This window comes from Equus przewalskii, chromosome 27, assembly GCF_037783145.1.
Source record: "Equus przewalskii isolate Varuska chromosome 27, EquPr2, whole genome shotgun sequence".
Classification (NCBI taxonomy): domain Eukaryota; kingdom Metazoa; phylum Chordata; class Mammalia; order Perissodactyla; family Equidae; genus Equus; species Equus przewalskii.
The window spans coordinates 37,309,795-37,450,559 of record NC_091857.1 but is presented as its reverse complement, the minus strand read 5'-3'; the positions used below and the strand labels follow the sequence as shown (position 1 = coordinate 37,450,559).

At 51.3% G+C, this 140,765-nt stretch overlaps 2 protein-coding genes across 5 annotated transcripts in view; both read left to right on the top strand.

Annotated features, from left to right (window-relative positions):
• The window catches only part of C2CD2 (C2 calcium dependent domain containing 2), a 54,410-nt gene extending 484 nt beyond the window's left edge, over positions 1–53,926 (top strand). The window contains exons 1-14 of the mRNA XM_008532601.2: positions 1–211; positions 9,115–9,213; positions 19,852–19,971; positions 22,778–22,882; positions 26,367–26,489; positions 29,424–29,547; positions 31,036–31,144; positions 33,425–33,489; positions 35,204–35,328; positions 35,828–36,002; positions 36,812–36,925; positions 38,983–39,110; positions 40,901–41,210; positions 50,027–53,926. The exon at positions 1–211 is cut by the window's left edge and continues 484 nt beyond it. Coding sequence (XP_008530823.1) covers positions 1–211; positions 9,115–9,213; positions 19,852–19,971; positions 22,778–22,882; positions 26,367–26,489; positions 29,424–29,547; positions 31,036–31,144; positions 33,425–33,489; positions 35,204–35,328; positions 35,828–36,002; positions 36,812–36,925; positions 38,983–39,110; positions 40,901–41,210; positions 50,027–50,247 — 2,029 coding nt within the window. The 3' untranslated portion in view covers positions 50,248–53,926. The remainder of the gene's footprint in view (positions 212–9,114; positions 9,214–19,851; positions 19,972–22,777; positions 22,883–26,366; positions 26,490–29,423; positions 29,548–31,035; positions 31,145–33,424; positions 33,490–35,203; positions 35,329–35,827; positions 36,003–36,811; positions 36,926–38,982; positions 39,111–40,900; positions 41,211–50,026) is intronic.
• Positions 53,927–59,355: 5,429 nt separating this feature from the next.
• On the top strand, positions 59,356–131,298 carry PRDM15 (PR/SET domain 15). Of its 4 annotated transcripts, none has more exons than XM_070598069.1 (24): positions 59,356–59,443; positions 81,557–81,602; positions 82,187–82,280; positions 83,824–83,977; positions 86,053–86,305; positions 91,393–91,488; positions 93,111–93,335; positions 95,540–95,669; positions 97,310–97,491; positions 97,702–97,796; positions 98,215–98,302; positions 102,372–102,539; positions 104,977–105,071; positions 107,354–107,485; positions 109,254–109,388; positions 110,210–110,373; positions 111,316–111,395; positions 111,729–111,848; positions 117,608–117,739; positions 119,334–119,417; positions 119,823–119,998; positions 124,536–124,616; positions 126,248–126,457; positions 127,753–131,298. In XM_070598069.1, the coding sequence occupies exons 2-24, from the start codon at positions 81,566–81,568 to the stop codon at positions 128,230–128,232; spliced, it is 3,411 nt and encodes a 1,136-aa protein (XP_070454170.1). In that variant the 5' UTR covers positions 59,356–59,443; positions 81,557–81,565; the 3' UTR covers positions 128,233–131,298. The 4 variants fall into 4 exon arrangements, with proteins under 4 accessions (XP_070454170.1, XP_070454168.1, XP_070454171.1 ...); XM_070598067.1 differs by having other exon boundaries at positions 91,387–91,488; XM_070598070.1 differs by having other exon boundaries at positions 59,378–59,447.
• The last annotated feature ends 9,467 nt before the right edge of the window (positions 131,299–140,765 follow it).

The window sequence follows — 140,765 nt, the reverse complement described above, 5'->3', positions numbered from 1 at the left end:
CGTGGCCTTGGGCACGGTGGGCCTGTACCTGGCGCAGTGGGCGCTGGCCAGGGCGCGACCCCGGCCCCCGCGGCGGGCGGCGGAGCCTGAGGAGGGCCGGCGCCCGGAGTCGGACACCCTGCTCGCCTGGATCCTGACGCTGAACAGCTGGAGGAGCCAGTGGCAGGCGGCCTGGGTGACGGCCCTGAACGATGAGGCCAAACGGCAAGGGGTGAGTTTCGGTGAGGGCGGGTCGTGCTGCGGGTCGGGGTGCGGCTGATGGCGAGGTGCCGGCGGACAGGGCAGAGAGCTCATCTTCCTGGAGCCTCGCCACAGCCCTCCACAGCCCTCGACTGATTGGAAGTGAGCCTTCCCCGCCGCAGAGCATCCTTGAAAGTTCGGAGAAAGACCCTGGAGAGCGGAGGACCCTTGATGGGGAACCCAGGCAAAGGGATTAGATTTTATTCATCACTCATCAGGTGTGCCAGGCCCGGGCTCCACCACAGGGACAGTCTGTCGGAGATACTCATCAGAGGGGCCCATGCCCCTTCTAGCTCATACCTGCCCTTCCTGGAGTCCCAGGTGGATTCTGGTGCCCAGCTGGACACTTCCACTGTTGCACCTGATGTGTGAATAACTGTGACCCAAATATGCTTCCAGCTATAAAAATGAATTTCACCAAGAATATATTTCCCAAAGGTTTGATTCCTCGGCATATGAAATTAGTGACCATTTGTTGGTGGCCAGCCATTCGCCAGATGCTGTCCCATAACTCCTGGGACAGAGGCGTTGTCAACATTTTACAGGTGAGCAAACTGAGGCCTGGAGAGGTTAAGTCACCTGCCCAAGGTCACACAGCCTGGGTGTGTGGGTGGCAGAGCTGGATTTGAACCCAGCTCCCTCCTACCTCACAGCTCAGGGGCTTATTCTTGACCTCTGCTGCCTCGCACTCTTGTGCTTATATTTCTTCCGTAGTTAACGACTTGCTGACTTATTTTTACTTTTAAGACATCGTAGTTTAATGACAAGTTCCTGGCGACTACTATTTCTAGGTATTCCACAGGAGGAATTAGGGCGTCCTGGGTTCGGGGAAGTGGCTCCCAGCCTTTGCTGGTCCCCCTCGCTCTCAGGGGCACACAGTCCTGCACCTGCTCCTGCCGCTCGCTGGAGAAGCCTGTGGCCGTTCACCTTGGAGAGAGGGCATGCAGCCTGTCTGGACCCAGCAACCTTCAAAATAGCCGACAGTAGGTCCTCTCCTGGTCTTTGTCCCATGGCCCTGGCACACATAGCCATGGATTTTAAAACCAAAAAAGCTTTGAGCGTAAATGAGCATAAATCCAACAATTCGAAAGACTTCGTTCTGAACTCTTGAAAAAAATAACTGTAACTTTTGGATGAAAAAAAAGGTTTCAAGGTCAGTTGACTGCCATCTGTCTGGGTTCCTAGACTCTGTGCCCCACTGTTCAGAGCTGGGCATCTCCTGTTCGGGGGAACCACCCCGTCTCTTGAGGGCGCTCCAAAGCCATGTGACCTCTCACATGGGAGCAAACACAGATTTGTTTTCCCACAAAACTGCTGTCGTTGACCCCTGATTGACCTGGTGTCACTGGCCGGGGTTCTGGGGCTGGTTGTGTGAGCTGGGGCAAGCCTTGTTCCCTTCTCTTCTGTAAAATGTGAGTGAGCATTGGGTGAATGACCTGTAGGGTCCTTCCGTTCTCCCACTGGGACTCCTGACAGAGTTCCAGGGTCGGGGGCAAGACCCTGCCTCCTGTAAATTTGGGATGGTCCCACTGAGACCATTCTGTTTCATTTCTTGAAATTTCTTGATGGGCTTCAGAAAATATGATTGCCTTAGACACAATGCTGCCAGAGTACCAGTGTGCTTGGGGTGTTGAGAGAGATAAGAGGAAGTCTCTGCTCCGGAATTTGTCTTTGGTTGGTCAGGTAAAGCTGAGAACGTTGAAAAAAAATAACTGAAGGTTTTGGGGCGAAAACCTTTCACCTGGAACGCTTGAATATTTGTGTGGGAGCAGGGGAAGCTCTGTGTTCAAGGAGTGGAAAGACAGATCTGGCTTGTTTGCATTTTCTCTGTTCTTTATCTGCTGTTGGCCATCATCAGTTTTTTATTAGACATCAGTCTTTCCAGACTCCTGCCTGGAAGTGGCGATAATGTACCAAGTCCAAGGTCAAAGCAGCCACGAGTCTTCTCTAACAGTTCCGTGTGGATGTAGAGTGGGTCTGACTGTGGTGTCAGGTGGGGATTCATTCTGTGTGTGTGTGTGTGTGTGATGTCACTCTGCTGTCCTTGGTCCCTGCAACTCTTGCTTGATTTGAATTCAGGTGGAAGGTTTTGCAGGCAGGTAGGATCTGGGTAACTCGGCTCCCTCCTACTGCCGGGTCACACACGCTCCCAGCACCCTGGGTCATCACTGTCGCAGCCCTAATGACAACATGGGTGAGCAGGTGCTGGTGTTTCCTTAGTGGATGTCTGACCTGGGCAGCCAGCCCCGCAGGAGTCTCTCTGCCCTCCCCCAACTCGATTCCCACTAATCCCTGATCTGGGATGACACTCCAAGCTCACTCAGCCCAGAGAGCCACAGCTCAGTGCCCCGCTCCCGTCCCCACCACGTCTTATGATCTCTCTGCTCTGGCCAGTGAGGAGCCCACTTCTCAGCCTGTCACTGGGGGATCCAGGACACACTGGAAGTACCTTAATCATATCTAGTGTCTCCCATGCAAGGTGGAATTTTCTATCCAGTGGAGATGGTAACTGCTCCCATTCTAAATTGTGCCCCAGCTTTGTCTTTTAGGACTGAAAGGAACCCTAAATGCTCTAGCAGAGCCCTTTCCTTCCCCAGAAGGGGAGAGTGGAGCCCATGAGCTGGAGAGACCTGCGAGGATTGACCTAGACCCTGGGCTGGAACATTCCCCTGTAGGAAGCAAATTGGACTTTGAGACCCAAATGTTCCCTTTAGTTGAGGTCCAGCAGGAAAGGACAAAAGGGGACGATTGTGGAACACATCATCCCTAACAGTGGGGCTCGAATCTCCGGGGATGGATCGGAGGCTTGATCAGCGACTCGTGGAGTCTCCTTTGCACCCTCAATGCCCAGGGCCTGTGGCAGCTCAGCTACCCTGTGTCAGAGGCCCCCTCCTCCCAGGTTCCGACCCTCACTTTGTAAGTGTTTTTAAATTAGACAGGCTGGGAGTTGGGGAGACACAAGAGGAAACCGTGGCTGCCCTGCCAGCTGGTCGCGCAGGTGCCAGGTGTTTGGGAGAGCGCAGGCGAATTGCCTGGAGAGCTTTGAAAAAATACTCATGCCTGACCCCCCCCCCCCCCACCACCACCAAATTCAGACTCAGCTGGCTAGGTTGGCGGCGGTGTGGGGAGCATACTGTGTTTTTCACACGTTCCCCAAGCCAGCTTCTCAATAGTGAGAAGCCACTAGATATACACCTGTCCCTAAGCCAACCATCAGTCAATCATTGAGAGTCTCCTCACCCAGCAACACCTCTCCACTCCAGTGTTACAAACACCTCCTTCCAGTTGATGTGATGGCAGTTCAGTCATGGAGAACAGAAAGATGCCAGAACTGGCTTAGTCACTAGACTGGAAACCAATACCGTATTCTCCAAAGGCGAGGCAGAGGGTTTCCCTCCGATTCTCCTGAGTTTGTGTTAACCTCTACAGAATGGCTTGTGGTGACAATCAGTTACTCCAGCGATGGCCCACACCCCCGACACCCATATGAAAGGCACTGGGCTTGCTCTTTCTACAGCCTCATGGGCACTGGCGGCCAGTGTGCTCGCAGCCCAGTGACCCCTGCCCGTGGGTGGATGGCGCTTCTCTCCGCAGGGGGCTGCTGCCTGTGCCACACAGGTTCTGAGGGCGAGGGCCAAGTTCTGGACTTGCCTGGAAATGGACCACCCGAGCTGGCTGAGGCCCTGCGTGAGGAGCGTCACCAAAGCCGCTTGCTTCTTTCGTCCTCTGCTCCAGGATTTTTTCAGAGGAATGTTCTAAATGTAGATGACTGAGACTATGGGACAATTTGTGGTCTTTGTAAAAAGAAAAAAAAAAAGAAAAAGGATGCTGTGTGAACTTAGAACAGGTTATTAATAGCTCTGACTTGTATATGAGCTTCGGCAATTTAAGAAATAAACAAAGGAACAGGACTTGAGAGTTTTCCTATTATGTAATGACCTTTGAGTGGTGCTCACCAGAATCCAAGCTCCTTGACCAATGACGGTGGCAGCAATCTAAGAAGTCAGTCAGTAAGAATGTGAAGGTGACCTTGGGTAAGGCCATCAACTGCCCTTCCCTGCGCCTTCCACCGTGACCCCTACCGCCGGTCTCCTTCCTGTCGCTGGGACGTTCAGGTTCTTTCCTGTGTGGGGCCGTCCCACAGGCCATTCCTTTTGTCTCCAGCACTTACTTAACCTTTCTCCTTATTTAACTTCTGTAAATCTTTCAGGTCTCAGCTCAAAGGTCCCTGATCCTCCCTTTCTGTGAGGATGCTGCCCCACCCCCACCCCCCGCAGCCTGCACCCATCCCCGCGTCAGCACCTTGTGGTCCCCTGTGTCATTGGCTCCTGGGATTGTGAGCTAGGTCAGAGCCTGGTCGGATCCGTCCAGGCACAGCCAACCCGGTGTCCAGCACAAGGCTGGCTCAGAGCAGGTGGTGGTCTGGGGGATGAATGACAGGCCCTGTTAGAAGCTTGTCGCTGGAGGGGGAGAAGCAGTGGCAGTGTGCATTGGCTGTCTGGACACAGGCCTTCCCTCTTGGGAGCCGGCCAAGCCTGGGCAAAACAAGCTTTTAATGTGCTCTGTTTTTCACTTCTAAAGAGTCTACATGAAAGGAGCTCGCTGATGACTTTGCAAATTGTCCATCCGAAACCCTGGAGTAGGTGCCGGTTCAGGTTGTTCTGTGCTCTCACCCGTTCTCCCAACGAGACAGGAATTCAGGGGAAGGAAGAGTGGGTGTAGTGTGAATGTCGACTAAAATGCAGCCAAGGTAACTTCCACCCGGTGGCCCTCTCCTGGGCTGCTGAGGAGGGAGGGGACTTCTTGAGCCACTTGGAAGAGCTGTGTGTTCACACCTTCGGCTGGAAGGTAGCTCTGGGGCTGTGTGACCTTGGGCAAGTCCTGACTTCTCTGTTCTTTATCTGTAGAAGGGGATAGGTTTAGGATCAATCTGGAAAACAGTATCCACTCCGGATGAGACGAGATCTGTGTGAGGCATTTAACAAATAATGAGTCGATAAAGGTGGGCTGTTCTCTTGTAGTCTCCTTTTTGTAAAACTTTTTGTTTTTTACTGCTTTTAGATTTATAGAAAAGTTGCAAAAATAATTCAGAGAGTTTCCATACATTCCTCCCCCAGCCTTGCATAACCATAGCACAATGATCAGAGCCAGGAAATTAACATTGTTACTATAATTGTACAATGTTACTATAATTCATAGTACAATGAAGTTGACTTTGGCACGTGCCTTTAACTAGACTGAAGACCTTATTGGAATTTCACAGGTTTTCCACCAGTATCCCTTTATTGTTCCAGGGTCCCATTCAGGTCCCACATGGCACTGAGTCCATGCTTCTCCTTAGTCTCCCGGGGTCTATAACAGTTTCCTAGTCATTCCTGGTTTTTCATGACCTTGACAACTCGGAAGAGTATTGATTGTTATTTTGCCAAATGTCCCTCCATTTGGTGTTTTCACACGATTGGACTGAGGTAACACAAACCACAGAAGTGACGTGCCCCTTTTAGTGTACGTGTCGTGGAGTTCGTGACGTCAGTGTAACCTACTGCTGGGGACCTTGGCCTTGATCCCTTGGGTAACGTGGTTTCTGCCAACTCTTCTTCCGGCTTCCGTCTCCTCTGACACCTTTCCCCCTGTAGTTAACAGATATCGTGGGGAGGGACTTTGAGACCATACAAATCCTGTTATCCTCCAACTTTTGCTCACTGATTTTGCATCCGTGTGTCTGTAGTCTGCAATACGTACTTCTGTGCAGTTTGCTTAATGACGATTTTCTGTTCCCTTCTCTCCGTCTCCATTTATTCGTTGGAATTCCATGACAAGAAAGAGCTGCCACTCGTCTTCATCTGTATATTTCATTGATTACTTACATCAGAATGCACTCATGGATAATTTATTTTATTCCATGGGTTATGATCCAATATTATCACTGTTTATTTTGTTGCTTAAATTGTTCTTGTTTGGGCCATTAGGAGCTCTTTCAGTAATAGCCTCTTCTGTTTTTCCATCAAGAGACACATATATTTATCTTTTTAGCACTTACTTACTTCATGCTCCCACAAGATCTTTGTTCTAGACTCATCTTGCACTTTCCCTCTTCCAGCCCTGGATTCAGCCACTTCTCTAAGCGGCCCTGGTTCCTTTTACTGGAAAAGTGTTTAGAATCCAAGATCTGGGCTTTAGGGGTGCTCTTTACTGCTGGGGTCTCATTACTTCTAGACCCTTTTAGTGGACAGAGTTAGGAGATAGATGTGTGTATACTAACACACTCGTATACACATGTCTGCATTTCTGTATCTTTCTGTGTCTTCAAAACCATGACTTCATACTGATAACCTTGCATTCCAGGTCAACAGCACAGAGTTCTTTCTACTCTTCCCCTTTCCTTATGTTTAACTTTCTTCTCCAAGAGTGAGGCTTCTGGTACTTACTATCGGTAACATGTTTATTTATTTGGTCATTTCTAGTATATACATAAAGTAGTTTCTGAATTGCTAACCCACACCCCTGTGAGAAACACACTGACCAGATTATGGCATTTGCGTGTGGTCAGGATATTATTTTCCAAAGTTTCTTAGGTTCGATCTGTCTTCCCCACCCCTTCAGGGTGGTTGTCTCACTCACTTATAACACAGTTCGGTTCATTTCTTAGTGTTTGTATTCCATCTGGGATTCCTCCCACATCCTGATTAAGAAAAAAAAATCCATCTTTACCCAGTGACTTCGGAAGTCGCCTTTGTCATGTACTGTTTCCCCGTGTATTTGGGTTTGTTCTGGACTTCCTGTTCTAGCCCACTAGTCCGCTTGTGTGCTCATGCGCCAGTACCACACAGCTGGAATTCTGGACGTTCTGTAGTGTGTTTTAATCTCTCCTGGGGCTCATCTCTCTGGTTTTCCTTTTTCAGTGTTTTCCTGGTGATTCCTGCGTGCTGCTTTCCCATGTGGATGTAAAATCTTGCTTTAGTCTCAGTGGGGTAGAGCCTGGAATGGGGGCTGTCAGCCCGCAGACAGAGTGTGGGAGGTGCAGGAGTCTGTGGCCGTGTGCTGTGCGCATGCTAGACTTCTGATGCTCAAGGATCAGGCAGTCGGAAAGGGAATCTCTGGGTCCTTATTTTAACTTAATAATTTATTTCCTTTATGAGACTACCCCTTGACGTTAAATTTCCCAGCAGAATCTTTTCAAGGTTTTAATCCCAAAGGTGCCATAGGTAAGAGGGCACGGACTGCATCTATTGATGCCTAGGAGCCCAAGGCTGCATCCAGGCTGCTTACCGCAACGCTGTATCTTTCGGCTGGTACAGAAGGTGCATTGTTTCACCGTGCAGTCCAGGCAGCTGGAACCACTCCTGCTGACGGGTTTGTTCCCTGCCTGGCACTGGGCTCCATGCAGGGTGCTATTCTCTCAGCCATCCAGCCTGCCACATGGAACCGTGTCATCCCCAAGCTCACGGTGTGCCCCTGGCCAGCAGGTCACAACAAAAGAAGCTCCAGCCATGGAGAATGTCAGCAGAGCAGCCCTGAAACCGTGATTTCATCACTCTTGAGAGGTAGATTTAATTCTGCCCTGATGAATTTTAGGGGGTGAGATGATGCTGCAAAAACAGGGTGAGGTTAGAAGCATGTAATGGAAATGTTCTGTGCCTTTTAGGTTGACTCTCCATCATTGAGAATTCTTAAGAAATTGCCCCATGATAACCCCATTGTTTGCTCATTTGCTCTGTGCTTGCCAGAAGAGCTGTGGGGCCGTTTTCCACCCTTTCTATTCCTCCACCCTTGACCACACCTCATAGTTGGAACCAGCTCACCACAACAGAGTCTCTGAAGTCTATGAGACGTGGCGGGAAGTTGGGGGGCCGAAGTTCTTTTTTAACCACTTAATCAGAACTTACTTGACCATGGCGTGCTTTCTGCAGCGTGTCAGGAAAACAGTTTAAGAAGAGTTTCATTCCAGGGTCGCGTCGTTGGCATAAGGGTCCAGCCTCTCAAGAGAACTTATTTTTAAAAAGCCCGGACCTGGTGGGCTATGCAGCCCCTCATTTATTCCTTTATCAAACATTGGTCTTGTTGCTTAGTGGTCATATTGCTTTGCTTGCACATCTGTCACTTGGAGATTTGCAAGAACCGAAATGGATGGAGGCCGACTTAAGCTGTGGACTTTACTGGAAGGGTGCAGGAGGATGCACGGAGCGGAAGGCAGAGTTCAACCAGGAGGCGCTGGGGGCGCAGGAGCCAGGGAGCTCTGGAGCTCTGTGAAGTAGGGGCTCAGGAACCAGCGGGTTCCTCAGGCACAGCCCCTAGGCTGGCTCATTTCCAGCCAGAGAAGCTCAGATTCCAGGCAGTGGCGGCCAGCCCTTGGGGGTTCCTGTCCACCAACCACTCGGGCATTAGGAGAAGAGAAGGGGGCATCTTAAGTAACAGTGCCAGCAACCACGAGGACCAGACAGAGGACTCTCCCCAGAAGAAGGGAGGACACAGCCCTGGAAGCTGCCCAGATCCTGTGCTCAACCTGCAGCCCCACAGACCTGCAGCAGCCTCAGATTCTTTCCTTAGATTGCAAACATGAGGATTCCAGACACCTTTCATTGTTTTTATTGCTACATCTTTGGTTCCGTTTCTTTGTTCTCCATTTCCCATCCTTCTCCCCTAGCTGAACACCCCCCCTGAGGGCGATCGACCGTGAGCTGGTCCACGGCGGGGTGTGAACTTCCTGCTGTGGGACCAGTGCTGCTGTTTAGAAGCACAGGTTGAACTAAAAGAAGTTGTATTACCTTTTCTTAGATTTGCACAGCTTTGTAGCGAGTGTATAATTTTCCTTAAAAGCAGGCACCCCCCCCACCCCCCATGCATGCGTGCCCTCATCGTGCTTTTCTGTTCCAGGGCCCGCTGCTCCTCTCCTTCCAGGAGGACCCTCTGCAGCCGCCCCTGGAGCTGGCGGTGCAGCAAGTCTGGAGTGTGGCCAGGTCAGCCCAGGAGAAGGTGAGCCGGGGGCGCAGTCACCTGCGATGGGCCTTTCCTTACCGAGGAAGTGAATTTAAAGCTGCGATGAGGCGGTTTATTCTGTCTTAGAGTTATTAAAAATGACCTTACATTAAAAAAAAAAAAAAGTTTGTTTCATCAACTGATGAACGGATAAATAAAGTATGGTAGGTCCATAAAATGGAATATTATTTGGCCTTAAATAGGAATGAAATTCTGCTGCATGCTACAACGTGGATGAGCCTGGAAGACATTATGCTTGGTGAAAGAAACCAGACTCAAAAGGTCACATATTGTATGATTCCATTTACATGAAATACCCAGAATAGATAAATCAATAGAGACAGAAAGTAGATCAGTGGTTATCAGGGGCTGGGTGGGGGTAGTGTCTGAGCGGAAATGGAGAATGACTGCTAATGGGTCTGAGGTTTCTTTTTGGGGTGATGAAAATGTTTTAAAAGTGATGGTGGCAATGCTTGTACAAGTCTGTGAAGTATATTTCAAAAACGTTTAATTGTACAATTTAAATGGATGAATTATATGGTCTATGAATTGTATCTTAATAAAATGTATATATATTCTGCAATGTGATATATATATTTGAGCCATTTAGCTGTTATATAGAGTTCGTTTTACAGTTGCTAGCAGTTCACAGGCTAAAATTACTTATGAGACTGGGCAAATACCATAAATAATCTTAAAGATTTTTTTTAATGAAAAGTATCAATAAAAAGCCTAAGGAACTTTCTCTTAAATATAAGGCTTACCCTTGTATCTATCTTCACTTTATTATCATGTTAAATGCATACGATTTAGCAGACAGTGAGGAGGGGACACCTGTGTGACCCCAGGTGGAGAAGAAGCAGTGCCAGCCCTGGAACCCCACACTGTGTTTCTCCTCCCTGCCTTAGCTGGAGTATGGTTCATGCATTTAAAGCATTTATCACTTTGTATGTGTAATTTTACAAGATGCTGTCTCCTTACAGAACATGGTACTGAGATTCAGCCAGGTTGATTTATGTGGCTGTGGTTCACGAGCCTTAACTACAGTTCAGGATTCTGGATGGACCAGGGCTTCTTTCTGCATCTTCTGTTGATGGATAATTAGGTGGTTTTCTCTTTTTCACAAGTACAACAAGGCTGCCCTGGCCTCCTCACTCGTCAGGCATAGGCACAGGCGTGTCCCCAGGGCGGGCGTGGAATAGCTCGGTTGTGTGTGTGCACAATTCAGCTGCCCGAGTATTCCAGAACTGGTCACCAAAGAGCTTACTGTGCCCTGGCAGCATCGGCAAGCTCTCTTTCCCCATCCCCTTGCCAATACTGGAGTCACACGCTCTATAACCCCTGTGACAGGTGTGGCAAGGCTCTGGGAGATATTGGGGTTACAGGAGGAAACTGGTGGCAGCAGCTCAGGAAGCTGAGACCAGCATGGTCCGTAGCGCTGGAGGGGCCGGGCCGGCGGATGGTGCAGTGGCTGAGTTTCACAGCCTGGGGGGGGCTGAGGCACAGATCCCCGCAGGCTGAGCCCCCCGAGCCCCCTGCTTGGGAAGTGCCTCTCGGTGCAGCGATTGCCCTCTATTATTGACTAATCGGGACCGGAGCCCTTTGTGGTGCATGGTTTCTGCTTGCTGGGTCCTGACACTGTCCCAATTAAGAGGAACGGAGCATTCAGGGCTGACCCCGGGGGAAGAGGCAGGAGCAGAGATTAGAAAGAGCAACAGACCACTTTTAAGGGTCTTGATGTTTAGCGCCAGCAAAGCATCCTGAGAAAGTGCCTGGTTAAGCCGTGTTTACTTTAATGCAGTTACAGAAATAGTGCATGCTCATTATAAGTTAAACACAAACTAGAAGTGTATATACTTTTTGGAAAAAAGGTCTGCCCTCTCCTCCCCTGAGCTCAGCCCTCCTCGCCCTGCTCCCTCAGCTCCCCAGGCCCACCGACTGCTGTCCGCGGTGTCTTCTCGGGGGCTTCTCATCAACCACAGACAGATAGAAAGGTGCACACGGGGTCTTGTTTTGTTTTCCAAGTTTCTTCATGGTTCTTGACTTCTGTGTTTTCTTGCCCAACGAGGAAATGAGCAGTTGTCATTGCCTTGTCATGCTGTGGCCAGTGCTGTCCTCTCGGGCAAGCTGTTGGCCAGGTGGGTGGAGAGGCCCCCTGACCTCTGAGCAATGTGGGAAAGTGGGTCCCGGTGGGTGTTAAGTGTCACAATAGTGCTCACCAGCCCAGGCCTTGTGCACGCCCACCCGTGGGGCCGCCTGTTGGGATCTGCCCGGCTCCTGGGAAGTTGGGGGTAGGACATCCCTGGATGCTTAGATCCTGTGCACGGCCTTCTCCATTCTTGGACGAGCGTCTTGGCCGACCACGCCACGTTTCAGGGCGTCGTTTTGCAAAGGAATCGAGCCAGGCTCATCTGCGTTTCTCTTGTAATGTAGCATCCATGTGTTCAATGAAGATGAGAACACAGTGAGGCCTCCCTTTGCTGTCATTCCAGAAGCTAGTGTACTTGAACTGCCGTATCGGGCGGGACGCTTACACTGGTGTCTTCCTCCTTTTAGGGTCTAAACCACACACGCCCATGCGTTCAGGACTTGTAGTGACTCCTATGTCAGCATCCTCATGTGTTCACTCTGCTCTGCATAATTCTTGAGAAGAAAAAAACTAACAGAACGTGAGGAGTGCAAATAGAAGTTATAAAAGAAACACCCACTTGTGATCTCAAGCACGTTACCCCTCCCCTTTCTAAGTTCCCCCCATCGTGTCAGGCTGTATCTTTCTCATCTCTCTAACTCAGCCCCAGCAGGAGACAAAGGATGGCCTTTGAGCCAAAGATAGAGACGAGTCCGCCTGGACCACGGGGGTCTGGTATGTAGTCACGTCTGTGATCACCTAGAGCAGAAGGGGGCTCTGGTCTCTTTGTGAGCAGCTTCCTAACTTGCATTGGTCTGGAGTCTCCCTGTGGCCACCATGAAGAAAACCTAGCCTGCGCAGCTCTCCGGTGCCCTGTCCTCCGACTTTGTCCTGCAACCTCTGAAGACCCCATGTGCCAAAGTAATCACGTTTGCAAATACCTGGTTCTTCTTCAAATCCTCCCCCGCCATTTGTGGTCCTACACAGAGAGTGGGGTCTTGCACAGCTTAGAGCAGTTTGGGTCATCTTGCAGGACCCACGATAGGTGCAAAATCTATGCCCTGCCCAGCCTTGGCTGCTGCAGGAGCAGTCTGAACTGATTGCTCACAACGCTTCTGACGCCAAATGTGTGGGTTTATTCCTCCACCCAACAAGCAACTCTCCCACCCCCTGGACACCAACTGGGCGTTCAACGATTGGATCGATACTGGCACTAACTACCCAGAGTCAGCGCAGACCCCACAGGTTAAGGGCTCGGCCCCGCAAGATGGCCCCCCAGTTCAGACACCCGCCCAGGTCTGGGCCACCTGTCCTTCTGATCAACTGGCTACAAAGTTGGAGGTTCCCATAACCCCCTCCTCAGGTTTGATAATTTGCTAGAACAGCTCACAGAACTCAGGAAAGCAGTTTACGTACTACTGCCAGCTTATGATAAGGGACACAACTCAGGAACAGGCACGAAGATGCGCAGGGCAGGGGCCGGCCTGGTGGCACAGTGGTTAAGTTCCCACATTCCACTTCGGTGGCCCGGGGTTCCCCAGTTTGGATCCTGGGTGTGGACATGGCACCAGTTGTCAAGCTATGCTGTGGTAGGTATCCCACATATAAAGTAGAGGAAGATGGGCACGGATCTTAGGATCTTAGCTCAGGGCCAATCTTCCTCAGCAAAAAGAGGAGGATTGGAGGCAGATGTTAGCTCAGGACTAATCTTCCTAAAAAAAAAAAAAAAAAAAAAAGATGCACAGGGCGAGGGGAGGGAGACGGGGCACAGAGCTTCCATCCTCTCTCCAGGCACCACCCTCCCAACACCTCCAGTGTTGACCATCTCAGAAGCTCTCTGAACCCCACTGTTTCAGGGCCTTTGTGAAGGTTTCATTACACAGGCAGGATCCATTAAATCACAGCCTGTTGGTGATTGAGCCAACCTCCAGCCCGAGCCCCGTCCCCGCAGGTCAGAGACCGGGAGTGGGGCGGAAACTTCCAGCCCTCTAATCATACCTGGTCTTCCTGGGGACCAGCCCCCATCCTGAAGTCATCTAGGGGCCCCCAGCCACTGGTCACCTCCTTAGCACACAAAAGACACTCTTATCACTTCGGAGATTCCAAGGGTTTTAGGAGCTGTGTGCCAGGAACTGGGGATGAAGACCAAATATTTATGTATCCCAAGCAGCAGGCCCTGCAGGGGTCCTGGTGTTGTCCTAGGAGAATTCTCCTCAGTGAAGGAGCCTGTGCTTACCTGGGAGCACATCTTTTCAGATGGCGACTAGCAGCATCCCGGGACCAAGGCTCATTGTGTGCAGCCTCGTGCTCGGCCTGGCTGGGACGGAGGACTCAGCCAGGGCTTGGTTGTCCGGGGAGGCATTCTCGGGGGGGAGGGGGGGGGTCCTCTGCACGGAAGAAGGCATCCCCTTTGAACTTTCCTCCAGCGGCTCCCTCTGCCTTCTCTTCCAGTCTCAAGACGCACTGAGCACACCGATTTCTCCCAGGCTGTAATTACGGTCTTACACAACAGTGAGCTTTCTACCCACATTCTTTTTCCTTACGTTCTGGGAGAGGTTTGCTCCAGAGTGTTTGACCCAGAAAAAGGAAACCTTTATTTCTCTATCGCAAGTGGCCTGAGAGGCAGGTCCCCCTGCGCAGGATGCAGCAGTAGCAATAGCCCTTCCACGGCACGTCTCGGGGTTCGGAAGTTCCCTGCTCCATTCCGTGGGGGTGTGAGGACCACAAGGGCAGCGTGGAAGCTACTGAACGTGAATCAGGGTTTGAGGGGGTTGTGCTGTGATAGGCGCCACCCAGAGAGCCATGCCCTTCAGGAAGCATGGTAAGTGTCTCTTTGAACATAACATTTACTGGCAAAGCTTCCCGGTGACAGCAAGGGCCACAGCTGGTGCTGGGAGCGATCTTTGGAGATGTCAAGTGATGCTGGCTTTCTTGGGGTGAGTCCAGGTGTCCTGTGAAGGGCATTAATTATCTCTATTTTCAGCGCCATTCCTAAATAAATAGAGCCTTCTAATGGTATAATGATGGACCGTCGGGTAAAGTTTTAAATAAATGTAATAACCCACCCAGCGTGGAGACAGGCCCGGCTCGGAAGTCAGGGCTCAGCTGGGTGGATCTGAGCTTGTCTGGGGGACACTTCCTCCTCTCTCCGAGCTTCAGCTTCTGTGTCTGTAGAGTATGAATGCCTCCCTGGCGGGGCTCTGGGGAAAATGAGGGCTCCAGCCTGTGCGGTACCTCACAGGACGGAGCTCCTGACCAGACCTGGGCGACAGGCTCGTGTCCGTTCTCATGAGTGCTCACAACGCTCCTCTGCCCGAACAAGTATCATGCCCATTGGACAGAGGAGGAAACTGAGGCAGAGAGAGGCTAAGTCACTTGGCCAAGGTAAGAGCTTCTAAGGAGCAGAGGCTGGAATTGAACCCGAGTCGGTTTCCAGAAAGGAGCTCCCACCACTGCACACCATAAACAGTGCGGTTACTATTATTTCGACATTTTTATTATTATTATTTCCCTTAAGCTCCCACTCCCGCCCCTACCATGAAAGAGACAATGAAGACAGGGAAAAGAGAATTGAAAGGCGCTAACCAGCCTTTGCTTCTGTAAAACCATAGCAACAAACAGAACTCGGGCAATTGCGTGGAACTTCTCCCGGTATCTCATTCCATGTTGCGTGTGGGGAACCCCACAGCCATCACTGAGTGTGTGTTGTGTGCATGTTCCGTTTCTATCTCAAGGCTGTCTGTTATACATTTTTATACTGACACATAATCAGAGCTTCTGGGGTCTCCTCTGCTCTTTCCAGACCTTGGTGGGCCCCTAGGTTTGCAAGGGTAGCATGACTCAATGGCCATGTTGTCTCTCTAGTTGCAAATAGGACACTTGGTTCACTGTTTTGTTTTTTTTTTGCTTGCATGACTTGAAATTCCGGGTGCCCCATTAACCTGGTATGTATGCAAAAATGCTCTTAGGTTGTGAAATTGTTTTGAAGTGAGATCTTTCCAAGGGCAGGAATGAGATTCCTCAGCAGAGGCCCCGCCCTCTGAGACCCAGTGTGGATGCCCCTGAATGGGAGTACTGCCTCCCTGGAGGACTGCCTTTTTTTTTTTTTGGTTACAGTGTCTGGAATTCTGGGCTGAGGGTACAGCCTGACTTCGCCTGGAGAAGACAGGACAAAAGAACCCACGGGAAAGCTGCCGTTTTGTCTGAGGGTTGGAATTCAGGCAGTGGCCTTTGGGGTAGATATGACAGCAACCTGGCCCCAGGCGGAGAGCACCAATGCCTCCCACGTTCATTTGAAAGGAAATGTCTTGCATATGTCTTGTAATACGTAGAGTTGATGAAAGAGAACAGCATCTCACAAACAGATGTTTCAGCTAAGGAATGCCCACAGGAAATCACGTTATGTAGCAACAGCCCCTCCTGATAGTGTAATATTACTGAAAAGCCTCCTGCTCATTTTAAAGTGTCGCAACAAGAGCAGGAATGGAGAATGTTGCTGGGGGTGGGGTGTCGGAGCCCGTGCGGTCCAAGGCACACCCCTCGAGCACGGTAACATGCAGCATCTACCCAGCATCCCGTGAGTTTGGCTGCCATCTTCTTTCCAGCATTTTTCATCTCCATCCGCTGGGAGAGTTCTGTATAAAAACACATTTTCAGCCATCGACTGTGAACAGGTGGGCAAATAGGATTAACGTTATAGATGTTCGGATAATATTTAGCTCAAAAGGATTTTGTTTTTTAAATTGAGTCTCTGTTGCAGAGTAGAAATAACATTTTCTATCAGATTTGCGCTGTCTTGAAGAGTCTTTACAGAGGTAGACACGATGGCAGAGGTGGGGGAGAGACCTGATGGGGACCTCTGAGTGCTTAGGGAGGGGTCTCCACTTCCGTTTTGTTTTGGACTTCTTTCCTCAGAATGTTAAGTAGAGTGATTAAAGTGAAAAATATTCAATGACATAAACCTTTTGGATGCGTTTTCTAGGCTGTGTTCCTAGTTCTTTTGGAGACAAAAGTAATTAAGTTATTTCCGGTTCTCTAGAGTATTCTAAGAGAAGGAGGAGCTGAGGCAGCTGTATGAGAAGCTTAATTGAAAAGCAAAGTGGAAAGACTGTAGTGAGACCGCAGACGTTAGAGGAGTTTTTCGTTGATGAGCAAGAGCAGAACTTGGGAGTCCCTAAGCCTGGCATTCCTGGGCCCACTTCTGGGTCTAAACCAAGGAGTAGTGTTTCAAGATAAGATCTGTTTGCATAGGTGTGTGACTATTTGAGTTTAAGGTCTTGAAGCTGGAGAGAGCACAAAACACTGAATGAGGGCCTCCCCTTTCTACCCCGTCCACGCAGGCTATAATGAAGTGTGCATGGACTTTCACGTCCTGACGATGCTTCCCTCGGCTGCCTTCTCTCTTGACCCATGGGGGTAGACCAGCGATGTCCTGACCCTTCACCTGTCAGCCCAGGTGCTCCTTGGGCTCAAGACTTCCACCTTTGGGACCCTCACCACGTATGGTCCACCCTCCATAAATGCTCCCTTATGCAGAAGGGACGAGGTTTTATCCGAATACACAGTCCAGCCTCTGTTGGTGATTTTGAAACGGTTTATGTAATCGATGAGTTCTTTCTCAAGAATAAACCAGGTGGGTCCGCGGCCGGCTGTTTTCAAGGGAGCTGCTTCCTGGCTTTGTGGAGTCCTGCTCTGGGGCCCACCCCACTTCTGTCCTTGGAGAAGTCCTTGGTCCCAGCACAGATACTGGATATTGTTTCTATTTAACTTTAAAAATCCAGTATCGATATCAGACCCCTCCAGCGGGAAGCCCAAGCATTAAGGATTTAACAGTTGTATTTAAGCGGCTCCATGCAGGTGGAGCTCTGAGGAGCCGACTCGGAAACTTCAGAAGGGGTCCTGCTAACACCGTGCGACTGGGGGAGGGGGATTCTGGGCTCAAGATCAAGGTCTCTACCTGTTCTCCTGTGTTTGGGTAGGTGTCAACCCCGGACGTTCCGGCCACTTGGGAAGGCTGACTAGCTAGAAGGGGCCACTTAACCTGGCCTCAGGGGGTCCTGCCTTCTGTTCTCCCAAGAGGGGGACCCCTCTGGGATGGCGAAGGCCTCGCCGTGATTTGCCTGGCTTGTCAGAATTTAATCCCCATTATGGGTAACACCTTAATACACTAAAAGGAGATTACCTGTTTTTAAAAGCTCCTTTCCATTTTGTTCTCATCCATTTGGTAAATGGGGCGTTATTATTCTCAGAGGGGCAGGGGCCGAGGCTGGCCCTGGAAAAGGATTTGGCCCTAATCGTTGTCCCTCCAGCTGGCCTCCTGGGAATGGTAGTGGCATTTGTTTGGCTGTGTGGCGGTGTTGAGGCAGGCTCTGGTTGTTGTTTTAATTAGGTCTTCCAACCGACCACTGCAGGGGGACCAAGAAACGATCGGTCTGTGTGACTGTTTTATTTAGAGGATTGGCTGGAAAAGACCCTCCAGGGGGTCTCTATGACAACCTATAGATGTCCCATTTGTGGTGTGGCACTTACTCTCTTGATGTGACTTGAGTGGTAATGGTGACCTTTGGAGTCCTGCATTCCAGAAGTTTTACATCGTAACATCTTTATTTGTTTGCTTGTTATTTACTTGCTTTTAGCCACATGCTTGGGCTCTATACGTATCAAGGGACTGAGTGGTGGGGAAGCTTTTTGTAGAACTGGATGCAATTTCTAGCTTGAGTCAAGGCACTCAGCTGTCAGTTCTCTTGGTAAAATTCTAATTAGCTTTGTATAGAAGGTTCCCAGGAAGCAACAGAAGCAGACCAGTCATTGTCTGTTTTTTTATTTTTAAGCAGTAAAAATCCTGGGCTGTTGAGACAAAGGACAGCAAATTTTCTCCATGTCATGTCATTTGTGTGTGTAACTCAGCTGGCGTCAAAATATGTTCCTCCAGAAAGGATTGTTTATAGAGTATTTATTTTTAAAATGAATAGACGACATTTCTTATACAAACATTTTTTTGTTCCAACCTTTTGTGAGCCATGGAGACACAATAACACAATGAGGCGTGTAACTAACCCAATGTACATCATTCTTCTGAGAGCGACCTTACAAGGGCGTAAATAAGGGATGTGCAGGCTTCAGCCAGTATTGAGAAAAGGCAGGATTTTCTTTAGATCTGTGCTGTTGAGGTCTTTTAGGATGCATGTTGGAAATGGACCCCTCGCCGGGGGACCTGGCGTACAAGTCCAGTTTTTGTTGAATTGGGGCAGGTGGGCCCGGAGTAGAGAGATGCCGGACAGAGGGCGGGTGGGTGTGGGGAGGAAGGGAGTTAGCTGGGGCATGGGGAGGGGGAGGGGAGATGTTCTAGCCCAAACTTTGTGAAATAGCAGGCCCCGACAAACAACTATTTTGATAATCTTTCCACTTGGTATTTTAGATTCTGATAAATCCACCAGGGAATGAAAGAATTTTCTCTTCCTTTCCAAGTGACACCCTGCAATGTGGGGTCAGCAGCTCCCTTGGGAATGTGGGGTCTGTGTTGTCTACTCTCTGCCTCCTGATGACTCAGCTTTTGCCCAACACACTGGCCACCCACTGGACTCCGTCCTTCCAGTGCCTGGGCTGCCCCTGGCCGCCCCCACCGCCCTTCCTCCCAGCCTATGCACACCTGGCACCTGGCCTTGTCGTCATCCCATACTTGCTTGGCATTCTGCCCAGGAGGGTGGCAACCCCCCATTCTAGAAGATCCGATCCTATAGCAGGATTCTGTGGCAGCAACTCGATATTTCTCTGTGCTGTGTGGTAACAGTCACGGCCATCCTCCCTCTGAAATGCTTTGTGATTTTTATCGAGAATGTGGTCTGGTTTATTCCTGATGTAAATTATTTGTCTCTGTCTTATGGGTCCTTAAACGAGCTCATTTGATAATTCTATTTTTGTTAAGGCTGTATAATTTTCTAACTGTTTAATATTTCATATGTTCTTTGAATTATCCCCACATCTTTGAAAAGCATTATAGGTTAAAAATTGTTTAGATAGAAACAATTTTTTTGTGTGCTGGGTACATTTTTTATTTTTTATCTATAATATCTATAGCTTATTTTTTTTTAAGGCTCATTTTTAGTGAGAGAAGATGGCTAATGGCTTTTATACCATATGAATGTGGAAATGTCTGGGGAATTTAAAATCAGCCGGTGGAGAAATAGAACAAAGGAATATTTAAAGAAAAGGGGCATTAGGTGTGGAAAGAGCAAAGCAATCTTCATGTGTGGAAAGGACAAGACAGAGTTTAGTGCTGAGAAATCCATCAGAAAGAAAAGACTTGAAATATTATTTCCAGTTTTCAGACTGATGCAGAATAGAAAAGATGTGAATCTGGATATTTATCCCAGTTTGAGACTCTCAGTTCTTGTCCTTGCTGATTTATAAAGTCCAGGTGATTTTCTTCAATGAAATAAAGATGTGTACGGTATGAAGTCTCCTTTCTCTCACATATCATTTCACCCTTTATCTCGTCCCTCCTCCAGGTGGTGTCTTGTCATGTGGTGGGTGAGACCATTCAGTTCCTGGTCAGCGCGGGGCCGGCCTCCCCCGAGGACACAGGGCACCAGCTGTACGGCGTGCGCCTCTCCCCCTTCCATTTACAGGTGAACTTGGGTAGATTGTTGAGTCAGGGGAAACAGTTCTCATAAGCCCACTGGGTAAGCCTGGTGTGATCACAGGGCTGGGAATACCCACGTTTTCATTAGTTACCGTTTGTTTCATAATTTTCAAATTGTAACTTTGCATATTATATTGTATCTGTAGGAAATAAAAAAGTGTGGTGTGTTATGTATACACATATACACATATAGACACACACACATATATACACGCATGTATACACACACACACACACATACACATATATGCATACACACGTGTAAATAGATGATGAATTCAGAGGTTGCTCATCTGCCTATTTTTCAAGGCATTTCAAGAAACCAGGCATGTTGTTGACCGATAGCATAAGGTAAGTGGCGTCTGAGCTGGGGAAGCGGTTCTGTTTCAGAATCAGGTGCCGGACTCAGAAGCCTGCTACAGCTTGGGAAAACACCTTCGCGGCCGGGCTGGGCATTCCTCTTTTTAGTTTTTGAAAAAGTCAACTTCAAAAAACCCCTTATTATTTTTATAAGTTAAAAAATGAGTGTTACCATTATTTTTTGGATAATAGGTTTATAATAATTATAATAGACTAATATATAACGATGTATTTTATAATTTGTATATAACTACATATTACATATTCTATATGTTATATAGAATATATAATTATATATATAAAATTATAGAGACAGACATATATAATAGTTATAATAGGCTTAGTGGAACTTCTGGATGCCCGAACCACCAGGGAATCGTGCATCTCACATGAAGCAGAAATTCCCTGAAGCTCCCATCTGGCCAGGGTGTAGAAACGGTGAATTTCTGGGTCTGTTTTAGGGTTGCTGCCTGTTTGTTTCATCTCCTCTGCCCCTGCCCTTGAGCTTGGCTGCTAATTTGGGGATGAGCTCCAGTCATCCAGGATTCTAAACCACAAGGGAGGATGGTGTTCCATGCACGGTTCTTACAAAGATGTGGTTTTAAATACCAGGGCACACAAGAGCTGCTGGCTACCTAAATGGCTTTTTTCCTGAAATCCAGCCCCCTCCAGCCCGGCCCCAATAACATTTCTTTTTTGAGAGCTGGAGAGATGAAGTGTTGGCTTCGTGGACTTGTCAGATGTAATGCCCTCCCACAAATATTTGGGACAATATGATTAGAAAATAACTTCAGAGTCTGGGACATGCGTCCCCAGCGTTTGAAGCACGTTTCAGGACTGGGTGAGTCCAGCAAGGACCACAAACGTTAACCGAGGAGATGTCGTTTCTGGGATGGTGTTTCTGTGCCACGCCTCAGACACGAGTCACACAGTGTATCTTTGATCTGTAGCAAGTTTGAGAGCAGCCTGTGGATGACCTCTCCAGGCAGAGGCGGCTGCTCCAGGTTGGTAAATGATTAATGTTGAGACAGGAGGCATTCCCGCTTCTGTGCTGTTTGTCAGATAAAAGGTGCAGCGAGGGGCCAGCAATTGGTCTCCATGCCTCCCCCCAGCTCTGCCTGGTGGCGGGGGTCAACTCTGGGACCCGTGGCTGTGAAATTAAAGTGCACTTTTTCTAGAATTACCCAGAATTATAGGGCGAGGGAAGGCTTCGTTTCCCTTAGCCTGTTGCTAGCGTGAGGTGAGAGCCCCAAATATTCAGAAATACAGTCAAAAGCTACTCTTTCCCACCCTTTTGTTGCAGGGAGAGGAGAAGGTATGGAGATGTGAAAAGCTTAGATTTTTGCTTCAGAAAGGGCTCTGGCTGAAAAATGAAGGAGAGTATATTAGTTTGTTGTGGCTGCTGAAAGAAATTACCAAAAACAGCTTAAAACAGCACAAATGTATTACGTTACCATCCTGGAGGTCTGATGTCCAACACAGGCTAAAATCAAGGTGTTGGTGGGCTGCCTTCCTTCCTGGAAGCCCCGGGGGTGGGGAATCTGTTTCCTTGCTCATTGCAGTTGTTGGCAGAGTTCAGTTCCTTACGGTTATAGGACTGAGGCCCCTTTCCCTGTTGTCAGCTGAGGGGCCGTTCCCAGCTTCTGGAGGCAACCTCGTTCCTGGGCTCCCAGCGTCCTTCCTCCATCTTCAAGGCACATCTCTCTGGCTTGCTCTTTTGTCTTCCTCTCCATTTTTAAGGGTTTGTTATGATTCCACTGGGCTCACCAGAACCCCCCAGGATGCTCTCCCCCTCTCAAGGTCCTTACCCTAATCACACCTGCCAAGTCCCTCTCGCCGTGTAAGGTCACATGTTCACAGCTTCCAAGGACTGGGGCGTGGACATCTTCCAGGGGCCGTTATTCTGCCACCACAGATGTTAGGTAGGTAGATGGGTAGGGTTGGATGGGGCATCAGAGTCCAATTAAAGCTTGTGTGGCGTCCCAGGCAAGAGAGGGTAAGGATTCCAATGCGCTGTGTACACAACCCTCAGGGGTGAGTGAGCGTGGGGTGGAATGAGGCATCCTGCTTCCTTCTGTTGCTCCCCCTCCTTTATGCTTTGGTAATAACTCCCAGAAGAGAAATGCAAAGCAGAGAATTACTCCTTTAAGAGTAATGCAAGTTTTAATGCCATCTGGCCACCAGCCACCAACACTGAGGTTCCTCTCTGAGGGGTCGGTTGTGGCAGAGTAAGGCACTGGCTGGGGCGGGGTGGGGTACACGATGGTGAAGCAGGAGGTCGAAGGGAGTTGGGGTCCTTCCTCTCCATTTTGAAAGCCCAGAGCACTCTCCAGGGGAGGCTGTGAAAATAGACGAGCACGCGGACGCACGTTAAGGCTCCGGTGGAGAGAGTAGCCCTCCAGTAACCTTTTATTTATTTATTTTCTTAATAGCTGGAGCTCCACATGAAAGAGAAGAGAGAGGACATTCAGATCAGATGGTCCTTCCTCAGCGTGCCGGAAATGGCCATCACGATCCAGCCCAAAGCCCTGGGGGAGGTCAGTCCGTCAGCTCGGGTGATTCCTGCCTGGGTGCGTGTGAGGGCGTGTGCGCCTTATGAGCCTGCTCCTGGAAGTGGAGCTCAGCTCGGTGCATCTGAAGCATGCCGCCTCCTTCCCTCCTCCCAGGGAACGGGGCGAGGCAGCGACAGGGCAGCGCAGGGGAGGGGCGGCTGCAATGGCTGTCATGCCTGGCTCTCAACCCGGTCCCCTTTAAAAAACCCTGGAGCCCGCTGCCCACCCCCAACGCAGGTTTAATTGTCTGGGAATTGTTCAAAGCACTCCTGTGTGGCTGAGGCTGAGAACCACCGAAATAATGAAAACCCAGGTTTTCCTTGACGTTCTTTCATTCCCCACTGTCAGATCCTCTCTCCTCCCATGAGGTGCTGCACTTACAGCTCAGGGGCTGGTCCTCCCAAGGGCACGGCTCCTTTCTCTCCACAGTTTTTACAAAGATGCATCTAAAATCTGGAGGCCCTCTCCTCCTGCTTCCCTTGGCCTTAAGTGTTTGAAGAGTGTCTATGGGAGCCGGGAACGGGCCTGCTAAGGCGAGTTGGTGTTGTCACTCAGCTGCTGGAAAGATCCTGAAAAATCGTTTATACCAAAGGCTGAGGTTATTAAGTGACTCTCTTGCAATGGCTTTTACGATGTCTCTTTGCAATTTACTGTATTTCAGGCTCTTGTGCAATATGGAGAAGTCACCACAGCTGAAACACGTGAATTTAATGGGTTGTTTGTCAATGATGTAGACATGCCTTTCATGCCTTGTAGATGTATGCAGGGTTTTTTTTAAGATGAATAAATTTGGATTGTAATTCTTTTAACTTGCATACATCAGAATTGCAATATTGGCCTGGCCAGTTCATTATACACAATGTGTTTATTAAGTATTTTCCTTGTTGCCAATTCATTTTCTTTCCCGTATTTCTATCTCCTTTCTCCCACAATGGCATCCTCTGTTCAGGCCTACAGTGTGCCCAAAACCGTTTTGTAAACTGCTCCCCCACCACCACTGCTGACCTCCAACCATCCCGCCGACGTCCAAGACTGCTTTACTGGCCTTTGCATCAGGATGTATCCCGCTGAAGGGTACAGAGTGCTGTGTTCAAAAATTACTCAAATTGGGGCTGACTCAGTGGCATAGTGGTTGGGTTTGCACACTCTGCTTCAGTGGCCTGGGGTTCACAGGTTCAGATCCAGGTGTGGCCCCACACACCACTCATCAAGCCATGCTGTGGTGGCATCCCACATACAAAATAGAGGAAGATTGGCAGAGATGTTAGCTCAGGGCCAATCTTCTGCACCAAAAAAAAAACAAAAAAACTTCAAATTATTTTTTTCTCTATGTGGTTATGTTACCAACTTGATGTAGGTTAAGTGCATGTGCTTCTATTTGTATTCAGTTTTAGGTTTTATCCCTGTCTTTGTCAATTTAAATGTATTTTTTGAATGTGTAAAATATTAACATGGTTCAAAAGTCAAAATGACATGAAAGGTTATACTCAGAAGTCCGTTCTCGGTCTCTGTCCCTCTGCCCTCCCCATCTGTACCCTGTACATGGTCATGTGTGTCAGTAGATTCTGTTTAGCCATCCTGGCCTTCTTTTTGCAAAAATGATCTTATTTCCCCTTTCTTACCCAAACGGTGGCATGCTGGGTGTGTTCTTCACTCTTTGCTCCCCCCCACCAAGCCCTGTACATTCCTCCGACCACCACGTGCTCCTTGTATTAATGAGAAGCACGACCCCCTCAGTGAAGCACTTCTGTAGGGTGAAGCCATTAAAGGAAGGTTCTCAAGTCAGCTGCTCTGGGGATCTAAGATGTGATGAACGCTGATGTCTGAGCCCCCCCAAATTCATCTTTCACCCTGAGTTTCCTTCTCTATAAAGAGAGGGGAAGTTGTGAGGGTTAAATGAGAGAAAAGTAGATAAACAAAATGAGGTACATCCACACAGTGGAATATTATTCATCCATGAAAAAGAATGAAGTACTGACACATGCGGTAATAGAAATGAACTTGGAAAATGTGCTCAGTTAAAGAAGCCAGACATTAAAGACCCCGTGTCGTATGACTCCATTTTTGTGAAATATCCAGAATAGGCAAATCCATGCAGACAGCAGATGAGTGGTTCACGGAGCTGTTGGTGGGGGAGTGATGGGGAGTGAATGCTAATGGGTAAGGGGTTTACTTTTGGGGAGTGATGAGAATACTTTGGAACTAGATAGAGGTGATGGTTGCACAGCACTGTGAGTGTACTCAAGCCACTGAAACGTGTACTTTAAAATGATTAATTTTATGAGATGCGAATTTCACCTCAAGTCAAAAAAAGCTAAGTCTGTCAAGGACCTATTGAAGAGGAAAGTGATGGCAGGGTGGTTAGAAGCGCAGACCCTGCAGCCTTAACGCCTGGGTTTGACTCTCGGCTCTGCCACCTGTGAGCTGTGTGACCCTACACATGTTAATGAACCTCTCTTTGCCTTAGTTCCCTCTTCTGTAAAGTGGGGATAATGGTATTCAAGGTGGTTGTGAGGATTAAATTAGTTAATACATAGAAGTGCGTAGAATAAAGCAATACACCCTAACAGTGACATAGGTATTAGCTATTTTGATTATTATGAGAGTTCCTGGCAGAAAGTAGATTTTCAATAAATGGCTGATTTGGAGTAAGTTTGCTGTAACAAGGCCTGGCCAGCTGGTCGTCCTTGAGCCACTGCAGACGAATTTCTGAAGTCACTCCAGCTCCACAGTTCAGGAGGTTTCGGTAGGTCTGTAGTCCTGCTGGCAGTCCAGTCCTCTCAGTGTCCCATCCCCCTGAGCAGGGCAAGGATGGCTGGAGCCCACAGTGACGACGTTTATGCCAGAGGAGACGAGAGACACCGGAGGGCCCACATCGACTTCCATTGTGTGACCACCCCATAGTTTATGCATCTGTTTGGCTGTTGGTGGATACTTAGGTCGTGGAATTATGAGCAGCAGTGCTGTGAACATTCTAGAACAGGTGGACGCATTTCTGCTGGGTATTAAATGCTGTCGCTTTGTAGAGGTTGACATCGGGTACCGTAAGTCGTGCAGCTTCGCTCTCCTTCTGCGAGCTTGTCTCCCTTCTTATTGGGTCTTTTCGTTTACTTGGATACTTTTTAATTAAAAAAATATCAAATGTCATCCAAGAAAGAAAAACCACGGGTCGATATGTTTAGGGGAAAAGACCGAAAGGGATATACACAGAAATAGTAACATAGTTCTAAGCTGCACAGGCTATATTTTTACCCTTCCTGAAAATAAGGAGCGTGAATCACTTCTGAGATCAGTACAAGGACCCTCCCCTCCCGGATGAGAACTAGCGGGTGCCTCGCCTGTCCTGATCTGAGCCCGCAGCCCCCCGGACACCTCTCAGAGACCGAGAGAGGAGAGCCGAGCGTCTGCCTGTCCTTGCGCACGCGTGTGTGGCGATGAAATGATTTGATGACTTCTCCCCTCTCGGCAGGACCAGGCGGCCGAGGCGAAGGCAGTGTCTGAAACGCTCAAGGAAATTTTGAAGCACCTGGTCCGCTCCGCCTCCCCGTCGCTGGTTCTGAGCACCAAGCCCGTGGACGTGAGGGAAGTTCAGGTGAGCCCGTTCGCGGTGGGTGGGTGCTTCGCGACCCCGCTGGGGATCGAGGTCCGCCTCTCCTGGAGAAGCCGTGTGTGCTTCTGAGGTCCCTCACTCCTCGTGGTAGGGCAAGATGGCGTGAGTGCCTGCTGGTGGATCATGACTGTGGTCGGGGACGAAGCTTCAAGTTCAGGGTCCCAAAGCCCGTGGGATGGGGGGAAGAGGGATCTGGGCGGCTCAGCTAATTAGCGGTGCAACACTAGTTAGCCCTGAGTCTCTGTTTTTGGGAGCCAAACTTTGACTTTTCACTGTCCATTCAGAGCCTGTTGTCTGGGACCTCATCCTTCTGGCACTGAGGTATCTGGGAAACCCGACCGGCCATGAGAACATCTGCGAGGGCACTGCAGGGACAGACCATGTAGCCCTGGCTGGGGGACAGCCTGAGGACCTGGCCCTGCCTCCAGTAGCATCTGCCTCTCACGGGTTTATCTCCCTTGGGCAGTGTGGGACACTCGGGGTGACCTCCTCTGTGTGGCCCCCTGGTCCATCCCCCCATTCTGGAGCCCTTCTCCACCACCTGATGAGGCTGGTGCTTCTTTGGCTGAACTCTTGTCCGAGGCATTTGCCTTGGGCAGCCTCATGGGCCTCGGTCTCTCAAAGCTTCTTAGGCAACACATCTAAAAACCGTTGCCTAAGGAGAATTAATTCTCCCAACTGTGAGTTGATCTTTGTGTTATGATTATGCGAAACCTGCATGTATCATCCCTGAAGTTATTTTTCATACGTATTTCTGGTGATTTTCTGTGGCACGGCAGAATAGCCATCCATATTATAGAGTTCTTGGTGAAGTCATTTTGAAAATGTAACTTTTTGTATGATTTTCATGATGCAGGCTCTTGGTCTCTGGTTCTTATTCGGGAGGGCATCACCTCTCACCGGCTGTTAGGGTGTAGAGTCTGGAGACGAAAGCTGTTGGATTTGTTGATCAGTAGCAGTTGACTGCTGTGTTCTCTGTTAAACTGGGGATTAGCACCTTCCTGATGGGCGCAGGGCAGCAGCAGAAGTGGCTGGGGAAGCAGACAGGAAGAGCTGTGGATGCTCTCGCAGGCTTCCCAGGGCATGCGGCCGGGGGTGCTGAGCCCCCCAGAGAGAGGGTCTCAGGCCATGCTTCCCGGGAGGTGAGAGCAGAGTCGCGGCTGCTCTCTCTTTCAGTAACTCTGTTGTGGTGGTTTATTTCAGAGCAGAGGTGCCTGCCCATTTTGAATATGACAGTAAAGTTTTAAAGTCAAAATTTGAGAGACTTTGTAAAATACTAGTATATTTTTAGAATACATGGATTCAGAAAATGAAAGGAGCCAAACCACCATAAATCCAATAATGCTTCTAAATAAATTTGTAGCATTTATATATCAAAATAGCATATATATTGAATTAGTCAGAGTTCTCCGGGGAAACAGAACCAATGAGATGTGTGTGTATATATTTATATATATATCATCAGTCTCCGTAATTGCATGAGCCAAATTCAGCTCACATGATTATGGAGGCTGACGGGTCCCAGGATCTGCAGGGTGAGTCAGCCAGCTGCAGACCCAGACAGCTGATGGTGAAGTTCCAGTCCAAAGGCCAGCAGGCTTGAGACCCAGGAAAAGCCGGTGTTTCAATTCAGGTCCAAAGGCAGGAAAAAACTGGTCTCCCAGTTTGAAGGCAATCAGGTATGAGGAAGTCCTTCTTATTCGGAGGGGGTCAGCCTTTTGTTCTATTCACCTTCAACTGATTGGATGAGGCCCACCCACATTAGGGAGGGAAGTCTGCTTTACTCAGTCTAACTGATTTAAATAATGATCTCATCCAAAAACCCCCTCACAGAAACACCCAGAATAATGTTTGACCAAATACCGGGGCACCCCATGGTCCAGTCAAGTTGACGCGTAAAACAGACCATCACACGTGTACAAATGGAAAAAGCATTTTGTCTCCATCCCAGATGTGGTTTGCTCTGTCCCCAGTGCTCATGGGCTTTTGCAGTTGCTTCTTGGCACCCCAGCACCCGCAGCTCACAGTTGGTGAGGCCCTGGTTCAGAATAGGGTTTTCCAAATGGTGACCTAGAGAATGCTAGCATCGCTTGAGAAGTTAGTAAGCGTGCCCCCAAAAAGCATTCTGAGGTCATGTCAGCACCCAGGATACCCACCCAGAAGGTTCTCGCCAGGTAGAGGCCTGAGATATCTCTGAGAAGCCAGCCCAGGATTCCCAGATGTGTGTCCCTAAGGAGCCCCTTTTAAAGAACAACCCGCAGCCATGGGTGAAAGGTGGAAGCCAGTTTGGGAAAGGCTGGCTTGAAGGTGGGGTCCTCCAGACTTGGAGAGGCTCCCTGTCGGAAATGCTTTGATGCCTTTTGAGGACACGTTGACCGAAGCTGGTCCCAGCTGCGCCTGCCTCTGTTTCCTCTCTAGAGCCACACCCAAATGATACTTAGATATTCCCCACGTGGATGCTGGGTCTGCCTGAAGGTGTGGTCACAGGCTGGTGGCCCTAGACATTCGTGTCTGGCTGGTGTCCTACCCGGTGCTGGTGGGCCATGGGCACCTGCAGCCTGGAGAGGGCGTCCCAGTGCCTTAAGCACCTGGCTTGGGGTCGGAGTGGACCCACAGCAAGCTTTTCTCCTGGTCCCCACACACAGCGAGATTCTGGGGCGCCCTCTCTGGCCGAACGTACTGCTGTGTCACTTGCTTTCTTTGGGTCTGAAAACGTTCCCGAGCAGGGGAAATGGTTATGGTTGGTGGGTGCCCTCCCTTCCTTAAGATGGGAAAGTAGTTACGGAGCAGACCCTGGGGTTCAGCCTCCCCATGCAGATTTTCCCACAGACACCCCTCCCTGTAACAGGTGTCCGGCGGCCGCCGCCTCAGTTCTCCGTCTTCCCTGGGAGTCACCTCTCTGGTTTCCTTTTGCAGAATCTACAGCGCGCTTCATGTGCTCCTCAGGAATCCTGTCCTCGCAAGCCGCCAAGGGCTCACGAGCTCAAATTACTGGTGAAGAACATCCGAGCCTCGCTGCTAAACGACCCCGGTGCTTCGGGTAGGTGACAGCACTGCAGGGAGCCAGGCTGGTCATGGCTGTGACTGTCCTGCAGCCTGAGCCCAGTGGAGGGGGACCTGTGGGTTCAGTGGCCTTTGACGTCTCCTGTGCTCCCTCCCATCGGGTCTGCAGAGTGATCCCTGCCTTGGAGCAAAGATGAGCACCCGAAAACTGGAATAGTACAGAGAGACGGTTACAGACACAGCCCTGATTTTGCACACATGGAGAAAGGAATGCAACTGTTGCTTTGCCCATTTTGGGTTTTTTTAGTCTGGAAATAACTTTTCTTTTCTTTTTAATTTTTTTTTTTTTTTTTTTTTTTTTTTTTTACTATCGAACCTGTCAATACATGTCAGGGTGCCTTCTGCTTTCTGGGCAGGTGAGGTGCCACGCAGGTGGTTTATGGGGCGTCAGCAGGGCTCCCTCCGGGCTGCTCTCTGAGCGAAGGCAGAGGTGGTGCAGGATGGGTGACTCCTTGTGGGTGATTCTGACTTGCTGCTGTGCCTCCAAGCGCGTAGCAGCCTGGGAGAGCACATGTCTCTCCACTGCGGTTCAGCTTTGCTAAGAATAGGCATGGGTTCTTTTTTGTTGGCTGAGAATGTTGGGGGTTACTTATCTTTATTTGCAAGGAATTTCTTCTAGTTCCAAAAGCACATTGGGCTACATTTAACAACCCAGACTGTGGAGCTAGTTGTAGGGGACTGTTTGGGTAAAAGCACGTGCACGTTGTCCTCTGAGGCCACACTGCTTGGCGACTGAGAAGGGGCTCCCTGGACTCAGCCAGCCAGGGTTAGGGTCTCCGTTCCTCGCCTCTGCCAGCAGGTTGCTGTCTGGGTCTGGGTCTCCCCTCGAAGGTGAAGATTAGTGAGATGATGTGTGCAGAACACCTAACTCTGCCTGGTACGTGGTGAAGGGCCCAAACATTCCAGAATTATTGATCACACAGTGTATTCATGCTTTCTGCCTCCGGACAAGCATTGCCTGGAAGCAGAAGCAGCTGTCCGCTGGTGGAATGTCCTATTATCTGGATCAAATGCCCCAAAAAAGGTTTTGACTGAGCTGAGTCAGGTGTAAAAACACACAGCCATTGTGAGTAGAGTGATGGGTATTCCGTGAGGTGGCCCCAATTTAGGAGTCATCCCAGATGCCCTTCCTTTGGCAAACAGTTACTCTTGTCCAAAAGTGGGAGGCACATCTCTGCTGTAGCGATGTCGCCCCCCAGGGATGGTCCCCCACCCAGAGGCTGTGCCTGCAGCCAGAACTGAGGGGAAGCAGGGGCACTGGGGCTAGCCCAGGGCTGTGGGCCAAGTAAGGGTAGAAAACGCTTCACCCCAAAGGAAGCAGCCATAAAAGAAACACTGAACCCGCAGAAGTGGGTGACCAAGACCTTAGGGATTTAATTCAGTCTTTCTTTTAGATGAAATATGTCTTGAAGCAATTAAAAAACAAAAATAAAAGCCAATACGGTGCCCCTTTGTCTGATCACAGGCCACGTTAACCCGCTGTGTGTGGTCCAGCTGAACGACCCCCTTCAGAAGTTCTCCAGCGCCCTCCCAGAAAACACTACCGACCTCTCTTGGGAAGAGGAGCTCACCTTGTGCGTACAGCCCGCGTGTTCTGGGCTTGGGTTTCCACAGCCACACTAGGCAAGACTGCCAGACCCTGCCATCATTTTACTGTAGCACTGTTCATACCAAAACAACACAGAGTTTAACAAAATTTTAAAAAGTATAGTAAGCAGGGGCCGGCCTGGTGGTGAAGTGATTAAGTTTGTGCACTCTGCTTCAGCAGCCTGGGGTTCGCCGGTTCGGATCCCAGGCGCGGACATGGCACCGTTCATCAAGCCATGCTCTGGTGGCATCCCACATATAAAACAGAGGAAGGCCGGCACAGGTGATAGCTCAGGGCCAATCTTCCGCACCAGAAAAAAAAAAAAAAGCATATTAAGCATCTGAGATAGCTTTAAGTCAAACATAGATTCTGTTTGAAGGCAGCTCTTGGTATCTATTTCCCCTTCACCCACAACCCTGTGCCCTGTTGCGACAAGAGAGACCTGTCGTTGGGCCTCCCACTTGCTTTGGAAACACCCACCATGCAGAGCAGAATAGAAAGAAACTTCTGATTGATAGCAAAATCTGAGAAAGAGAATAGGAAAAGGGAAACATGTACACTACTTATAAGTAATGATGTCGGAATCTTAAATAAAATGTTATCGAATAGAATCTGGCAACACATTGAAACTGGTACACTAAGACTGGCTGAGTTCATAGCAAGAAAGTAAGGAGGATTTAATATGCGGAAATCAATGGATGAAATTGGCTGTGTTACTAGATCAGAGAAAATTTATTCTCTCCATATATGTCCAAAAGATATTCAGTGACATTTAATGCCCATTCCTAATTTTAAAAATCTTAATTGGAACAAGATTTATGGGCACTTCTTTTATTAAAATTTTTAGAAATTGCTGTATTATAAATAAATAAATAAAAATTTTTAAAAATCACTATAAATGATCAATACCAGAAACAGCCCCACTAACATCAAGAGGATACCCCCTGTTTTGTTCTAGAAGTACTGGTTAGTGCAATTAGATAAGAAAAATCGTGTACAAGTACTAGAAACGAAGAGGCAAAACTAATCATTACTTGGAGATGATATTATTACATATCTAGACTACTCACGAAAAGTAATTAAAACTATTAGAAATAATGGATATAGGATAGAAATAACATTAGAAAAACGAGTAGAAACAATATTTCGATAAAGTGGCTGACTGCAAAAATAAAGAAATTGCTTTCTGATGCTTAAATCGTAAACAATTAAAAAAAGTAATGGAAGAAAAGTTGCATGTGTAATACAAAGGGCTTTTATAAATCATTAATGAAAATATGAACACTCTGTTGGAAAACTGGGCAAAATTTATGAACTAGAAACACAAAAGCAAGAACTATAGATGACCAGAAACTTCTGGAAAGATATTCAGTCTCAGAAATAGCAAACATAACCAAAAGACATCATGTTTTTTTACCTTACAGGTTGGTAAAGAATAAGAGGGTAGGAATGGCCAGTGAAAGTGTAAATTGGAATACCCATTCTGGAGGTCATCAATATGTGTAAAAAGAAGAAAAATCTCTTAAATATGTGTACCTTTTGACTGGCAATTACCGTTTTCCTAAGGAAATCATCACACAGTATGTGGAAAGACATATGTATGAGGATGTTTATAATTATGAAATATTGGAAACAACCAACTCATTATCAAGGGTTGGTTATTAAGGAATTGGCTACATAAAATCTCCTAAGTCCAGATAGTGGAATACTAGATACCTATTAAAAATTATGTTGCTCTCTAGTTATTGACGTGGAAAGATATCCATGATATCTTACGTGAAAAAAATAGGTTGGAAAGGAGCAGCGGGATATATGGGTTCTATGTTTTGTTTTTAGATAATTATATAGCTGCACTTTGATACAGTAACTGCTAGCCACATGTGGCTCTTTAAATTTCAATTAATAAAATTAAAAAGTCCAGTTTCTCAGTTTGCACTGGCCACATTTCAAGTTCTCAATAGCCACATGTGGCTAGTGGTCAGCATATTTGATAGCACCTATTTAGAGCATTTCCATCATCATCCAGAAAGTTCTGTTGGATAGTTCTGGAAGACTAGTCACCAAATATTAACAGGAGCTATTTGTAAACAGTAGCTATTATGGAAAGTGAGGTTGCAGATAATCTTTGTATGTTTGGTTATATGTCTCTGTAGTTTCTTAAATATTGATAGTGATGTGTGCTGCTTTCTATAATCAGAAAAAAAATACTGTTTCAAAAAAGTAATTAAGCATTTTTCAGGATCACAGCTCTTTTTCCTTTCTGCAGTGAGCTGAATGCTAAGTCGAAGGAGTTGTACCTACAGATTTCACAGGATGGGCGAGCCTCAGAAGGTGCGTGTGGAGCGTGGACGGAGGCCCTGCCCTCTGAGAGGGTCATCCGGCCGCCCTGACCGTGGCGTTGGGAAGCTGTTGAGGGGTGGGCAGTAGACCCAGCACAGGAGGCCGGTCCTCCGTGAAACCACGCCGGGTCTTCCCAGGGGAGTATTTGTTTGACAGTCAATTTCAGTTACCACCAAGGTCATAGATTTTGGGAAAGAGTATGTTCAACTGGTTTTGTGGTTTGTTTGTTTAACAAATTCCCAAAATCGTTTATTCAAGAATTCTTGGCTTAGAGAAGCAGTTCTCAACTGTGTTGGCCTCAATAGACTCTCCCTTTTTTTTTTTTTACAATTGTGGTAAAATACATATAACGTAAAACTTACCATCTTCACCATTTTTGAGTATAAAATTCAGTGGCATTAAGTGCATTCACATGGTGGTGCAACCCCCACCGCCGTCCATCTTCAGAACTCTTTTTATCTTACAAAACTGAAACTCTTGCCACTAAACAGGTCCTCATTCCCTCCTTCCCCCGGGGCTCCCGCACCCACCATTCTCCTTCCTGTCTCTGTGAATTTCAACTGGCTTTTCCTGTGAAATAAGCCACAGCTGCTTTTCAATTGGACACGTGCTTTAGATACAAGACAGCAACAATAAGTAGAAATCCCTGAAGTGGACACTGGACCTGTATGTGTGCATGCGTATAAATGTTTCAATGTTTATCAGATTTTAAGTCTGATACCAAAATTGGGAGAGGAGGACATTTGCCTGGCTTGGCTAGCTACAAATCCAGGCCATTTGGTTATCTCCTAAAGTCACAAAGGCACGGGAAACAGCAATTCAAGCTTCTGGTTCTGAACAAGAATTCTGAGGCAGTTTCCTTGATGCTGTCATCTTGAGATAATGGGGACGCTCCTGAGATAAGAGCTGACATTCCCAGAGAGGGCGAGCAGTGTGAACACAGCGTGGGGCCAGTTTGCCTGCAGAGAAGCCGGCTCCTCCTACATTCCTGGGGCACCGCTCCTGCCCCTTCCATTGGAATTTCATCCCAGTCCAGCCTGATGGGATCTATGAAATTTCCAACTTAAAAAAAAAAAAAGCAAAGAACAACCATTCGACCTTTACTCAAACTCATGTGTTTTTAACATTTTGCCCCATTTCCTTTATTATTGGTGGTTGTTATTATACACGTGGTGGTTGCTCTCACTTGCTCTGTCCACACCCACGTGCGCACGCGCACACACACACACACACACGGGTGAATGTGTGAACCATTTGAGGGTCAGCTGCATGCACAATGGCCTTTTACCCCTAAATTCTTCCGTGTGTATTTCCTGAGAACAGGGATGTTTTCTTAAGCGTCCACAGTAGTTATCAGCTTCCTGAATTTGCATTGAGACAGCTCTTCACCGCCCGTATTCCCATTTTCATCAGTTGACCCACTAATGTCCCTCACAGCAGCTGTTTCCCTCTCCAGCACAGAATCAGACATTGCCTCTAATCCTCATCTCTCTTCAGCCTCCCTTGGTCTGGAACATTTCTACAGGCTTTCTTTGTCTTTTATGACATTGATGTTTTTGCAATGTGCTGAAACTGGAGCATTTTCAAGTGAACAGGACATCCACCCGGAGGTTGTTCTGGTCATTCTGGTCACGCTGACCTTTTGCTCTCATGGAACCCGGTGGGAACATCCACGGAGCTCCTTGCTTGTCTCCTGTCTTTTTAGCCCCGCTGGCCATGACGACTGTTCCTTTAGATCTGTTTAAGAAGCAGCCTTCTGGGCCACAAAGCTTTACGCTGACCAGCGGGTCCTCCTTCGGCAGCTCAGTGTCGGGTTCGGTCACCGCAGAGGTAGGACGTCATTCTCTTTGGGGCCAAGTTCCAGCTCCGCCCACTTGGGACGAAGAGCATCTTCACATGTGTGTGTCAGAGTCTTGCTCTTGCTCCACCGTGAAACAAGAAGCTCATCTCAGTAGAGTTGCTCTTTCATGCTGGCCATTTGCAGACTTTGCTGGGACCCTTCCTGCCCATGGTGGGGTTGAGTTGTCTGCCATATGATATGACTTTCCATGGTGCCATTTCATGTGGGCTTAACCCAGAAATGGCTTTTTTATTTCATTTGGTTCTCCACCTTTTGCTCCAATTATTCTGTGTTGAGTGACTGGGTTTGAGCATGGGTTTCATCGTCCCATGTCAATTCTGGGGAAATCTGGGTTAATTATAAGTCAGTTCTAATACTAAGTGGCATCAGTGGGAGAGACCAGTGCATATTTCAGAGGAAGTCGGCGTTCCCCGGTGGGGTGTCCGTCTTCGCGCTGACTGTAAGGCATGTAACCAGCCTTCTCTGCAGTTTTCTTACATAGAACCCGGCGAAGCGAAACCCTGGCCGACGCCTCCCCCTGTTCCTGCTGCGAAGATAGAAAGGGACCGCACGGTGATGCCCTGTGGGACTGTGGTCACTACTGTCACTGCTGTGAAAACCAAGCCTCGCTTCGAGACAGGGCGGGCGTCCCCGCTCAGCTCTGGTGAGAGAGCGGGAAGCGCCGTCCCTGCAGACACTCTGAAGTGCCCTGTAGACGTCTTGCCTCTGTAACTGCAGAAGGCTGCCAGTTGGCGGTATTGAGGATGCTTCAGAAAATGTCAAGGCGCAGGAAGGATAGTAATTGGAAGGACTTCTGCTTAACTGCTCTTAAGGCAATCATCTTTCTATTTTGTCAAATAAATACATGGCGAGCTGAAGCAGGGGTCAACGCTGGTATATTCTGAAGCTGAGCTCTAGAGAGTAGATGTGCATGTGGTTAAGTGCTGCATTACGTTCACGTGGGGACACCACACCATCTTGAAATGTTAGATGTGAGCAGTCAGCGTAGAGTTTCTTACGTTAAACATCATTTCTTAGACGGCTTGATGTGCACCCATTTTAGACCCAGCCGAATTCTGTACCTGTCCCCACAGCCCCCACCCTGGAGACAGCTTCCATGCAAGTGTATGATTTATGATGTATTATTTTTTATTTATACTGGTTTCTGCTTATACAAAACTATTATCTTCCCAGCCTGCATTGCTTGGCCCAGTTCTCAAATGCAAAACAGAAAGTGAAATTCTGCCTTTAATTAAAGTGTTTCTGAAATTTGATTTAAACCTGGGCTCCCCACACCACTTCCAGGCAAACCCTTCCCACCCCCTAAAAAAAAAAGAAAGAAAGAAGAAGAGAGATTGTTAAGACATCTTGAGGTTCAGCCCTTGGCTTTCCCAACAGCGGGAAGTTGCATGGAAGGCAGGTGGGGTTTCGCTGCGGAGGGCTGTCACCATGGGGATTTTTCCCCCCCGGCAGAGTCTCCCCTGAGGACGCCTGTCAAGGTGAAGGTGATTGAGAAGGACATCTCGGTCCAAGCCATCTCTTGCCACAGCGCTCCCGTCAGTAAGACGTTCTCCTCTTCAGACACAGGTAACGGACCCCTGGCTCGTGGTGCGTCTCCCTCTTGGCTTCCTGCGGCTCTGCTCACGAGCCTGTGTCATCTGATGAGAAGCACGCATTTCCTTTCCGGAGTTTGGGGGGAGTTTTCTATAATAATAAGTGAAGAACTAGGAGAAAAGGGAAATCGAGGTCCAGCAGCGGCGCTAGCATCAGCTTTGAGTTTTAGGGAATGCCTTAACAAAATAGCTTCTGCCTCATTTCATAACGTTTCTGGGCGTTATTTTTCTCTCCTTCAACATAGCAGTTAGGTGAAAATCATAAAATGAGTGGGACTCAGGAGACATCATCATCAAAGCAGCTTTGTTGTTTTCTCCCACGGTCCCATGAAACCTGTTTATCAGAGGAGTTTCCCCCAAAGGTCTTGATGCCGATTTCCCATTTTTGTGGTCACTTTCAGGTCATAAACATCTTTAAGGAGCTGTGTTACTGCCTTTTGAAGTCACAGCAGAATCTAAATTTGGGGATTAAATTTTCTCACTGGGCTCTGGGGTCAGAGACGGGGCGGGCTGGCAGCTTCTCTCTGCTCATCTTCCTGTTCACTGAGTCCTGCTCAGACCTTGTCAGTGTCAAAGATGGGGCAAGGAGGAGCAGGGGAGGGGGGTAGAAAGTTCTCATCTGAGGGTTTGTATTTTCTCAGCCTGGCGGAAGTTGAAATGGCCTCTTTCCCTTGTGGGCATTTTCCTGGTTCTTCAGATACAGGCTGCAGGGTCTGCCCAGCTACAACTTCCTAGACACAGCAATGCCCTTCCTTGGGCTTGCTGTTCCTGAGCACCCTGTCTCTGTTTCTGCCCCTGACAGGATGCCCCACGGCCTCACACTGCAGCAGTCCCCACACCTGGGCCACATCCCTTTTTAAAAGACCCTGAGGCGGCTTCCTCCCCTGGTCCATGGGCAGCGGTGCAGCCCCGAGCGTCAGCTCCCACCATGCAACCGGGGGCTGCAGTAGCCTTCTCAGGCACACCGGGCGCCTCGACAGGGCTCTCCGTGCACAGCACAGAGGCTCTGGGCTTGGTGTGCGGAGGTGGCAGTCCCACGCCTGTCCCTTGGGGGCATTGAGAACCCCAGCACAGCTCTTCCTGAGGAGTCCTCCCCAAGGCCTTTCTCGGGACTTTCTCTCTTCTCCCCGTGGGTTATGGTCAAGCAGTTCTCGGCCGCATGGGCCCAGTCACCACTCCCTTTGGAAATGTAGCATCTGTCATCCGTAGGCCACGGCCAAAACTCAGACGGGAAGACTTCCTGTTCACATCGTGCTCCTTTGATGGCGTTGCCATTTTAATTTTACCTTACCAGAACAGCGTAAGGTCTAAGCACCAGCTCCAAGTCTGAGAGACCTGGCTGGGCATCTTGGCTCTGCCACCTGCCTGGCTGCTTGACAATTTCCCCATTTCTCAAATGGGGATAAAAAAAGTACCTCCCTCAGGGCTGGCCTCATGGCCTAGTGGTTAAGTTCGGCATGCTCTGCTTCAGTGGATGGGTGCAGATCCTGAGTGTGGACCTATACCACTCATCAGCAGCCATGCTGTGGTGGTGACCCACGTACAAAAAAGAGGAAGATTGGCAAAGATGTTAGCTCAGAGTGACTCTTCCTCAGCAAAAAAAAAAAAAAAGTACCTCCCTCATAGGGTTCACAGGGTGATTAAAATGAAGTAGTGTGCACAGCGCCTGGTACACATTAAGCATTCTGCAGGTGTTGGCCGGGGTGGGGTATTTCTAACCATGGGAAGGAGCTGGCCCTTCATGGCTCTGAACACCATCATGTGTGTTAACCACTCTTGGGAGAGAAAAAGAGTAATTGTATTGCCTTGCAAAGTCCAGAATCCCCCCAAAGGTGAGAGGTTGTTTGTTAGTTTCCCTGCTTTAGTCATCTCTCAGCACCTTGGTGGAGGGGTCACTTCTGTAGAATAAAATGCGTGGACCTTAAGCGTGCACCTCAGTGAGGAGCACGTAACCACACAATCAGCTGTAGACGGAGGGTCGACAACGGTCTTAACTCTTGCTCATGTGTCCACACGGCCTTCCCTCCGCAGAACTGCTGGTGTTGAATGGGTCCGACCCGGTGGCCGAAGTTGCCATTCGACAGCTCAGCGAGTCTTCGAAGCTGAAGCTCAAGTCTCCTCGGAAGAAAAGCACCCTCATCATATCCGGGGTCTCCAAGGTGCGGCCTCGCGGGCGCGCACGTCTGTCCCGGCCACCACCCCGCCCCCTTGTGGGAGTCAGCCCAGCTCTTGGTCCGCTTCCAGAAAGTTCCATTTACAAATGTCACATTACTTTCCTCACCCAACCAGGGGGTTATTCGCGGTACTGTGTTTACGCAGCTTATCCTGTTTATCAAGGAAACTTGAGAGTTTCTGACCCGGGGTGCTTTGTTGGTTGAGAAGTTGGTGAATCATTTGAAGAAAAATTATTGAAAGAGAAAGACTGACATGATGTCAGACTCCCCGCTGGGACAGAACCTCCACCCTCCCACCCTCGAGGGTGGGGAACTTTCACTTTCCACCTTACGCCTTTCCAACCCGCTTTAATTTTTTTGCCGTGAATATGTTTGCCTTTTGCAATCAGAGAGAAATGCAGATTGTTTTAAAACATATCCTGAGCCCCGTTCCCTCCCTGGTCCTGCTCTGTGTCACCTGTGCAGGTAGATGGTGAGTCCTGGTGGCCACCATGCAGGCCAGGCTGCTGGAGAGGCCAGCCCCTCAGGGCACAGGCACCCCAGAGTCCCTTCCTCTTTGTTGATGTTTCAGAATGAACAAGGAGAATGTGAGCAGTGGAGGGGTGGCTGGGGGATATGGTAGCTGGGAGCGGATGGGGAGGAAGAAGGATTTTTGAACACGGAGGCTGGGTTGATGCTTCGAGGCATGAGAGGGTAGGGTGGGAGGGCATGCTGAAAATCCACGCCTCAGCTGCTGGGAGAGGGGTCAGAACCGGTCAGTATAATGCTCAGGGCATGGTGGCCGGTGCTCAAGTCCCAAGGGGTACAGCTCCCAGGTGGCCTTGGGCATCCCTCTAGGCCCACAGGTGCCTCTCTGGGGTTTCCTGGGTGCACTTCCAGTGGCAGCCAGCAGGGGGCGATGGCGTCTCTGGAAGCGCCCAGGCCACCTGTTGGGTTTTCTTTCGTCCTGGATGAACTGGCACAAAATAAGGTTGAGACTCGTGACCACCGCCTCTGTGCTTTCTCTAAGGTTTGATTTCAGAATCATTAGGGACTCATGGATCTTAACGTTTAACTCACCCAACCCACTGCGATTATTACTTTTGCTGATGCTCGACCTGTCCCCTCTTGAGTCAGTGGGCACTTCTGCAAGCCGGCACTTGAGTCAGAAAAGTGCCTTGGTCACTAGGCCCCCCTGTCCCCCACAGTCACTTTCCCACCATCCCGGGAACCCCTTCCCGGCTCCCCATCCCATAGGTTAGTTTAGCACATACCTATGTTTTACATGCAAATATAATTCTCAGGATACATAGTGTATATCCATTAATTTCCACTTGCAGGAAGTGTAAAAATGCTTAGGAACAAAAGCTTGAGAGAGAAACAGAATCTGAGACTCTGAAGCCCCCTTCCTCTGTCACTCAGTCTGCCATCTCCTTAGAGGGTCGTGCTCACTCTTGCATCGCCCTCCAGGGCTCCCACACACCCTCTGGCTGGCCCCTCTGCTAGGGAAGGGTGCTGACCCCTTCGTCAACACCCTCCACCCTGCACACTCCTCCCTGCCAGGCGGCCCGCCGTCTGCAGTGAGCATGGAATGCAGGGGTGCATTTTCACCCCTTGAAATGCAGCTGCCGTGTTTTCTTAGCTGCCTCCGCGGAGGACCTGGGTGTCTTCTGACACTGAGATCACCGGTTATGATGTTTGCACAGTGCTTTCCAGGCTTTTCCACGCCCGCACGGCCTTCCAGGCATCCTTGTCATCTTCCCTCACACTGACTTTTTCTTTCGCCTCCCCGACAGACCTCGCTATCTCAGGACAACGAGGCCACACTGATGCTGGACTACGCAGCCTCCATGGACAGCGCCCACCAGGAGGACGCCCCGTCCCATCCGGGGGCGGCCGCAGCCTCTGACCCGCCCGAGGAAGGGGCGTCAGCGCAGGCCCCACCGGCCCTGGAGTCCCAGGAGAGTGAGCTAGACTCCTGGGACTTGGAGAAGGAGTCGCAGGCCGCGGCATGGGGCAGCCAAGCCCCACTGGACCCCGACGGGGATGAGCTGTCAGAGAGCTCCCTGAGTGTCTCCGAGCCGGGCGCTGCCAAAAAGCATAAAGGTACCTGCCCCGCGCCCACCCCGGCTTTGCTCTCCACTAGTTTCCAAGCTCACTCTTAGTTCTCATCATCATCATCTGCCTTCTTTCCCTTCTCCTCTAAAAGTCCATCCCACCCTCAGCGCCCCCACCCTGAGAAAGACACCTGCACTAAACGGTTGCACCCATTTAGAGCCCGTGGGCAGGGGTCGGGGCGGGGACATATTCAGAATCCTTCTGAGTGTGAGTGGCTGGGTCATCCCTCTGCGTTTGCTGGTGGCAGGGGGTGGTCAGTTTGTGTTCATGCTAGAGGCACCCCTTCCTCCGTCGGGGCTTGCTCCCCACCCCCAGGGGTAAAACTACCCAGAGCATTTAGATGGGTCACCAAGAGCCGGGTGCAACATGCAGCCAGAGACTCAGAGCACAGTGGGGCCACGCTGGGTTTCCTCCAGTTGTGGGGATGGCACCCTCCTCGCTGGTGCCCACAGACTCTTCCTGCCAACGCACAGCAGACCAGACCTCGCCACCTGAGCCTCGCAGGGTCCACGGGGAGATGAGCGCCCTAGAAAATTAACCGATTCACTTAATATGATGTGTTGATGAGGCAGTCATTTCGTTAGCATCATCGATTGTTTTCCATTAGCACTCAGTCGGTGCTCTAAATCTGTAAATTTCCTCAACCTGCGCAGTTTTCCCTAGACGGGGCTTTGGCATGACCGTGACCTAAAGATATTTGCCGAGGGGACACAGTCCAGGGGCCTGGGCCCAGTTCTAGAGGTGAGACTCAGCTCTCTGAGCCTCAGCTTCCTCCTCCCTAAACGGGGGTGTGCCCCCTGCTCCCCGATCCCCCAGCCAGGCAGGAACAGGAGATCCCGGTGCAGAGGACAGGATGGGAGACAAAGGCAGGCGCAGGCGCCTGGGCCAGGCCGGGAGTCCTGGGCGCGGCTCAGGACTGAGTCCCAGCTCCCCAAGAGTGTGGACACGGGAAATTCCAGTCACTCTGGGTTGGGGACCTTGGCAAGCTGCCCTGCCACTGCCTCGCTGCCCCTCTGTTGTGGGGGCCGTGGACCAGTGGGTCTCACACCAGGGACACTGGCAGTGTCTGGGGACAGTTCACTTGTCACAGCTGGCATCAGGGAAGTAGAGGCCAGGGGCACTGCTCAACAGCATGTGGTGCACAGGGTGGCCCCGATGCCTGCAGTGCCGTGGCTGAGAACCCCGCTGTACAGGGTCTGCATCCAACCTTGCCCACCTCTTCCCATTCGCTTCATGTCTCTCCCCCGTGACCTACCCCCCTAGCCAAAGTGGAGTGGGGACAGATGGGGGAGGAGTTGAAAGTTGGAAGAAAAAGAGAAAGGAAGAGGATTCCTGGATGTGATTTCCAGACCCCGTGATGATTGGGCCACGGGCCTCCATCTGCTCACTGCATGGTCTTGGGGGTCCTGATCCCGTGGACTGAGTCTGGGTGACCTGGCCTGGCTTGGGAAGCTGTAACCATGCGTTGACCTCTGTGGCCGCTCCCTCGCTTCTGTTACGAAGGCTCGCCCAGGTTATGGACAGGGTGACCTGGCTTCTTATCCGCAGCATGACACACGCACCCCTGGCCTGGTCCTTGTCTTGGGGCCAGAGCAGCCCAAGGGGGCTCACCTGGTCCTGATGAAGGCAGGTGGGCGCTGGGCAGGGTACCCCTCCTCTCCCTTCTTTTGCCTGATGGAGTATTTCCTCTTCTGACAGAACCCAAACCTCCCAACCTGCCCTCTGTTCTGAAGGGCCAAGCCTCGCTGACCCCAGGTCCATTCAGAGACCACTGTTCGTCTATCCTGTGACTCCCTCCTTACCTCCCTCTGCTTTTCCTTCTGGAGAGTTCTTTCCCTTGGGTTTCCATCCTCGCTGTGTCATGGCTGTCCTCCTCCCCCATCATGGGCCAGGTGGATGACCTCCTCAGGAGAGGCATTTTGGGGGACCTGGGTGCCAGCAGGCGTGCTGGGGACCCCTCCAGCACGTGCTTCCTGCTCCACCGAGAGGCTTGTCATTCGGGAAGGGGCGTCAGCCCTACAGCACATTCCACTCTTATGTCTTCCACGCAGACCTGAGATTTTTTAAAGGGACATATTTGGCAGTGTTTTTAAAATTGCTTTTCCTTCCAGTCTTTTCTGCGAGATTTGTACTCAGCATCTCTATGAGATGTTGTCAGACCCTTAGACGATTATGTGTTACGGGTGCCAAATAGTTTTTGTTTTCCAGCAAATATTTTTTGAAACTGGTGATAGAGGGAGCAGTTCTGTGGAGTTCTGTCTCATTTTTAAACTAGAGCTTATTTTTTGGCTCGAGAACCACCTGTATCTTCTGTTGTAGCAAGGAGTTTCCCTAGGTGTCCGAGACTGCCTGCAGATTTAGAATTCTCCCGGAATTTTGCTGGTTGGAAATGTACATAGTACGATGCTACCGGCCAATACAAAAAATTAATTCCCTAAATTTGGGTTTATTTTTAGCTTAACAAACTATTCTCGTGGTTGCACAACAATGAGAATGTACTTAACACAACTGAACCACGCGCTTAGAAACGGTTAAGGTGGTAAATTTTATGTTATGTGCATTTCACCACAGATAGGAACAAAAGCATTGATGGAGACTGTGAGAAATATTAAAAAGTAAAAATAAAAACCTTGCCAAGTGTCCCGCACAGGAACTGCATATGTATGTACAATGTAAATGCTTCAAAACTCTTACTGTCTTTCCCTCTTATTTTGCTTTCGAATCCTTTTCTTTTTTTACCTCCTTCCTCTCATGCTCATTCCCTTTAACTTAAGAGGATCGCTATGCCAACCAGCATTAATTGCCTACACAGTAAGTTATTTTTGTCTTATATATTTTTTCTAAAACAATTGAATGTAGTCTTGCTATGAGAAAAGCGTATATTCTAACAGAGCAGGAAGTGGATCCCTCCTTCCTCCCTTTTTCTTTGTCCCCCTTTCCAGTGCCCCCCCCCCCCCACCAGGATGCTGGGTTCCCCATTCTCCTCCTTGAAGCACCTGGTCACGTTAGTTAGCATCTCGGCCAGTCAGGGGAGGGCATTCCTCTTAGCTGCTGTGACAAACAGCCTGGCTGTGAAATGCGGACAGACGGTTCCCTTCGTCATCCTCCAGTTCTGAAGAGTAGTCGCTCTTCGTAAACAGACCGTCTATGGTTTAACTTGAAATCAAAAGCTGTTCTTTGGGCAACAAACTACAGTTTACCAGGTTCCTTCTAGTCTCTGTTTTTCTACCTATCCGACTTTAAGACGGATCCCTCAGGGAGCTACTTAAGTCTGTTAGACTCTGTGGAGACAAAACAGGAATAAATCTGTAAGTGTTTGCAACGTTAAAGCTATAATTTAGAGTAATTGTTTTGAATTCCTTCATTTGTTTGTTTATTCTTCAGCCTTCTTGTGACTTTTTTTTTTTTTAACTTTCCTAGAAGCAAGGAAAGCTCTTTTTTTCTCCTCCCTGCCCCTAGTTTGAAATTTGGGTTATTTGCCTCGAATTTCACATACCCTGCATCCAGATTTTATCTTAAGGAATCTTTGCAGTTGGGGGTGAAGTCTGGCTCTTGCTTCGTGCCTGCTGGTGTGGATCGGGTGGCCTGGGGTAAAGGAGTTCAGAGTTTGGAATCCAAACCGTCCAGCCCCTCTTGCCCGGTGGATGTGAATGTCCCTATCAGCAAAGGGGGACAGATTCTGTGGGCCCACAGCCAAGTGTGACATTCCAAACTATTAGTTACTGTGTCAGTCAGGGTTCTCCAGAGAAACAGAACCCACAGTTTCCGTATTCCAGGGGAGGGGCTCCCGCGGTTGTGGGGGCTGACAATCTGACATCTGTAGGGGGCCGGCAGGCTGGAGATGCAGGCAGGAGCCGATGCTGCAGCCTTGAGGTGGAATGTCCCCCTCTCCGGCAGACCCTAGTTTTCGCTCTGAAGGCATTCCGTTGATCGGATGAAGCCCATCCACGTTATCCAGGCTAATCTCCTTTAGTTCACGCCAACCGACTGTAGCTTTTGACCACATCCGCCACGTGCCTTCATATCACGCTCAGATCAGCGTGGGCTCACCGGGGGCTCGGGCCACACTGACGTGAAGACTGACCACCACAGTCCTCGTTAGCTGAGGGAGCTCCACGTCTAGAGGGAGTGTGCCTGCCTGTCCGTGCTGCGGCCTGCAGCCCCCCGGGAGGTGGCCGTGCCAGGGTGCCCCGAGCAGATCTGTGGCCGTGTTCTTCCGGCATTACCCACCCCAAAGGTAACTGTGAGACAGTGGCCAAGTTTAAACAGACTTTAACATTTTCTATTTAGAAATGTAAATGAGCGACCTCGGTGTATGCTGGTTATCCTTCACGTTCGGTGAGTTGAACTGTGGACCCCAGAGATGATTTGGATCGCTAGCATGTGCTGTCCTGCCCATGCCACCAGCGTGCCTCTAGGGAGATTTACACAGTTCTGGAAATCCTTTCCGAGTCCATGCCGGAGTGGAGGGCTGTGCTCTGTGATTCCTCTGAGAGCTGTGATCCATCCCGCTCTCTCGAGGTCTCCCCAGTTGATGTGCCCTTTACCAGACTCCTGGCTGGCCCCTGCTCAGGGATGGGACTCATCCCGTCGGCTCAGATGCCATCCTGAGCAGCACGGAAGAGCCGGGCGCGAGACACGGGCTCTCCACCCTGGGCCCACGTGACTAGGACAGAGCACATCACCTCTGGAACAGTGGCTTCCTCCTTTGTAAGCTAGGAATAAGACCTCCCCCCAGGCTCCAGGCTGCCAATTTGCAAACCTCAGTCCCTCCCCTCACATGAATGTCTTCTGTCCAAGAAGCTGACGTTGTCCCCCTAGAAGCCGTGCTAAGTCATGTCAAGTTGGGAGAAATGCAGGCCTGGTGAGTCATGCACATGACTCCAGGACAATGTGCACCAATGTGTATGACACCGTCTGGTCCTGGCGTGGACATCCAATAGTAAAATCTAACAGAAGAGCAGACCTGTCCTGGAGGGCGTGAGTGAGGACACAAGAACAGAAAGTACCCCGCCGTGGGCCTGTTGGCGCGGGGCATGTGAGCAGGGCTGCCTCGGCGGTGGGGGAAGCTGCTGAAACCAGGGAGCCTCAGACCAGGACAGACTGCAGCCAGCAGGAGCTTCCAACAACTAGCGTATATGAATCTTTCTACTCTAGTGACTTAATTCACAGGCTGGCAGTCCTTGATATTTCATCCTAATGTGGCAAGAATTTGAATTTTAGGCGTTTAAAGTATAATTTCATTTAAACGATTTACAGTGATTGCTCCAAAACGTTTATAAAGGGAATAAAGATTCCCTTTATAAAGAATTTTGGACACAGCCACGCTTTGCCTGTCCCCATGCTCTGGCTTCTTTCTTAGTGGTACAGACCCCATGCTTCTCAACAGCCAGGTGCTGTGCCCCGCAGGGCTGCTGTCTGTCCCCATCCACACAGCTCTGAGAGACTGGGAAACGTGAAGGAGCATCCGGGAACGGCATAAGAGGAAGGGAACGTATTGCTTCCTGTCCACTCTCTGGTCCGTTCCCCCAGGGTTGATGCCTCTGGTCTTCAGCAAAGTGTTCTGGGTGTTTCTAAGTGCTGCTGGCAGTTGGACCTGACCTGGGCTAGTGGTTGTCAACCCCAGCGGCATGTTAGAAAGACCTGGGGTCTTTCAGAAGATGCTGATGTCTGGGTGTCCCCCCAGACCTGATCAGGTCGGCTGCTCCCAGGGGGCAGGCCTGGCTTCGGCAGTTTTAAAAAGCTGCTGGCCGACTCAGGCGCATCTCGGGGCTGAGAACAGGGCTCTGCCATCCACCCCTCTGTTCCTGATCTTCTCCGCGGCATGCCAGGGTTACAAGGACTGAACAGGAAGGTGTGGCTGGCCATTCCAGGACCCTCGTCTTACGTCAAACGCTCCCCTCGCCTTTCCCATCTGTCTTAGATCCCTGGGGTGGCCGTATAAAGAACCACACATGGGGGTTTAAGCAGCAGAAATCTGTTCCCTCCCAGTCCAGGATCCTGGTGTCAGCAGGGCTGGTCCCTTCTGAGGGCTGTGACGGAGAATGTTCCGGGCCTCTCCTAGCGTCTAGGGGTTTGCTGGCAGTCCTTGGTGTTCCTGGGCTTGTAGAACACCACCCCCGTCTCTGCCTTCACCTTCACGGGGTGTTCTCCCTGTGTTCCAGATTTCCCCTTTTTGTAAGGACACAGTCATGTTGGATCAGAGGCCACCCCAGTGATCTCACTGTAACTTAACTACGTGTGTAAAGACCCTGTCCCTAAATCAGGTCACACTCTGAGGTCTTGGGGGTTAGGATCCCATCTTATGAGTTTTGGAAGGACACCATCCAACCCCTAACACCACCCCTGCTCACACCGCAGACCCAGCTCCATCCAGTTCAGGGACACACAGGAAGCGGGCTTTGGAGACGGGCCTTCCAGGAGAGGCCCTCGTAGGGCTGGCCTCCAAGTCCCTGGGTCTCCAGCTGACCCAGGGATGGACTGGTTGGCTCCCTCCCCAGGCTTCTGTTCCCCCTGGGGAGGTTGGGGTGGGGGTGGGATCAGAGCAGTCCAGATGAACCTAATGGGTCCCTCGGCCCCTCCTTCCTCTCCTCTAGTCCAGTGTGAAGCCCGGGGTACCTGATACGCCGGGTAATTAACCGGTGGGCCCCACGGCACCCACCCCACTGGCCAAACTCCACAGTCAAGTCCACGTGGTGGTGTGATCTGCGTCATAACACACCCTGTCTGGTGGTTTTCCCTGATCCGTTGCATCTTGCAGGGATCCAAATGGCTCCAGGAACGGACATTTACGGCCCACAGGTGTCGCACACGAGGCCTGCTGCCAAGAGAAAAGCCACTTACATTTATCCTCATCCTCCTGCTTCATCCTTCCCAGCCATCCTTAAACCCCTGCACACGGCCTCCCGACTTTAGATAATTGTAAGAAAAAAAAATGCCTCCCAACTTTATAATTGTAAAAGAAGAAAAAAAAAAGCCCTGCTGAATCTTCATAATAGGCTACCTGATTACATCCAAAGAGAAAATGACAAAAAAAGTCTTTTTGGCAGCTTTGACCAGATTACATCGGTCCCTTCCTTGGAGCTCTCGAGCTTTGCGTTCTGCTGCTCCGCCCGGGCAGCGCTAACAGGACCAAGAAGCTCATCCTTAAAAGCCGGGTCAGCCTCTTACAGTCACAGCCATGAGCTCTTCCCCGGCAAGTGTTGATCATTCAGAGGTCCATAGGCGGGGCTGGACCAGACCCTCCGTTGTCGGCATGCATTTCACGTGGAAAAACGACTGATGCTCTCCATCCTCCCCTTTGAATAAACATGGATGGTTCTTTGTGTCTATCACGAAAAGAATGAATTTCCAAATTAGCGATAAAGCTCTGCAGGGCGATGGCCAGGTCTGTCTTCCTTCAAAGTCATTAACACCTACGTGAAATGGTAATGAGTTTCGTGAAATGGTAATGAGTTTCGCAGCCTAGCTGGCCAGGCTCCCTGCCCATGCTGGGCCTTGGTTAATGGGATGTTACGCTAATCTGTGAAGATGTAAGTGGCTCCCTGGCTTCCTGCCCCTGCTGCTATGTTAGCTTGCATTTGATCTTTAAGGAATCCTTGCTGTTGAAATTATTGTTGCTGCAGCTGCGAGTTTTTCTTTAATATTCCATATTCCACGACCTGACACTGTTACCGCACAAGGGGCACGATCTGCTCGCCACGAGAGAAAAAGCCAATTGTCAAGAGGCAAGATGGGGGCAGAGAAAGGGCGTTTTATGATGGCTTGCTAGCAAGAGGGAAGACAGCCGATTAATGTCCAAAAGAACCATCTTAAGCAGGGTACAGAATCTTGAAGCAGTTATATAGGCCAGTGGGTTATCGGGGGGAGGGTTAGCAGTGATGACCCTCTGGTGTTTCGTACTGGGAGTTGCCACACCAGATCTTTCAATTGTCATTGATGATGGCTATCTGCATAGACTCTCTGTTCGGGGGTCATCACATTCCTAAGGAACTCAAAAGAACTGAAGTTATCGTCTTATCACAGCTGGGAGGTATATGCATTTGCAGGGGTCATAAAATCTACAGAGCAGGGAGTCTCCTGGAGGGTGCAGATCCAGCTGGGTTAGTTAGTCAGAGGTCAAAGTTACAACATGGTCTATTGTCTACAATAGCGCTTCCCTATGTCAACCTCGTGTTGAGCCGGTTTCAACATCATATACAGATGGGTCGAACTGTACAGAAGGTTGAGGTTTTGTAGGTCAAAAATGATCAAGGAACAGACATTTCCTACGACTTAGCCTGGTATATATACGATAGGATCTGGAGTTATAAAAAAAAAACCTTACTCCCCAAAGAACGAATATTATTTAACTTCCCTAAGAAAGTGAATACCATTGTTCTCAGGGTCCTTAACTTGGTTTTGATAGCATGACCATCCTTTCTGGGGCACATGGTACTGCTTTGACATTTATGCCCTTCCTAATGAAGGGGAGCCGGTGGGGCTCAGGGGACCCCAGGGGCCCAAGGTGGGGACAGCCTGCCGCCATCTGGTTTGACCAGGACGTCAGAGAGAGAAATCCTTGCCCTGGGCGTGGATGGCAAGTGGTAGTCCAGCTCAGTGCTTCAACTTCCATAATCTCTCCATTTCATCTTGAAAACTCTAGATCCCAGCTGTTTTGCTCATGCAAATAGCAGCAGCACACTGACGTAATATGCTGCTTTTTGTTAGTCATTCGAACTTCCTTCTTCCCATTTCCACTTGGAGTAGTCACCCCAGTATTGCAGCCACAGCCCACCTGACCGGCCTGTGCTTTGTTCTCCCAGGGGGGATTTTAAGGAAAGGCGCAAAGCTGTTCTTCCGCCGGCGGCATCAGCAGAAAGACCCCGGGATGAGCCAGTCGCACAACGACCTCATGTTCCTGCAGCAGCCGGAGGGGGCCCGGAGGAAGGGGGCGACGCTCACCAGGATCCTGAACAAGAAGCTGCTCTCCAGGCACAGAAGCAAGAGCACCATGAATGGCGCTCCCCCAGACCCCTGTGCGTAGGGCCACCGTCAGCAGCCTCTTCACCTTGAGGCTGTGAGACGTGGACCCAACCTAGCTACCTGCCAGGACAGAGCCAGAGGGCCAGTGAGCTGTCGCATGGCCTGCCTTGCCGAACTGGGTTTTGCCCGACAATTTTATCCTTTAAAGGGGAGAAAAAATCTGCGTCTCCAGCCAGGAGGTTTCCCCCAGAGAGAACCGACAAAGCTTGATTTGCCTCCAGATGCCAAAGGAGACCCAATGGTCCGCCCATTGGGCTGTGCTCAAATGTAAGAGTTGAAGTTAGATATTACAGTGATATTTACAGGATGAACTCAAAGACGTACTGTAATGGACTGTGAGTGGGGCAGGTTTGGGGGACCTAACTTTACCCACTCTGTGCTCCAACAGGTGTTATTTTGGGTCCATGCCTGGACCACATCACCAAGGGAAGGCATCCCTCTGTGCTGTCACTGTGAACAGAATGGATGAGTACCCTCTCGGAACGGGCCGCTCCCCATCAAAAAGTGCAGCTGGCCCTGAGTAGAGAGAGGTGGAGCATAGGCAGGATTTTTGGCAATTAGAGAAATTGCGATAGGAATGGAAACACTATGACAAATGTAGGAAGACACTTGCCTTTGGTATTAGCCATATAACTTGAAAAATTATGCAAATACTAAATATATCCTATGCATATTATGCTGAACACTTTTCTAAGTTTACTTTGAGCCTATTTGCAAGTGGGAGATATATAAATTCTTACGTGGTTTTTACATTTTTCTCGATAGTGTCAAAAGCTCTAATAATACCAATGAGCAGTCAACCCACGGATCTCTTTTGTCCAGTCTGGCATCCTTGTGCAACAACAGGGCAGCGAGCCCCTCCGATGACATTAGGAGCAATAAGTGACCGCTAATAGAACATGGTGACCACACACGTGTGGTTTTTCTTTAGTCTGAGATTGGTTTGCCAAATATTGCCAGTAGCTGAAACAAAGTTCTCTTATGGCAAAAGAGGAAATTATTTTATGTCTCAGGTGTGAGTCTTAGGAATGGAAGTGACATAACCAATGGGCCAGTCTCGCATCAAATTCCTTTTATGAGCTCTTCAGGATTCTACTGTGCACAGTGCTGGACACATTTTGGGGCGCCCTTGTTTTGATTTCCAGTGGAAGACATTATAAGCTTGGCACAAAATTTTAATACCCCTATGTATCTTTCCAGCTACCTTCCACTTAGTTTCGTTCACAGTTTCCACATTGGTCCACTCCTCCTGAATCTGCCCCTTCCAGGAGGCGTGCTTCTTAAAGTGCAATTGTCATTGGGATGAAAAGTTTGCACAGTTTAGTAAGATTCGTTTTCCTCCAATAAGATTTACAAGGCTATTATGAAAACGACTTCATTCACGGACGTGAAATTGGGTGGCCTCCTTCCTACAGGTGTTTTCGTTAATCCTTAAACATATACTTCAGGAGTCATGGAGCCATTGATGAGCAAAAGCCTTTATAAAAACCAAAATTATAGAATTTTTCCCATTCCTTTTTATTTTTTTTTTGAGGGAGAGATTAAGAGTTTTACTTTAAAATGCACGTTTAAAAATTCTTAGATGTCCCAGAAATTATCTAGTGACTGTAAAATTAAGATGACTTTTTCGCCATGCTTTGTTTTTAAAGATTATATTCCAATTTAAATCATTGTAAAATAGCACCTGGCCTTCCAAAATATATGAATACTAAGTCAGTCCCCATGGGTTAGCCATCGCTGCTAGTCTTTTTGGAATGAGCGGTCACTTAATGTTGAGTTTTCCTGAAAGGATGACTGCTCTTTCTTATGACAGGCAGAACTTGTGGCATTCGAGAATGAACTCTAAGAGGATAGCATCTGTCAGAATTGCAAACCCTCACCAGGAGTTTTTAGTAGAGTTTTTTTGTTTGCTTTTGAAATTCAGATGGACTCAGTTTATTCAGGTGTGAGGGTATCAGAGTTTTCGGCTGAGCTTTCTCGCTCTCCAAAAAAAAGGCTTTCGCCATCCCCATTCCCAGATTACCCCACGAGCGTTCTGTTCACTGGGGGATCCCTTCGTCAAGGGCGCTGCTTTCTCAACTTCCTCGTGACTTGAATCCTCTTCAGGGTCCTGGGGAAGCGTCAGGTGGACTGCGTCTGTCCCGAGTGGGTGAAGCAAGTGAATTAACGTGGGAGGTACAGTGTCGTGCAGGAGACCTTTGTGTCTGTTGGGTACACCCGAGACCCCTGCACATTTGAGTAAGACCCGGGAGCCCATCCTCAAGACACACACACTTTGTCTCCATCTGACGGCCTGTTCTGAAGTTACGGAGGACGAAGACACTAACGTAGCAGGGAGTTTAACGAGAAAATGGAAACAGAAGGACGGTGTCCGGGTTACACCGTGAGGAAACGGGCTGTATTGATACTGTGAATGCTGCTTCTCCAAGCTGTTTATCCAGGTTTTTTTGAATGGTATAAGGTATTTATGTTAACGTAAGGTCATTAAGGTTAAACATCAATTAAGATGAGACACCAAGTGCTGAACATACTAATTTGTAAATCACCTTATTCTCTTCGCTTTTCTGCAAGCCAGAGTGGCTTGCGAGCTTTTGTTTTTTTTGTCTGGATGAAATTTTTGCAGAGTGGTATTCTAAAAGCGATTCCCCATGAACACTAGTATTAATGTGCGTCCGTATGTCTGGACCCAGGTGCTTAGATTGGCTTTATTTAATGAGCTGGCAACATGCCCCTGTGCTCTGTGTAAGGATGTGCCCGTGCTATCTGTGGAGGAATGAAATGGAGCTTTACTTGTCTGTGTTTTAATGTAGCAATAACAAAAGTAGCGATCTCATGTTTCCAGCTGAAACCTGCTTTGAGGACGAAGGTTTAGACAGAGCACTTTATTTAAATCAAGTCTCAAGTTTAAGTTGGAAACCAGCCCTGGCTTCCCCCTGATGGCCACCTGGCCAGTCGCTGCCGACCAGTCACAAATTAGGTGCCTGTCCAGGTTTTTGATGCGTTTTACTGGCCACATCTAGAGAAGAGAGTTGCTCATTTTCTTCTTGAGCAGAAAGGGAAAGATTAACTTAACATTGTGGCCACCAAATGCAGGTGTTTTCTGAGTAATAATGTCATGGCTCTTGGTCTTGAAAACTCAGAGCATGATTGGTGGATGCTGGAAGTCAGAACATCTCTCTCTACCAGATGGGAAGCAGGTCTCGGCACTGGCCGATCTGATGCCAGGCCCCCTCTCCATTGCCCCAGATCTGCCGAGGCGTGACTACCAAAGCGAGCAGCTCGGGTTGCCAGAACTGCTGAATCCTGCAAAGCAAACTCAGGTTCCCTCTGCTCCCTTTGCTTTACCATCCATTCCTGCTTCCGTACGAGGAGCCACTTGGAATATGCTCACCTGCCCGTGCACCCAGCTTCCAAAGGGTCAGGAATGGACCATTTTTAATTTACGCGTGTAGCTTTTCTTTCCTCAGGTCACATCAAAGCTACATGTAAAAAAAAGAAGACAATAAAGGGTTTTCCAGGTCTGCGGAAAGGTTTGGCTTGATGGCCAGTGTGGTGATGAATTTACACGACAATGATTGTACTCCTCAGTAGCACTTTAAAAACATGACAGTCCTGCGAGACGATGTGGCTGGAACATGAGCGGTCTTGGAAATAAATAAATGTGCACATGGAACACTAAACACTGAGTTGTTTCTGCTGAGTCCTGTGGGGCCCAAAAGTCCCGAGTCTTCTCTGAGGGTCTCAGAGTCACTGTCTTTCTTTCGTCTGGTGCCTCAGTGGTCACTGCATGTGACCATCATGGCCAGCTGCCACGGAAGAAGAGGCTTCCTCTTGCTGGGTTCTTGGCGAAGGACCTTCCTCCTAACATCCTTCTTCATGAGTTTTAAGTTGCTGAGCATCCTGTTTTAGGCCTGGGGCTAAAATCACTTACTAGAAAGTCAGTGATTCCAGTGAACTTGCAGGTCACAGTGAACTGGGTGCTACCGGTCAGGGCCTGCTTGGTCTGTGTCCCCCAGGAGCAAAAGCCGGCACAAGGCGGCAGTCTGAACCTGCTTGATCCCCAGGAACTTTCTGAGGAGCACCGTCCCCTTGGGGGCAAAGCTTTTAACCATCCGTCCACCCCTGTTGGCAACACCTGGCGCAGAGGTGGCCCATGGGTGGGTGCAGAGCGGGCTCCCTCGTGGGGTCAGAGGATCCTGCACCAGCCTCGTGGTTACTGGGTGGGGACAGGGCAACGGGGTCTGGAGCGGCACACGGACGTGTCCTGCACAACCTCTACATCTCGTCTCCTTCCTGGTCATCACCCCCTTGCTGTGCCCGAGCATGGGAGCGGCTGCAGAACGGGTGCACTGGGGGGATTACCAGTCCGCCCCAGCCCCTCACCCCCACTGCCCTAACCCTTCCGCCAGCCCCCTCCGGTGGAGAACGGTCACGGGGAGCCCAGAGTGACTGCCAGCTTTGCATTTCCGAGGGAGAGTCCACCCGTGGAAAGCCCCAGCCGTTGGAGGGGCTCGGATTCCGGATCCTCAGCTCTGGATGTGGCAAGGGGGCGATGGCACTGCGTCTCGTTTGGGACTGAGTTGCCCCGGGGCCGGGATTGAGCGGCTGCTTCCTGTGTGGCCTGGGGTCCACTTCGGGCTGACTGTCCAGGAGGAGACTGGATGGACTTGCTGGAAGGCCAGACTGGTCCTAATCTACCAGCTTTCCTTACCTGATCTCCTGCTGGTGACCTCCAAGTGGACGCGGGGTCCTTGCCAATCCCATCTACACCGCCCAAATTAACCCACTTCGGCTACCCGCAGTCATTCTGCTCGCCCCCAGCATACACCCCTCCTATTCTAATGATCTAACCAAACTCAGATCCTGCCTTCTCCATGCAGGGGCTTCGGCCCCCAGGGATGACCCAGGGCACTTCTAATGGTCAGCATCCTTCAGTCCTGTCACTCAGTCCACATCACCCTCTCCCACGCTTGCCCCATGGCGAGAATGTAAGTGCATGTATCCCCTGGACTCGGGACAGTGCCTACCTGACAGACATGAGCTGATAACCTTATATAAGCACATACGGGACGGCTGCTCACACCCACCCCACCCAACTACTCAGGGCCCAGGGTGGGGGACAGCACCTGGCGGGGGGGGGGGCGCATATGGCAACATGCTCTTTCTGACCCCGGTCACCCCTACAAACACAGGGTGCTGTGTGTTTATGTCAATAAACAGTTTATAAAAAAGAAAAGGGGGATCGCTTAGCACAGAGGGCTGAGCACAGGATGGATAACCCGGCGCCGTGCCCTCTCTGGAGAGAAAGCTGCCAGCTCAGACCCTCTTCCCACGTGACCTACACGCATCAACTTTCACGTGTGGACCACAGCTCACCTCGGCTCTGCTCCGTGACGGTCCACAACACAAATCGCCAAGTTGCGCCCTGCATGGGCCATGCATCCAAAACTATCGATTATATTGATGCCAATATTTATAAAGTTGGATGCTTAGGTGCCTCGGGCTGCTTAGTATCTCAGAGAAATACGAGAGAAAGACTTGAGATCACAGTGATAATAGTCATACTAATTGAGCGCTTTCTACGTGCCAGGAATTTTTCAAAGGGTTTGACATGTATTGACTCTGATATTCTTTGAAACAACCCCATGAGTTATGCTCTGGCTCAGCCTTACAGATTAGGAAACTGAGGCACAGAGAGGTTAAATAACTTGCCCAAGATCACACAGCTGATAAGTGGCAGAACCAGAATGTGAGCCCAGGCTGTCTGGCTGGAGAATCCATGCTCATAGCCAGGAGTCTTCACTACCTTGTGTCAAATGGAGAGACGGAGGACTTGTGGCCTTATGTGGTCTTTTCTGAACTTTAATGCTCCCGGTTATGGATGAGAATAATATAGTGAGATGACATGCTTTGCACATAGTAGGAATTAAATTTTTGCTCATTAGACTTCTCTGTATCTAGATGGGAAAAAGTAGCCAGATTGAGAACAAAAGTGAGAGGTGGTGTAGAGAAATGGCTGAGGATATGTACGTCCACAATGTCCGGTATTAAAGGAGTTTGATAATTAACAAAAAACCAGAGCTGATGAGGCATGTCCGTGGGAAAGCACCTGTGTAAGGCAGGCCACAGTCAGGGCTGAGCGCCTCACCCCACTGGGGCCACACGGTGGAGTGATGGCATCTTAACACCACAGCTAGTCTCTGTTCAGGGAGAATACTGTGTTCTTAGGAAAATCCATTGATAACAATGGAAGCTCTTCTCTGTTTATGGGTTTTTAAATTCCCCAACTTATTTCTTAAAATTTCACACCTACAGAATAACCCATTGTTGTTGGCAACATCATGATGACTCACCCTACATTCTTCAGGACACATTTTCTAAGAACCATGCATCTTCATATCATACCTTCAGTATAATCATCACGCCTGGGGAAGTCAACATCGATGCAATGCTATTTTCCAGGATCACAATCCATATTCAAATTGCCCCAGTTGCCCCAATAACACCTTTTGTAGTTGGCTTTTCATTTTTTCCACCCAGAGTTCAAAGATTGTACATTGCATTAGTTGTTACCAATGAGAATTTGACACTTTAAGCAAAACTTTTTTTAATTTAGAATTTTGGATATAAATCTGCCTTGAAGGAAATTATTTCCAGGCTTCGTCGAAGGCATCCACACTGCTCACGCTGAGAATTCTCTTGCAGCCGAGATGACCACTGTGAGCAGAAGCCCAGCCCCGTGCTGCCCTTATCACTCTAAGAAACGGCCTCAGCTGGGTGGAGGTCTTCTGTCTCCTTTCTGTCTTTGTCCTTCTGTCTAGTATTCTGTGCTCTCGCTGTGCCCTGTCATTTTTTTCTGTAGACAGCCTGCTTTTGTTGATGTATGCTGGTCCCGATAGTGCGCAGAGGCCCAGGGAACCAGCTGTCTGGGCATTTGAAATTGTGAGGGATGTCACTAGAAGGTGGGTGTGTAAATGGGGGGGGGGGGATGCACATTAGCTGTAGTTGTCCACCTAGGGCTCTTGAGAGTTGGGGTACATTTCAGCAAAGACCTGAAGGATGAAAAGATGGTGGTGGAAAACCCTGGGAAAGAGTTCCAGGGAAGACGGAACGAGTACAGAAGATCTCAAGAATGTGTCTGAGGAGCAGAAGGCAGGCTGGGTGGGGTCCAAGCAGGGCAGAGGTGAGGGGGCACAAGTGAGATGATCAAGAAAGTTCTGGAAGGTTGTGGTTCAGACCTCCTGTAATCGCAACCGGGAAGCCCTGCAGAATGTTAGGGAGGGCAGAGAAATGAGGCCCAGGGAACAACACACCCCATGCTCCTTCTCTGGCAGCTCAGCCTCCCGCCCGAGGGACGTGCTCTCCTATACATACGCCAATTCATACAAGTGAGTCCGGCTGTAGCATAACTTCCTGCATGTGGGGCTGCTGGGCCAAAAGCTGCGTGCATTTAGAATTTCTCTGGATACTAACAAATGGCCCCAGTGGAGGCAATCCAATTCATTCTCCCACTAGGAAAGGATGAGGCAGCTGGTTTTCTACAGTCTCTTCCAAAAAAATGCTATTCAACTTTAAAAAAAAATCTTTGCTAATGTAATAAAAATTATCTCGCTGCAATTTTGCTTTCTCTCTCATTACAGTACAGTCGAACAGCTCCTCCTAGGCTTAGGAGTCACTGTATTTTCTTTTCTGTGAACTGTCCATGGAATCCGTTTGTTCGCATTGGGTTATTTGTCTTTTTCTTACTGATTCTGAAGAGCTTCACGTGTATGAGGAAAACAGGCCTCTCGGGTATCAATTTCAAATCATTTCCCCGCCAGCTCGCCACCTCTCCTTGACTTTATTAATGGAGGTTTTTGCAGGCAGGAATGAACAGGACAGCTTACTTCTCGGAATCTGAGGACAGGACTAGATCAAACCACCCCTCCAGTGCCTTCTATTTCTACTATTTTGTAACCGCACGGACATCGCATGGAAGGGGCTGACCGTCATTTATTTGATGGAGGCGACACAGGACACCAGGATGTGGGAGGTGGGGAGGAGGCAGAAACAGTGGCAGGCAGAAGTCTAGACTCAATTTTGCCACCCGGCGGCATTTCCCGAACTTTCCACACGGCAGCGTCGCTGGAGGTTAAGGCGCGGATTTCAGGAGCCCACTCCGCCTGGATTCAAACGCCCGGGTCTGTCACTCCCGGCGGGTGCCCGACCTCCGTCTACTTGGTGGGGGTCGGACTAAGCGCTTAGAAGCGTTCATTGAGCCGACCAGACGGATGGCCAAGAGTGGCAGAAGCCCAACGGCTACATCCAGGAATTATTATGATCGGGCAGCAAACCTCCGACCCAATTTCAGGAAAAATTCGACCCCCTCCCCCACCTAACCCCCCCAAGAGAAATTAGGGCTCGACGTAGCCGCCAGAAGGAAGGTAATGGGCCCTGTGAGCTGCCCGCACGTGGCCGTCGGGGTCGCCAGACTGGCCGCGCCACCAGGAAAGGGGCCGCGCGTGGCCGCTAGACGCCCCCTCTGGCACGGAGAAAGGGGGGCCGGAACGCCCGCTTCTCCGGGCGGATCCGGATCCACGCCGCCCGCTTACCCTGCGCCCCTGTCCATACCGCCCGCTCTGCGTCCACGCCGCCTACTCCCCGTCTACTCCGTCCGCTCCCCTGTCCAAGCCACCCACTCCCCGTCCACGCCTCGTCACCCCCTCCGCCCCCCGTCCACACTGCCCGCGCCCTGCCTCTCTCCTGTCCACGACGCTCGCTCACCCACTCTCGGGTCCACACCGCCCACTATCCCACTCCCCAGTCCAGGCTGCCCACCTCCAGTCCAGGCCGCCCGCTCTCCCGTCCACGTTGCCCGCTTTCCTACTCCCTGGTCCACGCCGCCCGCTTGCCCCCATCCACATCGCCTGCGCTCCCGCTCCAAGGGCCCCCGTCGCCCCCGTCCACGCCGCCCGCTCTCCTACTCCCTGGTCCGCGCCGCCCGCTTGCCCCCGTCCACACCGCCTGCGCTCCCGCTCCACGGTCCACGCCGCCCGCTCTCCCGCTCCCCACGTCCACGCGGCCCGCTCCCCCCACCCCGCCAGGACTACAACTCCCACAATGCCCCGCCGCCGCCCCCCGGCTTCCGGTGCTGCGCAGTTTCCGGAGCGGATCGCAACCCGGAGTCCGGATCCGATCCCGCTCTGCACATTCCAAAGGCAGGTACAGCCCGGGGCCCCGCGCCCGCCGCCCGCCCCCGCGCGCGCCCCCGGCCCGGCCCGCGCCCGCCGCCCCCGCGCCCCGCGCGGCCCGCCGCCCCCGCCCCGCCCGGCCGCCCGCCGCCCGCCCCGGTCCAGCCGCCATGCCGACTGTTCTTTGTTACATTCGCCGGCTGCGGGCACCGCGGGCGATCGGAGTCAAAACCCGGCTGGATTTCCCGGAGCCGCTCCGGGATCGCCCTGCGCGCCGCCCGCCCGCCGGCCCCGCCGCCGGCCCCGCGGCCCGGGCGCTCCGGGCCCGCGCCCACCGCCCGCCGCCCGCCGCCCGCCGGCCAGCGCGGGGCCCGGGGCGCGGGGTGCGGGGCCGCGCTCGCCCGTGGGCGCGGCGTGGGGGCTCCTCCGCCCCCGGCCCCGGCCCCCGCCCCTGGGCGCCTTCGCTGCCGACGGTCCCTTGTGATGTCGCTCTCCCCCGTCCTCGGGCACAGAGCCCGGGGGCGCACGGGGAGGGTCCCCCGCGGACGGGAAGGCAGACCCCCGGAGTCTGGCCGATGGGGCTCCCCAGGCCCCCTCCAAGAGCACCCTCCGCCCTGTTTCTGTAAACCCTTGGGTGGCACAGGGCAAGTAGTCAAATCCGTGGACAGGTGACATGTGCCCGCCCTCGGGGGGGTGGGTGGCTGGGAAGGGGCGCGCGGGCCACAGGTGAGGTCTGGCCTGGCCGCGGCGCGGACAGGTGGACAAGTTGGTCATGTGGCCTCTGGCGAGAGGGACAGGTGCTCGCGGTGAGGGTCAGCTTTGAGAAGGCAAGTGAAAACTCATTATGGAAACATCCACCTACCTGGTAGTTATGGTTATTATGTTTACCTTTATGAAGTTGTTAAGGTAGCGGATGAGGTTTTTTCCACAAATGTTCAGAAATTGCACACTCCCCCCCCCCCCAGGGGTAGGTTAAAATGGTAGAAACAAGTGTGTGCTCAGAGACAGTGGACCAGTGCATGTATTTATAGCTGCCAACGCACAAAAACCTCGCTGGCTTAAGCCACTCCATAAAATCCGGACTCACCAGATAAATTTGGAGAACCCAGCTTGGTTCCTGGAGATATTTTTAAGGATGAAAAGTAAATGAGCAACTGGCTTGGTGATAAACCTTAAAGGCAACGATGAGAACTCTCCCTGGAACGTGCAACCATGTAGACACTGTGTTTCTAAGTGAGGTGCCCCCTCCTGCACAATGCACGCACACCGCCACCCTGTTTTGTTTCAAACCTGGGCATTTTCACATTCTCCACATTTTCCCTGCTCCACTCTGCTTCTCTGGATTTCCTGACATCACCACCTTATGGTGAATGGCTGTGAAACAGAGCTATAGTTTGGGTTTTGAAAGGGAAAAACAGTAAAATTTATCCTTTATAGAGTTTTCTTCCCTTGAGATCTTTGATTTGTACTTTTGCAGACAAGTTGCCAACAAACAGTATAATAGCATGTTCGATTTGCGAAGCAGGAGTATTTGTTCCAGAAGACAAATAAATAAATTAAGTAATCAACCCAAATTGCAAGACTAATAGCTTTTCTTGGAATAATTATATTTGGGAGGAATCTGTTAGCTTAGGATAGATCTCTCGTGGATCCTTCTTCTAACATTATCTGTGTAGAAGGCCACGGAAGGAACACTCTGCCCATTTTTCAGATTTCAGGGAAGTTTCAGGCAGCTGTTTCTTACACATGATTTCAGCGGTTGAGATTGTAAGCAGTGACGTAAATGCTTTCTCAGCCTCCTTTTCACATTTGTGAAATGTGGGTGACGCCTGTCCAGTTTGCCTCAAACAGTTCATGAATGTATGTATTTATTCATTCAACAAACATTTATTCACTGGGCGCCTATCATGTGCCCAGCACTGCAGAGAACAAGAAAGAAGGCCCTGGGTGGTGGCCGTGATGTTCTGGAGGGAGGGAGGTGCAGATAATACACGATAAAACTATGTTAGGTAGACAGTGGCTAGATCATGGACAAGAAAGAAGGAAGGGCAGCAGGTGGAGGCTGCAGTGTGGATAGGGGTGGGCACACTTGGGCAGTTGAGACTAGAAAGGTCTAAGCAGGGGACATCTGAATGGAGACCAGTGCTATGAGGTGCTCAGTGGAGATCTTGGGTATGGGTGTTACAGGCAGACAAATGGCAAGTGCAAAGGCCCTGGGGTGGGAATAAGCTCTGTGCACCCAAGAATGAGAAAAGCCAGTGTGGCTGATGAGAGGAAGCTTAGGAGGGCAGCACAGGCTGTCCACCATCCAGAGTTTATCCTGAGTGCCAGGTGGATGCCGCTGGGGGCTTGGACAGGAGTGGGACAGGATCTGTGTCTTTTTAGAGACGATCCAGTACCTGCTGCATGGGAAATCCAGGCCCAACAAGACAGTAGAAATAAGGTCGGGGCAGAAGGGGAAATGAGGAGTCAGGACAAAGCGTATTTCTAGAGCGAGGCAGGCCTTGCTGCTGTTTTGGCTGGGAAATGTGTGCTGGGTGACAAGAGGTGCCATTTACTGAGGTGCAGATGGCAGGTGTGCAGGTTGCCGGGGTGAGAGGGGGAATCAGGGCCCTGTGGACCAGCATCCTCTGGGGTGGGGGAGACCCTTGCCTGGGGCCCAGGGCCCTCACCTTCCCCAGATGGTCTCATCAAATGGCGTATCCTAGGAAAGGGTCCCGCCTCCTGCCGTCCAGGAGCCAGTGACCCCCGTCCCCAGTGTTGGTGTGGGCCATGGCGCTCAGTATGGGAAACCTCCGGGTCCCAACACATGTGGGGGTGTCAGCAGAGTGACCCCAACCGTGGGCAGCAGACCTTGCACGGTCAGTGGATAGAAGGCGTCGTGTGCTGACGGAGGAGGAGGGGCCCGTGGGCGTTTGTGGTGGTCCTTGACAAGTGGCTGTGAGCGACGCTGCAGGAGCAGAGCTCTTCCATCCCCATCTACTTGTCCGTGCAGCAGTTTCCCACATTCACGTTTTAAAACCGAAGGCTAGGAGCCGAGCTGAACGTTAGTCCGTCCTGGGTGGACCGAGTGGGGAGAGCCTCCCTGCCTCCATCAACACAGCTTCTGTTAAACAGCCGTTTCCCAAAGCGTGCGCCGCCGTGTTTCTGTTTCAATCAGTGGGGTTCCATCTATTGCAATGACAACTCAATCCGGAAGAAAATAGCACAGCCTCATGGGCCCAGAGAATCAAGACTCATTTGATGTATGTGCGTAGCTGTGGTGGGATCAGTCGAGTCGTTCCAGGCACGAATGTGTAACATCGGGTTTCACACGTGCAGCCGTGGAGACAGGATCGGAGGGAGAGAAGGCTGTGACCCTCCTGACGGTGGAGCTGGTGCCCGTACTTTGGAAGTAGAGGGCAGTGGGTACCAGTGAAGGGCTCGGATCCCGGTAGACATGTTTAGAAGAGTGACACAACAGTTTTATTTTAAGAAATCAATATTTATGATATGCTGGGAATTACATCCCTTGCAGCTGTTTAAACTCAGGAGGAGCAGTTTGAGCTGTCAGCAGAAGTGCAGGAAGTAACCAGGCGTGGGGTGGGGTCAGGGGCCTGGGGAGGGCTGGACCAGGGGTGCAGGCCGGGGAGGTGCCCTGGGGGGGCAGTGCTGGGTCCAGAGGGAGAGAGAACCCAGGAGCCGGCCTAGGCTACCCCACTGTGGGTCATGTGTGGATGGGGGATGGGAGGGGGAGGGGGCTGAGGGAGGCACATCCAGTGACAGAGGGAAGACTGGGAGACCGCAGAAGAAAGGGTGTCCAGAGGGAGGGAGGGTGGGCCTGCCTGTGGGGCGCTGCCAGGGCCCAGGGCTGGTGGAGGGTTGGCCTGACCAGCTGGAAGGCCACTTGACTGGTGTGCTCTGGTGGAGGGGTGGGGGCTGATCCTCCCATTCGAGAGAGACAGGAGGTGAGGAAGCCATGGGGGAGGTGACGTTAAGGAAACATTATTTGTTGTCTGAGTGAGCTCTGTTGGAGGCTGGTGTGAATAATTCCAGGTGTGACTCAGCCTGAGGGAGGCGCAGGTGGCCTTGGCCTCCCCGGGGAGAAGTGGGTGTGGCGTGTGACAGGTCTGGCCAAGAGTGCTTCAGAGAGGAGGGCCATTCGGATCAGGTCTTAAAGATGAGGTAGGAGTTTCACAGAGGGAGAGAGAGTGTTTCTGGAAGAGGCAACAAGAGGAAGGGGGCGCGGAGGCTGGGAAGTGGTCGTGGACCATGTGGAGAGAGGAACCCTGGGGCTGCCCCCCTGGGAGGCAGGGCAGGTGCTAATCGAGGCCTGTTGGGGCCTCTGGTCCTAGTAAAATCTGAAGAAGCCCGACTCTGGATCTTCCCCTCGAGCCTTCCAGAGCCTGTGGGGTCACATTGCCACAGACCTACACAGAACCGGAGCTTGGAGGTCTCAGAGCTGAGGCCGTTCTTCACCTGAGACGGGCCGTGTGTTGTCGGCTCCGATCGACTTCGATGCTCAGCGCGGTCTGTGTCTCCAACTTATAGCTTCCAGCAAGCGCCGACATATTGCAAGTCTCCTCAGAAAACCCTTATTAAATATCCTCTGCCCTTGAGGCGGCTGCAGAGTTGAGTGTCCTTAAATCATGATTCCTGCGAGGGGCCTGCCAGGGGCCTTCGTGGGGTCATGTGGCAGGACTGTCACTTCTCTGGGAAGAAGGGACCTCACCTGCCGGACAAAGGGTCTGTCTTTGAGGAGTGTTCTGAGTGTCTTGTAACTCTCAAGGCCTCTGGCCCTTTGTAAGTTTAAAAAATATATATGCTAATTAGTTATAGTAAGTTTGCATTTTATTGTGACCAAAAGCATAAATGTGGTTTTAAGGCCACATTAGTCACGAGGCTTATGACATCCTTGTTCTGATCAGGCCACTTCCATTCTGTTCACGGGCCCCGTGGTCTCCGTCCCCTGGCGTCCCTCTGGGTCCTTTCCACTTCTTCCCCGGGCAGTGCTCCAGCCCTACACTGGGAACGTATGAGGCTCTTTTCACCAGCAAAGCTCCCAGGGGCACCTGGCTTTCAAGTAGCTTGTCTGTCACACAAGGCCCATTGTGAAGTAAGGATCAGGGCTTACCACCTGCCCTTTTTGTTAAGCAAAAAGATGACTTCGTCGGAGAGCCCAAATCAGCCTGAGATGGTCAGCACGCCCTCAGGTTCCATCTTTAGGATGGCAGGAGGCAGACCTCTCTCTCCCTTCTTTGCTCAGAAGCCCCTCCTTAAAGAACCAGATGTGGAAATCAGAAATATAGGTGTCATCTTTGACAAAACTAAGAGGTTTGGAAAGAGAGAAGAGAAGAAATTATTAAAGAAATAATACAAGAAAATCTTCAGGCTGAAGGACATGGTGCCAGGTCAAAAGGCCCACCAGTGCTCATCACCGAAGCTGGCCCTGATCACAGGAGCTAAAACAAACACTCTAAAAGGTCTGGGGGTAGGGAGTCACGGGAAAAGGTTTGCCTGGTGGAAAGATGGCAGACCCCTCAGGTGGCTTAACAGTGGAGGCCGGAGGACGATGGGGTCCAGCTCTCAGTGATCTGTGTGAAGTCGACTGTGTGGCCAGCAAACCAGCCGTGGTGTGAGATGAGCACGAAGACGTGTGCAGACAGGGCTAGTCCTCCCAGGCACCACTCCAAGGAAGCTGGGAAAACGCGCTCCCCAGGTGGAAGGAATAAACCAAGAACGCGGGAGCAAGGGACTCAGGAGACAAGAGCTGCACGCCCAAGGGGACAAATGAATCGCAGTGATGGGGAGGGGAAGGCCCTGCATGCGGCCTGGGGCAGGCCTGCCGCGCAGCCGGGGCTGGAAGGGTGGCTCCGGGAATGCGGTGGAACCCCGGGCCCTGTTGGTTTGACCGTGTGACAAACAAGCATAAGGAGGTGACTGCGGGATGTGGGGAGGGGTAGCCGTGGAAACCTTCCCCCCAACACTGCCACGACCCCGGAATCTACACATGTACACGCACAACAGAACCTGCACACACACAGCAGAAACAACATACAACATCTACACGCACAACACAAGACCTGCACAAAACAGCATGACAAAATCTAACGCGCGTAAAACAACATAACAAAATAGACACGCAAACAAGAACTGAGCAAATACAAAAAAAAATCAATTACATTTAAAAAGGTCGCACTAGAAAAGAAATATATGAATCATGAATTTGCTTAAGCTGGCAGTCAATATTTTCAGAGTCATAATATTATGTACGCTGAATTAACTAGAATTGTATTGAGGAATGAGGGGAGAGGAGAAAAGTGTAACAAAGCTGACTATTTCTCTACTCTAATAAGAACTAAAAACACAACCCTCCAAAGTGAGAAATTAGGGGATCCCAGGATGGGCATGTTGTTTCCAGATGTGAACGTTGATGGAGCAGAGAGACCGGGATACTGCAGACGGCTGGACCTGAGAACACACATAGGAGGTGGGGGAGGCGAGAGAGGGCGCCTTTTGGTTTCTAAAGCTGTGCATACTCGTTATAGCTATTCACTTTAATAGACTAAAAATAAGAAAAAAAAAAGAAGTGGGGGTTGAAGACCCTGCCACATTGAAGGGCCTCCCCTGGGTGGTGGCTCGAGTTGGGCCAGGGGGCTGGGTTTGACCTTGTAGGTGCACACTGATGCACGAGCCGAGAGCCGATGGGCAGTGGGAGACTGGACCACACGTGTGGAGGAGGAGGGGCTGGACCTGGGGCGTTGGCGTGGGACCGGTCGGGGGGGCCCGCTATTCCCCCCGTTTCCCACGCCCAGAAACACAGTACCTATGGGGGAGCTGGGACCACCCTGAAGTTAGGAAGCTGCTGACGGACGTGGTTATCCATGGTAGCAGCAGAGGGCATCTCTTCCGTTTCTGTCCTCTTTTAAGGCGTGTGGAGGGGGACTGTGGGCTCCCCAAATCTGCTTTCATGAACCACCGTCAGCCTGCAGATCCTGGGCTGGGAACCTGTGGGTCAGATGAAGTGGCTTTTGGAAATGAGTTTCAAAGAGATGAAATGTTCCACAAAGGGTCCCGGAGCCCTGTGCTGGCCCGGCCGTGCAGCACCTGGCAGACTGGAATTCTGCCCTCGTGGTGCGCTCACTATGGCAGGCGAGAAAGGATGTGGGCATAAACAGTGACAGCCCGGGGCTTTAAAAACAGCAGTTACTGTGTGAGAGAGAAACAGAGACAGGGAGAGTTGAACTCACATGAGACAGAATGGTCGTGCCAGTGGTCGTGTGTGTGTGTGTGTGTCTGTGTAATGGGGTGGGTAATGGAGGATCAGGAAAAGTCCAGAAGTGGAAGCTCCTGTGGCACGGGTAGTCACTTAATGTGGCTGGAGCAAAGTGTTGTGTAGAATGGGAAATCAGATTAGGAAGAAAGGGAAGTTACCACCAGTTTACAGACTTGTTAATGCCAGATTCACGAGTATGAACTTTCCTGGTTAATAAGCAATGGGAAGTGACGGCTGTGTCCTGCCATTTCTTTGTGACATTGAAAGCTTGCTTTTGAAAAGTACATATGTAGCAAAGTAGCAATGGGGGGAGAGGGGACCGAGGGATGGACGTCCTTGAGAACCGCCGTTTTTTGAGGTCATAACCATGAACTGGAGTTTCAGGATCGTGCCTGTGCAGGCTGGAGGGGCGCTCAGAGTGGATGTCCCGTCCCCTCATGGTACAGACGAGGAAACCGAGCTCCACAGAGGGGCAGGTTTCTCACATCCCGTAAACAGCAGAGCCACACTCACAGCCTGGTTCCTGGCATCCGTCCTTTCACAACAGGACCAGGCCCTTCCCTTGAACTGACACACCCACAGTCTGTCTGGACCGTGGTTCTCGAACATGTTAATCAGTGTGCGGTGGAATGCTCTTGGTGCAAATAAGTGCAGGAATGCTGGGCTAAACCCATTTCAACAGACTTTTATTGCAGGACTTCTCAGGGCCTTTAAAGTGCCATTGTGTATCGGAACTCCGGAATGGCAGTCTGCAATGTTTTCCAAGTTTAGCGGCCACGAAATTCCTCTCTACCCACCTACCCGTGTTTTTAATATTGTCACAAGGGCATAGGCCCAGGGAAAATGTCCCTCTTGCTTAAAAAAAATTCCCTGAGCCTCTAGACCAGGGCTGGCTGCTGAGCACCTGGAATGTGGCTGATCCGAATTAGGATAGGCCGTGAGGCTCAAGTATACACTGGATATATGAGACTTAGTATAAAAACATTCATTAATAATATTTTATATTAATTACATGTGAAGTGGTAATATTTGGGATATGTGCTGTTAAATAAAATGTTACCTAAATTACAAATGTGAATCCCAGTGAGAATTTTTGTCAATATAGATGACGTTGTTCTAAAATTTGTATGGAAAGGCAAGGATAGTAGAAACAGCTAAAACAATTTTGAAAAAGAAGAATAAAACGAGGGGAGCCACTCGACCCGGCTTTTAGACTTGCTGTAGAGTTACGGTAATCAAGGCCGCGTGGAAGGACCTCCAGCAGGCGTGCTGTTGGTGGAGGGACCGACACAGAGATCAGTGGAACAGAAGCGCGAACCCAGAAAGAGACCCGCACAGAGACGGCCGACTGGTTTTGGACAAAGCAATCCGTGGTGCTGATGCACTTGGACGTCTATTGGCAAAAAGATGAACTTGGACCTCAACCTTAGATCTTCTACAAAAATGAACTCTAAGTGGATAGTTGACTTAAATGTGTAAAACTGGAAGACTTTTCTAAGAAACATGGGAGACGTAGGGTTTGGTGCAGAGCTCTTAGACGTGACCCCAAAATTGCGGTCCGAAAAGGAAAAATCGGTAAGTTGGACTTCATCAAAATGAAAAACCTTTGTTCATCCGAAGACTCTGTTAAGAAGACGGAAAGCAGTGCTGTAGGCAGGGAGAAGATATTTGCAAACCACACCTCTGACAAAGATCTAGATATGTAAGGAACTTGCAAAACACAACAGGAAAAAACCCAGACAGTCCAACTAGAAAATGGGCAAAAGACCTGAAGAGACATTTTGCTGAAGAGGATTTACAGATGGCAAATGAGCACGTGAAAAGGTGTTCAGTATCCTTAGACATTAGGGAAATGCAAATAGAAACCACAACGAGACACCACTACCCCTCCAGGAGAATGGCCAAAATAAAGCATAGGGACCACACCCAATGCTGGCGAGGGTGTGAAGAAACTGACCTCTCAGATGTTGCCAGTGTGGCAATTTCTTAATAAACTAAACATCCACTTAACATGTGACCCAGTAATTACACTCTTGGGCATTTATCCCAGAGAAATGGAAACTGACGTCCACAAAAAAATCTATATGGCGTTCCTCATAGAGGCTTTGTTTGCAGTAGACAGAAATGGAGAAAACTGCAAGTGTCCTTCAGTGAGTGAACAGTAAAACCAACTGTAGTGCATTTATACTGTGGAATATTACTCAGCAGTGAAAAGGAATCATCTGTGGCTACACAGTATATCAACTATTGATATACTTTCAGGAGCTTGAGAGCATTATGCTGAGTGAAAACAGCCACTCCCAAAAGGTCACATACCATATGATCCCATTTACATGACATTCTTGAAATGGTGAAATTATAGAGATGGAGAACAGGTTAGTGGTTGCTCGGGGTTGGGAGTGGGGCTGGGGGAGGGAGTATGACCCTAAAGGGGGCACGTGAGTGAGGTTTCTCAGTGATGGACCAGTCCCGAATCTTGTTTGCAGAGGGCGTCACGGGAATCTCCACCTGTGATGAGATCACATAGAACCATGCGCACACGTTGTGCCAAGGTCAGTTTGCTGGCTTTGATGATGCTGTAGTTATATAAGAGTTTTGATGTTGTACGTTATGTAAGATGGAACTGTTGGAGAAAACTGGTTGAAGGATGTGTGGGACCTGTCTATGCTATTTTTAAACTTCCTGTGAATCTATAATTATTTCAAAACTTAACAACAACAGTCAAAAAAGTATTACCTGTGTGGCTCACCTTATATTTCTGTTGGAGAGGGCTGCTTTGGACCTGAAAAGAAAATAATCCAGGCCAGTTATAGCCTCTCAGGACATCAGCCCCGGTCGCCTCACTCCTGTATCCGTCTCCCTCCGTCACACACGTGGGCAGGTGCCGTCGGGGAAGGCCCAGCCGGGTTAAACAAGAGATAATCTTCATTTCACGCTGACATCAACAACCTCCCTGAAAACGCCTTTTATCTGAGTTATTTTTAGCCACTTGTGTCTTAAAATCGTGAAGTTTTCATTTTCCAGTGTTTCAAAACTGATTATTTTTTCTAAATCTCAAATTTTGCAGATCACATTAAAAAATAATCTTTTACTGCCTCACGTCCATTAGGATGGCTACTGTTAAAAAAAAAAACCCAGAAAATAACAAGTCGGTGAGGATGTGGAGAATTAGAACCCTTGTGCACTGTTGGTGAGAATGTTAAATGGTGCTGCCGCCGTGGGAAACAGTATAGTGAGCCCTCAGCAGCTTAAATATAGAATTACCATGTGACCCAGCAATTCTCCTTCTGGATATAGACCCACAAGAAGTGAAAGCAGGGTAGTATTTGTACACCCATGTTCAAATACCCATATTTGAAGAAGTATCTGTACCCCCATGTGCATAGCAGCACTATTCACAATAGTTAAAACATGGAAGCAACCCAAGTGTCCATGGATGGATGAATAGATAAAGGAAATATGATGCATACATACAATGGAATATTACTCAGCCTTAAAAAGGAAGGATGTTCAGACATCTGTTACAACATGGATGAAGCTTGAGTACATTGTGCTGAGGGAAGTGAGCCAGTCACGAAGGGACAGTATGATCCAACTTATATGAAGTGCCTGCAGGAGTCAGGTTCATATTAAATAATCTCTTAAAAGTGTTCTGTTCCCATGTTCCGCTGAGGCCAGGTAGAGCATCCACGTGCTTTTCTTTCCCCTTCCAGGCCCCCTGGTGCAGACCTGTTTTCCTGGGGAAACTCAGCTGGAAGAGAAGCCTTGCCCATCTGGTTCTGTCTCTTCTCCAGATCGGTGTTTGACTCGTGGGAGGTTGTAGAAACCCCGAGTGGTCGGTGTTCTGTCGAACCACACCCTCTTTATGGAAAGTTCGAGCAAAACTCGAAATAGTCTGATGAGGTTTCTCGGCCTTCTGAGCTGAGGATGGCAGTGGGGCGTCGTCGGGCATTGTCCCGCATCTCAGAAATCTGGGTGATGAACCTTTGCAGGTGTAGGAAGGGACCCGGCTCCTCGTCCCACCTGCCTGAGGGGGCCAGGCGCGGGCTGGCAGGTCCCCTTGGGCCCCGAGCTCTAGGCCGTGATTGGAGGAATGGGACTGGCCTGGTGCTCCCCTGCAGCCGTGCTCCCAGACCCCGTACAGCTGAGTGACTTTGTGATGGAACCCTGCAGGACCCATCTGCCTGGTGACCACGGGGAAAGCTGGTGTGCTTTGTTCTAGACCTTTCCCCCTTTGTACTGAGAAACAGATGCGTAGGGTTTCCCCTGGGGATTGAAGTATTCGCTGGCTGCTCCCCAGAAGTGGAAGATGAGGACGTGTTTGTTTGGCCAAATCCGGATCCTGCACCTCAGCCCCCCCAGGGTCCCCTCCAGCAGGCTCTGGGCCGCCCCTCGTCCTGCCGTATTTTGTGGACAGGGAGAGGGCTCCTACGCATCCTGCCGCCCCAAATAAAACAGTTTTTCAGCACCGCTTGGCGGTGGTAGGTGTCTGGGGACTACCTGGGCGAGAGAGGGGTGTTGTCGTATTTGCTGATAGAATGTTCTCGTGGGTACCAGACACTGTCCTGAAAAGCCACTGTTTCCCATAATAGTGTTATTGGTTTGCAAGATTTCTTCACTAACAGATTTTCTGTTTAAACTTTCTTTCAAGTACATGTAGCTGGAAACCCTCCAACGGGCCTCGTGTCCAAGGGAGAGAAGACAGATGCCCTGGGAGAGCCAGGACAGGCCATGCAGCCATCCCCAGGAGGCCGCAGACGAGGGGGCCCTAGCTCTGAGCCAGCCCGAGGCGGGCAGCACCGAGCCCCGCCCGCTGTCCGAGTCCTGGGCTGGAGGTGGCCTGGGAACCTTGTGCCTAGCGGGTGCTCCTGAAAAAGTGATATAAGCATTTAAAATCACTTTTTACTGGGAACATGTAAAATTTCTTATTTAGGTCTCACTGCTAATCTAACCAAACTGTCGGACTTCCTGGCATAAATGGTACAAATGGAGCATTTGGAACTTTCCAGCCAGCTTTTAACCATCTGGCGTACAGAGGGAGTCCCGTCAACACTGTCTCGAGGCTCCCCTGCAGACAGTGTCACGTACGGAGGACGTAAGGGTTGAGAAAGGCAGTGAGCAGAAGGATCACTATGAAGCTTCTGTTAATAACCTCGTGCAAAACCAGGCAGTGCACGTGACTCAAAGGACGGCTGGAGATAACTGTTTACTAGGCAGCGTCCTCTTTCGTTTGGGACTAGAGGGGTGGGGAGAGGAATTGAAGGGGAGGAGGGTGTCTGGGGGGGTGAGGTTGGGCTCTGTCCTGAAAGATGGGGGGACTTCCAGGGGCGGACTCCGAGGAAGGGGGACACAGGCAGAGGACGGGGACTGCAGGAAGCAGGCCGTGCACGTGGAGGGGACCTGGGGTCCGTAGCTGGGGGTGGTGTGGCAGGGGAGGTGGCCGGAGGAGTGGAGGGGAGTACCCTGAGAAGTGGCTGATTCTGTTTCAGGTGTCCCGCCCCCTGCGCCTGGCTCGTGCAGGCCTGAGCCTGTGCTGGTGGTTCTTGTCCGCTCGGCCCTTCAGTCACAGAGAAATGATACGCACGTAGACGTTGCAGAGGTGAAAAGCGCGGGGAGGGAGAGTTGCAGGGTGCTTTTAGGAAGAGTCACGAGGGCCCTAATTTAGGCAGGCGGGTCAGGAAACCGTCCCCAAGGAAGTGACAGTTATGCCAAGATGAGAAGAATGAGGAGGCGTCAGTGAGCGTCAGAGCCGGGAGAGGTTCCAGGCGTGGGGAACAGCATGTGAGAGGCCTGGAGGCAGCAGGGAACGTGGCGTTTCTGGGGACTAAAACAAGGCCTTGGGCCCCAGAGGGTCAGCGAGGGGGATGTGGGCAGAGGAGGCTGGTGCCTTTGGGTTTTGTCCCAGGGACGGTGGAAAGCCATTAAATTTCAGGCTGTCAAGTAATGTGATTGGGTTCCTGTCTAGAAGAGTCCATTGCGGTGTGGAGACTGGGTTGGGGGCCAGGGTGGAGCAGGAAGAGCCGTCCAGAGATCCTTGCAGCCTTCCAAGGGGAGAAGGTGGGGCGTGGCCGAGGGAGGTGGTGGAGGCTGCAGGTAGAGTCTGTGTGACGATGGGAGGTGACAGGTGAGTCCAGGTCTCTGACAGCCGTGTTCTGAGATGTGGGCGGCACAGGACGGACAGATCTGGCCGGGGACCTGGGAGCGGTCTGCTGTTCATTTTTGGCACGTTGAGCTGCTCATGGCCTTCCAGGTGAAGGTGCAGTTGGGCAGCTGGACGTACATGTGGGACTCGGAGGAAAGGCACCGGCCTCTATGTGGTGTTAATGTCAGCCTCAGAAATGGGCGTGACTGCCTGGGGAGAGGGTCGAGCGCGAGGAGACGTGGGAAGGGGCCAGGGCTGAGCCCAAGGAGAGCCAAGACTAAGATCAGATGGTGGAGGAGGTTTACCGCAGGGAGAGGACGAGAGAGGTGGGACTGTCGAGACCTGAGAGCGGCCAGCCGTGTCCATGCCACCAAGAGGCCAAGTGAGGTAAAGAAAAAGAGTTGATGGGACTGGGCGCATTTCCAAGGCTGGCTTTGCTGGAAGGATGGAAGAGGGGATGTGGGAAGAGGGTGTGTCAGCACTACTTGCAAATAATTTTATTATGAAAAACTTGAACGCACAAAACAGTGGACAGGCTAGCAACCGCTGACCCCCACATGCATCACCAAGCCCAGCTGCTGTCACCCGGGCCTGATCTGCTCCTTCCGCCCCTGTCCAGGACTCCCCACCAATAGAACTTGGCATCAAACCTTGATTGTGTGATTGACTTTGTAAATGTTTCAGTCTGGGTCTCTATGAGAGAAGGACTCTGAAGAAGAGCCACAATACCATAGTCCACCTAAAACGGTATAATACTGGTTCCATAGTGTGGTCCAGGGTGCACTCAGCATTCACCTTCTCAGTGGTCCAATGAAAGTTTTCCATTAGGATCCAGACCACACCCACACGTTGTGCTTGAAGTCACTTTTAATCTACAGATCTCCCCTCCATATCTTTTTTTAATTGAGTTTATAATAGTTTACATCAATGTGAGATGTCAGTTGTCCATTATTTCTTGACTGTCACCGCATAAGTGCTCCCTTTCACCCCCTGTGCCCACCCTCCAAGCCCACTCCCCTGGTAACCACTGAGCTATTTTCTTTATCCGTGTGTTTGTTTATATTCCACATATGAGTGAAATCATCTAGTGTTTGTCTTTCCCAGTCTGGCTTATTTCACTCAGCATAATACCCTCCAGGTCCTTCCATGGTATTGCAAATGGGATGAATTTGTCTTTTCTTCTGGCTGAGTAGTATTCCATTGTATATATACACCACATCTTTATCCAATCATCAGTCGATGGGCACTTGGATTGTTTCCATGTCTTGGCTATTGTGAATAGTGCTGCAAGGAACATAGGGGCACATATGCTTATTTGGGTGGTTGATTTCAAGTTCTTTGGGTTGATACCCAGTAGTGAGATAGCTGGGTCATATGGTAGTTCTGTTTTTAGTTTTTTGAGGCATCTCTATACTGTTTTCCATAGTGGCTGCACCAGTTTGCATTCCCACCAGCAGTGGATGAGGGTTCCCTTCTCTCCACACCCTCTCCAACATTTGTTATTTTTAGTCTTAGTGATTATATCCATTTTAACAGGCGTAAGGTGGTATCTAAGTATAGTTTTGATTTGCATTTCCCTGAGGATTAGTGATGTTGAACATCTTTTCGTGTGTTTATTGGCCATGTGTATATCTTCTTTGGAAAAATGTCTGTTCATCTCCTCTGCCCACTTTTTGATCGGGTTGTTTGCTTTTTTATTCAGTTGTGTGAGTTCCTTATATATTATGGAGATTAACCCCATGTCAGATATATGATTTGCAAATATTTTCTCCCAATTGATGGGTTGTCTCTTTGTTTTGGTCCTAGTTTCTTTTGCCTTGCAGAAGCTCTTTGGTCTGATGAAGTCCCACTTGTTTATTTTTTCTTTTGTTTCCCTTGTCTGAGAAGACATGATATTTGAAAAGATCCTTTTTAGTTCGATGTCAAAGAGTGTACTACCTATGTTATCCTATAGGAGTTTTATGGTTTCAGGATATAACTTCAAGTCTTTGATCCATTTTGAGTTTATTTTTGTATGTGATGTGAGATAGTGGTCTACCTTCATTCTTTTGCATGTGGCTGTCCAGTTTTCCCAACACTGTTTAGTGAAGAGACTACCTTTTCTCCATTGTATGTTCTCAGCTCCTTTGTCGAAGATTAACTGTCTGTAGATGTGTGGTTTTATTTCTGGGCTTTCAGTTCTGTTCCATTGATCTGTGTGCCTGTTTTTGTACCAGTACCATGCTGTTTTGGTCACTATGGCTTTGTAGAACATTTTGAAGTCAGGGATTGTGATGCCTCCAGCTTTGTTCTTTTTTCTCAGGATTGCCTTAGCAATTCGGGGTCTTTGGCTGCCCCATATGAATTTTAGGATTCTTTGTTCTATTTCTGTGAAGAATGTCATTGGGATTCTGATAGGGATTGCATTGAATCTGTAGATTGCCTTGGGTAGTATGGACATTTTAACTATGTTTATTCTTCCAATCCATGTGCATGGAATGTCTTTCCATCTCTTTATGTTGTCATCAGTTTCTTTCAGTAAGGTCTTATAGTTCTCATTGTATAAGTCCTTCACCTCCTTGGTTAAATTTATTCCTAGGTACTTTATTCTTTTAGTTGCGGTTGCAAATGGAATTGTATTCTTGAGTTCTCTTTCTGTAACTTCATTATTGGAGGATAGAAAAGCAACTGATTTTTGTAAGTTGATTCTGTACCCTGCAACTTTACTGTAGTTGTTAATTATTTCTATTAGTTTTCCAATGGATTTTGGGGGTTTTTCTGTATATAAGATCATGTCATCTGCAAACAGCAAGAGTTTCATTTCTTCACTTCCTATTTGGATTCCTTTTCTTTCTTTTTCTTGCCTAATTGCTCTGGCCAACACCTCCGGTACTGTGTTGAATAAGAGTGGTGATAGTGGGCACCCTTGTCTTATTCCTGTTCTCAGAGGGATGGGGCTCGGTTTTTGCCCATTGAGTATGATGTTGGCTGTGGGTTTGTCATATATGGCTTTTATTATATTGAGGTAACTTCCTTCTATCCCCATTTTGTTAAAAGTGTCTATCATAGGGGCTGGCCCGGTGGCGCAGCGGTTAAGTTTACACGTTCTGCTTCTTGGTGGCCCAGGGTTCACTGGTTTGGATCCTGGGTGTGGACATGGCACCGCTTGGCAACAGCCATGCTTTGGTAGGCGTCCCATATATAAAGTAGAGGAAGATGGGCATGGATGTTAGCTCAGGGCCAGTGTTCCTCAGCAAAAAGAGGAGGATTGGCAGCAGTTAGCTCAGGGCTAATCTTCCTCAAAAAAAAAAAAAAAGAGTTTTTATCATAAATGGCTGTTGGATCTTGTCAAATGCTTTCTCTGCATCTGTTGAGATGATCATGTGGTTTTTATTCCTCAGTTTGTTGATGTGGTGTATCATGTTGATTGATTTGCAGATGTTGAACCATCCCTGTGTCCCTGGTATGAATCCCACTTGATCATGGTATATGATCCTTTTGATGTATTGCTGTATTCGGGTTGCCAATATTTTGTTGAGGATTTTTGCATCTGTGTTCGTCAGCGATATTGGCCTGTAGTTCTCCTTTTTTGTGTTGTCCTTGTCAGGCTTTGGTATCAGCGTGATGTTGGCCTCGTAGAATGTGTTAGGAAGTGTTCCATCTTCCCTAATTTTTTGGAATAGCTTGAGAAAGATAGGTATTAAATCCTCTCTGAAAGTTTGGTAAAATTCCCCAGGAAAGCGCTCTGGTCCTGGGGTCCCCTCCATATCTTTTTTTAATAAAACTTTTTATTTTGAGATAATTGTAGATTCACATATAGTTGTAAAAAATAATGCAGAGAGCTCCGTGTGCTCTTTATCTAGTTCCCCCCAGTGGGAGCATCTTGCAGAACTCCAGCACAACGTGACATCCAGGATGCGTGCATCCATACAGACAAGATACAGGGTGTTCCTCCCCACAGGGGTCCTTCCTGCTGCCCTCTTAGAGCCACACCCTCTTTCCTTCCACCCCATCCCCCCCTTAACCCCCACCAACCACTGATCTGTTCTTCATCTCTGTGATTTTGTCATTTCAAGAATGTCATATAGAGGGGCTGGCCCCGTGGCCGAGTGGTTAAGTTCTCGCGCTCCGCTGCAGGCGGCCCAGTGTTTCGTCGGTTCGAATCCTGGGCGCGGACATGGCACTGCTCGTCAGACCACGCTGAGGCAGCGTCCCACATGCCACAACTAGAGGAACCCACAACGAAGAATACACAACTATGTACCGGGGGGCTTTGGGGAGAAAAAGGAAAAAATAAAATCTTAAAAAAAAAAAAAAAAAAAAAAAAAGAATGTCATATAGAGCCAGGCCTAATGGCCTAGAGGTTAAAGTTTGGCACACTCCACTTTGGCAGCCCAGGTTCAGTTCCCGGGCGCAGAACCACACCACTCGTCTGTCAGTAGCCATGCTGAGGTGGCATCCCACATAGGACTAGAAGGACCTACAACTAGAATATCCAACTATGTACTGGGGCTTTGAGGAGGGGAAAAAAAAAAAAGAGAAGATTGGCAACAGATGTTAACTCAGGGCAAACCTTAAAAAAAAAGAATGTAAGGGCCAGCCCGGTGGCATAATGGTTAAGTTCGTGCACTCCACTTGGGCAGCTGGGGTTCACCAGTTCGGATCCTGGGCACAGACCTATACACCACTCATCAAGCCATGCTGTGGCGGCATCCCACATAGAAGAGCTAGAATGACTTACAATTAGGATATGCAACTATATACTGGGGCTTTGGGGAGGAAAAAGAAAAAGGAATGTCATATAAATGGGATCACACAGTATGAACCTTTTGGGATTGACTTTTTTCACTCAGTACCATTCTGGAGATTCATCTAGATCTGTGGAGTGTGCGTATATCTATAGTTCAGTCCTTTTAATTGCTGACCAGTATTCCAGAGTGTGGATGGACCACAGATCGTTAATTCACCCATTGAGGGACACCTGGGTTGTTTCCAGTTTCGGCTGTTTTGAATAAAGCTTCTGGGAACAAGTGCGTACAGGATTTTGTGTGGATGTAAGTTTTCAATTCTCTGGGATAAATGCCCACCACTGCCATTGCTGGGTCATAGGCCAAGTGCATGTTGGTTTTATCAGAAACGGCCAAATGGTTTTACATTCCCACCCGCCGCAGATGAGAGCCCAGTGTTTCCTTGTCTTCGCCAGCGTTTGTGTGGTTCTGATGGATGTGTGGTGATCTCGTGGTTTTGACCTGCATTTCCCTGGTGGCTAATGATGTTGGACATCTTTTCATGTGCTTCTTTGCCGTTCATCTATTTTCCTTGGTGAAATGTCTCTTGCCCATTTTCTAATTGGATTGTTTCTTTTTACTGTGGAATTTTGAGAGTTCTTTTCCATATTCTGGATACAGATATGTGGTTTGCCAAAAGGTCTGCCAGTCTTTAGCTCGTCTTTCCATCCTCTTAACAGCATCTTTTGTAGAGCAATTTTAAATTTTTATAGAGTCCAATTTAATTTGCCTTTTACAGACAGTGCTTTGGGTGAGAAGTCCAAAAACTGGCTAGCCCTAGATCGCAAAGATTTTCTCCTATATTTTCCTAAAAACTTATACTGTTTTATGTTTTAAGTCTGTCTTCCATTATGAGTTAATTTTTGTATAATCTGTGAGGTCACAGTTATTTTTTTTTGCCTGTGGATGTCCATTTGCTCCAGCTCCATTTGTCGAGAAGGCTGTCCTTCTTCCATTGAATTGCTTGTACACCTCTGTCAAAAATCACTGAGGGGCCGGCCCCGTGGCCGAGTGGTTAAGTTCAAGTGCTCCACTTCGGTGGCTCAGGGTTTCGCCAATTCGGATCCCGCGCGCAGACACGGCACCGCTCATCAGGCCACACTGAGGCAGCATACCACATACCACAACCAGAAGGACCCACAACTAGAATATACAACTACGTACTGGGGAGAGTTAGGGAGAAGAAGAAAAAGAAGGAAAAAAGATAAAAAGATTGGCAACAGATTCAGGTGCCAGTTGGTTCAGGTGCCAATCTTAAAAAAAAAAATGACCGAGCATATTTGTGTTGGTCTGTGTCTTGGTTTCCATTGATCTATGTGTCTGTCCCTTCACCAATACCAAAGTCGTCATTGCTGTAGCTTTATAATCAAGCTTAAAATAAGGTAGACCCGTTCCTCTCACTTAGTCTTATTTTTCAAAATTCTTCTAAGAGTTGGCATCACTGGGGCTTGCTTGTAAACCCCAGTTGTCCTAGAGACCTTTTGTCCAAGCTGCCGCCTCCGTCCCCATTTCCACCAGGTTACGTGCAGATGGTGCTGCCCTGAGCCTGCCTGACATCCGTGGTAAATCCGGTTTCCTGACACCACTCTGTGGCCTTCTGACGATCAGTGTGGTTGGTCAGTTAGAGTTTTGGGGTCATAGTCTTATGTGTCTTTAGAGGAGTTCAGGTTAAGCGGCCATCCTCAGACTTGAGCTGCATCAGAATAAGCTGGAGCTTTGTGGAAACACAGGGTCGGGGGTCCTGTCGCAGAGAGGCTGCCGCAGCGGGTCTGGGGCGGGGCCCGGGAAGCTGCATTTCCAAGAAATTCCCCGGGTGCTGCGGGTACTACTGTTTGCTGGTCCAGGGGCCACACTTTGAGAACCACCCGTGTCAGGCAAGTTTTCCCAGGATCGGTGGTTAAAATGGCCGAACCTCATGCTTTTAGTCTTTTTCTGTCCTTTTCCTACAGCAGCACGATCTACGATCCTTTATTCTGGGATTTCTTACATGCTGTGGAAGTCTGGAGACTGAGGCTGGACTTCCCTTCTAGAAAGGAACATTCTGAGTGCTAATGGGATTTTGCCACGAGCACACATTTCCGGATGCTCCCTTCCTTCAGGCCTCACCCGCTGCCCGGGATGGCCGTGATCTCTGCTTTGGGGCTTAAAGAACCATTTTAGGGACCACGTTTCAAGGGCTAGATCCTTCTAATAAAGAATGTTATTGCCAGGACTCAGACATTTAAATATGACAAGAGCGCAGGATAATAAGAGGCTAAAGCTTCGCATTTTCTTGCCCCTCCATTGTTTTCTTCCTGCGGCCACTTCTAAACTCATCTTGCCCGGGTTTCCTCTCCCAGCCCGTACGCCTGGAGGAGCTGCTTCCTTGGGGACCCAGGGGACAAGGCACCGTCTGCTTTGCCTCCCTCTTCAGAGGCCAGAGCGGAGGCCGGCGCTGGCCTGGGGGATTCAGCCAGGCCTCCACGGGGAAGACGGGCACGGTCCCCTCGTCCGCGTTCTTGTAGGGCCTGTGTATTCTGCCGTCGCCCGTGGTCCGACTGCAGATCCGGGGCCACCTGTTCACACCCCGCCGTCCCCTTGGCAGAACGCCCTCGCCCGTGAGCCACTGTGGCGGGCGGAGGGGGCTCCTGCGGTGGGGGGACGGGTGCTTGGGCTCTGGGGTCACTTCAGCAGCTCATCAACGCCGGCTTCCCCTCCTTTCTTTGCCTCCCTGTCTCTCCTCACCTTCTGCCTGGGGACCAGCTGCCGTCCCCGTTCAGACAGGTCCCTGACCACACTCTTGGAGCCCACCAACCAGGAAACCGTACGTGGAAGCTGTGAGGGCCGCAGAAGCCACCTTGTAACTTAAATGGGTGTTTGCAGAAAAAGAAAAAACACGGTACTGTGTTTGGAGAGAAACATGCCCTGGTCATTTGTCCTTGGCATTTTAAGGGCAGATTGGAAATCCCGTCTCTGCCTTGTTTCCTCGTAGCCCAGTCACTCTTCCGTAGGGAAGTTTCCGACTGTCTTCTCCTCTCTGCTCATGAAACGTGTTCGGCAGATGGGACTCTTCCTCTGGACTCAGCATTGTCTGCCCTTCAGCCTTCGAGTGGCTGGGGCTGGGAACGGGGCAGAGGGTGGCGGAGTCAGCATCCAGGGAGTGCCAGCCTGCACACTGTCCCTGAGAGGTACCCAGCGGTACACACCGAGGGGCTGGACCAGAAGTGGGATGCAGGAGGGATCTGCTGGGTGGCTGAACTGGTGATGGAGGGAGTGCGAGAGAGGAGGCATGTCCTGGGTGTGTCGCCTTTCATGCTGCCCCTGAAAGTGCGTGAGGTGAGCATCTGTATTTCCATTTTATAGGTCAAGAACCCGAGGCCCCAGAATTAACATGTCCAGATCACCCTGCAAATATGTGGGGGTCTGACCTCAGCTGCCCACCGTGGAGGTGGCTCTTGACGTGAACCCCAAAGGATGAGTAGGATGAGTGGATGTGATGAAGGCTTATGTGACGCTTCCTCCATGGTGCCATGTGCTGCTTTAGTCCCCAAGAGAAATCAGTGTGTCCTGGGTGTCAGGCCCAGATTAGCAGCTGAAGAAAAACAGAGGTTGCATTGGACTAGACGTGGTTGCCCTGGAGGAATTCACAGTCCAGGCAGGGAGGAAAAAAAGAAGTGACAGTGTGAAAACTGGCTTTTTAAAAATGGTGCTATGGCTACTTTACAAATGGAAACCAAGAGCTAATAGAAAAAGATGAAAGTCTGAGTTTCTAGAGCCATTCAAATCCATTGCCTTTATTAAAGAACAACTTTATTTCAGGTGAGAAACATTTCGAGGCCCCCCTGGCTCCATCCCACGATAAAGGGGCCCCTGTGGCACGTGGCCTTTGAAGCACAAGGCAAGGCCCGCAGGCCAGAGGGGGCCCTTAGCAGGAATTGTCTTTAAAAATTGCTTTGGGAAAAAGCTCATCGTTAACGATGCTCTCTGTGTCCTGACAGGTGTCGGCGATGGCCGAAGACGGGAGCGAGGAGATCATGTTTATCTGTAAGTGGGCCGCGGCCTGGCCTTAGATGCACATGGGTGCGGCCTTGCTGTCTGGGCAAAGCCACATCCACATTTTGTTCTCATAACGCAGAAAAACTGTTGCTTTTTAAATGGAAATGATTTTACTTTAAGAAACGTGATTTATTGCATGAGAAGTGTGCCATGGGGGTGTGGTTTCACAAGGATCATCTTTCTCAGGGCTCCTGGCAAAGGGTGCTTTGCAGGGGGTGGCATTTGATTCAGAAAAGTAATCCCAGGGTTTAGAAAGGGATTCGCAGTATGTTAGATTTATGGTAAACAGGTTAAATTGGTGAATTTTCACTTATCCTCATTCCTGGGAAAGATCTTGTTCCTTGTCACTGTAGAGGTGACCCTGTGTGCCTTGAAATGTCCTATAGAGCAGAGTCTTTTCCTTGGGGGGCATGGCCTGTGTTCCCACTCCTTTTATGTTTGTGGGGAGCACTGTCGCTCACCCCATCAGGCAGGGAGTCTGCATCCTGGGCCTGGGGCCGCACCGTGTTCTTCGGGCGTCTCCCTCCCTGCACGCCGTCCCCTCTGACGCTCAGGTGTCTGTCTGTTCGCAGGGTGTGAAGACTGCAGCCAGTACCACGACTCTGAGTGTCCCGAGCTGGGCCCCGTGGTCATGGTCAAAGACTCCTTTGTGTTAAGCCGGGCAAGGTGAGTGACCGCCTCGAGCTGTTTTCACTGTCCAGCCTGTCAAACAGGGTTGTCTGTCTGTCGACTGGGGCGAGAGCCTGGTGGCCTCCACATCTGCAGAAAGGGAGGAAACGGCAGAAGAAGGAGAAGAAAGACTGAGTGAGAAGGACTGCTCTCACTTTCCAGAGGCCCCCATGACTTCCATCCCTGTGGAAGTCGCCTGTGGCCAGGACCGGCGAGGACCAGCCAGGACATGTGGCTTCAGAGGGAACGGCTTACATCTAGTTTGTGGTTCTTCGGAACCAAGCTGTCTGAGACCCAGCGCGGCAGCCGTTGAGAAGCCGATGCGCTGAGTTGGTTTATGCATTGAGCAGTGATGGCCAAGTTGTGGGTCTGCTCACTCAGTTTTCCCCGTGGTCCAAATCCAGGCCTGCCATCTGACAGACACCTGCCATGGGCAAGGTGGGTGGTGGGGGGACCCATGGGCAGATAACAAGGCAAAGCCATCGCAGCTTCTGGAAAAGCACCAGCAGGTCTGGTGAGGAGGCTCAGAGGCTCTGCCATTCCATGTTTCCCTGTGGGGCCCTGGGTCACCCCGTGGGCCGGAGCAAGGGCTCTGAGTGACTGCCCAGGTCACAGCCACGTCTGCCACGTGGCAGCTGTTTGAACTCGCATGAGGCATTCTTTCCACACCTCACTTGCCTCATCTGTAAAGTGGAAAGTTTAACAGTACCCCCTGTAAAGTTGTGACCATTATATATGACACAGGCCTGGCGCATGGAGATGCTAAAATTATCATCTTATCAGTGCTGTTTCTAGAACTCTCCCAACTGGTTTTCCGAGCCTCTTTATTTACTTTTTCTCACTGTGATTTACCATCTCAAAACAAAGAGACTGATATTTTTGCCTAGAGTCAAGATCTGATCAGCTCTCTCCAAAACCGTCAATGGCCCACGCTGCCCAGGAAAATCCAACGGGAGCCATCGACCTGGCACCAGGACCCCTGTGGTCAGGTTCCTCATCTCAGCTGCATCCCGCACACTCCTGCGAGGGGCTGTGCTCCAGGCCCTGCATGTCTGCCCTGTTCCTGGACAGGCTTGCGCATCCTGAGGTCCCAGGCCACTTGCCTCCCTCCTTCAGTGTCCCATCCTTGACATTCTGCTAGTTTACTTAAAAAGGCCACATCTGCAATGAAACCGGCCCAGTTCAGCCTGGCTGGAAACCCTTCTCTGGTCTGTGGAATGCCGTGGTGCTTGGTATCTTTCCTGTGGTACTTTCCACGTGGCACCTGGTCCTGGGGCGCTCTGTGGTCTTCCCTCCCTCTCTGGACCGTGCGCCTCTGCAGGCGAGAGCCTGGTCTGGGTCACCTCGCTGGCCCATCGCACCCACACGCAGAGCATGTATGCCTGTCAGCCCTGTCTCCCAGGTGGAGATTTTAAATGCACCCTGTGGCGAATGGCCCCTTCGTTGAGCTCTTATCTTAACCGTCTGTCCCCTGGTGTGAGTGGCCGCCCTCAGCCAAGGGCACTCAGGAGCCCACAGCCTCTGTTTGTTCCATTTCTAGGTCGTCTCTCCCTTCCAACTTGGAGATCAGACGACTGGAAGACGGAGCCGAAGGAGTGTTTGCTGTCACTCAGCTCGTCAAGCGGACGCAGTTTGGTCCATTTGAGTCTCGGCGGGTCGCCAAATGGGAGAAGGAATCTGCCTTTCCCCTGAAGGTAAAGGCCGGTGCCGTGGGGAGCTCGGGAACTGGCTGTTTGACGACTTCCCTCCCTGCGAATGGGGAGTCGTAGCCACAGAGTTCCAGTGCTTTATAAACGTCCTGGAAGCTGCTCTAAATATTTCAGTTCTGCTTAATTTCCAAAACACTGTTTCTTTCTTCTTTTTTTTTTTTAGTTTGTTTTTATATCACAAGAGCATCCAAGTTAAGTTTGTATTTTGTAATTTTCAACTTTGCAAAACACTCACGAGAGTGTATTTAAAGCGTGTGCAAGAATAGAGCGCAGATGCTGGCTTTGCTTCTCTTACAGCCGAGGCTGATCTTGTTACAGGGCTTTGGGGGGCAGCGATTCTCTAAATTTCTGCAGGGGTGCGTCCCATGCTTATTTTCATACCTCTGCGGAGCGTGGGGTACTCTGCAAAGCTCCTGCAAATGGAAGGTGTTTTCTTGATGCAGCGATGAGCCACCAGGACAAAGTTTGGCAGCTCTAAGCAGCACATCAGACTGGGAAAAGACAGCCTTTATGTGAAATTGAGGAAAACAAAGTGGATATAAATTGCAGAGAAGGCTTAGAATAGTTAAAGGAAGACCTGTGGATGCCCCGTGAGGCCCGGGGAGGCGGGTGGTGTTCGTGGTCCGGGCCCAGAGCAAGGCCTCAGACACGCCCGTGAAATCAACAAGGGAGGGAGCGGTGCTGGTCAGGCGGCACTTACACAGAGTGAACTTCTCTTAGGGACCCTTAACAGAGATCCCCGTGTTTCAGGACAGAGATGGAATAGATAACCCCGAGTTTTTGGAGTCCTCAGAAAATTGAGCTGACAAGGCAGATTTCAGTGAAATGGAAAAAGGAAAGGCACTTGATTTATTTATGAAAAAAGAACTAAAAGAAAGAAAGGCTGTTTCACGTGAAGGGAGTATGTAAAGAGGCCTGAGGCCACACCCCGGGAAGGCAGTTGGCTGCCACCCTTCACAGGACCCGGAGGTTGATGCCCACTGTCGCTGTGGATACATGGCCAGGCCGCTGCCTCTTTGAAAAAGACCTTTGTGCCCATTTTGGTTTCTTTCAAGGACTCGATTCTCAAGGTCTGCATCTGGTATTGAGTTGTTTTCAGCAGAGGCTCAGCGTTGAGTACCTGTGTGCCTGGGGACAACTTCGTGCCCACCAGAGGGAGGGCAGAGGCCAGCTGGGAGCATGCCCCCACACCAGCTGGGGGTCACTAGACACCTGATGGCCCCCTCTCCCTGCTCCCTTCGCTTCCAAGGGCTCCATCCTCACAGGGGGCCTCTAGCTCATTAGCAGAGGGGAGCCCTTATTAAGAAAGGCTCAGGAGAGGCGAGAGATTTCTTCCTATAGCAAGGAGGCCATGATTGCATCAGAAAACAGGGGGCAAAAGCCTCCTAGACTCATGCGGTTACTTTGAACTTCAAAATATTTAAGTTTCTCCCCTGCTCCCTGCCCGCATTTAATCCATAAAGCAGTGGGGCTGAGTTACAGATGAGGGCGCAGCTTATAGAGAGGGAGGAGCTTTGCTGAAGTCACAGACGCACTTGTAACAGAGCCAGTATCCACATGCCCACCTGAGCCACGAGTAGAACTCAGGCATCCCAATTCCCAACTGGGCCATGCATAGACCTCAGGTGTCCCATTGACACCTGGACCATGATTAGAATTCAAGCATCCCAGTTCCCAACTGGGCCATGCATAGACCTCAGGTGTCCCATTGACACCTGGACCATGATTAGAATTCAAGCATCCCAGTTCCCAACTGGGCCATGCATAGACCTCAGGTGTCCCAATGATCCCTGGACCTTTTGCTGTGTCTACTGCCTCCCTTGTGCCTGTGACCAGCCTGACCTGTCTGAAGCACATGGTCCCCCTGTGACCCTCCTAACCACTGCAAACCCAAACAGGGCTCGTATGGAGCCTGATAGGGCCTCTGATGCGGCACTGTCTAGACTGGCTGCTGGGGACCACCCCTCACCGCACGCATGCACATACACAGACACTGACACACAGACCAGTGGATAACCAGCTCCTTGCCTGGCCCCTCGGCGGGATGTGCTCGCCCTCAGGTGTTCCAGAAGGACGGGCACCCCGTGTGCTTCGACACTTCCAACGAGGATGACTGCAACTGGATGATGCTGGTGCGGCCGGCGGTGGAGGCCGAGCACCAGAACCTCACGGCCTACCAGCACGGCAGCGACGTGTACTTCACCACCTCACGGGACATCCCCGCTGGCACTGAGCTGCGCGTGTGGTACGCGGCCTTTTACGCCAAGAAGATGGACAAGCCCATGCTGAAGCAGGCCTGCTCCAGTGTCCACGGTACGTGGCGACGCCCCCTCTGTGCCCTGGAGCCTGCCTCCTGTGGTGCCTTGCCCCGGGAACCGACAGCCCCTTGACCCCATGCAGTAACCTGACTCTTAGCGAGAGGAATTGTGCTGGCCTAGCTGACTGGACGTGGGGCGCACCGAGGGGTAAGCCTTGACCCCACATGGTTGGGTCTGTTCTGCTTGTGAGATATCTGGGCTGAGAGACGATCAGAAGAGCTCACCGCTAGGTGAGTGGACACCTCCTGGGGGAAGGTCTCGCTCCCGGCTCTGGCGCAGTGAGTCTGGGGGCTGGGTACCACGGCTCACATTGAGCCCTGCCCTCGGGGCTTCTGCACCGTAATTCATCCTCCCAGTCCACTGAGGCAGGCTTATCGTCCCTGGTTTGGGGCAGAGGAAATGCCCCCTGGGAGGAGCACAGAGAGGTTCAGGAACTTGCCCTGTGTCACAGTGCAGGAGAGGGACGAATCCAGATTCGAATTCAGAATCTGGCTCTAGTGCTGGGCTGTCCACCCTGTAGCAGCCTCCTCCTGGATTTGGGGTGTGTGCGTGTGCCTGCATGCACGTGCACGTGTGTCTATGTGTGTACGTGTCTGTGCACGTGTTCAAAGAAAGACCTAGTGAAGGTCATCTGGGTGATTCACCCAAATCCAACCTTCCTATTGGAAACGCTAATAAAAATATGCCTCCTGCCGACCCGGGCCTGGGCATCGCCCTGTGCAGGGCCCGCTGAGTTCAGTCCTTTCTGCCCACACTGAGGGTCCGTGTGGCACAGGTCCTCTTCATGTAACCTGGAGAGGCCGCGTGAAATTGCTCAGGCTCGACGTTTTTGACCTGCAGGAGAGCAGGTCACGTGCTTAACCGGGTCCCCAGGGCGAGCAGGTTTATTGTTGAACAAAGATTACTTGCTCAAGGGAGAGAAATAGACACTGACTTTCCTTCTGAGCCCGAAAACAACAGGCTCTGACGAGAGAATGCTTTCCTTCCTACCAACGTGTTGTGATGCAAACAGGTCTCCAGAGTAAGAGTCTGAACATGTTTGGAAGGTTCTGGTCTGTCCTGGGTGCGCATTGTGGTTGGCGTTTTGTGCATTGCTCCCTGATGGAGCCCTCCTGGCTGTCCCTGCTCCTGGTGGGCACACAGCGCAGTGGGGACGGGGGGAGTCTGGGAGGCTGCAGCACAGATGGGAGCTTAAAGGACAGAAGTGTGTCGTCTCTCAGCTCTGGAGGCCCAAAGTTCGAGATCCAGGTGTCGGTAGGGTTGGTTCCTTCTGGACGCTGTGGGGGAGAATCCTTTCCTGGGCTCTCTTCCGGCTTCTGATGTCGTTGGCAGCCCTCGGTGTTCCTTGGCTTGTAGATGTGTTGCCCCGATCCCTGCCTGTGTCTTCATGTGGTCCTCTCCCTGTGTCTCTGTGCTTTCTCCTTAGAAGGACACCAGTCATTGGATGTGGGCCCACCCTCATGCACCCTGACCTCATCTTATCTTGATCCCAAAGGGTCCAGGCAGACGTGAATTTCGGGGGACCACTCTTCAGCCCACTACAGGCTGGGTGAGGGGTGGTGGAGTGTGGGCGCTGAGGATGCCTGGGGAGCGTGGGCGGGAGGCAGAGGGCCTGTGCTCCTGCCTCTGGTGGCCGCAGAGGGTTTACCTTCTTCACAGAGGTGTTTGCAGAGCAAGACTGGGCTTTATGGGGCGTGCTTTCTTTTGATAGTGAAGGGGACAGAACTGGGAGAGACGAACGAACGGCTTTTCACCTGGCAGCTCCCAGCTCCACCCTTCAGGATTTGCTAAACCGGGCACCTGGCGCCCACCTGGGTCAGACGTCACTTTCGAGCCTGAGAGGCTGGGCTCATGGGGTGCTATCCGAGAACACTAAGATCTTCCTGACCCGGTTTTCTCGTGTCCCGATTCCTTCTGGCCGGAACAGCATCGCCAGGTGTGCCCCAGGATCAGCCCAGACTGCACGTCCGGTTCTGGTTGTTAGAGGCTGACCTTGTTGGTTGTGTCCTGGATGATGCCACGCCCCTCACGACTCTCAAGGTCAAAGTCAAAGCAAAGGTTGCCGCCCCTGTCAGAGATCCGGTTCTGTTTGCATTCCGCCTGCCGGAGAGCTCTTTAATCTGGAGCTCAGCTTGAGAGCAGAGGTTTAGTGAAGTGGCCTGTGACCGTGTCCTGTGTCCTCCAGTACGACTGCCTCCTGATCTCGTCCTGACCGCTCGTTCAGGAATGCGGGCTGACCATGTGGTTCCTCCTCCAGACCTGAGACACGGGGCGCTGTTAATAATTATGCCGGGACAGCCAGCAGAAACTGGGAAGCACAGTCACCTAAACGTGTTTTCAGATTGGGAAAATAAATAAGCAACTTAGGTGTGCTAACCTGGTAGACACGCTTTTTATGGTTTTCACGTTCTGTTTTGAGACAGACGGCCAGCAGGGACTTCTTGGAAATGTAGTGGAAGTTACTGACTGCTTTTTATTGGTTATTAGCTTCCTGATTTATTTTCTTCCTGAGAGCACCTCCTGTCCAATGATTGCTTGGTCCTGGCCATGCTGGTAACTCCCTGGCCAGCTTTCCCTAGGGTCAGCTGTAACATCCGCTGTTGGTATACCTGGTAAAATAGTGACATAGCAGCTGCCCCAGGGCCCCCTGCACTGCCTCCCACCACCCTGGCCTCCCGCCCAGCCCCTTCCTCAAGCCCCTCCTCCCCAAGTCCCCAGGAGTCCTCTCCTGGCACAGAAGCTTCTAGAACCCTGCTCCAGCTCTTCCCGCCCTGAATGCCTGGGGCTCAGAGCAGTCTTGGGTGCCTGTCTTGAATGCCTTACCCAGCTAAGGCCATCGTTGTGAGCCCACCACTGCCCACTTCTTAGAAACTAGAGTAGACATGACCTGTGAAGAGAGGCCCAGAAATAAGGGAAAACTGGTCTTCCGTGTGTTTCATATTACCCGCATCCTGAGGGAGGGGCTTCTCTCTCCTTCTCGGTGATGGGGCCGCTCCCCATCCTGGCCTCTAGTCTGGATGTGCCCGTGAGACCACTGCTGTATGGTGGAGGGAAGGGGGCCTTTTGTGGCCGTTGCTGCACCTTTGACCCCAGGGGGACGGGACAGAGCAAGGGAAATGGGGCCTTAGGAATCACCAGGATGTTCTAGAAGAATCATGTTGGTGACCAGTGGGCCAACAAGCTGTCTTCCCATACATTATTATTCAGAATCTTTCTTGGTGAGCGTCAGAACTGCTAAGACTCAATTTAATTCTCTTTTTTGAATTTGCTTCAAAATGCATCTTTGTTATAGAAATCAGCCAATTTGTAGATTGGCAGAGCAGACTTCTAAACATAGAGAAAAGTTGGTTACAACATGAAGGAGTAGTGACACACTTCTTTAAAAAATTAATTTTTACTAATTTTTTTCTGGCAGTGGATTGACTTTCTATTTACATTTTTATCTTCAACTCACATTAAGGGTGATGAGAGGACAGTAGTGGTGACTAGTTCTTCTAGTTAGTCCTGTTGACCTAGCATCAGAGCACTGGTTGAAGAGAAGGGTTTCTTATCCGGGTTAGTTTGAATTCGCGTCCGTGGGGTGGGGACCTTATTGCCGGGGACAGCAGCTCATTCACTGCCTTGATCCACGAGGTCGGCCTTCAGCTAACCCGCTCCTCGTCCTCATCGTCTGAAACTCTCGTGTGCCAGTGTCATTTTCTCTCTTTGGCACCATGTGGGTTTGGGAAGATGGGTGAGAAATGGGACTTCGGCTCTGATTTCCGTTCGTCCCTGACCTCCATCTGATGTTCTTCAGCTGGCACATTCCCAGAGAGCGAGTCCAGAGAGAGCGGAGGCTGGTCTGCATGGGACACCCCATAACAGCCCCCTGCTGCCCGTGGCGCTCACTCCTGACTCTTTCTGCTGTTTTTAGTGTAACAAAAAATTTCCTATCGCGTTTACATTTCTTCCTTCTTGTTATCTTAGAGGACTCAGAAAATGCAGGCAAACAGTTGCAGCGATGGTCTGCATCTTTTTCTTCCATCCTTTGCAAACTTATCACTGGTTTTAGATGCAGAAAGAGGTGTGTTTTTTCCTGGTACTGAATGCATGTGAATCGCAGTTCTGGATGATTTTCTCAAGGACCCGGGAGTTTGCTGTGTGAGCGGCCCCCGGGATGTTGCGATGGGTCGTGAGTGTCCACAGAGGCTGTCCAGTGATGGAGCGGGAGTGGTGGTGAGGGCTCGTGGCCCCAGGCCAGCCCTGCCAGGCTGCCAGACGAGCTTAGAGAAACTGGGCTGGGCCAGGAGATCATGAACTTTTAGGTCCCACGAGACCATCAGTAATTTTTTTTTTTTAAAAGGAGCCTCTGATCCCCTCTTTACAACCAGGCTCTCCGTCTGCGTGGCATGAACCCTGGTCATCTCCTCTGTCCTCACACTCCCCTGGGAGTGCAGTGAAGGCCAGAGTCACTGCCCTGACAGCAGCCGCTTGCCCTGGGTCACTATGTAAATTTAAATTCAAATTAAATAAAATTAAAAATTCCGTTCTTCTGGGGCACTGGCCACGTGCGGCTGCTGGAAGTGCAGTTGCAGAGCATTTCTGTCGTTGCAGAGGTTCTGTTGGACAGCGCTGGGCTAGAGCCGTGGCCAGACTAGGCTCAGGGCACCACTGACTGGCCTTTGCGGGTTCTTGTCGCTTGAGCCAATGAGAGATTGAGGACTTCCTTTTGGTCTGGAGGATGCACTTTTTTTTGAAGCCTTATGTAGGGATGCATTTGGTCGCACTGGACCAGCTTCTTGGAGGAAGTCGTGTTTCTGTGACTGGCCACAGACTCTGCATCAGGCTGCCTGGCTCCACCTCTCTGCGCTCAATTTCCCCCTCAGTGAAATGGGCATGTTCACAAGGACTGGAGGAGTCCATGTGTGTCAAACCCCCAGCACGGTGCCTGGAGCATTGAGGGTGCTCATGAGCGTGAGCTGTCGTTCTTACTGTCTCCAGCATCTCGCCTGTCGGGACAGGTGCATTCTCCGTGGGGCTGGGGCTTCTCCGAGAGACGCGCTGCTGTGGGTCACCTTTTCCTCCTCTCTTTCGAAGCTGCAGGCACCCCAGAAAACAGCGCCCCGGTGGAATCGGAGCCCAGCCAGTGGGTGTGTAAAGTGTGTTCCTCCTCCTTCCTCGAGCTGCAGCTCCTGAATGGTAAGGGGGTGGCACGGGTCAGCTTGCTAAGTTCAATTTAGAGAGTCCTGTGTGGACCTCACTCTGATTCGCGCTGTCACTTCCACACCATCCCTTTTCAAGGGGGAGCAAGACACGTGGCCATCGGGATGTTCCAGGCTTTACGTGAGCAGCTCACTCCTGGACCCCCGTGTAGACCGGATGCAGGTCTCCCAGACCTGCATGTGCGTGAGAGCCTGGGGCCCGGTCAGCTGTGTCTTTACGCTTTGCCTTGAAGCTCTCTCCATGTCTGCCACCACACAGAGATCTGTTTTCTTTCTCTTAGGCCCACAGTGTGTTACAATTTGGGAGGAGTGGTGGGTCTCTATCTTACCTCATCTTTCCAAGCCTTTTCAGCCAGGCGGGCTCATCGTTAGCTTGTTGTGCAATGTGGCTGAGCTGCCGAACCCTTCCTACAACACGTGTCATGTTATACACGTTACAGTGTGTCTGCTTGTTAATTTTCTTCCCTCCCTAGATACAGCTCCTCGAGGGCCCTCACTCAACACAATGTCCCTAAATAAGGAGCAAGAGCGGAAGTAACAGCCACCGCTTCACACTAACGCCTGTGTAGAACCAGCTGAGATTTACAGTGGGAGGAATCAGTGTGCATGGGCGCCTCTGTCCTTGGAGCGCCTTGGTCCCCGTCTGTCTCGTGGGTCACCCCTCCTGCTGGCCCCTGCTGTCCAGCTGGTCTGAGCTGGCCTTGCCTTCGTTTGGGGACCTGGGCCATTCTTGAACTTGGTGCCCATCCCCGCCTGCCTCCTGCTTCCCGCGTTTCTTGCTGATATCTTTCCTTGGGAATTTCTGAGGCTTTTCTTCAGTTGAAGATAAAGCAGAGGTTTTTGCTTTCATGCAGTGTTTTTTTTTTTTTTTTTTTTTTTTTTTTTTTTTTATTTTTTTAAAGATTTTATTTTTTCCTTTTTCTCCCCAAAGCCCCCCGGTACATAGTTGCGTATTCTTCGTTGTGGGTTCTTCTAGTTGTGGCATGTGGGACGCTGCCTCAGCGTGGTCTGATGAGCAGTGCCATGTCCGCGCCCAGGATTCGAACTAACGAAACACTGGGCCGCCTGCAGCGGAGCGCACGAACTTAACCACTCAGCCACGGGGCCAGCCCCTTTCATGCAGTGTTTTTAAAGACAATTTTGTTTATCATGAATTGAATATTTCTCCTTAGAGGCTGCGTTTTTAAGTAATTATATTGCATATTCATTATAGAAAAATTAGAAAATACAAATGAGCTTAAAGAAAATTAAAATTGCCTGTAACGTCCCCACCTGGCAAGGACCACATGAGTATTCTGACATCTCCCTCCTTCGTTTTTCTTTGCACCTACATGTGCATGCACACGTTTAGTTTTTACAAAACTGTGTTCACGGTGAACCCGCTCAGCTTCTGTCTGCTAATTCACTTTTTAAAATAGTACTCATGTTTGGTGCAGTGGGAATGCTTTTATTTTTCAAAAGCAGTGGAAATAAAGTTGGTTTAGCTATGCAAAGGGCACACTGTTAGCAAATAAAATTAAAAACAGACAAAAGGGGGGTGGGCTGACCTCTTCCTCAGCGTCCTCGTTTGTTTCCTTGTGGTTGTCCCCTCTCCTGCAGAGCATCTGGTGGGTCACTTGGAACAAGCCAAAAGCCTTCCCCCCACCAGCCAGCACGAAGCAGCCCCCGAGAAGGAGCCCGACGTGCCCCGTGGGGAGCCTCCGGCTGTCCCCAAGAGCGTCAGTGCCACCAAAGAGCACAAGAAAAAGCCTCGAAGGGGGAGGAAACCCAAAGTGTCGAAACCAGAGCAGCCTCTGGTCATCGTTGAAGGCAAGGAGCCAGCAGGTGAGGGCTGGTCCTGGGAGAAGAGCCAGCAGGTCAGGGTGGTTCCAGGAGAGGAGCTGCAGGTGGGGGCTAGTCCTGGGAGAAGAGCCAGCAGGTGAGCCGTGGTCCTGGGGGAGGAGCCAGCAGGTGAGCAGTGGTCCTGGGGGAGGAGCCAGCAGGTGAGGGCTAGTCCTGGGAGAAGAGCCAGCAGGTGAGCCGTGGTCCTGGGGGAGGAGCCAGCAGGTGAGTGGTGGTCCTGGGGGAGGAGCCAGCAGGTGAGGGCTGGTCCTGGGAGAAGAGCCAGCAGGTCAGGGTGGTTCCAGGAGAGGAGCTGCAGGTGGGGGCTAGTCCTGGGAGAAGAGCCAGCAGGTGAGCCGTGGTCCTGGGGGAGGAGCCAGCAGGTGAGCGGTGGTCCTGGGGGAGGAGCCAGCAGGTGAGCCGTGGTCCTGGGAGAAGAGCCAGCAGGTCGGGGTGGTTCCAGGAGAGGAGCCGCAGGTGGGGGCTAGTCCTGGGAGAAGAGCCAGCTCGTGGGGGGTAGTCCTGGGAGAAGAGCCAGCTCGTGGGGGGTGGTCCTGGGAGAAGAGCCAGCAGGTGAGTGCTGGTCCTGGGAGAGGAGCCAGCAGGTGGGCAGTAGTCCTGGGGGAGGAACCAGCAGCTGGGGGCTAGTCCTGGGAGAAGAGCCAGCAGGTGGGGGTGGTCCTGGAAGACAACTGCCAGGGAGGAGAGAGGAACCCAAGGCCATGTCTCCACTCTGCTGGGTGGGAAACTTCAGCCTAGAGAGACCACATGGAGGTGGAATCTAAGCCCTTCTCTCTTTCTCTAAATCAGTGCTTTTAGAGTGCGATTTACATGTAATACAATTTGCACCAGAAAGTGTGTGAATTTTGGACTTTGACAGATGGGTCCACCTGTGTAACCAGCACCCTGATCAGGCCAGAGAACGTTTCCATGCCCCCAGCCACTTCCCTCCTTGTTATGGAGTGGTCTTTCCCATCCTGGGATTTCACGTGGATGGCACTCTTTCTGTGGCCAGTGTCTTGCACGTGGCCTATGGGGTGAGCCTCGTCCACAGTAGGTTTCTGGGTGCCCCTTCTCCTCTGCTGCCGAGCAGGGTTGGTTCATCGTGTGAACGCCCCGCCGTCTGCTCCCGCATTGCCTGTGCATGGGCACATAGCTTGTTTCCAGGCCATGGCTAAGCTTGTTCTCTGATTATACACTATCCTCAGCAGAGTTTGGAGGGAACTTTGACCCGCTTTCTCCATGCACAGTCTTGCAAGGTTTTGTCCCCTTGGTCTTCACGCAGCCTCTGCCAGCATTGCCTGGTGCCAGCGGGTTCCTGGTGGGCCTCACACGTGAGGACCAGACGTGATGCTCAGACACGGGTCCCCTCTCTGCCTTCTTTTCTGACCCTGGGGCAGTTTTTCTTTTTGCTCTCTGGTATATCCCAGGACTTCTTTTGTGAGAATGAGAAGAAATCCTTATTCTTTCTCAGAATTAAAACAGAGAATTCAGAGGCGCGGCCTTCCCACAGTAGTCTCAGTTCACTTCTGCTGCTCTGGGTGCCGCCGGCTGCCGGTTTGGAGCTGGTAGGAGGAGGAGTGGCTCAAACCCCCCTGGGCGGTCTCCCTATTTCCCTGTAAACAGGTAGAAGGGGAGAAGGGGGCGGAAAGCTCAGTGAGTATTTCACTAATTATTAGTTGCATTAGGAACACACGTTGTAGGTGAAATGTAATCTTGCCGTATTTCTTTTGTCCAGAGGCTCAGGCCTGGGTCCCTAGTATTGTGGTTATTTGATATTTGACCCTTGTATAAAATGGTTATCTGCTTTTGAACATACTGAAGATGGCTTGTCCAATGATAAAAATATTTCTAAACCTCTGTCAGGACTAATTTATTAGGTTATCAGGTCCCTTTATATATCAAAATGTTTTGCTTGGGGTTGGTATAGACTTATGATTGCTGTCGTTTTAAAAAAAGAACCACAATGTATAACTCCAGTTTTGAGTTAAGAATAACGTTTTGCTTTTCTGTGTAGACAGGTAAATACGTGGATTCTAAAACATTGCTAGTTTCTCCATCTTTTTTGTTTTTTTCTGTGTAAATCTTGCAAGCCGTGTCTCCAACCTTGGCCTGGCTGCAGTCCCCGTGGGCGTGTCCTGTTGGTTCGCTTGGGTTCTGTCCCCTGCCCTGGTGGTGACGTGGCTTGTCCCATCCCCTTCACACAGACCAAGTGGCAGAGATCGTTACCGAGGTCCCACCGGATGAGCCCGTGACTGCGACGCCGGACGAGCGCATCATGGAGCTGGTGTTGGGGAAGCTGGCCACCACCGCCAGCGAGGCCAGTTCAGTGCCTAAGTGAGTCCTGGCCCAGCACTGGGGACGGTCTCCAGGGACAGAAGCACCGTGTCAGCCAATCCCCTGGGGAGGGGAGGGGCCTCCGAGCGGGAAGATGTGAGAGGGGGCTGGTTTATTCCTGGTGGCGGGAAACTGATATGCTTGGGTGGAACGAACGTCGTGGAGCTCGAGTTGAATAGGGCGTCCACTGTCAAAACAGTTAAAAAAAATTTTTTTTATTGTGTTAAAGTATACATAACGTAAAATTTACCGTCTTAACCATTTTTCTTTTTTTTTTTTAAGATTTTATTTTTTTCCTTTTTCTCCCCAAAGCCCCCCGGTACATAGTTGTATATTCTTCGTTGTGGGTCCTTCTAGTTGTGGCATGTGGGACGCTGCCTCAGCGTGGTTTGATGAGCAGTGCCATGTCCGCGCCCAGGATTCGAACCAACGAAACACTGGGCCGCCTGCAGCGGAGCGCGCGAACTTAACCACTCGGCCACGGGGCCAGCCCCTACCATCTTAACCGTTTTTAAGTGCACAGTTCTGTCATTTGAAACACATTCACATCATCGTGCAGCCGTCACCACCATCCATCTCCAGAACTTTCCATCTTCCCAAACTGAAACTCAGTCCCCATTTAACACTAACTCCTCAGCCCCCGGCAGCCCCCGTTCTACCTTCATCTCTATGATGACCTTACGTGAGGTATCGGTGACTCTGGGCACCTCAGATAAGTGGATCATACAGCATTTATCTTTTCGTGACTGGCTTATTTCACTCACATCACGTCCTCCGGGTTCCTCCATGTCGTAACGTGTCATAATTTCCTTCGTTTAAGGCTGAATAAGATTCCTTCGTGTGTATAGACCACATTTTGTTTATCTATTCCTCCATTGATGGACGCTTATGTTACTCCCACCTTTTGGCTGTTATGAATAACGCTGCTATGGTAAAACAGTTTCATATTTGAATTTCTCTAAATTTAACCCTTAGCTCTGTGTTTTTCTTTCTTTTTTGTGAACAATGGAAATGCTTGTATTTTCGTTGTTATTCTTGGGTAAATTTTTGCCCTGAAATTTAATACGCAGGTGTCAGTTTTTCTTCCAGCCCTTTTTGGAGCACCTCTCCCAGTTGTCAAAGGGTGCCTGGTCCGCTACGGTCCGGGAACCTATGGAAATACTGAAAACTGAGAGCAAAGTAACGTCAGAAATGGTGTTACCTATTTATTTATTTATAGTCTATCTTATTGCCCAGAGGATTTTGGTGGCTTACCTTCAGAAACACATTTAATAGGGAGAAGAAATTTTAAAAACCAGAATCAGGGAAAATATAAAACAGAGCAGAGACCAAACCCAGTGAGAACAGAGCGCAGACAAGGTTACTCTAGTTGAGGCACAAACTGGGCTCCAAGCTTCCTGGTGGCCGGAGTTGAAACACAGTGAGATGCGTAGCCGGTACGGAGAAAGCTACCTGATGCCGTCGTAGGTTTACGGTGCCTCTCCATCTGACACGCCCCTGAAGCCGGGGTGACGCCTGAGCACGCTCCCTCCTTTCTCATAGTGAGCTGGGGAGATCTGGAATGAGCTCTTTCCAAAATGATTGTGACCTTGAGCTTGTTTCTCTGATGACTCAGTTTCCCCCCTGTCTGGCCCCGGCAGGTTCCCCCATCATCAGAGTAGCTCCATCACCCTCAAGAGGAGTCTCATCCTCTCCAGCCGCCACGGCATCCGGCGGAAGCTCGTCCGGCAGCTCGGGGAGCACCGGCGGGTGTACCAGTGCAGCATCTGCAGCAAGATCTTCCAGAACAGCAGCAACCTGAGCAGGCACGTGCGCTCCCACGGTGAGTGCCCCCCCGGCCGCCGCCAAGGAGGGTTGGAGACGCCTGGAAGGATGGGGACGGGGTGGGGGGCAGCGGCGGGCTGCCCATCGCCAGGTCCCCTTCTGCCGTCTGAGGTGGAGGGAGAGAGGGCTCTGAGGGCCTCGTGCGTGCACGTTGTTTTGGACACGCTGGAGCAGCGGCGAGTCAGCTCTTTCTCGGTTGGTTCCTCAGGAGACAAGCTGTTTAAATGTGAGGAATGTGCCAAGTTGTTCAGCCGCAAGGAGAGTCTGAAGCAACACGTCTCCTACAAGCACAGCAGGAACGAGGTGGGTGGATGGCCCGGGTCTCACTAGCTGGGGAGAAGCAGACAATTGACTGAATGATCACATTGGAAGGAGAAGCAAGAGTCATGAGTGAGCCAGACCGGGCTGACCTGGCGGCTCCCGACGTGTCCGAGGTGGGCCCTGGGCTGCAGGTGGCCGTCCCCGCCTGGCCAGGAGCCGACAGGGCGGCACGAGGAGCCAGGAGGCTGGCACCGGCTGTGCGGGTACCTGAACGTGGACTCTCTTTCTGGGGCAGTTGGGCAGCAAGAGTGAAAAGTTCTGTGTCCCTAATTGAGCGGGAGAGTAGCGGAGAAAAACGGGGTGGACCGTGGGCTCCTGGAAGTCGCTGGGGCGGTCCCTCGGGGCAGCGGGCTCCTTGCATCGCCCCCCGCCCTCCTCTCACCTGCGGCCTCCCTTCCAGGTGGACGGCGAGTACCGGTACCGCTGCGGCACCTGCGAGAAGACCTTCCGCATCGAGAGCGCGCTGGAGTTTCACAACTGCAGGACAGGTGAGCGCCCCCCGCCTGGCCCGGACACCTGGCCGGAGAGCTGGACCTTTCAAAGGGCAGCACGGGGGTTTCACACACAACCTCGCTTTTTCCATTTCCCTCCATTGCTTTTGCTGCCAAGCAGTCAGTACTTGTTCTAAAGAGACAGCTGGGGACTTCCGTGTCAGAAGGCATTTATTTCCTTACTCCCTGTTAGTCTTTAACTGAAGCTGTGTGTGCCCCACGTTTGAGACTGTTGTGAAGCACGGGGTCTCGTCCTCGCTGATGGTGGTGAGCAGTGGTGCAGGATTTGTTCTAGGACCGTGTGAGGAATAAATAAAGAGGTGGGGGCAGTGGCTGGAGGGGTGGGAGTCCGCCTTGCCTTTGGAATTAGTTTCTTTTGCCACGAGCTTTCCTTTGTCCCCCGGTCCTGCCAGCGTCCAGGGCAGGGTGACGTTGCTGTCCTGCACCGATGGTTTCCGCTCTGAGGCTGCTCTGCCTGCCAGTCTCCAAGAGTGAAATGGAGCCCAGTTGTGCTCGTGTACAGTCGGAAGCCAGCATGCTCGGGCGGGACTGCGGCTGAGAGGGGCCTCCGGGCCTGGGCGAGTGCCTTGGGTGGTGCGTCCGGCTGAGTTCGCAGCTGGTGAGCATGCACGACACAGAGCTCCCGCGTGCAGCCAGGAGGCGGCCACGTAGGTGCCCAGCTGGTGGAGGAAGACCCTCCTGCCGCTGCGCTTCTCCCTGGTGTGAAGCGCCCAAGGGAGCATGGCAGAGGGCTACAGCACACCCAGGATGGGGATCAGAGACCCGTCAGGGTGGCCTTTGATGTGTTGACCCTCAGTGTGCATCACTCATGTCTCCGTTCTACTTCTCCTCCGCCCCGTGTCTCGGAGAAGTGTTAACCCACACTGGCTGATCGCCGCCCCTCCCCACGGGGGCCAGCACCTGCTCCCCAGCGTCTGCCTGTTCCTTTGTTCGGTTTGTGTGTTCTGCGTTGAGGGCCCCCATTTCACAGCCGGCTCCTTCCTTCAGTGCACAGCGCCATGCAGGGCTCTCAGTGGCAGCGTGGGTCTCATTCCACCCGACCTCCAGCTGCCCCCCAGCATCCCTGCACTTGCGGCGTGCAGCGTCACCTGCAGCCCGCCCCCTGCACCCCAGGGGTCCCCAGACTCAGGGGACATCCACCAGCTGAGTCCATGGGTGTAGTCAACGAGCCCAGCCGGATTTGTAGACTGGAGTCAATGATGCCCGTGTTGCCCCTCGCCGTTCTTGTGGTGCAGCGGGTGGGGCGTCAGAGCGGAGAACGACGTCCCCGTCCTGTCGGGTGTTTGGTGAGGCAGCCTCAGGGTCGAGGAGGAGAAGTTGTCCTCTTTTTATTTTAACTGTTTCTCTGGACTCGAATGAAACAGAAGGTAATAAAAGAAGTCAAAGCAGCATTTTGCTACATGTCAGCTCAAAGTTCTGTTAAACCAGGCATTTATCTCTCTTCATTATTTAGAAATAACAGAGCAGCCGCGAACAGAAATGCAATTTCCCTCTAATTTCAAAGGTTAGAAGTTTTGGGTGGAAAACACAGGAGAATCTTGGGATCTGGGCTCATTTGCTTACTGTTCCACTTTTTATAGTATTCATGTTGAGTGAATGTGTGTCTCCCATAGACCATTAAACCAAGAACTTGGACAACCTTGGGGAGAAGCTTTGAAACATGTAGTCTGATAGGTTTTCTCAAGCTCTCGCTCAGCGGTTGTCCTGGGTGTGGGGAGCTGTTGGTGTAACTCCTCTGAATGGTCCTTGTCCTGCCCTTGGCTGTCCTGACTGTGCTAGAGAATAGCAGAGTTCACGTCCAGGCCCTTGAGCAAAACATGGTCCGTCAGCCTCCCGTGCACGTGGCTCCTCCAGACATCCATCGTCCTGTCTTTGGGAGGGAGAGAGGGAGAGAGGGAGAGAGAGCGCGCTGAAGTCCAGGGGCAACACTGCTCCTTCCACGGCTGTCAGGTCCCAAGGCTAGTGGAGCCACCTGCCCTGAAGGGAGGCCCACCTGTGCCCTTACTACCTATCTGGGAGGAAGGCCCACCTGTGCTGTCAGTACCTGCCTGGAGGGAGGCCCCCCTGGGTGGTCGAGGGGGCCCAGGTTGGGCGGGGGTGTTGGTGATGATGGAGCTGTGCTGTCAGGGGCCCACCCTGCACGAATTAAGATGGCAGAAGCCCTTGTCTCTGGGGTCCCATTCCTAAGAATCCACGCTAAGGAAATTTAGCGGGAAGGAAAAAAGCTACATTACTAAGGGTCACTAAATTATCTACAGTACTAAAAATGGTGAAGTCAATAGTGATGAATGAACTGGAGGGGCCATTGTGTATCCACTAAAATGGGCATGAAAACGTTTTGCATGTTAAGCACAGGTACAGCATGCACATGCACGCGGGTACAGGGGATCGTGTGGGCACCTCTGGGCGTCCACCTGGGCTGCACATGGGGACCCTGAGAGCAGGTAAAGAACTACCAAGGCCTGAGCCTCCCAAGACAGCGAGCAGCGTCTGGAGACATTTTGGTTGTCGCAGCTGGCTGCGGGCTGGGGGATGCTACCGGCATCTGGTGGGTGAGGCCAGGGATGCTGCTCAGCATCACCAGTGCACAGGACAGCCCCACAAGGGAGAGTGATGGGCCCCAATGTCACCAGAGCCCAGGCTGAGGCCCCTGGAGGCGGGGGTCCTTAGACGAGCCCCAGGGGCTGTGCTGTGCAGCAGAATGGGAACCCCGGCCGGGTCCACTGTAGAAAATAGCAGCTTTGAGGGTGGTCTCAGGGATTTGTGTATTTGGCAGACGTTTAGTGACTCCCTGAGCTGGTCAGTGGGCTAGAGCCCAGGGCCCAGAAATGAGGACCACATGGTGTATCCTGAGGCCCTCGCTCTGAAGGGGATGCACACTGTGACCCATGCCATCATGCCCACCTGCATCGGTGACACAGGGAGGGGAGAGGAGAGCAGCTCTGCCGGGCAGCCGAGCGACTGCAGGTTCCCTAGACTGGCGCTGCAGGAGGGCTGTGGGCAGTGAGGGCTCCCTTCTGGGGCTTTTTGTGTGACAAACCCGTGGACAGTTACATGTGCTGGCAGGAACAAGGTGGGCAGGGAGCGGGTGAGGATGCTGTAGGGGGAAGGAGCAGAGCAGAGCACAAGACTGAGAGGGCGCTGGCCCAGGGCGTCAGCTGGGTGTGAGGCCCTGAGACCCCCTGAACCAAGGGGGAGGCCAGGCAGGTCGGGCAAAGACAGACACCCGAGGAGGGGCCAGTGCTGTGCGGGTGCCCCAGGGCCTGCTGTTTGGGCTCACCCAGAGCAGGCTTTCAGGGCAGGGCCTGACGGCTCAGGGGGCATCCAGGAGGGCCGGGTGGGCCATCCTGGGTGCCTGGAGGGAGAGAGCGCAGGGAGACAGAGAGTGGGGTGGGGACTGTCAGAGGCTCCAGTGGGGCAGTTTGATTGGCTGCCTTTGAGGAGGGGTGAGGCCGGGACGTGGGGATGGGGGTATTTCTGGAGGCTTTGTTGTGGGTCCGTTTGTGTGTGGGGTGTGTGAAAGTGAGTGCGGGGGCTTTGAATGGGGGGTGTTCACTAAAGGGGACCTGGGAACAAGAGCGTTTAGTTTAAAGGTGGGAGAACTTTGGGCTGTTTGTGCGGGTGGGGAGGAGCCTGTGGAAAGGCGTGAGGGGTGGGCTGGAGGGGCAGATGGGGGCTGAGCCTGAGCCCGGAGGAGGTGGGGCTGGGGCTGCAGCAGGTTGGGTGCGAGGCGAGGGCCCAGGCCTCTCTCCTTTCGAGGAATCAGCCCAAATCCTGCGTGAGATGCCTGGCGCGGCAGGAGGAGGGCTGGCCATGGCTTGGTGGAGAAGGGAGATGAGCTACATGCTTGCTTTTCACGTCGAGGGTAGCCCAGTGCTGGGGCAGAGGCTACAATGGCGCAGGCGAGGCCTTTTCCTGGCTGTGTGGTCCTCACGCGTCTCTGCTGTCACTCGTGCCTTGTTGCCATTCCCGCGCCACGAGGTTGAGCCCGCATCCGACGTCATTTACCTGAAAGTCGCCGTGTGTTTGCTTGCTTTCTGGACAGATGACAAGACGTTCCAATGTGAGATGTGTTTCAGATTCTTCTCCACCAACAGTAACCTCTCCAAGCACAAGAAGAAGCACGGGGACAAGAAGTTTGCTTGTGAAGTTTGCAACAAAATGTTCTACCGCAAGGACGTCATGCTGGACCACCAGAGGAGGCACCTGGAAGGTGGGCGCCCCTGCCTGTGGGGTGAGCCCCTGGGGGGTGGGACGGGCGCGCCCCCTGTGCCGCGGGGAGGGGCATCTGTTGACACAGCCCCTTTGGATGCAGTTTGGCGATCCCGCCATCTGGTGGGGTGTCCTCCTCTGGGAATCCGGCTCAGGCACAGAGAGGTACTGACAGGGGATTAATAGTGTTGTGTGTTAGTGGGAACGGTTGGAAACATCCTACAAGTTCCACAGCGGGGCGGGAGTTAAGAAACCCGGACTTTCTGTAGGATGGAATGTGATGCCGTCATTAAAAGCGGTTTTTCAAAGAGTTCTTTAATATTGTGAGACATGCTTTCGCTATGACAGAGAGAAGGAAACTCCAGTACGTGAAGTGTGTGGGGCAGAAGGTGCCGGGCGGCCGCTGCGGGTGGGGCCGTGAGGGCTTTCTCCCTTGCTCCTCCTCCTCCTCCTCCTCTCTGTTTCCCCTGGGGCCCCCGATGGCCTGTGCTGTTCGTAGCAGGCTTGGGGGGGCAGGGGGGCTGCCTGTCCACATGGTGGATTTATGAGAGGCCAGGTGTGAGAGAAAGGTGGACTTCAGTTTTGGGGTGGGGTGGGTGAGGCAGCACAATGCGGGAACGAGGGAGACCCAGAAAGGAGATGTGGGGTGTGGGTGACCCCGCGGGGCAGACCTGAGCTGTGCAGGGCGCAGCCCCAAAGGGAAGCCATGGGCACTGCGAGTCGGGAGTGCCCGGGAGACTTTCCTAAAGAGCCTGCTCACACACACCCCCTGCAAGTTAGCACTGTAGTGTTGGCAATCCTGATTTTTACCCTAAAAGCTACAGCTCTCTTGCTAACCAGCCCTCACTAGCCAAAAGCACCTTGTTTTTTGAGGAAAATCAGCCCTCAGCTAACATCTGCTGCCAATCCTCCTCTTTTTGCCGAGGAAGACTGGCCCTGAGCTAACATCCGTGCCCATCTTCCTCTACTTTTTATATGTGGGACGCCTGCCGCAGCATGGCTTATTGAGTGGTGCCGTGTCCGCACCCGGGATCTGAACTGGCAGACCCCAGGCTGCCGAAGCGGAACGTGCGCATTTAACCACTGCGCCACCGGGCCGGCCCCCCAAAGCACCTTTTTATGAAGGTTGAAAAAAATCATTTTAAAAAGAATTGCAAATGAAGTGTATGTTTGTTGGAAAAAAGTCAGAACACAAAGTGGCATATAAAGTCTGACTATTCCGTACAAATGTGCGTGTACACGTGTCACCATGCATTTTTTCAGGAAGACTGGAATCGCATCCTATATAAGTTTTGCCCTCTGCTTTTTACCTGGCTGTTCTTCACGTGGCTTGCTAAGCTCCCCCACCATTTCCTCTGGGATCCCTTGGGAGGTGCGCTTATGGCCTCTCCAGACAAACCTGGTGCCCGCTTAGTGATTGGGTGGGCTTGAGTGAGCTGCTGTGCCTCGGTTTCCTCACCTGTGCGGTGGGGACGCCCACCCTGCTCAGCTGCCTAGGCTGGTGGATGGTGGAACCAGACCCTGCTTCTGAAGCCCCCACAGGCCCATAAGTGCCAGCCGCCGTCGGGGCGGCCAGAAGTCAGGTGTTTGCTGATCAACAGACACCTGGGTTGCGTTTTACCACTGACCTGTAACTCAGATCACTTGCCGGTGGGAATGAACCAATGCTGTTTCGTGGTCTTTCCCTCTACATTGGCGTGTAGTCTACACCCCTGTTCAGACCAGGTGCGCTTTGTGCTGCGGGGAGGCCTCTGGAGAAGGCCGTGTGGTCTCATGTGCAGCCAGCTGGGCGTTGTTAAGTCCGGCAGTGAATGTCCCAGAAGAGGTCAGCACTATAGAAAGAGACCATGAGAAGTGAATTCCTCTTTTTCTCTTGTTCAGAGATAACCTGTTTCATGTGAACTTCTAAAAGTCTGTTTCAATCCCAATTAGGAATGGTTATGCCTTAAAACCATAAAGATTTTATCATCACCTGACTTTTCACCTTGATCCCGATTCGACTGATTTAATTTGAAGGATGAATGCTAGTATCTTTTTAATAAAAAGTGTCTGCCTCCTTACAGGCATCTCTAAGAATCTCCCGGAAGGCTTGAGCCTTCTGATTGAGCACACGTTCCTTCTTTCACAGCCACTCATTGTAACTCTTCCACATTATGAAGTTTAAAACACTCGCCGCCCTTGTGTTTCCGAATGTCTCAGATGCAAGAACCGTGTTACCGCCTCCCATGGGCCTGTGCATCTGTCCCCTTCCCCAGGAGCCTGTATCGGGGCAGTGGTCGGTGCTGACACATCCTGTACGAGTGACTGCTCACTTGTTTGTCCCACTCTCTGGGCATGTCCATCCCCCGTCCGGCTGGAAGTGCCCCTGGCTGAAGTAGAAACTGCCTGAGCGCATGTTCTGTGTGTATTCACTGTCTTCTTGGGGGCGGGCATTTCAGGAGTGAGGCGAGTGAAGAGGGAAGACCTGGAGCCGAGCGGGGAGAACCCAGTCCGCTACAAGAAGGAGCCGTCAGGGTGCCCCGTGTGCGGCAAGGTAATACCCCCCCTGCTCGAGGTCGGGACCCTAAATGCACAGCTCGTCGTTTCTTAGGTTAAAGCTGAGACTCCACTCATGGAACATTGAGGGGAAAAAGTGTTTCGGGTACAAACGGACAGTCGGGCTGTCTTAAGCTACAGTATCCGCTCGTTTCGTGCCCTTGTCATTTTGATCTCTGGCTGTCCATGGGTCTCTGGTGAAGGAGCCTAGAAATACTTGTTCCTCCTTTCCAGCCTGGTTTTCCTGTGGCCACAACTTTCCATCTGTGCCACTCCTGGTCCTCACGCTCTGCTCCTCAGCATCCCTGGACGTGTCCCTGTGGTGGAGGACCAGGCAGAGCACACCGAGGACATGGGAGGTGCAGGGCTTTCTTTAGCCTCCGCAGTGCTGGTCTCCCCTGGAGCATGTCTAGCGAGAGCACTGACGGCCCATGGCCACAGGCGCTCCATGACACGTTCAGTGGGTGCTGGTGTGCCGAGTGAGTGAGGCATAATGTCACCCTTATGAGCAGATCTGTCCAAGGTGGGCCATCAGAGAAGGCCAACTCAACAGAGCCACCAGACCCTAAATGTCCAGAGCGTACTGCCCATCAGGAGCCCCGAGGGTCACGGCCCGCAGTGCGGCCATTCGTCAGCACGGGGCTGGGAACCCTGCCCTGGCACTGCTGTCTAAGCCACGTCAGGTTGCCGCGTAAAATGGTGGTGGTCTTTGCCCACGACGTCCGTGGTCTTGACGGAAGTGTGGCTGCTTGCTCCCCAGACTCCCCTCCAACGACTGGGGAATTGCTGAGGTCGGCTCTGTCCTCAGGACTAGAACCCGTGTCCCTCGCAGTACACAGAGCACGTGCTGCAGAGGGAGCTTCCCAGAGGGGCTCCCAAGCGGGCTCTGTGCCTCTGCAGTGGGGCGGGGTGGACGTGACCGCCAGGCTGTGTTTGGGTACAGTTGCCGAGTCTGTCTCAGCCACACACAGTCTGCCTGAGCTGGGTGCTGGGGCCCTGGAGGCACAGTGTACCCTCAGCAGCCACCAGTTCCAGATAGTGGAGAAGTGCAGGCCGCAGGCAGACGGCCAGCTGGGACTCGACCCACCCTGCTGGCATGTGGCACCATTGCCAAATCTTTTGACCTTTTCAAGAGAAAATGGAAATCTGGTGTTTTTATGTAAAGTTTTCTGATTCTTTTCAAACCAGAAAGCAAGCAGTCAACAGGGTAGTGTGGCCTGTGGGCCCCACATTGGGCCTCTGACTTCCAGCTGCACTTTGGGGCTGGTGAGATCGTAGAGTGGGGGAGCTGGTGCGATGGAGCATACGCATGGGCCCCGGTGACCAGGCCTGGCCTTGCACGGGACTGGGGTGGATGGAGCCTGTGCTCATGTCCCTCTGTCCATGTGTCCTGGTCATCCTGCCCACTGCCCGCTGGGATGGAGCCTGTGCCCCGTGTCCAGGTGTCCTGGTCATCCTGCCCACTGCCCGCTGGGATGGAGCCTGTGCCCCGTGTCCAGGTGTCCTGGTCATCCTGCCCGCTGCCCGCTGGGATGGAGCCTGTGCCCTGTGTCCAGGTGTCCTGGTCATCCTGCCCGCTGCCCGCTGGGATGGAGCCTGTGCCCTGTGTCCAGGTGTCCTGGTCATCCTGCCCGCTGCCCGCCGGCTCTGGGGCAGTGCTGGCCCCACATCCCCTCCATGCCTTTGGGAGATCGTGTGCATGACACCACCAGCTCCGTGCTGACATTCAAGCACGTTTTATTCTGCGACATGCTCACTGATACTCAGGGAGGGTCCAGGCAGGTAGTGAAAGAGCACAAATGTTTCTAAAACTGAGTTCTCCATGGCTTCCAGTGACTTCTTTTCTTCAGCCCAGTCTGCCTCGGGAAACTGAGGTGTTGGCTGCACCTGCTGCCTCTGTCCCTCCCCAGGAGCCCATCTCCCCCCACTGAGTCATCCTCCCACCTAGCCTCCCAGGGCTGTCGGCCCCAAGTCACCTGAAAACCTTGAAATGTCCCACGAAAGCATTAGCCTTCTGTTCCTTGAGAATTGCTTCCCTCTCCTTCGTCTCCCACGCTCTCGCCTATAAATCTGTACTGTAATGTGAGCACGTAGTTAAATGATGACGCAGGTGATCAGGGTTCTAACACCGAGTGACGATGTGTGGGTCTCAGACACTCAGGAGTTGTTGGGACTTTAACTTTGGGGGCAACTTACTGCACTTTTTGTGCCCCGTCGTGTTTATCAGACTAAAGCCCGATGGTGAACGGCTGCCTCCTGTCCCGGTCCCTCTGCCCACAGGTGTTCTCCTGCAGGAGCAACATGAACAAGCACCTGCTGACCCACGGCGACAAGAAGTACACCTGTGAGATCTGCGGGCGCAAGTTCTTCCGTGTGGACGTCCTCAGGGACCACATCCACGTCCACTTCAAGGTGTCGGCCGGCGTGGTCCTTTCCCGGGTGGCTCACGGGGAGGCGTGGCGGGCCCCAGGGTCAGCGTCCTCAAACAGTTGTCAGCTTGGCCACGTTGCCTCTCCTCAGATGAGTCCTCAGGACTGTTTGCTGCGTCTCACGCAGCCCTGCAGGGCTCGCGTTACAACTCCCAAATGCTCGGTGCTGCCCACGAGAGGGAACAAGGATATGGAGTGGCATTTGCTTCCCTCCTTGGCTTTGAGGAAAGGGAGGTGTTGGCGGGAGCTGGCCGGGGCGGCGAGGATTCGGGGTCGCCATTAAGAGCAGGAGAAATACCGGTTGAGGGAAAAAACAAAGAAATGACAGGTGGTGCCGAGGCCCGAGTGAAGATGGGAAACACCCACCCCAGACACATCCGCCCGTGGCTCAGTACTGTTCTCGGGCAGCCCCGGGCACAGCTTGGGATTTCGCTGGGCAGGTGTGAGAGAAAGTGGGGAGGTGAGGCAGGAGAATAAGTGGGGGGTGAGGCAGGAGGGAAAACAGGGGCAAGGCAGGAGAGTGAGTGGGGGGCGAGGCAGGAGAGTGTGGGCCATGTGGAGCAAGCTGGGGTGGAAGGAAGGGCCCAGGAGGGGCCAAGAGCCTCAGGGGAGGGACTTAGTCCCAGTGGTCTAGTCCAGCTGGGCTCTAGTCCTGCAGCCTTTCTGAGCTCCCACTTCTCTCTGTAAAAGGGAAGCCCTGAGACCTGCAAGGAAAGTGGGTTTCCACACGGATTCAAGTAGACCAAGGGCCTGGCAGGTCTGAGTGCCCTGGGCCGTGTGGCTCCCAGCCAGATCCTTGTCCTCCTTGAGCCCTGCTCTTTCCGAAGGATATTGCCGTGTCTTTGCTAATGGAAAATAGAGAAAGGACTCAGTTTGAGTCGAGATGACGCGGTAGAAGAGAAGAAAGGGAGGATTAGGCCTTTGTGAAAACCTCTGTGCTTCAGGACAGTGAAATTTCCCAAGGAAACCCCTCTGCCCTTCCCAGAATTGTAAGTTTTGCTCGAAATGACACTTGGCCAGCATTGCTGCGCATCCTGGCCGCCTTGGCTGGAACGTGGGCAGTGGCAGGAGAGTGGATGGCAGGCCCCCACAGCTGCCGGGAGGAGTTGCTAAGTTGCTAAGGGGATCAGCCGCCCCACGTAGCAACCCCTCTGGTCCACACGCCACCTCTGACTCCGTGAAGTGCTGCTTCTTCAGCTCCCAGGCCAGCCCCCCACGCAGCTGCTCCTCCCCAAGTTTTTCTAGCCTGTAGAATGAATATTGAAGTGTTTCCTGCAGTCCTCTCCAGAGAAGTAAATGGAACTTCGGGGCCATCCTAGCCAGCTCGCATAGAAAGAGGTCTTAGAGACCATTGATCTGGCCCCATTGACAGATGCCACCGTCGAGGCTGGAAGCTAGGCATTCCTAAGTCTGAGAAGTGCACAGCTCAAACCAAGGGACACGGGGCAGGGACTTCTGTCACCTTTGCTGCCCCTGCCCTCACCCCTCGGTGGGCATCACAGAATGATCTGAACGCAAGCCGGGCCTGGCGGCTTTCCCATCAGGGCAGTGGGGTGTGCAGAGGTGGCCCCAGGGCATTGGCCCAGGGTCTGTCCCGCAGGGCACACGAGTGGGAGCTGGGTGGGACTGGTGTGCATCGGAGAGGCGCTGCCTTCTGCACGTGGGCGAACCTCGCTGTCGCTGCGGCATAAATAACCGATTGAGGCTCCCCTGGAGCAGGTGAGAAATGGGACGTGGTGACTGTGTTCCAGGACATCGCGCTGATGGATGACCACCAGAGGGAGGAGTTCATTGGCAAGATCGGGATCTCCTCGGAGGAAAACGATGACAATTCTGACGAGAGTGCAGACTCGGAGCCTCACAAGTACAGCTGCAAGAGGTGTCAGGTAGCGTGACCACCCGCCCCTGACCACCCTGCCGTTGACTGCCGGCTCAGCTACCACACCTGCAGAGGCTCGGGCTCCATCAGGCGGGGGCGGGCGGCCCCACTCGCCTTGGCCAGGTTCCCTGGCCACAGATGTCCTGGAAGGCCATCCCATGTCACGTGGCCCCTGAGGGATGGTGAATGTGAGTGTCGCTGCTGTCACACGGACCACCCTCTCAGAGCAGCCTCCCGACAGGTCCACACAGAGCACTGTGGCTGACCGGGGCGGGGGGCCTCATCCCTGGCGGGGCTCCTCCCCCTCTCCTCTCTCCTCCCCTCCTGCCCACGGACCGGAGCCCTGCCCCCTGCGCAGAGGACCTTGCTGGGCAGGGTTGATTTTGTGTCTGGGGGGAGCCGCGCTCCCAGTTCCCAGCAGTCTGCTCTTGGAGCCGTGGCTCCCCACTCGGGCTGCCAGGGTGCGCGCCCCGTGAGTGCAGGGGCCATGTTCTCCGTGAGCGCTGGCACCTGCGTGCTCGTCAGGGCAGCTGGCTGCGCACCTGTCCGTGACGTCGGGCATGGGTGAGGGACAGGGAGGTCAGGCGTGTGGAGAGGCGGAGGGTTCAGGGCACCGGCCGGTCTGCAGGGGAGGTCGGGGAGGCGGTCGGTCCACTTCTTGGACTCCCTCCACCTCGCGGTTTTGCCCGGCCTGGCTCTGCCCCTGGGAGGCTCTCCCCTTCTCCCCAGGGAGTGGGCTCTCAGTGTCCCGGCCATGGTGCAGCATGGCAGCGCTGTCCTCAGCACGGGGACGGCCTGTGCGTGGTGTGAACGGCATGCCGTCCGCAGCTCACCTTCGGCCGGGGGAAGGAGTACCTGAAGCACATCATGGAGGTGCACAAGGAGAAGGGCCACGGCTGCAGCATCTGCCACCGGCGCTTCGCCCTGAAGGCCACCTACCACGCGCACATGGTCATCCACCGCGAGAACCTGCCGGACCCCAACGTGCAGAAGTGAGGCCTCCCGGGGCTGGGCTCCAGGGTGTACAGCGGTGCCCCAAGGGAGGGCAGTTTTCCCTGTCGAGAGGCAGATGCTCCAGCGAGACAGTCCCGTCTCCTCTGGGAGCCCGCGGCCAGGGCTTTGGGGAGCGCACTTGCCTTGTTGATTCTGTGCTGCTTCAGTCCTCCCTCCCAGCTTGCACACCCTCTTGCCTGCACTCACGGCACAAGCGGGTCACGTATCCCAAAGATAATGTGACCTCAACCGCCTGCAGAACAACCAGAAACCCTCTTTCCCCATGGTAATTAGGTTTTGTGGATGCTGGCCCTACATCTGCCTGCAGCCCAGAATCAGTGCTGTTGGCACAGCGTGTGGGTGAAGAGTCCTGTTAGAGGCTGGAGTAGTGGCTCAAGCCACCGTAACAAAGAATGTGTAGCAGGTGGCCCCAGCAACACAAATGTATTGTCTCATGGCCTGGAGGTCAGAAGTCCGAGATCAAGGTGTCGGCAGGGCTGGTTTCTTCTGAGAGCTTCTAAGATTCAGAGGGAGAGTCTCTTCCAGGCCTCTCTCCTTGGCTTAGGGATGGCCATCTTCTCCTCTGTCGTCACATGGTCGTCCGTCTGTGCATGTCTCTGCATGTCCAAATTTCCTCTTTTTATAAGGACACCAGTCATCCTGGGTTACAGCCCATCCCTCTGACCTCATTTGAGCAGCTCTGAGGAGCCTGTCTCCAAATAAGGTCACATGCTGGGTGCTGGGAGTTAAGATTTCAACAGGGGAATTTGGAAGGGGGCACAGATCAGCCCACTGTGGAGGCTAAATGCTCGGTGTCTTTTCTCACCACGTAGCACCTCTTCTGCCTCCCCTCTGCCGATAAAGGTGCTTGGGGAGGACGGACTCTGCGGCGGCTGGCCCCCAGAGGCCATGCGCGTCCTGAGGCTCGTGTCTGCTTTCAGGTACATTCACCCCTGCGAGATGTGCGGGCGGATCTTCAACAGCATAGGCAACTTGGAGCGACATAAGCTCATCCACACAGGTACCGAGTTCCCTGCAGGACGCGGGTGCCGAGCTGCTGGAGGGGCCGAGCCCCCTGCGCCCCCCAGGCCTTCTCCGCATCGTCCCCTCCCTGGGCATTCTGCTCTTTCTCCACTTCTCCCATCCTTGCCACCCCTTCCACTCCCACCACGGCCCCTTCCTGCCCCTTCACCCCTTCTAGGTCCTTGGGGACCTAGAGAAGGTTCCGTGAGGGTTGAGGGAGGTGAGCCTGTGCTTCCAGCTGGAGGCTGGGGGGCTCCCGGCTAACAGCCCTTGCACGGTCCCCGTGGGCGTGGAACTCGCAGGTTGAAGCTGTGGCGCGTGTGTGTTTCAGGAGTGAAGAGCCACGCGTGCGAGCAGTGTGGGAAGTCCTTTGCCAGGAAGGACATGCTGAAGGAGCACATGCGTGTGCACGACAACATCCGCGAGTACCTGTGTGCTGAGTGCGGGAAAGGTGCGTGCACGAGGCCAGACGCCCCTGGTCCCGGGAGAGGCCTGGACGCGCCACCAGCCCTCGGAGCTTCAAAGGCAGGGTGGGCGGAGCCTGGCTGGTGAAAAAAACATGCAGGGGCCATCGGCCAAGTGTGAGGGGACCCAGACTTGTCAGTCACTTAAAAGGAGACTCCTGTGAGGAACGTACTTAAGGGAGGGACCCAGGAGGAAATAAGGCAACCCAGAGGGCAGACAGACATGGTCAATTCAGGGCACCTTAGGTCTTTTTCAAAGTAGGGAGATAGTGCAACGTATGACTGTTGAAAGTCCAAAGTACTTGTCAGAAGCACCATGTGGCCTGACGGCGGATGCAGAATCCTGGCTGCTGACCACTCCCCACTAGAACCCGCTGTGTATTCAGATGGAGACTTCCTGTGACCGGGCATGACGGTGATGTTTATTTTAATCAAGTGAAATAATAGTAAACCTATTAAGAAAATATCTCCCATCAGTAAGTGAAATAAAAGAACATAATCCCAGGACACAGTAGAATTTTAACCCCATTTCTGTTTTAAAAATAACCCAAGCCGTCTGGAAGACCTGGAGCGGTGGGTCTTTGGTGGGCAGTGTGGCGCGGCCGCGGGGCTGTCCGTGGAGGGAAGCAGCAGGCCCAACCTCGGTCAGAGGGCCACAGGCCAGGGTTATCTGCCTTGCCGTTCGGCTCTCTTAAGAATTTTATATTCCATAAAGGTTTTATTTTTTCCTTTATTTGGTTTTTAAAATTAAACAGAAAAGGATGAAGAAGACGCAAATGCTCCATCATTTCACTCACCGAGTCACCCCTCCTGGCATGCCGAAAGAAGGTTGCGTGTAAAAAGTTAAAATAGGGGCTGGCCTGGTGGCACAGCGGTTAAGTGCGCACGTTCCGCTTCTTGGCGGCCTGGGGTTTGCCGGTTTGGATCCCGGGTGCGGACATGGCACCGCTGGTCCAGCCATGCTGTGGTAGGCATCCCACGTATAAAGTAGAGGAAGATGGGCACGGATGTTAGCTTGGGGCCAGTCTTCCTCAGCAAAAAGAGGAGGATTGGCAGCAGATGTTAGCTCAGGGCTTATCTTCCTCAAAAAAAAAAAAAATTTAAAAATTAAAAGTTAAAATAAATAACTGCTGAGAAAAGCAGAGCGTGAGATGCTCCCCTCCCCAGCCCCTCATCCCAGAAGCGACAGTTTCTTGTCTGTCCACCAAAATAACTCTGTGCGGCATGTAGATTGTTTTACTGCAAAAGTAACACAGGCACCTACCCCCAAAAATAAGTTTCTTTTTAAATAACACAGGTGGTCATGTAAGATAAAGTTAAGTGTATCCCACCTCAGAGCTCTTTAAGTTCCTCAAAAGAACCATTGTTAATGTTTCCTGGGAGCATTTCCAGCAGTTTCTCTGCGTGTTGTATCTTAGTGAGGGCCACCCTGGCTCACGCCCCAGCTGCCCCCCCGCTTTGCCTGAGCTCTTCCAGCCCCTTCCCCGAGGGCTGCTGCCTGCCCCCCCACCCCCGCCTGGAGGAGATGGTGGAGGGCAGGGGTGGGGGGTGAAGGGTTGGAGATGGACAGGTGTGGTCGGCCGTCCCCTGCAGGTGGGCAGGGAGAAACCCCGCCTGGGTCCCCCGAAGGGCCTGGCAGGGCGGGCGCTGAGGTCAGAGCCACATCTTATAATAATATATACATTTTTATATTTAAAATATACTTACTATTTGGCTTCATGATTTCTTTCATGAATTCTGAATACTTTAATAAAGGCTGGGATTCGTACTCAGGTGACCGTATTTATTTCACATAATCCTGAAATATTGGTATTGTCATTATGCTTTCATATGACAGTCGCTGGCACGTTCAAGCAAATGCTTTCTTTCCACACCTTGCTTTTTATTTATTTAAAAACCCATCAGAGACCTTTTCATATCAGAACAGGTAAATATTGCCCTAATTTTTCTCTCAAAACCTTGATAGGATTCCATCTTGTGGATTCCTGTAACCAGATCCTTTTATTTATATATTGAAGGTTTTTTGTGCACTCTTTTATTATTACAAATGATGTTGCAGGAAATATTCTTGTATATCATTACTTTACATTTTTCCCTGGAAATTCTAGGCCTGACTGTGCACTTACTCAAGTGAGAGGCCGTTGTAAGTAATGAGGGTCCCGTCACGCAGTGGTAGGGATCCCGTGTCCCCTGACCAGTGGGTTTCCTGTACAGCAGCAGTAGCCCAGGACACACAGGAAAATATCTTGTCAAAATCAAATCTTATAAAATCACTTTGAAAATATCTTATCAAAATCACTTCACGTCCCATGAAATACTCACGAATCTTGGTGGGACAGCTGTGTGGCCTGTGTGAGGAAACCACCAGGTCTTTAGAGAGAGAAAATGGGCCGGCCCTTTCCAGGTTTGGGAATTCTAAGTATTTAAAAAATACTAGCGCGGGCCCCATGGCGTAGTGCTGAAGTCCGTGCACTCCGCTTCAGCAGCCCGGGGTTTGTGGGTTCAGATCCTGAGCGCGAACCTACACACTGCTCATCCAGCCGTGCTGTGGCGATGTCCCACATACCAAAGAGAGGAAGATGGGCACAGATATTAGCTCAGTGACAATCTTCCTCGAGCGAAAAGAGGAAGACCAGCAACAGATGTTAGCTCAGGGCTGATCTTTCTCACCGAAAACAAAACAAACTTGTTTTCCCCAAAGTAAGTTGTAAATGTGATGCCAACTGAATCAAAATCCCAATAGAGCCTTAAAATTTCCACCGTGCAGCAGCCATGTGTATTTGAAACTGTTCACAGATGGTTTTTTTAATGAAGAGAGAAACATGAATGTCACCAACGAGGGCTGTGGGGGGTCAGGTGGGGGGTGAACTTTGCTGTGTCCTTCCTTCTGTGCATTTTCTGTTTTTTTTTTTATTTTTTTTTAAAGATTTTATTTTTTCCTTTTTCTCCCCAAAGCCCCCCGGTACATAGTTGTGTATTCTTCATTGTGGGTTCCTCTAGTTGTGGCATGTGGGACGCTGCCTCAGCGTGGTCTGACGAGCAGTGCCATGTCCGCGCCCAGGATTCGAACCGACGAAACACTGGGCCGCCTGCAGCGGAGCGCGCGAACTTAACCACTCGGCCACGGGGCCAGCCCCTGTGCATTTTCTGTTTTTATGGCCAGGTCTTATTTTGGGGATTTAGAATAAGTTCATCTGAGGTGCACAGAGGAGGGGAGCTCTCGTTTCTTGCAGGACAGTAAGGACCAGCTCCCTTCCGGACAGTTACTCACTGGGTGCGGGCCCTGAACTGACCATCCCATCAGGGGTCAGAGCCAAGATGCCGCTGTGCCAGGCACAGCCTGGGGGAGCAGCCAGTGCTGGCGAGGAGGAGGAGGCCGGCACGCGCATGGACTCTGGGTGGGAGTGTGAATTAGTACGGCTGGGGTGGGCTTGGGCAAAGTTAGCTGCAGCTAGAAATGTGTCCTGTTTATTTGCAGCACAAAATCTCTTTGCAGCAGAAAGATGTGTATGAGCATCCACGGCAGCACTGTGTGTGTCAGAGAACAGCTTGAAGCACTGAGGGATTGATGACAGTGGCCTCAGGGCCTTTGCACTGGCTGTTTCCCTGGCCAGGAATGCTGCTCCCTCAAGTAGCTATAATCCCTCGCACAAGTCTTACAGGTCACTTTCTCAGATGCCTCATCTGAGGGGCTCCCCTGAAGAGCCAGCGTCCCTGCCACCTCCACTCCCTCCTTCCTGCTCTCTCCTGCTTCTCTTCATGCCTTCTCATGGGACACTTTGTCCCTCCCTTTGTTTGTGTGTCCCTCCCCCATGAAGCTGGGGACTTTGCTTGGCTCCCTGCTTGCCCTCTGGTGCCTGGAACAGTGTGGCTGTGGTAGGAGCTCAGGTGTCTGTTGATGAACAAGAACAAGCCCTGAGTCGTATGTACGTTGAAGCAGCCTGATGGTCCCGTGTGTACTGGCCCAGCCTGACGCGCAGGCGAGCATGGGCCACCGAGGGTCCAGGGGTGATACTGCTGGGGGCTGGGCCAGAATGCACTCAGCAGTCGCCCCGGGTGGCCTGGAAGGCTGGACGGCTGGAGCCCCATCCTCTGCGCTAACTTAGCCTGTAGTTTGTTTTTTTTTTTTTTGCTATGAGTGTGTGTGATTTTTTTTAATCAAAAAGATTAAAAATAATTTTTTAAGGGAAAAATGCTCTTCCAGAGTCGATGCTGGGCCCACCCATGTCCTCCCCACCTGGCAGCCTAGGAACCTCTCTGTAAGGACTAGACAGTCATTTCAGGGCCGCCTGCTCCCTCTGCTGGCTCAGCCACGCTGGTTCTCTAGAGCCGTTCCCCACGCGCTGGTTGACGTCCACCTCCCGGTCACTCGTCCTGTGGTTTTCTAGGTGACCTGCTAGGGCACTGATGGCCACTGAAAAGACGACCCTTTTCAGGCATGGCAGATCTCCCAGTGCTGTCCTAAGGACAGCAATAGCAGTGGTCTGACTCTGCGCCCACCCCCTACCTAGGCCCCCAGGTCAGTTTCTGGGTGGCAGTGAGTAGCAGTGACCTGTCCACTGCCTCTTGGCTGGGTCGTCGGCCTGTGGCCCATGGGACTGGATGCCATCTGCCTCTGCTCCCGAGCTGCTGCCCACCCTGCCCCGCAGTGTCCCTTGCCCGGAGCCCTGCCCACACAGTATGCTCCCCTATCCCGTCTCCCTGGGCTGAGCCCTCAGTCACTAATTCAGATGCTGGTCCAGGGTCGTCCCTTCTCCAGGTGTCGGTAAAGGCTGGCTTTGTTACATTAAACTAAAGGTGGGTGGAGAGTCAGCTTAGACCTAGAGTGTCATGTCCAGTGGCCTTATGCGTAATCTTAATTAACGTTTGCGTCACCAAGCTCAACAGGAACCCTCAAGAGACTTGTAGGCCACTTAGCAGATGATTCGACGTGGTCACAATGGCAGCATTCAGAATTTACCCCTAGCTGTGGTGGTTGTGAGCACTGGCCGTCAGGGCTGGGAGGGCAGCCATGAGCTGCGCTGTCTGGACGTCGACAGTAACTCCTGAGAGCCTCTGAAGGCACAACTGCCCGCCTCGCCGCTGGTGGAGGGGGGCTTCTCGGACAAGCCCCCACACTTTGTCCTTCTCTTTGCTGGTTCCACTCTCACCGAGACCTGGGCCTGCCCCAGGGTCTGGGGCCTGGGCACTGTTCTGGTCCGGGGCGCGGGCACTTTGTGGGGGGTGCAGTGGGGGACGCGGGCACTATGGGGGGTCCAGGGTGCAGGGTCTAGGGCACTGTGCGGGGTCCGTGGGGCGGGGTGGGGCGCAGGCACTGTGCAGGGCCCGGGGGGCGGGGTGGGGCGCGGGCACTGGGGCGTCCAGGGTGCAGGGCGGTGCGCGGGCACTGTGCAGGGTCCCCGGCTCGGGGCGGGGTACAGGTACTGTGCGCGGTCCCGGGCACTGTGCGGGGTCTGCAGCACGGGGCGGGGCGCAGGCACTGGGCGGGGTCCGCTGGACTGGGCACAGGCATTGTGCCGGGTCCAGGGCGCGGGACGGGGCGCAGACACTGTGCAGGGTCCGGAGCGGGGGGCAGGGTACAGGCACTGTGCAGGGTCCGCGGCGCGGGACGGGCTGCAGTCACTGTGCAGGGTCCGCGGCGCGGAACGGGGCGCAGGCGCTGTGCAGGTCCGGGGCACGGGATGGGGCCCAGTGGCTCAGGGGAAGGGCGGGGCCGCTGGCGCGCTCACGGCTCCTGTCCCCGCAGGCATGAAGACCAAGCACGCGCTGCGCCACCACATGAAGCTGCACAAGGGCATCAAGGAGTACGAGTGCAAGGAGTGCCACCGCAAGTTCGCGCAGAAGGTCAACATGCTCAAGCACTACAAGCGCCACACGGGTGAGTGCGCGGCCGTGCGCTCCTGCCTCCGCCCCGCTGCTCTCCACTTTCTTGAGCTCCAGGGAAGCCCCGGGTTTCCCAAGCGAGTGAGCCTCTGCTGGGAGTGGGGACGCAGCCCTTTTCTCAGGACGCTTCCCCTCCCGGTGCGCGCGCTGTCACACCATCACTGCGCACGCGCACGGGAGCCTGGGCTACTGCCCTGCTCGCCGCCGCGGGCATTCGGCGAGGTCTGCCATCTTCGCTGTGCTTACCTTCCATTCGGCCATTTTCCTGCAGGAACGTGTGCCCTAGAAATGATCAGACAGGGGCCCAGAGACATGTTCCAGCTGGTCATCATGGCATGGTCTGGGACAGAAGACGCTGGAACATCTTAAGTGTCCATCAATAGGGCAGTCGTGAAATTGCGGTGTATCCACCAAAAAGAACGCTGCCTCTGTTAAGAGCATGAGGTGTATACGTTAGTTTACCTGGAAGTTCCTGATACACTAGGAGGAAAAGCAGCCTGTGCAACCAATGCTAGTTCATTTTTTATGACACATTTCTGTAAGGATAAACGTGTGTGTGTGAGAGAGAGAATTAGACACTAGAGCTGAAGGAAGGCTACCCCTGGTGATAGGAGTGGTGTCCGAGTCTGAAATTTCTGGCAGGGGTCTCTACATTGGTTCTGTGTCCTCCCCCAAATGGGAGCTGCCTGGCCCAGCTCACCTGTGCTCCCACCTCTCTCGCTGTCCCCAGGCTGTCCAGGCCACCACGCAGGTCTGCTCTGGGTTCCCCCGGAGTGCCGGCCCCAGTGTCCCTGGGTCTTTATGAGCTGGGTCTGCCCTCCTCTCCCTGGGGAAGCTCATCTCTTATTCGCTTCACCTTTTCTGGGAAGCTTTCTTGCTCCCGTGGACGGGGTCACATGCCTTCTCTGGGTTTTGTGGCACTCCATACTCTGCCTGCCACACACCAGCTGCTGGGTGTCGAGGCCTCCGTCCAGCTGTCCCTCCGTGAGCCACTGTGGGCCCAGGGCCCTGTGCCTACGTGGGGCTTGATAAATACTCACAGGACTGAGTTAAGTGGACTTTAACAATCGCTTGCCTTGTTTCCATTTGGGAACATTTGTTTAAAACACATTCTAAGGGTCCACCATCTTGTCGCTTTGGGGGGTGACACAGTCCAATGGCTCGATGCTCGCTCACCCAGTTGCAGACAAGAGGCTGATCGCCCAGACTGAGCGACTGGTTTGAACGCTCAGGACTGGAAGGAAGCTGACGAAACCATAAAAGTCTTGTAAGCATGGCTCTGCCTTCGCTTGTTGTGAGCTGTGCAGAGTCAAGCTCGTCGTTGACTCAGGTTCTGTTGGCTGAGCCTCCGGCAGGCCCGTGGGCCCTGGCCTGTACCTGCGCCGGCCGCCGGCAGGAGGGGACAGTTTCCCAGCTACGATTTTCTGGTTGAGCGTGAGAATGAGCGTCGACTGCCTGTTGTCTCCCGGTGGTTTACCTCCCCTGCAGCCTCTGCAGACTGACGCACGTCCAGGACGAGGCAGCTTGTGTGTGTAGTTAAATTAAAACAGTTACGGAACACGTGAAACGAAGGGCGCCTTTTTCTGCAGGGATCAAAGATTTCATGTGCGAATTGTGTGGAAAGACTTTTAGTGAGAGAAACACCATGGAGACCCACAAGCTCATCCACACAGGTAAGCAGAAGGTTCCGGACCCCACGCCGCCGTCTCCGTGAGGCCGTCCGGGCGTGCAGGGTAGGAGCAACCGTGCTGCGATTCTGTATTGTAGACTTTTGCAGAGTTTGTGCTGCTGTCCTGCCTTAATGGTGGCCCCTTGCCCCCTAAAAATGAGCCCACCACAACTTTGAAATATCCATTCTTGAATTTTCCAATGTTGGAGCAGCGACGCGGCTCCGTGCTCTGTGAGAGAGAAGCCACTCTCAGACTTGTCTCGGCCGGTGCTGTGGGTCCCGTGGCCGACCTGGCGGAGGACACCTGTGGCATGTGCAGAGCGCGCCCTCCTCGCCTGTCCTGCGGGCTGTGGGACGGCCCCACTCATGACCTGTGCTTGTTTCTTTCTCCCCCTGTGTGTGTGGGAAGTGGGCAAGCAGTGGACGTGCTCCGTGTGCGACAAGAAGTACGTCACCGAGTACATGCTGCAGAAGCACGTGCAGCTCACCCACGACAAGGTGGAGGCACAGAGCTGCCAGCTGTGCGGGACCAAGGTGTCCACCAGGGCCTCGATGAGCAGACACATGCGGCGCAAGCACCCAGAGGTAAGCCTGGGCGGGCGCAGGTCCTTCTCTGAGCCCCTCGGCCCCTCGGCCCGGTGCCTGCTTCTGCCTCTCAGAGTCCCCACTACACTGGCTCATGGGTCTGTCTCCCTTTGCAGACCTGGGATCCCTCAAGCAGGGCCTGGGTCTTCCCTTCCCTCTGACTCAGTGCCTGCACAGGAGGTGCTGAATAAATGAATGAAGAGCCTCAAACATATTTTTTGCAAAGATTGTAAGTTATATTCTCACTGGAATTGCAACAAGACAGAAGTACACCCCTGGCCTCCTGCCCCGTTGACCCCTTTGGAGTAACTCATAAAACGTGCAGGATGGGGAGCCTCCACCTGGTGTTGGGGGCCGGCGGCAGCAGGGTGGCGCTGAGGACCGAGAGGGAGAAATTGTAGAGGCAGGCAGACCCTGGCTTACCCGGAAGCTTGTTGTAAAGGAAGGTACTGGCGTTAAATAGTTCAGTTGTACCTTAAAAAGAAGCAAATTGGAAAACACAGCCAGAGGAAAAAGCAGGTAGAGAGCTGTCAGATCACAAGCAGAAAAGCAACAGAAGAGCTCTAACCAAAAACATCACTGCGCGAGCAACGGAACGCTTAGAACTTCTGTAGGTCCAAAGAACCAACTAGGGCAAGCTGAAAAGTATGTATGAGATATGACTGTCGTCGACAGACACAAACTGAATAGTAAAGATAGCAACCGTTCACGGAGAAGAGCAGGAAGGGCCCAGTGTGTCCAAGGAGAGACGGTTCACGAGAGAGGACACGGGAGGTTAAAAGCAGGACAGAGCGTCCAGCCTCACTGCATGGCGGAAATGCAGACGTTGGCGGTGGAAGGCGCCGCCCTTGTCTGTCGGATCGGCCGGACAGTTTAGACTCAGGGACCGTGCTGGCTGGGGTAAGCCAGGCCCTCTACTGCTGGATGTCCTCTGGGAGGGCATTTACCATTTATCACTGGTCCTTTGGACCCCTCAACATCCAGTAAGAGGAATGTGATTAAATTAGCAGTTTAGCAATGTGTTTGACTATACAAACATGTTCACAGAGAATTCTAAATAAAATTGTGAAATACTTACTGCAAAAAAGCAATATACACAGTGGGTGTATTGTTCGTGTAGGACATACCTCATACTCGTGTGTGTGAGTACAGCACTCACCTATGTAAAATAAACTGATTCAGGTAGAAAAAAGAAAGGAAGAAACCTTACATAGTGGTTTTCTCCCGGTGTTGAAGTTATGCGTAATTTCTTATCTTTGTATTTTTCTCCGTTTTCAGTAATTTCCTTTAATGAACATGAATTACCTTTGCAATTATAAAAGCACAGTCTGCCTTAATTTGGGGATGATAGGTGCATCTTTTCCTTCCGGAACCTCGCCGTGTTCTCCTCTGCAGTCCGATCAGGTCCCCCTCCGGTGGTTCAGGCAGTCACCAGCTCTCCAGTCCTCTGTGGGGTCCGACATGGGGAGCTGGGATCCCCCAAACGGAGCTCTGCATACTTGCTTCCATTTTCCCCTAGTCGCCAGCTAGTGTGTTCATGTGGGAAAACAAAGTCGGGGAGCAGGAGCGTGGGGCATCAGCGTCCACTCGGCTGCCCAGTGTCAGCAAGCACAGTGTCCCCAGGGTCTCAGGGTTCAGAGCAGACACCACAGACTCACCTGGCGGCACAGGACGAGTCTGGAGCTTGAGCGATTTCTGTTCCCATAAGGCTTTCTGTAGTTACATGTGTTAAACCAAGAGTGTGCAAGTTGATTTCTGCAGACTGGCCGTGCAATAAGTGTTGCAGGTGGGGAGAGAGGCCTTGCTGGTGCACAGGGAGGCGCCCGGCGGACGCTTTCGTCCAGCGGGTCCTTTCACGGGAGTTAATGATCGCATCCTAATTGATCACTGTGCACAGTCACCCTTTCGTGCTGTGCCTCTGAACCTGGGGCAGTGATGACCCACCACCCGTTCCCCTCCAGCACGCCCACCCAGGCAGAGTGGCGTCCTGGAGGGGAGGCTGGCAGGCGAAGGCAGAAGGAAGTGCTGCCGGGGCTCTGTGGCCTGTCCCTTCTGTCTCTCCAGCCTGTCGCCTGTTCCCTCTAGGCCATTCCTTTGAGCATTTCACTGTCGTTTTGTTCTGTGTTGGTTCAGACAAATACATAGTGAGCACCTGCTCGTGATGAGCGAGCGCGGGTGCGCCAGCCAGACGGAGTGTGTCCCCGCCTTCCTGGACGAGGCGGTCTCACGTGGGAGAAAGAGGCATGGGAAGCAGGGCAAGAGGAAACGTGATCACAGAGAAGAATAGGTGACGTGGAGGAGGCGGCCCAGACGGCAGAGACAGGGCAGAGGAAGGGACTTGGGGCAGGGGATGCAGGGGAGGGCCAGCTCTGGGGCCTGGCTGCATGGGAGTGTGCGTGTCACTGAGCCACGCAGCCCCCCTTGTTGGCACTGAGCACAGACTCGGGCACAGGTCTTTGGAGGCAGACTAACATGCTGTTAAGCATAAATATATTGGAGATCTTTCAGAACTGATGCTATTTTATAACTTTCAGGTATGATCTTTCTCTCTGCTTTGAACGAATAGTACGTTGGAAAAATTATAACACGAAAACCATTTTCTTTTATGGGCTTATCTCCTAATAAGAGTAAAGCCAATGAAGGCTTCTGTGGTTGTTCCATGGCATCCGCTTCCAGACTGTGTGATAGGACACTGATGATGTCCATGTTGGTGATGACAGTGGAGGTGGAGGGAGTGGTGATAGCGGTGGTGGTAGTGGTGATGGTGGTGGTGGTGGAAGTGACAGTGATGGTGGTGATGATGGCAGAGATGAGGTAGTGGTGGTGGCAGTGGTCGTGGTGGTGGTGGTGGTGATGATGGAGGTGGTGGTGGTGGTGATGATGGAGGTGGTGGTGGTGGTGATGATGGAGGTGGTGGTGGTGGTGATGATGGAGGTGGTGGTGATGATGGAGGTGGTGGTGGTGGTGATGATGGAGGTGGTGATGATGGAGGTGGTGGTGATGATGGAGGTGGTGGTGGTGGTGATGATGGAGGTGGTGATGATGGAGGTGGTGGTGATGATGGAGGTGGAGGTGGTGGTGATGATGGAGGTGGTGGTGGTGATGGAGGTGGTGGTGGTGGTGATGATGGAGGTGGTGGTGATGATGGAGGTGGTGGTGATGATGGAGGTGGTGGTGGTGGTGATGATGGAGGTGGTGGTGATGATGGAGGTGGTGGTGATGATGGAGGTGGTGGTGATGGTGCTTGTGTGGAAGTGACAGTGATGATGGTGGTGGTGGGAGTGACCGTGGTGGTGGAGGTGGGAGTGATGATGGCAGAGATGGAGATAGTAATGACAGCAGTGGTGGCGGGTGGTGGTGGTGATGACGATCATGGTGCTGGTGGTGCTAGAGACAGTGGTAAAAAGCATGTCAGTGGCATCTGGCTGCTGTTACTCAGTTTTGTAGCATCAGTCACACGCGTGTCCTCAGTGTTGGTGTGAACTTAACAGCTGCGCCGCCTCCTTCGTTGGCCGTTCTTTCAGAGCAGGGCCAGCTCTCATCTTTGAACAGAGGCCTAAAGTGCAGTTTCCTATCATCTTTCTTAACTAAGCCACACCCACCATGTATCATCTGTAATTTCCCATGTGTATTTTCTTTAGTTGAGCAAAAATTTAGAGATGCTGCTAAGCTGTTTGAAGAACTCTTAACAGACAGACTTTTGTAGTTTTCTCCGATCTTGTGTAGCTTTTCCACAGCGAATTCCCTTCTCTATAGCCGCTCCCCTCTGCCCACCTCCCCAGTGCCCTCCGCTCCCTCTCTGCACTCCTGTCCCATTGTCTCCCTGATAACTGAATCCCCTTAAGGAGTCGCAGTAACCAGTACAAACTGGCATGAGCAGGTTTGTGGATGAGAATCAGGCAAGACCTCCTGAACTGTGGGGTGGGACACGCGAGGAGCGCCTTGCGGCCTGAGGGTCTGCGTGCTGAGGACCATTTAGTGTGGCTCTGGGACGGACATGGGGGCGGGCGGTCACGTCATCACAAAATTAGTAAGTCAAAGTACCTGGACATGTGTCAAGTTAGAAAGTAAAGTAGTTAAGGTACCAGTGTCTCATTTTTGGTGATCCCTTGCAGGGCAGGGTTACTGTCCCGTATCTGTGCCCGTCTGCTATGGTTTGAAATAACAAGATTCACTGAAAATTCACTTGCAGAAAGCACATTAGTATGGGGCAGGAAAGGGAGGACATGGAGTCTCCACCCTCAGGGGAGGACGTGAGATGACACACAGACAGGTGCCGGGTGACGTGCGCCGTGTGTAAGCACTGCAGAGACTTGAAATGAGGGCCACGGACAGGGGAAGGACCAGCCTGGACGGGGTTCTGGAAACGAGGTTTCACTGTCAGTCCTGAGCAGAGCTGGGTCAGAAACACCTGGGATGCCTTTGAGGGAATAAGTCAGTTGTCAGCCAGTCCAGCCGTCTGGGTCCTGCCTGCCGTGAACCTGGGCTGGCCTTTGGGTGCAGCATCCATGGCTCACTGCCCCGTGCTCCCTCGTAGGTCCTGGCCGTGAGGATAGACGACCTGGACCACCTCCCAGAGACCACCACCATCGATGCCTCCTCCATTGGCATCGTCCAGGTGAGCACGGAGCAGGCCCTGCAGGGTGAGTGCCTTCGTCCCGGGAACTTCTAGATAAGCAGACACCCGTTAGATGGACCCAGAGGCTCAGCCAGGTGTGGTGAGCTGCCCTCGGGCTGGCCCCCAGAGTCTGCACCATGGGGTTCCCCGTCCCGTCACCCTTCGTCGTTTTGATCCATCTTCTCCCCAAGAGTCTTTTAGTTTCTGTAAAAGTTTCTAGAACTTCAATTTTCTTAACGCGGATGTATTTCATTTTGGAGGATAGATGGTATATTAGGTTCTCTGGAGGTTTATTTTAAGGAATTGGCTCACGTGATTGTGAGGTCTGGCAAGTCCAAACTCTGCAGGGCAGGCTGGCAGGCGAGAGGCCCAGGAAGAGCTGATGTCGCAGCTCGAGTCTGCAGGCCGTCTGGAGGCAGAACTCTTCCTCCGGCAGCCACCCCAGTGTTTTTCTCGTAAGGCCTTCACCTGATTGGGTGAGGCCCACCCACACCACAGAGGTCAATCTGCTTTACTCAGCGTCCCCTGATTTAAATGTTAATCTCATCTAAAAAATACCTTCACAGCAACGTCTGGACATGTTTGACCACACAACTGGGCCCCCCAGCCCAGCCAGGTTGACACTTAAAATTAACTACACAGATGTTTTCCAGAAAAACTTAGTATCATTAGATCGTTAAAGCAAAATGACTTTAAACATATTAGATAAACTTATTTTTTAAAGGAATTTTTAGTTAATACCTTCATAAAATTTTTTTCATAATAAAGAGAATAGGTCACGCTCTCGGTTATTTTAGAATCACATTTGTACCTGTTTTATTTGAATCAGTGCTCTGTGCACAGTGCTCAGGTGGCTGGGTGGGCCTGAGCGAGCGTGACAATGCCCGTGTCCCACCTCTCCGCAGTGCCCCAGGGAGCCGTAACTCACATCCACCCCTGACGAGGGAATCCCACAATGGCCACACCCCGGCAGGCTTCCTCTGGGTCTGTCTGCCAGTGAGTGGTTCTAAGCCGCCTGGGATGGCCCCGGAGGTCAGGGGGGGTGCTGGGGACCCTTGCTGGCCACCACTGCCCGGTGGCCTCTGTGACGCTGAGTGAGCCCAGCCGTGGGTCGGAGACTGGCGACGTCGCTGCGGCTCACAGATGAGTGTGGGGGGCACCATCCGGCATCACCCCTACGGCCACACCCTAATTGCTGTCCCGAGGGAGATGACCGCCCCGGTCCTACGGACAAGCCCGTTTTGATCCAAGATTGTTTCCAGAGGGAATGCATTTCAGCCTGGGCACGGGAGCCCCGCTGGGAGAGCATCTTCAGCTCAGGCTGAGCTCACCGGGGCTGAAACGTACCTTAAATAAATTTGAAGTTTATATTTTAGCACTAAATGTGGCTTATAGAAATATAATTTGTAATTTCCTTCACTTAAAAAAAAAAACAGACTGAAAGCAACAGGGATTTGTCCTAGTCCTTAGAAGCAATAGTGAGCAGATGAGCTGTGGTCACTGTTTCCTCTGGCAGCTTGGTGGCCCGAGAGCGTCCCCACTGACCCCGGGGTCCGACTGGGGACGGTGCTCTGGCCACCGTGGGGTCACGACCCCTTGACCCGGGCGTTGCTGGACTTCTTCTCCTGCAGCCTGAGCTGGGTCTGGAGCAGGAAGATCTGGCCGAGGGGAAGCACGTGAAAGCCGCCCGCAGGACTCACAAGCGGAAGCAGAAGCCGGAGGAGGAGGCGGGCGCGCCGGGGCCCGAGGACGCCGCCTTCAGCGAGTACCCGGAGAAAGAGCCCCCGTTCTCCGGCGGCGTGGGCGACGAGACCGACTCCGCCGTGCAGAGCATCCAGCAGGTCTCTTCCTCGCTCGAGCTGGAGTCGCGCCCGGTCCCTCCGTGAGAGGCGGCTGCCCTGGTGCGGCCGCGTTGCCTGTTCTGAGCGCCCAACGGATGCCTGGGCTCCGGGCTGCAGTCAGCACGGCACCCCGTTCTTCACTGAGGCGCTGCTCCACCTGCGCCTTTCCAGTTAGATCTGGAAATCACACTTGCCCCTGTGGGTAGCAGTGTGATGTCATAGCATGTTCAGGAGAGCTGTCTCCCCCGAGTGGGAATTGGGTTGTTTCCAGTTTGGGGAGCTCGTAAATGGCCTAAGCATGTTCCTTTATTGTGGAAGGAGGCCCCGTGCCCCTGCCGACCGTCAGGGAGAGCCCAACCCTGAGTCCCAGAGGACCCATCCAGAGAGGGTTGGAGAGCGAAGGAAGGATGTGCAAGGCCAGCCAATCCTGCTTCTTTTAATGGGACCTTCCAATTGGCTCGGCCTTCATCACTTTGGTTTTGAGGCCCCCGCATCTTCAATCAGTGTGTGTCTGACCCTCTGCACCTCTCTTGACCTTGAGATGGTGATCCTGACTGCAGACATTCTTGCATTTCTCTAGCTCTTCCCTCTCTAGGGGCAAGAAAGCTGCTTTCTTTTTTATACATTAGCTGTTGGTACTGCAGACTTGTTTATCACCATTTTTAACATTGTCACTGGGGTTTTCATGCACCAACAGCCAGGCACGTTAGAAGAGGGAATGGACAATGATATGCATCTGTCTTCTCTTTTCTTTTCTTTTTTTTTTTGCTGAGGAAGATTCACCCTGAGCCAACATCTGTTGCTAGTCTTCCTCTTTTTCCTTGAGGAAGATTCACCTGGAGCTAATATCTGTGCCAGTCTTCCTCTATTTTGTGTGTGGGTCGCCACTGCAGCATGGCTGCCAACAAGTGGTGTAGGTCCCAGGCCGCAGAAGCAGAGCACGCTGAACTTAACCACTAGGCCAGAGGGCCGGCCCCACTTCTGTCTTTTTCACCATTGTTTTTCTCTGGTTTTTCCCCAGCCAGTGGGATCATCTGTTCTCAGTTCTAGCTAATGACCTCTGCATTTATGTCTGTATCTTGATTCTCTTTTTCACTGGAATTCTGTTTCGGGACAAATTTAACTCGGTTGAATCTTTCCCCCGGGGCCGTCTTGCCTCTCCTCCTTTGGGGTGGGCGTCTGATAATTCCAGCGCGAGAATACACCCTCGTCACAACACGCGGCAGGGAAAGGTTCTTCCGGGCTCCATTTTGCAGAAACTATTAATCATTTCATGTTTTGTGTGACTCTTGCAGGTGGTGGTGACGCTGGGTGACCCAAACGTGAGTACTCCATCCAGCTCGGTCGGCCTGACCAACATCACCGTGACCCCCATCACCACTGCAGCCGGGACTCAGTTTACCAACCTCCAGCCGGTGGCCGTCGGGCACCTGACCGCCCCAGAACGCCAGCTCCAGCTGGACAACTCGATCCTGACCGTGACCTTTGACACCGTCAGTGGCTCCGCCATGCTGCACAACCGCCAGAACGACATCCAGATCCACTCCCAGCCGGAGGCCTCGAACCCGCAGTCCGTGGCCCACTTCATCAATCTGACCACTCTGGTCAACTCCATCACGCCCCTGGGGAGCCAGCTCAGCGACCAGCACCCGCTCACGTGGCGGGCGGTGCCCCAGACGGACGTCCTGCCGCCCCCACCGCCTCAGGCCCCACCGCCGCCTGCCGCCCAGCCCCAGGTGCAGGCCGAGCAGCCGCCACAGATGTACGGCTACTGAGTCGCACTGCCCAGAGCTCAAAGCAGAACCACAGAAAGGTTTCCATTGTTGTTTTTGAGATTTGTTGGCTGGATACCAAACAAAGAAAAAAAATCACATTGCAATGGAAGTAAGGTTGACTTAGCTGCTGCAGGATGATCTCCAGATGCCCCAACAGCCACTACCGTCTGTCAGCTTAACTCAAGAAGTGCCCCCGACAGGCCTGTGTGAACGCACGTGGTTCCCCGCTCTGCCTTAGCGGGCGTTGCGCCCCGGGCCCTGGGCACGCCCCAGCCTCTCCCTCACGCCTATGTCTGACGGACACAGGGTTTGGGAAGGGGAAACAGACAGAGAAGCAAAATCCCAAGGGGCAAGTGCTATGTTATTAGGAACATGAATGGTCCGTTTTGTTTTTTCCTTTAGAACTCAGTTGTGTTGAAACATAGACGGTGCTTAGATGTGGCAGCATGCTACTGTGGAACACAGTTTCCTCACTTCTGGATTTTTTTTTTTTTTTTTTTTGCAGATGAGCAGATAGAAGTTAAACTAACAGTTATTCTGTTCTTTGAAATTTGAGTCGAGTTGAATTTGTTACCCAGCTTTGGGCTGAAACCATGTGTGAGAAGATGCTCTGTGATGGCATCTGCCCTGATCCCCCTCTGGCTTCAGGTTCATCATGGACAAGGGGTCCTGTGAAGTCGCTGACCAAGGCCTCTTAGTAACAGAACCCGTGAATCGATTTTCAGTATCGTTTTTCTTTTTTCGCTTTATTTCAAGCATATATTCTGTGTTCAAGACTCTGTTGTGGCCGTGTTGTTTTCTGTTTTCTTTCAACATGCTGAAGTCGTTTGCACTGTAGGACTGTTGGTCTGTGTCCAGTTGTGCACAGCTGCCCAGATGCAGAGCGTGCCGCAAGTCAGCCTCATGCTGTCCCTTCTGGTGGCTCCTTGGGGGTCGTCTCAGGATTCTCTGCCATCCAAATATATTTATTATGGCTGAGGCTTAGCCCAAATCCCCTGGACTGAAGGACAGGGAAGAAATTCATGTCTTCTTTCTGTTTAAACTTTAATCCCAAAGGTTGATGTTGTTTCAAGACCAATTTTCTATAAAAATGTGGAACGAGCATGACTCTTTATAGTGGAAAAGAATAGGTTTTTCTGCAATACAAAGATACTGCTATTTCTTGCCAGGCAGTAATGACAGCAGAAGAGCTTAATCCACTGGGAGAAGCATTACGCCCCTAATAAATGACTGTGCTGACAAACAGCCAGCTCTGCTTCCCCGGGGACACACACTCTCCTACGTGGGTACCCATTTCAGGTGCAGCTGGTGGTGGGCAAGGCTGCCCCTGGCCATCGAGGCCACAGCCAGCAGCCGCCCTGCTGCTGCCCAGCCAGGGAAACAGAAAGAGGCGTGGGGAACGAAGTTTGATTTTTACTCCCCTGATATTTTTTAACAGTATCCAAGTTGAGATGATAAATTTGCCTCACTTTGTCCTTGATCGCTGTTCGTCCCCGGCTCTGTGTTACTTGGGGAACCATCCTGAAGAGATACTGGCGAGGAGTCAGGAGTGGATAAACGAGGCCACGGTCATCTTAGGTTGCCCGTGAGGCAGAGGACGATTCGTTATACAAAATGCACCTTTCTCAGCACTTCATCTTATTCCAAACAGCAAGATTTTGAGGCTAGGGCTAGAATTTGTTGTGTGCAATACATGCCTCCCTGAACTACAGAAATTCGTCACCCAGGCAGCAGATGTGAAAGGGGGCTCCGGGTCCACGTTGTCCACACTCACACAGCTCGTTCAGACACTCCCAGCTCTCACCTCGCAGTTGAATTCATAGTACGAGATTGTTGGAATTTTTAATTTATGATAATTATTTTTATGTTATTTATGTATATAATTAACTGCTTTATACATAATAGTTTCATCAAATGAACTGGTCTAGGGGTGACTTATTTTCTAAAATATTGTCTCCATTCTCCCAGTAGAAGTGGTCCAGCTATCCATGGAATCATCAAGAGTGCCAAGGTTCCTAAGATATTTTTTTAAAAATCACCGACAGTTTCTTTTTTGCATTTGCAGAATACAAAGGGTGAAAGACCGGCTAATCCAAAGGTGGTTAAACATCTACAGCGTTTATCATTTATTCCTCTTCCTTACGGAAGAAAGGCCTTTTAAATCACAATGGTATTTTTTTAAAGAAGTTGTTTTTGTGCCTAGAGTAAAGAACGCAGCAAGTGGTTTTAAAGAACCTAATTTACGTTGTGTGGCTCCGGAGTACGGGTCATTTACATACGCAGACAGACAATAATACTTCTTGTTATAATACGTGAGAACTCTAAATAAAAATCAGATTTACTCCTGAGTTTTCTATAGACTTATTTGGTCTCAATAGGGCCACTTTCTGAGGCATTAGAGGTTCGTGTTTTCGTAAAACAGTAAGAAACTGGGGAGCAAAAAAAATTACTACTCGACCAAAAGGGTCCTCGACTCCAGATTGTTCTGTGCATATCTCACTGCTTACCAATGGGAAGTGTTTAATTTTTTTAGCTGATCCCAGGTGCACAGCTGTATCCAGAGGAGAAGGTTAGATCGAACCATTGTGGCCGCCAAGCTCTGTGAAGCCGTCTTGGTTATTCTCCATTAATAAATCATGGGAATTTATTTTTGGTCTGTGAATTTGTGAAGTTATGTAGTTCTGTGGCACAGGATGGCATGAATCTAGCAGAGCCAGACCCCAGGGTACCACTCGCCATGAATCACATGCTCCGTGGTGAGGAGGGGACTGGGTCTCTGGGATGGCTTACGTGTGGGATGTGCTCTCCGTACCAGGTGCCACCTCGCTGAGTCCGACAGGGAGCTGCTTTGGAGAATTCCAGGCGCGGGAAGCCGATTCATGGACCTTCTGAGTTCTGTCCGGTCACAGTGTCCAGAGGTGTAAAGCTGGTGGCTTCCCAGCTCAAGGCAGTGTCTGTGACTTTCCCGTTAGATTTTGAAAGGCAGTAAGACTGTTTTGAGAAGTTGAGTGTGTTTTGTGTCCCTTCGGTTTGTACGACAACAAATAAAAGGTGCCGTGACCTGTGTTTTGTTTCGATTGCTGGCCCTCTGCTCAGACTGCCCGTCCCAAGGAGTGGACATGCTTGGTGTATTTTGAGAACAGTTATAATTCTTGATGCCACCCACATCTTGCTTTCTCTCCAGTCCAGAAGCCATGAAACATTTGGGTTCTCTGAAGTGTTCCCTGAGAGAGTGAGGGATCAGAAGCTTCCAGAGGAGTTAAAAAAAGAAAAGAAAAGAAAGGCAACACAGAGGTGCAGGTAGCATTTTTGGCAAAGCTTAGATCAAGAGAGAATGGGCACAAAGATGGGTAGCCAGAGGAGGGGGAAACTTACAGCGTTTCTTTGGGCGGATTGTCTGGAACAGTCCCTTATTTTATTGATCAGATATTAAGTTGGATATTCCTATTTGTTAGGAATAGTCATTTTAAAGTTATAAAATACCTGAAACGTCACCCAGTATTCCAAGAATTTGAATTATGAGGCCCTTGTCTTAGATATTTTAGTCATATTTTGGATGATACCTGGGGGCAACTATTTCTCCTGCGGGTGAATGGGATTCACTCATTTAATGTCCAAGAAATTATGAGCACCTTCTTGTCGGTGCCAGACCTGTGTGGTTCTCTTTGCACACAAATGCGACCTTTCAAAAGACTCCAAAGGAAGAAATTGTGGCGATGTCGTTTGTACACGTTTGGTTCATCAATGCCCCTGCCAGTCTTTGTGAAGCACAGATTAGCACAAAGGATTTGCTTTGCTAACGGCCATGTGATGTGATGAAAAACTAACCGTGTCCATCTGTGAATCCAGTCTTTTCACGCCTTAAAAACAAATTCTGATAGAAAGGGAGAGATAACCAGGCCGCTGGCTGCTTCAGCTCAGCAGTTTGTATGTGGTGGTGCAGTCGGCAGAATTTTCCGGAAGGAACCTGGACAAAGAGCTGGCTGGGACCACCCCTCCCACCCAAGCCCTGCCCCCTGTAGAGCTGGAGCTTCCCCTCCCTGTGTGGGGACTGCAACGCCCCTGGGCCCCGGGGTCCCCAGGTGTGGGCAGTGGGCATTCCCAGACACACAGATCACAGGTCGCCTTGGAACCAAGTGGCCTGCTCTGTGCCCATTGACAGCTCCCCCTTCCCACAGTTGCTGCATGAAGAGGGACGCCCGCAGGGGAAGGTGTCCCTTGAGTGGGGCTTAGACCCACGCTGTGTCTTCACAGAGAGCGCAGCCCGGGATATTCTCGGGGAAGAGGGAGGGTGGAGGACCCGGACATGGCACCTGCTGAATACCACCTGTTCCACTCAACTCCCCAGGAACGCTGGTGCGTCATCCCCATGGATGACAATGGTCCGAATCCAGGGCTTCCCTCTTCCCTCCTTAGCTGTAGCTGCAGAACGAGTAGCAAGGTAAAGAAGGAAGGAGGGGGACCTGCAGCTGTGTTGTTGGAACTGCCTCTAGAAACCGCAAGGCTGTGCCATCTGCTTATCTCAAATGGACTCGGGGGTGGGGGCGATGGCTATGGTCAGGAGCGTGCACTGTGTCATTCGTGGAGTGCCATCCTTTGTTCAATGGAAGCGCATCCGTTCATTCCCACCTGGATATCTCAAAGGGTCGTCGAGCTCACAGCATCTCCCCCGTGGAATTCATGACCCTCATCCCAAACTGGCCCTCCCCCCCACCCTGTCCCCAGCCACAGCCGACAGCCCTGTCATCCAGCTAATAACCCAGAGCCGTCCTGGACACGTCCTTGCTTCCAATTTGCATCCCGAGTGGTTTTAGACCTGTCCCGGTTTCATCATGTCCGTGACCGTCCCCTACTGCATGTCTCCAGCTCACAGCGCCAGGGTTCTGTGGTCCACACCGTGGTGGCCTGGATGGCTTGTAAAAGTGCCCCTCTATTGTGTCACCCACGCACCAAGCCCAGCGTCCTCCAGTGGATTCTAAGTGCTCTCTGGACGTCCCCCGATCCTTTCTGCAGCCTCCAGGCCTGCAGGGCCTCCCTGCAGCCCCTCCCCACCCAGGGTCTCTGCACGTGCTGGTCGTCCTGACCGATGCCCTTCACCTGCCTAATGCCTGCCTGTCCAGATCTCAGCTTAAACATCACTTGCTCAGAGAAGCCTCCTCGAATCCTTCAGAAGCTCACACCTCCCCCTCTGATAGCAAGCTGAATGGGTCAGCACGGCACTCACCAGTTGGCAGTTACGTTGACTGTTTACTAGGGAGCTCATTTGTTCACGTCTGTGCCTCCCTGTGATTCAGTAAGCTCCAAAAGGGAGGGGACTGTGCTTTTTCTCTTTGTCATTTCATCATTTTCCCCTCAGCCTCCCCAGCACAGTAAAGCCTGAGGCACAGTGAAGATTAACAGTCAGCCGTAGGAGTGACCGTCACCTTGCTGGTGTGGTCTAACACTCGGTCTGTGTGGCTTCACAGGACTTACAGTGGATGGACACTGTTATCTTCATATACATCATCTCACTCATCATTAAAAAACTCTTTTTCAATCAGAATAGGCTAGTTTCTGATGCAGTAACAAACAACCCTAACACCTTAGTTGCTTAAAACAATTGTCTTTATTGCTCAAGCTCTGTGACTCCTGGAACTCCTTCGTTAGCGTCACTCAGAGAGCACGCCCCTCATGCATCGATGGTGGTCATGCTAAAGGGAAGGAAGACCTCTGGAGGGTCTCGCACAAGCACTCCTCCCATCTGGACACTGCTGCTTCTGCCAAGGGGGCTAGGAACTGGGTTTACCCTTCTGTCTGAAACAGCCAAAAAGCCCAGACAAAATACATGAGACAATGATGTTTGAGACGTTGGCATCCGCAGTGACAGACAGTGGTCCCTGGAAGATGGGAAACAAGCAAGGTGAGCCCTATGATTGCCCAGCTTTCAGCCTGGAGAGACTTCCCAGCCCTCAGCACAGCGAGAGGGAACCCGGGCAGAGGGCAGCAGTCTCTGAATCGACGGGACGATGCTGGGGTCCAGGAAGGCCAAGGCAGCCAGACTTTTCCAGGTGGAGGACCAGAGACGAGAGAGCCATACAAGAGAAAACTCCAGAGACCAGCAGAGCATCCCCCTGGAGTCGTCAGCTGAGCACTGACAGGCACGCAGGGGAAGAAGGTAGCTTCTCCACCGTGCAGAGTGAAAAACCGCATAATTTAGGGAATTTGAGGCAGAGTTCTCAGAAGCATTTTGCATAAACATTAGGGGACATCAGCTCTAAACTCTACCCTAGTCCCACTTAATGAAACTTAAAACCTTAAAACAGGAAAGGATCAGACTGTTTCCAAGATGCTTAACTGACTCCCAGAACAAAGCTGAAGAATTATTTTACAGGAAAACAGAAGTATCCAGCGCCCAACAATGTAAGATTCATAATAGCGTCCAACCAAAAGTTACCAGGCTTGTGAAGAATCAGGAAAACAGGACCCATGATGAGCAGCAAAATTAGCTAATCAAAACAACTCAGAAATGACAGAATTAGTAGACGAGGACATCAACGGTTATGAATTGTAACTGTTTCCCATGTGTTCAAAAAGCTAAAGGAGAGATTGATCATGTTAGAGGCATGGACGATATATTTTTGAAAACAAACGTAATCGAACTTGTACAGGTGAAACTCAGTGACGACTTGAGAAATATACTGGACGGTGTTAACAGCAGATCACACACTGCAGAAGGAAAGATCAGTGGACCTAGAACAATGGAAACTACCCCAAATGAAACATGCTGTACAGGAGACCAGGGGAAAAAAGGAACAGAGTGTGAGTGAGCTGTGGGACAACTTCCAGCAGCCCAATATGTGGGTTATTCGAGTCTTTGAAGAATCCTTGGAAGGGGTGGGTGAGAGACTGAAAAAACATCTGAAGAAATAGAGACCAAAATTTAAGGAAAACTGTAAACCCACATATTCAAGAAGCTCAATGAACCCCAAGCACAAGAGTGATGAAAAAACTAGGTCGAGGTATATGATAACCAAATTGCTTAAAACCAGTGATAAGGAGAAAACCCTACAAGCATCCAGAGGAAAAAGACACATCACATACAGAGGAGCAAAGAGAATGATGCCAGCCGACTTATCAGCGTAACGCCAGCCAGAAGTCACGGGAGCGACATCTTAGAAGCATTGTAGGAAACTGTCAACGTAGATTCTCGACCCAGCAAAAATATCTTTCAAAAAAGGAGGCCAAATAAAGATTTTCTCAAACATACAGACAGAGGCGGAAAGAGTTAGGGACAGCAGAGCTGCACTAAGTAATCTGCGAGGAAGATCTTCACGCAGCTGGGAGATGCCAGGTGGAAACCCAGATCCACACAAAGGAAGGAACCCTAGAAATGGTAGCTAGGTGGGTACATATGAAAGACCTTATTTCTTATTAGACGTATTTAAAAGCTAATTGACTGTTAACTGTAGTCACCATGCTGTACATTTTGTCCCTCGAACTTATGCATCTTGCATAACTGAAACTTTATACCTTCAACCTGCATCTCCCCATTTCCCCTCCCCCCAGCCCCTGGCAACCACCATTCCACTCTCTGCTTCTATGAGGCTGACTATTTTAGATTCCACATATAAGTGATATCATTCAGTATTTGTACTTCTGTGTCTGGCTTATTTCACTTAGCATAATGTCCTCTGGGTTCATCTATGTTGTCACAAACGGCAGAATTTCCTTCTTTTTCAAGGCTGAATAATATTCCATTGTATGCATAGACCACATTTTCAGTATCCATTCGTCCATCAACAGACATTTCGGTTGTTTCCGCATCTAGGCTGTTGTAAACAATGCTGCAGTGAACATGGGAGATCTTTCAAGTGTTCTCACCACAAAAAAAAAAAGAAAGAAAAGAAAATAGCAACTATATGAGGTAATGGATATATACATTAGTTTGTGGTGGTCATTTCACAATGTATACACGTATCAGGTCACGTAGTACACCTTAAATACAGGCACACCTTGGAGATGTTTTGGGTTTGGTTCCACACCACTGGAATAAAGCGAGTCACATGAATTTTTTGGTTTCCCCATGCATATAAAAGTTATGTTTACACTATACAGTAGTTAATGTGCAACCTGTTATATGTGCAACCGCATTATGTGTAGGAAAAAATGTATATACCTTAATTTAAAAATACTTAATTGCTCAAAAATGCTAACCGTCGTCTGAGCCTTCAGCAGGTTGTAATCTTTTTGCTGGTGGAAGGTCTTGTAAAAAACGCAAATTCTGTGGAGCACAATAAAACGAGGCATGCTTGCATATAACTTTTATTTGCCAATTATACCTCAATAAAGCTAAACAAATCTAACTGACTGCTGAAAGCAACAATAAGACCAATGGAGCTCATTGGAGTTATCATGGACCTCATAATATCTGTAGAAATAAACTGTGTGACAACAGGAGACCAGGACCCAGAGGGGAGGCGGTGGGAGAGCCCTGCTGTGTGGCCCTCCCCCGTCTGTGAAGTGGGAGACTATCCATCGAAGATTGACCATGGCAAGTTAAGGCTGTGGACTGGAAACCCTAAAGCAATGACTAAAATCAAAGAGCAAAGAGTACAGCTAGTAAGCCAACAAAGGAGATGCAATGAAATCATAAAAAATGCTCCATTCATGCAAACGAAAGCAGTGAAAGAGGAGAAAGGGAACAAAGAACGGATGGGACAAACGGAAAACCAATTGCAAGATGGGGATTGACTCCAACCACGTCAATCATCACATTGAATGACCCAACGCCAATGGAAGGACAAGGGTTGTCAGTTGTCAGACTGGATTACAAACAATCAACACCCAAGTCTACGCTACCCGTAAAAGGCCTACTTTAAAATAAGAGTCTGTGCTCAGGAAGGGCCAGTGCCCACCTCTGCTCCCTGATCATTGGCGAGGACCAGCCACAGAGCCCGCCCAACCCCAGGGAGAAGGGAGCTCATCCCCAGTGGGCCTGGACAGGATGAGGGGTGGGCGTGGCTGCAGAGCAAGACTACCGAGCACCCCAGACGCCATGAGGTGGGCAACGTTATCCTCCTGGCTTGACCAGCAAGCAGAACAGTGAGGCCCCGTAACTAGCCCAGGTCACCCTGTTGGTAAGTCGTGGAGTTAGGATTTCACACCAAGGATGTCATGTGCCCTTGGCCTCCAGGCGATATTGCCTGGAAGTCTTCCAAAGGAACATCGTGGTAAGTCGAATCATACAAAAGTGTCGTTTCTGTAGGCCCAGAATTGTCCAGCATTGGTTATTTCATGTGGCTCAAAAGAATGTGGTTGTCTGCTGTCCTGAAAACATTCTGTTGTTGCCAATTTACTTTTCTCAAGGTTTGAAATCTGGAAGTGCAGGATTTAAGTATTGTTGAAGGTTGTAAAGAACCTTTCCTGTTGATGACAAGGGTCGTGAGTAGCACGTGCTCAAGCAAAAGCCCCAGGGATGAGGTGGGAAAGGTGCACGTACTTACAGAGCACTGTGTTTCTACGCAGGGGCAAAATGCTGGCCATTTTAATTTTCTACTGCAGGTTTTCTTTTATTTTATTTTTTTAAGATTGGCCCTGAGCTAACATCTGTTGCCAATCGTTTTTTCTTTTCCTTCTTCTCCCCAAAGCCCCCCAGTGCATAGCTGTATATTCTAGTTGTGGGTCCCTCTGGTTGCGCAATGTGGGACACCGCCTTAGCATGGCTTGATGAATGGTACTAGATCCGCGCCCAGGATCCGAACCGGCGAAACCCTGGGCCACTGAAGCAGAGCACGCTAACTTGACTGCTTGGCTACAGAGCCAGCCGCCTCAGGTTTTCTTGTACTGGAACTAAGAAACGGAAAGATGATCTTGTGTTTCAGAACTATTAGGCGTGGTAGGCAAAGTGATTTCTGAAAAGATTTTGAAATAATTATAGACCCACAGCAACTTGCCAAGGACAAGGAGGCCCCGTGAAGCCTTGACTCAGCTTCCCCCGGTGGGAGTGACGTACATTACAGAGCACAAGAGCAGACCCCAGGAATCGACGCTGGTTCAGGACGGTTACCTGCACTTCAGACCTTGTTCACGTCTCACCTCATGTATTTAACACACTCTTGTGTGTGTGTGTGTGTGTGTGATTCATGCAGTTTTATGACAGGTATACGTTAGCGTAACCACCACAATCGGGATCCAGAACTGACGCTTTACAGCTGTGCACCCCCCACCGAGTTCCTAGCAGCTGGCAATCGCCCTCTGTTCTCCACCTCTATAATTTTGTCATTCCAGGAAAGTCACACAAAATGGAGTCACCCGGAATGCAACTTTTTAAAAGTATGGTATATTTGTCCATCAGGGTATTATCCTTTACGTATTATCCAACATGATCTTTTTTTCAATTGAAACTTCTACTGAGGTCACTGTAGATTCACATGCAGCCGTAAGAAATAATTCAGAGACATCCCCAACGCTTTGTTCAATTTCCCCCAGGGGTAACGGTTTGAAAAACTATTGCAATATCCCAGCCAGGGGATTGACTTTGATATAATCCACTGATCTTGCTCAGATTGCCTCAGTTTACTCATTGCAATGGACTGAATGTTTCTGTCCTACCAACATTCATATGTTGTAATCCTAACCACAAATGTGAGGGTAATAGGAGGTGGAGCCTTTGGGAGGTGATTAAGCCATGATGGCGGAGCCCCCACGACGGGATTAGTGCCCTTATGAAAGAGGCCAGCCCGGTGGCATAGTGGTTAAGTTTGTGTGTTCTGCTTAGGTGGCCCAGGATTCTCCAGTTGGGATCCTGGGTGTGGACATGGCATCGCTTATCAAACCATGCTGTGGCGGACATCCCACATATAAAATAGAGGAAGATGGGCACGGATGTTAGCTCAGGGCCAGTCTTTCTGAAAAAAATAAAAGGGGGACCCTGGAGAGCTCCCTTGCCCCTTCTGCCACGTGAGGACACAGTGAGAAGATGCTGTCTGTGAACCAGAAAGCAGGTTCTCATCGGCCAGCACCTTGATCTTGGCCTTCCAGCCTCCAGAACGGTGAAGAAATAAATCCTGTTTTATGAGCCACCCAGCATATGGTATTCTGTTATAGGAGCCTGAATGGACTGAGACACTCAGAGTGTATGTGTGTGTGTGTGTGTGTGTGAGCACATGCACTAAATGCCCTCGCCTGTGTTAGTTTGTGTGTCTACCATCACAGGCAATATACTTAGAATGTCACATTTTGAGATCAGCCTTTTTTCACTCTGAGATCCACCCAAGTTGTTCATTCCTTTTCATTGCCGAGTCTACTGTGTGGATATACCATAGTTTGTTGAACCAATCTCTCATTGAAGGACATTTTGAGTTGTTTCCAGTTTGGGGCAATTACGAATAAAAACATTGGTGTACAATATTTTTGTGTACATAAGTTTTCACTTCTCTGGCATAAGTGCCCAGGAGCGCGATGACTGGATTGTCAGGTCAGTATACGAATTTATCTGGGCAGAAATTGTGGAACCACCTGATAACCAACTTTTAGTTGTTTCCAGTGTGGTTTGGATTTTCCATGTAACTGGTATCATAAGGTGCAGAGGTGGCAAAAATTATTCATGCTGTATTCTGAGAGCAAAACTTAAAATCTGATACATGGGTTCAGGAAATAAGAAAAAGAATTTGGCCAACTCAGATGGCTCATGGAGAGAGAGGACTCCAACGCCTTCATTTTCAACCACGTTTTTCCTAAGTCTTGGGGGAAAACATACTTCCTTGGCCACCAAACGACCAAAAAAACCCTGAGTTTATTTTACCCAGCTGGAATTATCACTTGAAATTTCTAAGTCTTCACGAGACTCTTGGAAATCCTGATCTCCAATGAGTCAATCTTATTAATAAGATTATTAATTAATTCTTCGACTTTGTTTATTGTTATAATTTTTGTCCCTTGTTAGCAAATGGTAAAACACGATCATTCAAGCCTTTTGATTATTCGCACTATCTAATGATTAAGGGAGGTGACCGTTCAGTAGAAAATGGTTCTTTCTTTATGAAAAGTGATCTTCATTGTGTTGAATGATCACACAACGGAAATGGCAAATAAAAAAGACATTTATTTGACACAATCGTGTGCGTCTAAATTGTGGTCCATTTTTGAAGACTCTGAGGTCCATAGCAGTGTTCAAACACAGAAGCTGGTGAAATATAAATGTACCCCAGTCGGTTTTCAAAAGTCATATTCCCTAGGCTGCCCCCACACATCCCAATTGTTCCTACAGAACTTTCTAGTACCCGCCCTATAGCAATCTATTAGAGAGTCCTGATGGATGAGATAAAAGAACAGGGGAAATTTCCAATAAACACCATTGTGAAAAAAATACCCCTGCCTCTTGTTCTCAGTATCTTAGTATCTCAAGCAAAGATCTCTTACTGCAGATGGTTATCCTTCTGGTAGGTTGGACATTGATTGATCTAGTTCCTTAGAAACTGAGAGCTGAAATACATGTTGCTAGGTTTTCAGTTTTTATGTACGTCTTGTAAGCATGAGAGAAAATATATCACTGA

Excerpts from the sequence above, each read along its gene's own strand:
- PRDM15 (XM_070598067.1), top strand. The coding sequence starts at position 81,566 with ATGGCCGAAGACGGGAGCGAGGAGATCATGTTTATCT. Across the intron at positions 91,489-93,110 it reads CGAGCTGCAGCTCCTGAATG|AGCATCTGGTGGGTCACTTG; the intron begins GTAAGGGGGTGG and ends CCTCTCCTGCAG. Across the intron at positions 93,336-95,539 it reads TGAAGGCAAGGAGCCAGCAG|ACCAAGTGGCAGAGATCGTT; the intron begins GTGAGGGCTGGT and ends CCCTTCACACAG.